Below are 144,179 nucleotides of genomic sequence, written 5' to 3' on the forward strand. Positions count from 1 at the left end.
ATTGAGTTACTTTCTGTCACCATACTTTCAGCTCCCAGAAAATAAATCTGCAGGTGAAATCCCAGCTAATCGGCCTCTGCTGCAAACATTCCTCCTTTGAGATACTCTAACAAATCTAACAGCTTTGGGCAGATGAGCTCATGGTGCACGGAGGGCCACAGCGGAATTGTGATTTCAGTTATAGCAACCATTGTAGAAAACTACGGATGGAGGACAATTATGCACAGTTGTGGAATTTAAAGGATGTTTAAAGACGAAGGAACCTTAACGCAAGGGTCCACTTACTCACTTGCTGTGGAGCTTTCGGCTGTATCGCACAGTCCTCTTCAGCAGATTGTGTTTGCTCAGTTATCTTTTGAACTGTAAACGTTCAAACTTTCTGTGATTCTGAGCAGCTTTAGAGGTTCGGCATGCTTCAAATGAAGCATGTACAAAGTGTAGTTACAAACATGTCTTAAGGCAAACGTTTCGGACAGCCACTCGCGAAAGGGATTGCACTCATTTGCGCGTATGAGAAGTGACGGAAGTAATTCTGTGAAGAAAGTCTGCAGTCAGATGATCATACAGGTTTTAAACATATATCGCCAGCTTAGTCAAATATAGTGTGAAGAGAAAACAAAAGGAAATGGTTAATGTTTACCATCGTCTGCAATCCAGGATCAACTTTGACCTGTCGGGCTTGCCGTAGCTGTGCTTTGATTTTGACAAACATTGAGATAACCCTGTTAGCCAAAACTAGAAAAATGAATGAATTAAGTAAATTCAATAAATTCAACTTAAACCTCAGCGTCTCATTAAGGCTTTCCTACTGGTAGGAGACCCGACAACACAATGAAGAGCTTATACATCTAATCTGTTGTGATGAATGACTGCATGGACGAATTAAAAATAAACCAGTCATCCTTAAAATAAAGTAATTTCTGTTGCCTCTAATTTGAATGAACGTCCACTGAAATAAATTCAAATTTACATTCACTATAAACTTTGCATGAATGACTAATTTAGACTTAAACGGTAACTCTAATAACACATATGAGGTTCCTCACATTTTAGCCACAGTACCTTGTGTACTTCCTTTTTATCTTACACTCCGCATCTTTATTAGTTAACTGCTTCTGTTTTCAGACCAGCAGTAGGATTTAATCTCATCCCTTCACTCTCTTGACATGAATCTGTTTGTATACCAGCCCTGCTGTCAGAGAGCATGGGAAAAACACTTTTCAGTGATGACATCAAGTGGTATTTAATCTTGTTTATGAAATAAAGACTTGGCACTAGTGATGTAGAGTTGAGAAAATGAACAGTTCTCATCTTACAAGTCCTGTTTATTTTAAGCACTTTAAACCATTAACATATCAGGGGTTTGTTCTTAATCTTGCCACTTTATTGTTTGATTGCAAAGCACTATGACAAAAAGATAGCATCTAAAGGAAACAAAATGGAGTCCAGATGACCGAGAAGGGACGATCCTTCACCGCTGCTCGGTGGATTTGCTTTCTCTTGATCTCACCTCAGTTTCCGAGAGTGACACGGCAGAAAGGACGAGGGATAAGCGAAGGAAGGAAGGAAGGAAGGAAGGAAGGAAGGAAGGAAGGAAGGAAGGAAGGGGGGCATCTTGGCTCAGAACCCATAGGAAGATCAGCAAATCTCTTAAAAAGAGAGCGGAGAGGGAAGAAATGTGAGTCATTCCAGAAATGCGAGGGAGCTGCTTGCTTTGTGGATACAACAGGAGATTGACTAAACCTAACACCGGGAACGCACTGCTGAGCTGCATCATTGTGTCTCTCTGACCTTACGCACAAACACACTCATACATTATCTTTTGCGAAACACAATTATCTGATGCAAAGACGAGGCCGAAAGTGAACGAAAAGTGACGCTAAAGGGCTGATGTTAGATAAAGCAGAGTAGAAATTACAGCTACCGATTTATTTGGCTCGTGAAGAGACAGAGACAATTTAAGAATAAGTCTTTCACTTTGATGGAAGCCTTTTAGCAGACCTGTCAGCGACGATTGTGGTCCCTTCAGGCTCAAACTGTTCTAACCTTCTCCTCCCCAGTGCCTCAGCGCTTCTAATCAATCTTCTGCCTCGTCCCCTCCTCTCTTCTATTTGTTAAACACTTCACAGTAAAAGCAGCTTTGGTAAACAGTAACGTTAAGCTACCATTGTTTTAGAAGCACCTGCTATGCCACGGAGAGCGGTTAGGCTTGGTATTTATTTGCAAAGCGCACACACACACACACACACACACACACACACACACACACACACACACACACAGAGCAACATGTAAACAAATACCCACAATCGTCCTACCACTAGTCCACAATCTGGCTTGTGTTTGCTTTCCGGCATTTTTTCACAGGGTGGAAATATTTAGCCCTGATGAAACATGCATTTATCTAGCTTTTTTTTCTCCCCAACCACAACCTCTAAAATCAAATAAACGAGGGAGCTCTATTCTTTTTCTTTTTTTTTCTCCATAAAACCCCATCAAGAGGAATGCTGGTAATCCATGTCTACTCCTCCATCATGCCTTGTTCCTCTCATTACCAGCCATGTTGTTCCTATTACGCCTCAACATCCTCTGCTCTTATCAAGATAAATGCGCTGAGATATCATTTCATGTTCCCTCCGTTTTGCTTATTGCCTGCCCAAACACAGAACACAGGTTCACTGCACTGAACCAATTTGCTGCATGGTTGTGGTGTGGGGGTTTCTTTTTTTTTTTTTTTTCTTCCATCCCTCTTTTCTTTCTCTCTGTGAAAGCTTTTCCACTGACTTGCCCGGCTGCTCTACTCTTTTTTTTTTCCTTTAGCATAAGGAGTTGTTTACTTGGCTCTTGTTAAAGATGGAACACAAGCCTCAGAGACTTGGTATAGCTAGAGTGATGCAGAGAAAGAATGACAACAACATGTACGTGACAGATATACATAACACAGAGGACGGTCAATGTTCATGAAAGGGGATCGCAACAAGATGTGACAGGTCCCACATCAGAGGAAGTATCTGGGGATTTTCACAAAGTCATGTTTTGAAAAATCCCCATTTGTTTACAGCTGTTGATCCCATTCGCCATGACCTTGCACAGATCATCTTATTTCTCAGCAACAGCTCAATGTCACTATAGGAATTATACCCATATTGGACGATTCCACACCTCATGATTGACATCTATTGCCAACTTTCAGTGCCAATGCAGGAAGTAGTGAATGTGAAGAAAGAACGTAACAGTCCAGCTTTCTACGGCTTTATCCAGCAGAGCAGGGCACGTTTTATACGTCACCATGTTTCTTCTGCGATATCCATCCATGCTCTCTGCTAACGTCACTTCCTCAATTTATTTTCTTTTTTTTTGCTTTAATCTCTGCTGTTTTCAGAACGCTGCTGTTGGACGATGCTGTAAAATCCCAGATTACATCCTATGACAAAGTTATTCAGCATCTAACACCTTTCTTAAAAGAATTCTACTCGCTACACTATCTGCAAATGCAACCGTACGTTATGGTTTTGGTCAAGGAAAGATTGTTGTTGTAGTAGATAAACTATGGTTAAGGTTAGCCAATTGAAAACTTGGGTATGGTAAGGGAAAGATTGTGGTTATGGAAATCACATCTGTGACTAAATGCACCCTGCTGTCTGGCCTCAGGAAGCTGATGCTTTGTGGAACACTAGATTGATTAAATCTAATACCAGGAACTGTGAACACATCCCTGATCATCACTAACACACACACACACACACACACACACACACACATAGCAAAGATGACGCTGAGTTGCAGTGACTGACTTCCGACTAAGCTGTTGATGTTTAACCTGCAACGGTCTTGGCCTTGTGGGAAATAGTGTGCGTTAAAGGCATTTTAAGTTTAAAAACAAAATGTTTTCTAATGATCACATAACATACATTAAAGCAAAATGATAGTTCTTGTTGAATTTGGTTTTCTTACTCCTGGGACAGAACCTGGAAGTTTCGGTTCCTCTTCAGTTCTCTACATTGTTATCTTCTATCATGTCTTTCCTCTCCTTCCTCTCCACACAGGCGTGTAGAGAGAGGATGAGAGGCAAAGAGAGGGAGAGAGAGAGAGAGAGAGAGAGAGAGAGCACAGACAAGAACGAGGACAATTAGCCAGTGTGTGAACAAGCTCTTGTTTATTGACTTTCAGGGAGAAACTTTATTAACCTGCCCAGCCTTGAATGGAAGACACCTGCTGTTGGCACTTAGGCTGTCAATACCGCAGTGGAGAGCCACAGGGAGGGCCCTCGCCATGCCCAGCGTCGCCTGCTGTTCCATTGTCCAGCGCCCCATCATCCAGCAATTGAGTGCTAGAACATTTACAATGAGATTGCCCTTTGTTGGGTATCGTCGCTAAGCTGACAGACCCTTTTCCCCTCACTTGTCAGCAATCAAATTATGGTGGACAAACCCACCGACTCCGGTTTTGTTCCTATTGTCTGTTGGTAAAAAATAGGCGCGCCCGTGATTGACTGTTCTGTTGAGGTTGCTGTTGGTGAAGTGGGCGAATGCGAAAGAATTAAGTTCACTACAATGCTGAAAAAAAACCCCAGTTTGGATGGATAAAGAGCCTAAATGGGAGACACTGAGTTATTGTTAGCTTTAAGTTGGTCAATGTGGACACCATACAGTAGACAGGACTGGGCATTCTGATTTCACACACTTCCCTGTCAAACTCGCTGCACTTCCTGATGTTTACAGTTTACAGAACCGGGTTGTACGAAACCAGAATTTTCCTTTAACATCAGTCGGACAGAACGGAAGAGCAGCAGCAACTCCAATAGTCTACAATTCAGTTTGACACCAAATACGGAATTCTGTAGCAATAGTAATAGATTTAATTGCAGTAGCTGTCTCTGTCTATGTTCGATCTTGCCCCAGAAAGGGGAACTAACTGTCACCAAGGAGATGAGAGGATAGATGGGGACTCCTACTGAGTGATACTTCCTCTAAAGTGCATAGTGTCAATGGCTGACTTTCAGCAGAGCAGATAAAACCCTGCTATCCTGGCTTTTATCGTCCTTCGCGGGCTCAGGGAGCGCTGATACCGCCCATTACAAGGACAGCGCTGAGGCGAGCCTGGATGCGTGGGCTTCGGTATGTCTGCAGCTAAAAGGAGTATCTGTGTGTGTCTGTGTGTGTCTGTGTGTGTGTGTGTGTGTGTGTGTGTGTGTGTGTGTGTCTGTGTGTGTGTGTGTGTGTGCTCATCCACTAACTGATGTATGTCCACTAAAAAAAGAGTTGGAATTATGGAGATAAAAACGGAGTGTTGCTTCGACGTCTAAAGTCTCTTTATGCAAGTGTGTATTTATTTACTTGTTCTCATTCAGGAAATTAGGTAACTGAAAACCAAGAGCAGTTTACAACCAAACATCCACAAATATACAAGCTGTGCACATCCAACTTTTAACCTTACTGGAGTCAACATGTACTCTTTGGACCCCTCAGGCAAACATTATGTTGATGATCATGGCTCAACAAAAATAATGTTTCAAATTCACTTATTGGCTTGTCCTTCCGTCCTCCCTGTGCCCGACAACAAACTGTCCATTTATTTATACACTGTTGGAAAAGATTTGATAGCAGACACTGAATTTCCTGCTTTTGCTTCTTTGTGTGCAACTTTTGCTCTCATTCCGGTCAAACTGGCCCACAGTTCTGAGCATGTTATGAGGGCCGAGGTGATTAGCTGTAGCAAATTCCCAAGGATTACCAGCCAACTAACAGTTACAGGTCAGCCCTGCCTGCCTTCAGAAATACCAAACTGTAAACAAGTCAAAGCATGACATAAGCACATGTTTTGGTCCAGCCTTGCTGCAAACCTGCATTCTACTGTACCCTCAAACAAGCTGCTATATGATTTGATTTAAAGAAAATGCATTTGGCCTAAAGGAGGTGTCAGTGTGTGTGTAGAGTGTGGGGAGTGTTAATTAGGTGTGGAATGATGACCTCTGCCTGGCCTAAAGGGACCTTTATGCATAGCAGCCATGGAGAGATTAATAGGTATTACTAGGCAACATCAATGAGTGGTCTGCAAATTCTGCCTCAAGTCGTCAAACACTTCATTTGGCCATGCCAACGCCAAATCTACACGCAGTGTTAAGTTGTGGACTGTAAAGTTATGATTTAACCAATGTCAATTTGTTAATACTCGGCTAAACAAAATAAGCGAGGCTCCAGTGAGTGATAACTTGTGTACTTGTTGCTCCTAAACAGCTTCTTGCTGACGAAAATGTGAAACAATGCAAAGATAACAGAAGTTATTTGTGCAAACGAGGTATGAACGGCATTATTAAAGCTTTTGTTCATTGTTCTCTCACTCAGCCTCAACACCAGCAATAACATATACCTCGGAAGCAAGTCTGTATAAATATAAATGTATTGTCGTCTACTAAAGGCATTCATTTCGTGACTCCCAAAGCCTCCATCCCACCCTTCGTCTGCTACTTGTTGGCCAGACTCTGCTAACCAGCCCGCTCAAGAGAAGAGGCAGAGGAGCTAGTGTGGTGGTGGATAGATCCGTTAAAATAGAAATTATAACATAAAGGCACCGCCACTTTCTCTCTCTCTCTCTCTCCCTCCTTCTCTTGGAGTATCGTCCTCTCTGTCTTGGGTGATTCTATCTGCTCCCGTATGTGTCTGAGCACTGCTGAAGCCACTTTTGTGGTGCTTTTCAAGAGGAACCCCTTTGAGAGGCAGCTCCTCAGGGAATGGGGACAGGCAGTCGGCCAGCTTCCAGAGTAAACATATAATCATCCTTGGACAGCTATAATTATATCTGGGACGTGAAGGAACAGAAGCAAGCGAGAGCCGGGCAGATGCACAGTAGGAGAGGTAAAAGCAGAAAGCTGTGCACTTAATATTTGTTTTCTGCCTTGAAATAAAGCTCAGGATGTGTTCGGGCAAACAGGGAGGAGAGGGGAAAGATGGCAAAGCAAGTTTACAGCCTTTTCATTTTGGAGAATCATTCTGGGCAGTATTGTTTTTGCATAGGCGTGCACAGACGTTTAATGTTAAGACACGTCTGCGTCCATGCAAACACACGCACACAGGCACACACACCTTATGTGCACATCTCCACCCACGTACAGTTGAACAACACAAGGAACAGTGGGTGGTTTCAGGGCCAGTACGGGGAGCTCCCCTAAGGCCTGTTCTTTAATCCAACATCTCTCAACAGAGCAACTTTAATGCGGTTCAGGCTTTGTGGTCAACTACTATTCCACCAAGCTACGCTGAAGAGAAATTGATTACAGCGCATGGCTGGAAAATGAAACGACTTCCAGGATGTTTATTCTGTAATTAAAAATAAATTTGTCGCTACTGAGCAGCAGAAATTAACCTGGCCAGTGAGTACCTGTTTTCCTTTGCATCACCTGACCTGAAACCAGCCAAGCCTTCGTCTTTTATGTGAAAGTTCCCCTCTAATTTTCCTTGTCTATGGTGCCCTGAGGCGGGCTGGTTGGAGGTGGGGAAGGGTGACATCACACCATTTAGGCAAATTCCATATGAAAAAAAAAAGGAACGGTTGAAGCTATTCTCCATAAAACAGTGGATACGCTATAAAGTTATAGGAAGCGATTAGCTAATAATCAAGTAACCTACGCACCCCCCCCACCGTTCTCACACATCATTACCGCCTCACCAAACATACAAAGCAGCACACATGTGCACACAGTGGAGGCTGAGGCTGTCTCCGGGGCCGTGGGTTCAGGCATCAGGAGCAGCAGGGACCGAGGAGGGAGGGACGAGCGAGCAAGCTGCAGCTGGGGTCAGGAGAAGGCACGTTAATCACCGCTATCCTGTCAACAACAAAGAGTGGGCCTCACCCAAATGCTCTACTCGGTAGCCATAATAACACCACGTAGGTATCACTGTGAGTCAGGCAGAGGTGTCACAAGAGAACCGAGGAGAGGGAAGTGAAGACACGGTGTGATGATGCAATTACAGGAGTAAAACAGGAGAGGGGAGGAACAGAGAGTAGGACAGAAAAAAAAGTATCGCTTAAGTATCACTTACAACCACAGGGGTTTTTTTGGAGAGGGATCCCACACACCCGCTCACCCCCCAATTAAAACACTATAAATTATCATCACTGGCTGGTGTCTGATGTGACTTATTGCCTGTATGCCCCACTCATCCCCATAAACACAGCTACTCTTTTGACTCGCACCAGTCATACTGGAACTGAAAGTCACTGAAAATGAATACTTTCACTTCTTTGTTTTTATTGTTGCTCCATAACCTCTGATTTAGTGATTTTTAGTTATAATCTAAATTTTAAATGGTAAAAGGACTGTACTTGAATAGCGCTTTTCTAGTCTTCCGACAACTCAAAGCGCTTTCACACGACATGTCATATTTTACCCATATACACACATTCATACAGTGATGGCAGGAGCTGCAAGGTGCCACCTGCACATCAGGACTATCTAACCATTCACACACCGCAGGAACAGCCTGCGGGAGCAATTTTGGGTTAAGTGTCTTGCCCAAGGACACATCGACATGGACTAGCGGAGCCGGGGATTGAACCGCCGATCCTCTGATTGAAGGACAACCCTGCTCTACCACAGTGGCTTAAAGATGCTCCTAAAGTCTTCCTGAGCTCTCTGCATACACACATGCACGTAAACTCTTTTTAGTTCCGTCAAGCAAATGTGTTGATTCAAGCCTCAGTAATTGAAACATAAGCCTTTCCTGCAGTGACCAGACTGCGACCCCACATCGGGTCACATTACTGAGCAATGGACATGTTTAGATTTTTCGCTCCAAAAGAAAACATCATTAGGATCTGAGAGTGGATTTCACTTTTCCCTCATGTCCACCCCCCCCCCAGCCCAGCAAGGGCCATGGCCTTAGACCTGACATTCAACCTACTGGCCTTCCACAGTTTACACACACACACACACACACACACACACACACACACACACACACTACATTTTCTTTGCATTTAAATTCTAAAACAGCATTGTCACTTACACAAGTGAACTGTCTCCAACTGGTCTTTTTCTCTCTGCCGCTCTCTCCCTCTTCCATCTGGACTGTCTCTGCTCCAGCAGTTGTCTGATCTGACACTCAGTCTGATAATAGGGTCGGGCCCAAGTGAAACCAGAAACAATTTGTTTTGGTCTGAGCTATCATTCCATTTCCCATAAGCCGTGCCTCTCCCTTCTCTCCTCTCAGCCCCTCTTTGTATCTCTTGCCAAGAATTAAAAGGAATGACTTTAGACACAGTTACAAAAAGCAGCTGCTGAGTAACTTTCCTCTTAGAAACATACTAAAGGCCATTACAGATTTACATATCTTATTCCAAATCACAAACTGCATGCCTTTTAGAGAGCCCCAAGGCCCTCTGCTCGCTCAGATGGAGCAGCATTTCAGAGCCCTCCTCTGGAATGAATAAGGGAGGAAGTGGAGAGGCCACACTCACCCTAAGGCAGGAAGTGACATACACTCAATGACGCTAGGCAGCAGTTGTTTTGAATCTTGTAAGACAGAAAGAAAGTTCTTAAGAGCAACGATAGACTGAAGGGGAGAGGATGAGGAAAGGAAAAAAGGTAATTTGATTAAAGTCGTTGCCTACAGCAGCATTTCCAATTCTAAACATGTCCTTCCTAAACCCGTTGATGTAAACACAGCATGCTCTCTGACCTTTGTGGTAAACATCTGGTCAGGGATAGGCTTTCACCCTCATTCGAGCACCGCCTGACATGACATTGATGAAAACGCTTTTAATCACCAAAAGCAACACATAAAATGAATCTTCATTATCTACTTAAGCAACTAAGTAAACACTGCTGTCTTGTGAGCACCAGAGCCTACAAGTAAAGCTGTACAAGCAAACTTTATTGACACAAACAAAACGGGAATTTCAAGCTTGCTGCGAAGTCTATAATCCATGAGGGTTTAAAGAAACTATGATTCTTAGGGATCAAATCACTTTGGGGTGAAAAGTGTGAAACTTTGTCCTACTTTATTTCAGGACTAATTCCCCGTCATCACTTCTCCTCACTCCCTCTATCTGTCCTTAATCTCGATGGCAAACAGGTTCACATGTTGGTACAGCTCTACTGTATCATCTGAAAATGGAGACAATTGGAGTCTCGGTGCCTAAGGAGGTACATCCCTCTGGAGAGAAGGACGACCCTTGAAAGGGTGAGCAGCAGCCGGTGGGTCCGGGGCCTGGGCCTCGTAAAAGAGCCGCAGCCGGCTAGGCCAAGGGGGAGGAAGGAGGCAATTAAAAGACCCACAAGTGGCCTGAGCACTGGGCACCAGCTGATTTTTTATCATGTCATGAAATACATGCGGGGGCAATGGCAAAGATGGAGAAAGAGAGAGAAATTGAGATGGAAGTAGATGAGTGGTTGACTTTATGCTGGATTGGTGCTATAGGCCTGGCCGGACCACCGCTGAGAAAAGGGGAAGGCTATCTAGACAGACGACTTCCTACCGAAGTCTGATTATCCCCTGGAGGCCTAGGGCGAGCGCTATAAAAGCCTCCTCATTAAGACCGGACCATTTATAGACAGCTTAATGAGTCTAGGCCACTAAAAGAAGAGAGGGAACGAGGGACTGATAAAGAGAGTGTCCACTTACTACTTTGGGGTTCCTGTCTCTGCACCTCCCTGCCCTCAGAGGTCTAGTTGGAAAAATCTCCATCGTAGGTAAAATTACGTAAAGCCAAGGCGACAAGTCCAAATTTTACAAACCCAAAAGTCAACTAATTTGTCCTGAAATCTTTGCCTACCTCCGTCAGCACTGTTGGCTCACAATGGGAAGATTCTGGATTTTATTAACGGTCCCTTCTGTGTGAAGTCTGCTCATCCTGAAATAGAAGTCCCTTATTTCAAAGAAGCAGACATGATGTGGGTTGCAGACTTAGGTCATACGTTTGTGAGTGTGTTCAGAGTGCTTCCGTTTTACCCCAATGTAAGTTGGAATGTACTGAAACCTCCCCATGACCTTTAATACGTTTAAGGAGCAGCATAAATATGCTACTCAGGCAACACTGGTCTCTGATCATAAATGTACATTCAGACCACTGATTGCTTACTTAAGTTGCGCAATGGGTCCTGTTATTTTTCTAAAACATCTTGCTTGAAGTCATCACATTATTTTTCCCACCTGCACATCAGCTCACTCTTTTTTGCCTCAGAGACAAAAACTGAAATCCAACCAAGTGATTGGATGGGCCCTCAGCATCTGATAAGTCCCACAGTACAAACAGAGCGATGAGCTCCGATAGGTCATTTGTCACACCCCTCCTCCTCAAGCTCCATGCATCTTAGTCACCGCCCTCCACGACTGATAAACCACACTGATGCTATCTGTTCCTCTGAGAACAACAAACGCTACGTCTTGACACCAGCTCCTTTAAAGTCACCCGAAACACATACATGCATGCGCATGTGCATACGTACCCACCTGTGGTAAGTGTGCGCAGGAATTTAGAAGCACAAACCTTGTCTGCTGTAATCGTAATTAGAACCATATGCTTCTTTGTGAGATATTTGAGAAGCATTCAACTACATTCAACAAGTAGAAAATATCATAAAGCCTCCCTCATTTACACTTTATCCAACACCATCCTCGAGACCACATTGTAAAATCCCAGTTAGACCAATCATGCAATACTTATAATAATGCAATGCCAATAACCAGTCCAATAAAAGTGCTGGCAGTAGTCCTGGAGTCCTCTCACAGTGCACTTCTAATGACTGCAGATGGATTGGTCTCTTCACTTGCTCGGCGGCACACTGGGTGTTATTCACCCGCTCGGAAATAAAGAGGCGTTTTGTCCTTTCAGAAAAAGGGCTTTGGGGTGGTATCAGTGCGCCACTTTGTGCCAAGGCAGAGAAAAAGAAAGTGAAGAGCGAGTGAGGCAGCTTGTGGAAGAGGACGAGGTTTAGAAGAGTGAATGATTAATAACAGCGCTGCGAGCGGAGAGCAGTCAGGAAGGGATAAGACACCACAATAAGACAGGATGATTAGAATCTTACACATTTAATTAGATAGTTTCCCTCCCGCAGATCCCTTCAGCATTTTAATCCGGGCAGCATAATGCTGCGTCTCCCCTGCAAAAGGACATCATGAAGAAAAATAGTGTCTGACAATCAAAGAATAGCTGAATTTCGAGGGAACTTTTTTTTTTTCTTTCAGCCAAACCGTGAAGCACCTTGGAGCATGAAATGTGGCTCCAATTGTTACTCTGTGTGTGTATCCACCCATAGCGCTAGAGAAGGGTTATTGGCAGGCAGGAGGAGGGGAGTTTCGGGAGGGGATGCTGAGCTGAGAATGCCAGGAATGTCCAGCCCTGTTTACAGCCCGGGCCGGTTCACACCTGCAGGTCAGGGTGCTATCACCAGCCCCGGCCCCTCCTCTCCCTTCTGCCATCCTCATTACAAGAGGGTCAAGCTCAGAGGTGACCTAATTAGAAGCTCATTACATCACAGACAATCTCCATTAGCATGCCAAGCTGGCCTGTTAATCCATTAGCACCACAGAGGCCCCCAGGGCAGCCTTTACATTCCTGCCCCTGTGGCCCTCACTGAGGGCCCCCGCCACACACAAACACACAGTCACACACCTATACCTATGTTGATAGGAGACACAGAAATAATGCGATTGTTCTGGCACAAATATGAACAATAGAACAGATGGTAATACAATGACACCCAAAGAATAATCAAAAGCATTTACCTCTAAGGGAACACCCACATATAATGGTTGCTACAGTATCAAGCCTGAGTCATTGTTTTAATACAGTTAATGACAATAAAGGGTCATTTTATCATTTTTCATAAATTGCGTACTTTGTGAGGATTGGATCAAGATGCTATGGTGTGTTAGCTCTTTTAACCCAGCATATCATTTTTTGACCAAAATGACCCAAATCACTTGTTGTGTTTGCTGAGACCTGGCCAACATGAAAGTTAGCCATTTCGATGAGGCGGTGGTGTCCTGACACTTAAAGGTCTTCTGACACAGTGGGACAGGCAGAGGAGGGGGAAGTGTCAGCTACTTCTGGGCTTTTATACGACTACGAGTGTTTTGGCTGGGAAACAGGCTTGAGAAAAACTCAAAACATGTTAGCTCTACTATGCTGAAGAGCATGTGCAGCTCCAAGATAAATCCTTTCCTCCCCCATTTGACCATTAGAGAGAAATGAAAAAAAGACACAAAACTGAAAGTCATATTTCAGCAAGCTGTTTTTTGGCACTGAAATTTCAAAAGTTACAACCCTCTAAATGCTTTTGTGTATTCGCCCTAGGTCTGCTTGTCATTATCGTGTACTTCCAAGTGAAGTTTTAAAAAGTGAAAAAGTGCAGATCCTCTCACAGTAAGGTGCTGAGCTGGAGTCAAGCATGTGTCAATTAATTTCCTTGCTCTTTTTCCACTGTTTACCACCATAAATTAACTTCCCGCTCTGTGTCTTTGTTGGATGAGGCCTCTAAAGTGCTGGGTGCAGCTGTGGGGTTGTGCCTCAATGCTGAGGACTGAAAGAGTCAGTATCTGTCTCCTCAGTAGGGACCTGGGAGACACTGAGCCCCACTACCTTCCCTTTGAAACCTCTCCCCTCTGGTGACTGGCAGACCATACAACGCTCAGAGCTTTGTAAGTGACTCCATTGTCGGGGGCAGATTGAGAGTAAAAAAGGGGGCTAGCCCTAGGGACAGAAAAGCAAGGTGAAACAAAAAGGTCTGGCTCTGTGGTCTGAAGAGGGCAGAAATGGATCAAAGGGCTGGGTGCTGACCTGCGGCCTTTGTCCGTCAGACAGCCCTGGCTTCATTTAACCTCTCTCTGGAGGCCGGCAAAGCCCACTGGGATATCGTGCTACACAGAAGCCATGCCCTATGGGGACATCTCAGTGCCTCCTCTGCAACCCCTCCACCTCTCCCTCTGTCTCTTCCTCCACCCCTCCACCTGGGACAATATCACAGGTGAAAGTGGAAGGGAGGGGTTGGTCCGCGCTTCGCCCCAACCTGTCAGGGATCCACCACAAAGGGAGCTGAGCCCTCTCTCCGGATGCCCGGCGGCCACGTCTTACCTTACTACACAGCATTCACATGGCCTTGCTGCCTCCCTGCCCCGGCTCCACTGGGAGAGCCACAGCATGGAGGGAATCCGAACAGAGAGGAGCTCTCAGTTGCTCACCTGGGGACGATAAACCTCAGCTATGTGGCAAACAAAGGTGAACTTATTGGATCTCTGCTGCATTGTTTCGTTGGGGAAACTTAAATCTTCCAGCCTTAATGAACTGTTGAATAGAGGGGATTTTCTATGGTTCAAGGGGCCATGTGTGACTTTTAAAAACCTGTCCATCATGCTTTCTATAGGGACAAGCCTAACAAACACACTGTGCACAGGATCTGTTCTGAGATAGTCAAATTTAATTTGCAGCAACTGCACCAAAAGTGCACTGTTACAACACTATTAGGCCCGTTATCACATGAATTGATATAACAAAACTGCAGGTTTTAAGTGGAGGCCCTGCTCATCTCTCTCATCATGAAATTCCAATTAATAGAGGTTACAAGTAAGAACCTTATAGAGAAGTTGTCGTTGCATTAGAGCAACAGGTGAACATTTCTAAAAGAGGCAATTGGCGTGATTACTGGGTCACTCTCCCCCAAAAGGCAACCAGAGGTCAAGGTGTGGAGTAGTTGAATAGGAAGAAGGAAGCTGGGACTGGAAGGCAAATGGAAGCAGAAGGAGTACCTGCGCTGAGATGGGGATGGGGGGTCTAACTATGTTGGGAACGAAAGCGGCCAAATCGTCCTGCTTTCATTAGTGCGCTGAGTGAAGCCTCTGCCGAGGCCTCGATTCCCAAGACTCTCAGATAACAAGTGGCTTCCCACACTGAGGCTTTCTGTTTTCTGTTTCCTCTCCAATAAAACCAGCCAGAGAGCGGGAGAGAGGGAGACGGGGGAACAAGAGTGATAGACGGGTGGGGAAAGGAGAGAGGGGACCCCCTTGGTCTGCTGTTATCTGTCTCAGTCATTTGGGGGAGGGGAGGGGCAGTTTGGTTTATTTTCCCTAAGCCCAATGAATGGCTGCTGACAAGGCATTTCTGATGGCCATGATAAGATATCCCACACCCGGTGTCCAGCCCCTCTAGCCCCGACCAGACCTCCAGCTCCGGCCTTTCAAGTAACCAGGTTAACCGTCCTTCGAAGAGCTGGTACTGAAAGACAAAGTGAGGTGGTCTCGCGCTGAAACGCACAAATGTAGCAGACTGAGTGAAAGCGGAAGGCAAAGGAGTGGAGGTCACTTAAATGACCCCCCACAAACAGTAATGCACAGACCGAGACAAAAGCATTCCATAGGCAATGTCAGCCATCCTGTTAGTGATAGGCTCTAGATAGGGCCTATATGACTCTACTCAATGCAGCTGGCTGGTGTATGCAGAGAATGTTGTGTTTGTCTGAGGCCAAGCCACGGTCCTATGGATACAAACATTTTGAATGTACAGAGGTCAGTGCTGTGGACTGTTTAACCAGCTGCCAGCTGCTATCATACGGTATGATCATCAACATGTATTCTGTATATACAGCAAAAATGGAAACAGTGAAGGCATAAAGAGTCATTCCTCCATGTGATTTGTGTTATATAAGTGAATGGAGGTTCCTCGTCCTCCGTTTGTTAAAGATAAAGGTCAAAGTTAAAGTTTTTGAAAGATCTGTATATTTGGTACAGGGGCCGTCATATGAGCTCAACACGGATGGATGTTTTTCTCCGCTCTGTAGACTTGGCCTGTTAAACGCCACATAAAACGGAAGTTAGGAGGAGGCCAAGACATGAAATCTAGCAGGGACAGCCTTATTACTTCCTGTCATATACCCTATCATCCCTCCTCCCCCATGATATGAAAGGAACACATTCGAAATATACACACAAATGTGAATTAAATTGAACTGAAAACTGCAAATACTAATTCACACAGTCAGAACCCACACACAAGCAAGAACTTCTAATGCTTTCTTGTCAGCACTGAGCATACAGAGAAAGGGCTTAGAACTCAGGCACAGTGAGATGAGAGGCAGCACGAGCACAGAAGCTAAACACATGTACACTAAAACACATAAACACACAGCAACAGCATACTGAGCCAAGCTGCTTCTCATTTAGAGGTTCCACTGCAAGAGCATGCACACCACCGAATGGTCCTAATCGAACACTCCCTGCTCTGCCCTGTCCGCTCACCTCACTGACAGCAGCTGGGGGACGCTGGTGGAGGGAGGGCCGGAGAGGGGAGCAAGCGGGTGTTTGTGTTGGAGAGGTAGGGTGGCAGCAGGGGTGATAAACTGTGACCTTCTCGTCATACTGCAACATGCCTAATGGCTGCCCTGAGTGCTCCTGCTCAAGGTGTCTGAGCCTCTAAATGGAGGGGTATTTTTATCCAACTCACTCACACACACACACACACACACACACACACACACTCGCATATTAACAAACGCTGCGAATGGTGTGTAGAGCCGTGTCTGACGTCCGGGTGCACCACAGGGTGAGGGAGGGCGGGCGAGTTGGCACGCAGCGCTGGCAGTACTCAAGTTCCTGATAGCTTTCAGGGGCCTTTGATGTTCTTTGCATCCCCCGGCCCCCTTACCGCTCCACCCCCCCCCCCCCCCGGCCTCCCCCTCGCAGGAAATTGCATTCTGTCCGCTGCCATAGCAGATAAATGAGGCAGGAGAGGGGCTGCACACTGTCACCAGCCGACCTGGCCTGTCTCACGCTGCAACCTGCTGTGTGTTAGCCGCGTGTACTCCTATCCGGGACCCACGGCTGGATGGCCTCAGGGAGAATGCATGTGCACATACATGTAAACACACATGTGTGTGTGTGTGTGTGTGTGTGTGTGTGTGTGTGTGTGTGTGTGTATAGACGGACACATAGACAGAACTGTAGACAAGCATGTCGTTGTGTAATCTCACATACAGTCAAACTCATACATAGGTGCTCATGCACAGAGAAAGCAGGCAAGTGTACAACAAATTCCCAATAGCTGTGCAAACACATACATCCTCACTTTCGCTACAGCATCAGACAAGGATAACAACACTTGTCACGCTTGCAGCAAGCGTGTCACATCTGATTACATCATGGTGAGATTCCTGCGATTCCTCCGTAGACATTGTCTGGGAATGTCGAGAAATAATACAGCTAAAAAGGACTGCTCACGCAATGGGGACCCCAGTGGTACTTACGGGCATGGAGGTGACTTGAAATTTACGGGACGTTGCCTATGAGCGTGTGTGTCCGTGCATGTGTGAGATCATGCTTTGTGATTGTGTGTAAATGTGCACATGTGTGACTCTAGCTACGTGTCTGAGATCATGGGCGTTTGTGCAAGCGACTAGCCTCAGCCAAGAAGTATGTTTGATTAATGTTGCACTACATGCAGCAGGATTCGCTGTAACGAAATGAGTTACAGCTACAAGGTGATGTCAGTCCTAATGAAACCCAATGGTACAACCCCACCCACACGCATGCAGCCCTTAGACCAGGGGGCCACTACACTGCTGTTAACAGATTTGTATGTATTTCACATCAAATATTCCAGTCAAATTCAGTGTCCATGTCCAAATAATGATCCGACCATGGCTCTTATCTTTCTGAGGCTTTATCAAGTTGTTTCAGAGATGTTTTGGGAATTTGATGGTGCACTGCCACATGCAGGTGTAAAGTTTTATGTTGCGTATGACTCATGGAGGCCATGAGCATGTTCATAATGGAACATTTATTTCCTTTTATATACTTTCGTTTATCTTCCAGCTCATAGCCTTCTTCCTCTTTCCCTCAGTCTAATGACTGAGATGTTGGGCTTAAACATACGGAAATCTGCTTCATGTTCTGAGTTGATTCTTTTTTTAAGGATTCCAGTTAGAAGTATAGGTTTGTCTTCCTGGAGTTCAACTGAGTTTTAGCGTGGCAGGTGGTTGTTCAAGTGTATATTAACCGTACTCATTTGAGGTGAGTGGCATGATGTTTGACGCACAGGCAGCTGTTCTTTTACCTTGTGGTTCAACTGTGTACACCAGGGATGCAAATTTGATGTTTCATTGAGGAATTTGCACTCGTTCAACTGAGTCACATTTTAGCAAGTAATGAAGAAATAAGGCATTTGAAAAACACATTGGCCCTTAGAATTTTAATCTGTGCACGTAATAAATAAAATATTTAATCTGGAAAATAATAGCCCTTTTCTCGATTTTGTTTTTTATTTTGACATTTTGCACATGAAAAACGTTCGATAAGCATGTTTAAAGAAATGTGCAGAAATAAATGTTTACCTGCTGTACTGTATATGCATGGTGATCCGTTGGCCCGAGTAAAATTTACAGTGGCACCAAGATGGCATAGTACTGAGTGAATTAAGACATAGAAAAATGATGGCAACAAATAATAATCAATATTATTGAATGTATTTAAATTTAGAATAGCAGTGGGAATATGTTGAATTAAGTAACAATGTGCTAAAATGTGAGTTAATATAATTTATTTTATTTCGTGAATCCAACTCATTTTAACCCAGATTAGTAATAAGTATGAATCAACTTCACCCAGAAATTCAGTAAATCTAAATCAATTTCACCTAGATATTCATTGAATATAAATCAATTTACCCAAATATTCAGTAAATGTAAATCATTTTCCACCAGTTATTTAGTAAATACAAATATATTTTGATGGTATTCTCAGTAAACATAAATACATTTTGCTTGTGAAATTGATTTGGATACAGTAAATATTTCAGGTCAATATAACTCATCATTTGGCGTGCTGTTACTAAATCCAACACATTTCAACTGTTGCTTTTATCATCATTTACATAATTCTTTTGTTTAGATTTAACAAATTTATTCAATACTTTTTACTCAAAGTTGTAGTACTTAAAATAGAATCAGTTATATTACGTGTTACTTTGTTGCCATATTTTCCACCTCAAAAGGCATATTTGTTTTTTAATGAAGGAATTTGTCTCTTCTGGTCCATGTCTACTTTCTGTTGTTTGTATAAGGAGTTATTGTAATAGAGGGGGGGGGGGGGGGCATATGCAACAAGCACCACCGTCTGGACTTGAACTGAGAACACTGCAGTTACTAGCACCCCCAATACCCTGCTTGCAAGTAAGTTTTTATTACACCTGTGGTGCAGATGCAATAACAATATGTATTCGATATATCTCTTTCCTTCAGCCATTACTGGGGCTTCGCTTTTGTGACATGGCAACCTTTGTGCAAAATGTCGGCTACATTTTTCTAGTTTCCTGACGTTTCCACTGGAGCTTTTATGTGCAAATGGCTGAAAACGTACACCACTTGTATTGGTTCATAGTGTTAGCCACATTGATGTAACCTGCAGTGCAATTGCAGAGACAGTAGCAGGTACAGTGTGGGATTCATAGCATTGCTGACTCAATGAAGAATTAAGCCAGTGGAAAAAAAAGTTTTCAAATTTATTTACTCTGGACTGTGTTTTCAAAAACATTTATTTTAAAAGCCAATTTGAAAAGAAAAATATGTTTTTTTTTATAGCAAACATGGCCTAACTCCCTCACCCTTTCCTCTGCGCAGAGACACTCCCCTCCACAAAACACTCTCCTGTTGATGGGAGGGATCCTGCATGTGGTGAGTGAGGAGAGCAAGGACACCATGTGGTTCTCTCGTGTGTAACACACACACCAAATGCACATACACACATCACACCGACCCCATTACCCACCACCACCACCTCCGCAACTGCCCCACATGACCCTTCATGCTCTCCTGAGCTGTACCAGAGCGCCCCTACAGATCAGCGGGCTTCTGATTGACAGGCTGTGAAGATACACCAACATGGTCTCCATTTAGCTCAAGTACCACACCGCCATCACCTCAGAAACCCCCACCCGCCCTCCTCTCCAAGTCCCAGGAGAAAACACACTTGAGCCAAAGTGTTTCAGAGCAGGATGTTTCCTGGGGAGAAAAGGTTTCGTCTCGGGTCAGCGTGCACTGCTGTGATGGAGGGTGCTTTTTCACGAGGGTGTGGGAGGGGGCGGTCAGCTTATGGTGAGAGGATGGAGGAAAAGCCGAGAGGAGGAGGGGTAGCGAGAAATGGAAACAAGGCGTGTGGATGTTTGAAGAAGCGAACCATGGCATAGGTAGGGTGGCAGGAGTGTGTGTGTGTGTGTGTGTGTGTGTGTGTGTGTGTGTGTGTGTGTGTGTGTGTGTGTGTGTGTGTGTGTGTGTGTGTGTGTGTGTGTGTCTGGAAGTGGAAGTTGGGTCAGTGGATGAAGGGGTAAAGGGGTGTCAGGAGTTTGGAGAGGTGAGGTGGTGGAGGGGGTGCTGAGGGTGTTTAGTCCTGAGAGGAAACATTAGCAAAGCGAGGAGGAAAAGCTGCCAAATTAACTTCTCACCCTTTCAATCACACCCCTGAGAGTTCCTGCCCCACTTTACTTCTGCAGATCTGGCTCCACTTTTTGGATGAAGGAGTTGTTTCTTTTTTCATTCTTTTCCTTTTTTTTTCTTCTTTTTTTTTGGACCCTGCACAGTATAGAACACATCGCACCCTCGTTTCACCCGTCGGCCAAAACCGACTACAAACACTAGTTACGCAGCCAATCAGCTTGCAGGACCTCCCTCTGCCTCCGCTACTGATTCTGCAGCAAAGGAAGGGCTTCAAACATGCCTGTCTAAAATAACAGCAATGTGTCAGAAATCAAACTCATGCCTTGTTAAATATATCCACTCTCAAACGCTGGCCAACAGACTGAATTCGAGCCCCAGAGAAAAGGAAAAAAAACACTCTCAATGTATCACATCATTGTAGGAAGAGAAAGAAACATGCATTAATGTGGGTTTAAAAGATCACCAGAGGAGTGGAGCAGATGGTCTTTCATGACTGGCGCTTTTGTAAAGCCATCCATGTGCATTCAGCTCAACCCGCTCCAGCCTGAGCAGCATGGTCTGGAGTGTGGTAATACAGTTCAGACCTCCTCTCCTCCTCCGTCGTTCTCTCCCGCCCTCCCTGACATTCCTACACAGAGCCGTTCTGGCCTAATTTGTTTGTATTTGTGCATTTTCTTTTCAGCTTTCTGCTTTGCCTGCTTTCTTTTCTCGCTCCCCCTCTATCATGTACCAGATTAGGTGGTTGGTTCCTCCTCTTTGGGTCCCTTCAATCTAAAATAGATGATTAGAGTCATTCTGCAAGACAAATGTAACTTTTCTGGACGCTCTAAATCTGTTTAGGCACATTTAATAGTGTCAATTATTGTGGGGCCAGACGGGGGACTTGGGCCTTTCTGTAGTCAGGGCCCTTAATAACATTGGCTACAATGAGAAGCAGATGCTGACCCGCTTGGTCCCTTTGAAAAAAGACATTTGAGTAGCTCTGCTTCTAATTTATGAGCCCCCCTCCACATCTGGAATTCTTTATAATTAAAACATAAACCCCAAAGTTCTACTTCCACCTGTCAAACGTTGAGAAGATGAACATAGTAATGGGCTTCTCCTGTATTGGTGGAGAGATGGAGAGACTGGTTTTGCTTGTTCTTTTTTTAAGGGAGGGGGGAAAGCGGCAATAAGGGGGTGCAAAGAGAGGCCTTCTTTTCTGATTGTTTTGCTTTATGGCAAGGTCTGCTGCACTGCACAATTTTCAGATCAAGCTTAACCAAAGTCTCCAGATCCACAAAAGCGAGAAGGTAAAAATCACACGTCGGTTGTGGAAGTGTACAAATTCATATTTGGAGACAAATCCTCTCTGGGTCAATAATAGGGAAGAAAAGCAAGAAGAAATGGTCCATTATTTCCTTTTGAAGTCTTTTTTTCTCTCTCAAGAATCAGGTTCAAAGCAATGAGAGACAAAAGCATTACAGCGAGACGGAAACAAAGATTTCCGATCTCACACTCAATGCGAACCGGAAGCAACACGTTCAAGCTTAATAGCTTTCCTTTCCATGTATTAGCAAGTAATGAAAGCAAAGAAATGGATTTGCCATGGCTGGTGAATAACATAATTGCCCATAATAGGGTTTGTTCCAACAGATCAATTGGACTTGCATGTGTGAGTGCCGAGTGTGTGTGTGTGTGTGCATGTGTACGTGCCTCTGGAGGTGTGCGAGCGCAAAGCCTCTCAGACTTAAAGCTACCTTCATTAAATCGAATTAAGATCCTGCACCCAGCAGATTAATTTTCTTTGTCTTTTTCTTCTCTTTTCTTCCTCTCCTCCCTCCTCCTCACACCCTCCTTCCGAGACAAAAGCAGCTGTGAGAGGGGCCGCCGAGCTTGTGGAGGTTGCAGAGTGCAGCTCGTGCAGTTAATCCTGCTGTGAGTATGGCCATGAGGACAGCATTCCTTCCATTTTCTCTGCTATTACCAGATCACCGTAATTAAGTCTTCAGTGTTGAAGGGGACACCAGGCCCGGGCAGAGAGCTGATTCCCACCAGCTTCATGTGGCTACTGCTAGATATTGAGGAGGGGGTCCCACATGCCGAGTGCGGGGAGGAAATGGGTGTCTGAGAATCTTCTCCCAAATGCACACCTGTAACACCTGCAATACAACTCATGGATATATGAGCCTGCATGGATTAACACATGCTGGACCACATGAAAACACAGCCATAGTTTTTATTCCCAAAGTGAAGGTCAACATCCTGTAGATATCTTGCTCCTAATGGGGTCTCTGCAAATCTTCCTCATCATTCTCCTGAAGACCTCTGTTGCTACTGTCAACTCGCACTGTCAGCGGTGATGAAGAGGCAACGTTGTCTGCAGGTGTGAGGTCGTTAAAACCAGGCCGAAGTAGTTCCCAACAACGACATAAAATGCACAGCCTCAAAGGAGATGGAGTCGGGTGTTTTCAAAAGGGAGGAGGTTACGCTGTTGTCCCGAGGGAGAGAAACGAGCACAGTGTGTGACAGGTTTGGGAAAAGAGCGGGGCAGCAGGGAGGAGAAAATGAGCTAAACAAGGTGGACGGAGAAAGAGAGGGCAGACTGTGAGTTGAGCACAAGAAAAAGGGGGGAAAGTGGCAGAAACGCGAGGGGAAGGGAAGCAGGGGAAGCTGCAGGGATGGAGAGGGAGAGGGAGCGAGAGAGGAGGGCCTCTTTGTGGATCATTGACAGATAATGGGCTCATTAGGCCAAACGTAGCTTAAAAAGGCTGTGGCTCTCTAAACAAACAGAACGGGCGCTGAGGAGACGGACTTAAGGACATGGATAGAGATATAATGAGGCCCTCCGCCCTCGTCCTGCAGAGCAAAGGGAAGCGTATACCAACTGGCTGCCCGCTCAAATTCCCCAATGATCAGTCAACCAGCTTCAACCCCAGTTGCCCTCAGCTCCCTCACAAATGAACCTTGATTCTCTGTTTCCCTTTTTTTTCTTATTTATGACTATTTGGGTACGTGTTTTCAAAATATTCGTACATTTGAAAACGCATCTTTTCCCCTCTGTTTTGCCCAACATTTTTACGAGTCGTTTTTAAGCATTTTATACTTTCCGCGTGTCATTTTACGACACTTTTCACATGTAATTTAACGTCACGTTGTTACAGTGAAACAAGCACACAGCAGCAAAGGACATACTGTTTACCTGGGTAACAGCTATTGACCGACAATCAAATTACTTTTTAATAATTTAATACTGTTTGACAAAAGAATTAGGACAAAGGAGAAGAGCATTTACCATTGTTTGTTTGGTTCGGAATTTTATTATTGACCGAGATTTTTCTGAAAACCTGGAAACACTTGTGTGGATGTGTGTTGTTTCGACACATAGCTGTTGTTTTCGATATAGCCTGCTTAGAGCAGACAAAGTCAAAATCTCACACACACACACAAATACAAACACTTCTCAACTCCCCTTGCTCCACTTAGTGGCCTGGCCCACACAACAGCCACCCAGGTCTTACTCATTGCAAACAAGTCTGTTTGTTGACGAATGGGAAATACTCATTTTGACTCATGCATTGGATCGGTTCTCCCTCACAAAACACCTGGAGTTATTTATTTTACGTCACCTTGTAAAAAGCAGTCAACATCATACTGTACACGCCATTGTGCTGTATTACGCACTCATTAGGCTTAGCAATCCAGCACTGTCACCATCCCCAGCTCTCCCCCGGGAGCAATATCGCAAATAAAAACCCTCAAGTGATGCAAATAAAATGTTACCGAGAAGGCAGAAGAAATGTGAGCTGCAGTGTTGAATGTTTGTGGTTGTGGGATGCTGTTCCAACAAAGACGTTTGTGGGAAACTTGAATTCCTATTAAGCAATTGGGATGTGAGTTTCATTGCCAGAGGGGGATAGGAACTTCAGTTGTGTTCACTCAGATGCCACTTAGAGTAAAGAACCATCTCTATGCAGCAATTGCTTTGGTGAATAACAAATTCCTTTTGAGGTCCAAATTGATATTGTATGACAGCGCAAGCGATTGAAGTCCTCCACTGTAGCATACTATTAGGTACCATGGCTGTAAGCAATAACAGAGCAGTTTGCCTTGAACTCCTGTAATCAACTCAGGGAAACGTTAACACAGAGTATGGCCATCAAACCATTGAAACTGCCACGAGATTTATAGCGAGAAGAAGTATAGAGGCTGCTGTCTGGTTCTCCAGGAAACCAAAATATCTTCCTCTCTTCTCCCATTACAGAATGTTTGCCTTTGTTTCCCTTTATTAATACCAATATATTACACAGGGAAAAGCCGGAGAGCATTACTTGGAAGGAATAAAAAATGGAGGTATTGAAAAGGAGGCCCGGGCAGTTTCTGTTCATCTCCAGCTGCTTCCCTGCTCATCATGCTGAGAACTAACACGAAACTCGCTCACGCTACGGCCTCCTTTCACACACAGCTGACATCCATTAAGGAAACTGATGGAGGACCAAGCCTCTGAGGGGAATTGCGGTCCCATCTCTCAGCTCCTCTCCTAGAAAAGAAAGGAAGGAAAGCGGGAGGACGAAAGAGTTTGTTAAAAAAGGGGGATATTTCTGACAAATATTGGCGCAAACTTGGGCTACGATGCACACTTTTTCTCCTCTAGATGGGCACCCAACCACATGTGCATAGTTTGGTTTCAACAAAGTTCATATAAAACAACATGTACAATTTGGCAGGACATACATTTTTTAGCACGACTCACGGTGAGAATTGAGGTATGTCTTTCTACTTTACAAACCGTCACGGCATGTAACCAAACATCACCTGGTGGCCATATTATACTTTAAGATACCAGTTAACATTTCCAAATACAAAAAATTAATAGACAATAAACAGACAATTACAATACACGCGCTGCTGGAAACAAACCAAACACACTAGACAAAAATAGGTCTATTTCTTGCTCTGGTTACCACAGTGGCAGTTTTGCAGCGTCTGGATCATACCCATCTTTGAAGGTTCCTTGGCCATTCTGTAAAAACATTCCAAAGGAGTCTGTGGGATATGTCTATTCCCTGGGAACTTTTCCCCACTCAGATAAGTCAACCCTGACAGTGTGAAACATCATGTGAAAACACTGAGGATCGGCCCAACACATGTAGGTCTCCATGCAGGGCCACACAGGTCCTAAGGGCAGAACACTCACCTTGTAAATGACAGGCAGATCTAAAAGAGAAAGTGTTCTCACGGACAATATATTCAACATCACCTTTTAGGGATTATTATCCTTCCTGGAAGAAGAAGAAAAAAACACTTGCAGGTGACAGTGACAATCAAACGTTTGTGCTGATATGTTTGTTGAATAACCTTAATTAAAACGTACACATGGAAACAGAGGGAAACAGCTAACCTGGCTCTGTTCTATAGTAATCACACCCACAGCATCTTTTAAGCTCACTAATCAATATGCTATATCACATTTGCTCAATCCATCCAGAAAATGAAATGGAGAAACACACTTCTTGCCTTATCACCGGACAGCTCTATGCTAGCTTCCACCCCCTGACACCAAACGTTATGCTAAGCTAAGTTTACAGGCTGTGAGCGACCTTCTCAACTTACTCTCAGCAAGAACGCAAATATGCATATTTTCCCAAAAATGTCACTTTTGGCAAGAGAACAAGTTCAGCTGGGAAAAAACAAGATTGATAGATATGAAGTGTGTAGATTGAAGATACAAGCTTTAGGAGAAAAGGAGTCGGGGGAAGGTGTTTGTCTAAACAAGGTAACACTAGCTCCGTGTTTGATGTGTACAAAGCTGAGTGAGAGGAACATCGCCCTGCTGTCTCCTCTACTTGTTTACTTCAGCACCGAATCCCCATCGGGGCCACCCCACATGGAACCCCACACACATGGACCCACAGCCTGCACAGACAAACAGAGGGACAGAGAGAAAGCTAGTGTGAAAGAGAGGAGAGACACACCTCATTAATCTTCCTGGCACTTTCCACTCCGCGGCTGTCTGTTTCGCCAGCGAGTTTACTTTTAGGCGGAGGTGAAAGTGACTGATACCCAAACGGCCTCCTGAAAATGCGAAATGTTCAACATCACCCACAAGTAATCATTTACACAGTTTGCAATTTACACGCCATCTCATTCTCCAAACTCTTTCGTTCTCTCTGCATTTTCTCATCGCTTACAGCGGAATTCCAAATATGTTTGGACAAATACTTTCTCCTCGTGGCTGGCGTTTTTTAAGGAGTGAAGTCTATTATGACGTGTTGAAGAGAGCACATCAAAACTTACATGTACAGTTAGCGAGTTTTCCTGATAACATTTTTGGTCTAAAGATGGCCCTCCTGAAGTGCTCTGACTCACTCACCCCAAGTTATTTTACTCAAGTGAAAGGATTCTGTCCGCAGACACAAACCAGGCAGGCAGACTTGTCCACCTTATAAAACGGTGTGGCATGTCCGTTCGTTCTATTAAAGCAGATAAAAATAAATGTTTCAAGGAGGCAGTTGTCTGGTGGTGCATTAAAAGAAGTGTTCGACCTTTTTCCGGAAATATACTTGCTCGCTGTCTTGCAGAGACGGGAAGATTGCAGCAGTCTTGTCCACACTGTGAGGTTACCGGGCAACCAGCAAACTCACTGCTCCTGGTGATGAAATACTCGGGCACAAAACTCCACATAAAACCGCAACTTGTCATTTTCACACTTTGCTTTTTAATTCATTTTGTCTTTTGAATGAGCTTTAAAGGTTTTGGCAGGTGGACTTTTTAACCTTTGGGTACAGCCAGGTGTGTTGTTTCCCCCAGTTTCTAGTCTTTATGCTAAGCTAAGCTAACCTTCTCCTGGTCCCAGCTTCAATTTTGATGCATAGTTTTGAAAGTGGTGTGAATTGCCTTACTTAAATCTCAGGAAGAAAGCCAATATTTATTTCTCAAAATGGGTGTTGTCTGCTTAAGCTTTGAGTTAAGTCTGTCTGTTGTTGTTTTCAAGTCTAATTTTTAAAAAAAGAGACAGCGTGACAGACACAAGAACAAACAGTTCTCCCCTGTAAGAACACATTGTAATTGAAATACCACCACATATAAAGGCTTATTATTCTTGACAAGCTCACATTCTCCCACACAAACAAAGACGGGGACAGCAGTCAGGCAGCCCGTCCCAGGCCGGGCTCCAGTGTGGAGGGATATCAGACTTGTGAATTGTAGCGGGGAGTCTGAATGACAATGGGTCTGGGATCCCTGTAGGAGATTGTTATGGGCAACAGGACCAGGCAGCGACTGCCGTGTGCAGGAGTCAACAGCCCCAATCCCCCACCTGGAACCTGGAGCCCAGACAGCCAGGGGGGTGGGGGGGGGGGGGGGGGGGGGGGGGGGGGGGGGGGGTGGAGCCGCCGCCCTGACCACGGCTACAGGCTGCAGGGACAGAGGAGCCCCGGCCCAGACGGATCAACCTGGACTGTGTTGTCTCTCCGCCCTGTTGGTGACCTGCATGCACCCCTCCCTTCCATTATAGTTGCCCAAACCAGCCTTGTTAAATTCCCCTCCATTTGCTCCCATCTACTACCAGCTCCTCCTCTTCAGGACCCTTTTGACCACACCCAGCTATCCCCACCTAAAACTGCTGTGCTCCGGTTTAATCACCTCTGGATGTGGGTGGAGGTGGGTGGGGGCTTTGAGGGAGTGGAGGCGAAAACCACACATTACATCATGTATTTACTTATCCAGGGTTGCTAGCGAGTGACATGGAGAGTGGAGCTGGGGGTGAAAGGTGAAGGATTCAGGAGTAAATGAGTCATGACCAAAACCAAAGGGTTGTATTCTGGGGACAAGGTTGCTTAAACACCGAAAGGTTCACAACACCTCTATAAAGACACTAACATATCGTTGGAGCGTAAAACTCCCAAAACTCTCACACAAACACCTGGGGTTCGTGTGATTGCTACAGACAAATTTCTAACTTAATCCTCAGAGGCTTCCCAGATGTACACGTCTTGAACATAACACCATAATGTTTCCCAGAATACAGAGTAAGCACTTTAAGATTATTTGCTATTGATGAAAACAATTAGGGGCTCAGGCTTTTGGTAGCCTGCCAACTACTGTTTCAACATTTTTCCTTCCTTGCAAGTGGAATTTGAACTCTCTAAATTGCTTCCCTTTAGTAACAATGCCGTAAACACCCTCCAATCCCCTCTCAAACATCTGCCCATGGTCAACATCACCTCAGTAACTGCTAGTGACATGTGCCGCGGATCGGCCTTGTAGTGCGTCCAGCCACCCAACCTTAGAAAGGTGGTGCAGCTCAGAGAGACCAAACAGACCCGGTGAAGTCAATCAGCAGACTGTTCCATTTACCGCGGGGGCGGGATTACTTTATTTTAATCGAGAGATCCTCAATCCTGAGAAAATAGAGAGGGTGAAATAGAGGTAAAAAAAAAAGAAAAGAAAGATAGAGGACGTGAGGGAGAAAGCAAAAGAAAACAGAGGAAGGGTGGATGGACTTCCACTCATTTATCTCTCATGTCCCAGCAACCCTGGCCTGTCTGTTGGAGCGGCAATGGCCCGCGCGGAGACATCAAGCACATTCCAAGAGCCGGCCCAATTACGGGCAGATGAGGGGCAGTTCTCTTTGTTTAAGAACAAAGCCAGAAGTGACACAACTGGTCTTTAAAGGGAGCTCTCACAGCCGTGGCTGAAGAGAAGGGGGGCCCAGTGGGTGGGGGAGGTGACCAGCTGGTTATAAATATCTATTTGGTCAGTTACTGGAAGGAAAATTTGCAGTTTGTTTGTCATCCACTCATCCAGGTGGTGGGCCTGGTGGTTGCAAAACATCAGAGCAGAGCAGAGAGAGAGAGAGAGAGAGAGAGAGAGGGGCCAACCTGTTTCAGTTTGACTGCCAGAGATGTGGAATTTGACTAATTCATATATGAAAGCCACATGTCGTCCTCAAGTGTGTACCTGCAGTGAGAGAAAGCTCTTGGCAAGAGCTCGGTGCATATTTAACCCAGTAATTATCCTGGCCGTACAGATTAAATGTTGCTGCAAAGTGAATTAGGTCTTGCACTTATGATTGGGAAATAGTGGAGCATTCTTTTAATGGTTATCATCTGGAAAATACTAACATTAGAACATTCATGTTGAGTTGACTGGGATTGCAGAACGTTCTAGGTTGAACAATTTATTACTAATTAAGGAACAAAAGTTATTCCAGGGCTTTTGGCCACAGACAATTCTGTAGTATTGTCAAAACTAACTAAGCTTTTGTGGGCTTTTGAATTGGGAATAACTGTTGGGGTGACTCCAACAGTTAACACTAAATCTTAATAGGCTAGAAATGTGCCTGTGAAAAGTATTTTTGTTGTTAGTGAGTGGACAGTGAGTTACAATGGTTTTCACGGTGGGCAAAAACATCCACAGAAGCATTTCAAACCACTTATGCAGGATAATCTCCTTCTCAGCTGTCCATATGTAGCTCTATTTTCAAAATAGAGCTACATATGCAGATTCAACATTGTACTATTGCCTAAAAAAATCCAAAGCTCCTCCATAAACTGTGTCTCGTGGTGAAAGACAACATTTTTTCAACACTTTCAAACCTACCAGGGGTGTGAATTTCTTGCTAAAAAGACTGATCTGGGGTGAAGAAACAGTGTTACAATGCACATTGTGCAAGTAGTTATTGATGGCCAGAAACATGGTGTATTGGACTGCAGAGGGGCGGGACAAGTTTAAAGTTTAATTCCCACTCTGTAGTAAATTAGAACACAGCAGGGTAATGTCTGTTTATCCCAAATACAGCTGCCTGGGCCTCTCTACTATCCCTCTCCTTCTCTCCCCACAGTCCACACCATGGCCCCAGGATCACCTGGACCAGCAGTACACACACAAAACACACATTATGCGAACACATGCACTTGCATAAACAAATAAACCAGGACATGCATACATGCATGCATATGCATACAGATACAAACACAGACTCACGCAAGCACATGCAGAGATGTAAACACACTGGTTGTGCACTAGAACAGATACATTACAAAATAGATTTTGGAGTTCAATGACACTAGTGGCTTGTGGGCTGAACCTAAACTGAGAGGCAATTACTTTGTGGCTGCTAGCCTCATTTTGATTTTCAGTAAGGGGATGATTGTATCTATCTAGATTGTATCTTCAAATAGTATATAAGAAGTAATTTGTAGTGTGAATGTGTGTTTATTTTACTCTATTTAAAATGCTGTGGCTGTAGCAGAGTTTGCAATAATTCTGTATTGGTCTGTTCTTGTTACTTTGGCCACTCTTCTGACTACAAAAGTTGCAGAATTTTGTAATAGGGTTTTTGACAGTACATTTACTCTAATCTCTCCAAAAATAGCAGGCCAGCAGGGATATTACTTCATTTTGAGTCGTTATTAGTTGGTATTTGCTGCCATCTAGTGGAGGCTCATTGCATGTTGCAAGCCATTCAATTAACACTGGTAACCATTAATGGGTGTTTGCCTCCATCTGGTGCACAACAAGAAGAACGCAGTTCATGAGAGGACGGGATGTCGTCATGTTCGCGCAGTTTGTACGTGCGCGTTCACGATTGAATCCTGTGCTCAATGCGTCAGCTGTCAAGCCATACACACGCACATCACTGTACTGTCTCTGTGCAACATTTGTTTGGACAACGAATGAATCTGAAATTCCACAGAGACTGGAGCACCCACAAAGTATGGTGACTGCGAATGTTACGCCTATCAAGCTGGACTAAAGCGACCCGGTGACAACTAAAGTGGTTTGACGATGGTTTGACATTGTATTGGTGAAGAGGAGGAGAAAAGGGAGAGAACAGATTTTCCGGTTGCAACGTTGCAGACTTGCTAATAAGCTAGCCGCGGAGTTCTACAACCGGCTTCATTAGCTTAGCTTAGCTAGCGAGCTAACAAACTGATGTAGCGACAGCTGTGGGGCGGAAATGCGGTGGCAGTTAGTCTGGAAGTCTTTCATTTCATCAGTATGACATGTTGTGATAGCCGTTGTGAAGTAATGGTGAGAGCTTTAACGTGAAGTGGCAGACGAGGAGGTAGTGTGTGGTTGGGTTGCTCAGGTAACGTCAGTTATGAGCAGTTTCAACGTTACAACCAAAACCTCCACGTTCAGCTCTTCATTGAGCACCGACAGGAAAGGCTCGCTGATCAACAACAACAAGGAGTGGGATTTGGGGAGCGATGTGTTTCCGTGCTGTCACGAGATGAGTCCCATGGACGACACGATGCAGGCGGGAATGTCCTCGGTTCAGTCGGGACTGGACGGACACCTGCCGCTCCTACACCACAGCGCCCAGGACGGGCTGCTGTTGGACCTGAGCTCCCCGACGGCCTTCCTCGACAGCGGCTCTCTGGAGTACAGCGACACCGACGGCAACAACGCTGGTCCGTTGTTCGAGAGGAGGAAGAGGTCGCGGTCCAACAGCTCCAGACACCGCTTCAACGAGGTGGTCACGGAGCTCGGCGCGGAGGAAGTGAGGTGGTTTTACAAGGAGGACAAGAAAACTTGGAAACCCTTCCTCGGGCACGACTCGCTTAATATCGAGCGTATGTTTCGGAAATACTGTGAGCTGAACCCTGGTGCTGCGGGCTCCCAGGACGTCTGCGGGGAGGGAGATAACGGGACTAACGGTGTGGAGAGCAGTGGACTTAACGGCGCAGTGCCGGTGGAGACGAGGACCAGCAGTGTGAACGGAGGCCACGGGTCCGTGGACACATCCACCGTGTCCTCGGAGGAGAGGGACCCTGACAGCGTTGAAATCAACGTTGAGCCCGTTTGTGTCCGGGGAGGGCTCTATGAAGTGGACGTCAAAGAGAGGGAATGTAATCCTGTTTACTGGAAGCGTGAGTATCATGGGAAATATAACGTAAACAAAGTCTACAAATTTGCGTCAGTCACAAGTTATGTGGTTTCTGGTCTGAAAAGCATCACTGAGTGCATTTCCATAGGCTCTAATTCCTGCTGTGTGCCTATACCTCATATATACTTAATATTCTGCAGTATAATGGCTGACAGCATGCAGATTAATGGCCCAGAGCCTCTCACAGGTCATACAGAGACTCATTGACAGCAACATGCATCCCTGCTCCCTTTTAAAGATACAAACCAGCATTTGATTACCCATTTAGTTTAGTTACTGACTGACTCCTGTGTTGTTTTGCAGTTCTTTCACTGGCTAAGTAATTACATCCTCTTGTCTTTTGGGAACATCCAAGCAACCCAGGAAGTCAGTCTATTAGACTCAGCTGACCTGTGCTAACTAATTCATGGATATTTCCAGGAAAAGGCCCGGGAACAAATGAAGGCGGTCACCAGTGTCGAGTCTCGGCAAACCCGACCTCGATGAAAGGGTTCATGGGTAGCCGGTTCTTTTGAAGGTTGATGCCAAGTGACATTTAGAGAAGCCGTTATTTTCCTCAATGTTCCTGCTGTGGACGTTAAGTCCTTTTGTAGTCAGCTCAGACATTCCTGTGCCTTTTCAGCCTGGCCTATACCACTGAAAACACAATGTACTGTTAACACCTAATGCCCTGTTGCACTACTGAGGTTGGAGGATGTTATTTAAATAGTCAAAAGCGTATCAGTTAGGACTAGAGAGAGAGAGAGGCTTGTTCATGCAATAGGAGACGTGGAGAGGCGGGGATGTTGATATGCTGTAATCCAAGAAGTATGACATCCACAAAACAAATACAATGGACTGAGGTGTTGGGCCGTGTAAGAGCTTTATGTTTTAACAAGGTAAAAAGGTCACTTAGAATGTGAAAGATTGTGTTCTGTGAAGCGAACAGACTTATCTTAACTGGCCAAACACGAACCATTTTGACAAACGAGTGGATAGTTGCTACTGTGAGCCTCTTATCAGTGTGCCTTTCTTGCGTGTCTATCTTAGCGTGGTTTCGCGGGCCTCTTTGGCCGTAGATAAGAGCGTGCTCATGTGCTTTCATACCTTTTCCAGATGAGCAGTCTCACTCGGTACAGAAATGAGTTCTTTTTGCACAGAACTGCCTGTACAATCTTATTCACCACCAGAGAGTCGGTTAATAACGCTGCTCACTGTAATCAAAACTGTCCTCGCTCCATGAGCAGCTGAGCCTTGGCCCCCCCCTGGATTTGCCAGACTTGTTGAGTTGACTGTCGTCCAGAACACAGTCTGAAAAGCAAAGCGATGTACTCGGTTACTAAAAAGTGACTAAAGCATTTCAATTCCAGCATTGTTTACGCCCGTGTTTACAAGCTCGCAGGCTTCCTCTCCCCTGCCTTTGTTGGCACATCGCTGCATGTCTTGGCGTGTTACCACCACCTTTAGACGAGAGGTATAGTGGGAGTCATTTGGCATCCACACTCGTAGAAAAAACAATGCCACGAAGAGCAAAACAAAATGTCACGTTTCTTATTCCACCACAGACTACACAGGCTCTTGTCTCCAGAAGGCTGGCTCCCAAAACATCCATCCCTACGGTTAAGTCGTTCTTTTGTATCTAAATCCATGCTCTTTTTCTTCTTCTTTACTGTCTTACAGAACAAGACCATATTCCAGTCATGAGGGGCCAGTGGTTTATCGACGGCACGTGGCTCCCGCTGGAGGAAGAGGAAAGTGACCTCATCGAGCACGAGCACCTGAACCATTTCCGCGGGCAGCAAATGCAGGACACCTTCGAGACGGACCTGCTGGTCAGGACCGTCGACAGCAAAGATGGTGAGAGAAACGGGGAAGGGGAAGAATAGAAGAACACGGCCAAGGCTGTGTGCTTTCAGGAAATGTGACAGACGCTCCTAAATCTAGAAAGATCTTTTAAACAACACAGCACTGAAGCATCCACTCTGGTTACTCAAGTCTGAATACATAACTGCAGCTGATGACTTCATTATAACTACATTTGAGAGTGAAGGTTGTGATGGAGTCAGTGTGCGGGTTTCGGGGTAGAAACAAAAGGCCAAAACACATTATTGCTCACTCACCAGTATTTTACTGCTATATAGTATATAGTGCTGTTTTAGGGCAATGAGTAGAGGAAATACTCTCATAGGCATTATTACTAATGAATCCCATTACGAGTAAAGTCAACATTTTCACAATAAACCAAAAGGAAAGCATTGTGCGTCATATATTTATATAGTGAATTTTGCGACAACCCTATTGATTCAAAGTGGATAGAAATGAATGGAGCAGGTGCTTCCATTCACGTGAGTCTAGGTTTTGTCATGTCATCCTCCCGATGCAAAGCAGGTGCAGCTTCGTGCACTAAGAGGGCGTTCTCTCTCTGGCTCAGGCCAAACGTAGCGGGCTTTAGCTGCGAGAGGCAATAAGAAAGAGGCTCTTTGATTCAGCCCTCTCCTTAAGGCAGCCAGAACTACAGGACCTTCACTCGGTGATGAATGTGTGGGTGTGTGAATGTGGCAGATAAACGGAGCGAAGCACGGAGAGAGAAAAAAGATGCAGCAACCGTTAAAAGGGGAGGGACAAAATGTTTAGTCTTGCTAATCATAAAAACTGAGCAAAGACGTGTGAGAGACAAAGATCATCTGGAACATTTATGCAAATGTGTTAAATCGTCAGCAAATTGTTATCAATCGTTTTAAAGCCTATAAGTTAATTTTTTCTAGCCCACTGTGACTGACATGCCAGGATCCTGTCACTCCCCTCCCCTCCTCAGAATAAATGAAGTCCTATAAATAAAGACGTCAACAGAGCAGAAGAAAGTCGCACTTCTCCCAGTCGGTCAGCCTGGCCTCGCATCGTCACCGTTTTGTGCGATGTACCCGTCGCTGCCGGCACTTTCCTGAGCTGAATCACAGAACTCTTGAGTCAACACTGGAAGATCAGCCCCGGTCCACGAGCACGCGTGTACATGTACACATGACACGAGTGGATCTCTGCGTGGAAGCAGGCTTATAAACCGAGGGCCCAGCCTCATAGTCGACTTGTACCTTTCTATAATTCTTCTCACCATATCATGAGGTGAGAAATAAGTACATACCCTGACAAAATACATTAAAAGCTAACGCCCGCTGTATTTTTGACACGTTGCCTCTACGCATTAACTTGAAACAGTGAGCATCTGTTTTGAAACCCTCCTGCTGCCTCTGTTGGCAGATTGCTTTCCACTCCTATATTTAGCCGAGTGTGAAAGCAAAGTGAGTGATAAATCCTTTTAATTCACCTTGTTTTGGTCTTTATTACAGGGAGCCTTTACAGTAGAGTATTTCATCTTGGAGCTAATAATCTGTAGCACTCAGAGCCATAAGCGAACTACCTTGAACTGCATTACAATTGATAAATGGACCATAGAGCCAGTGAGCAGTACTGCAGTACATACATTTCCCCCCCCTGTCATCTCCTCCCCTCCCTATTTCTACTCTCCTCTCCCGTCCTCCTCTCTGTGTCTGAGTAGCTCGCTGAGGCTAAAGGTTGGTAAAGCAGAAGGCAATATGGGAGGCCTACCAGCATGCTATGCAGGCATAACATCATAATGTGGGCAGGATCACAAGGTACAAAATGTTCACATTCATGATACAAATGTACTTTTGTTAATGAATCGTAAAGGAGGAAGGCAGGACAGTAAAGTAAAAATGGTGTCTGCGTGATATAGTATTCTTTACTAAATGAAAGCTCACTAGTCAGTTTAAGTGCTATCCTTGTAGATCTTTCAGATATCGGAAGAAAAAGGAAAATGACTTTTGTCAACTCGAAATGATGAATTGTCCTTCACAAATGTTTTTCTTAATCAAAAACAGCTTCAATATCAGATCAAAAGTTACAGTATAGACGTCTTACAATAATAGTCTTTCTCCTCCCAAATTCTATTCACCTCAAGCTCCTCCACGTGTGTGAGTGTGTGTGTGTGTGTGTGTGTGTGTGTGTATGTGTATTTGCGTAGAGAGCAGTAAGCCCATTATGGAAACTAAAGGGTGTGTCCCCGTCTGTCTGCCTATCAGACGGCAGAGGAGAAATAAAGCCAGCGGGCCGGGCACAGGGTCATCTGTCAGCGTAATGCTTCTGGTTTGTTTGAGGTAGGCAAGGCCCACACGTGTGTTTGTGTGCACTCCATATTGAGCTGCGTATTTATTTAACCGTTACATGAGGCTGGGAACACTGCATGATTGATAGCAGACATGTGCTTAAAAGAACAATTGATCATCTACAAACCAGCGCTCCAGCTGTTGAGGGTTTTGAAAATGTTTTGTCTAAACAGGCCTTCAGGTGACCCAAAAGTCATGTAGTGAGATCTTAACCCCCGAGACTGAGCGTGCACTACAAGCTACCACACTAATGACGTTTTCCTCATCACGTAGATATTCCAGTCATTAGGGAAGACCTATTCATATTGATGGATCCATCAGTGCCTGCCGTAATGCCCAAATGGACTTTACCGATCGCTTTTACAGCAAACAAACTTCCTGTGCACTCAGCAGGTCTCTCCTCCTCCTCCTCCTCCTCCTCCTCCTCCTCCTCAGCCTTTCACCTCTGCTGAGGGAGACTCTGCTGACATTTGCAAGTCAGATGTCTGTGTTATCACGGAATGAAGGATTTAGCCGAGTCTTGTAGACTTTGCTGATTTGATTAACAAATGCAGAGAAGGTCTTTTTAAATGTCAGACATCCATTTACAACGAATTCAGTGGTTCAATGATCATATGGCTGCTGTACGTTTGATTTGAACTGGTATGTACTGATTGTAGGGCAATCATTTGAACACAACATATATTTACCAATATCTACGACCTAATTAATAACTTATCTTTGATCTCCGTCCATTAGTGCTTATTTGTACGTGTTGCTATGTGTGTTATTAAGATCATAGCAGACACACTTGTTTGGCTACTTTTAAAATATGTTTTGATCAGTATAATAGAATTGGATTTGGTTACCATCAAACCATAAACTCTTGTCAGTGTAGCTTTTAATCTACTGACAGAGAACATTATTTTACATTTTTTACCATTTGAATCACTCTTATACGTACCGTAGCCTTTATTTCCGACTCCAGTTACTGGACCGCTAAAGCACAATTACATAACTCAATAACTTTCCAAAGAAAATAAGCATTCACACCTTTACTCATCCCGCTCTAAAAATGCTACAGCTCACCCAATGTTTCCTCGACTGAAAGGTTGTATTCAACCACACTGCATGTCATTTGTCTCACCTGTCAAGCTCCAAGTAAGAGTAATATTATACTCTCTCAGATCTATTTGTATGTTTGTTGTCATTATGTTCCTTCATATACAGTCTATTATTATTATTATCTAGTATCCTGTGTGTTAACCCAGTTGGAAACATAAGTGCTACGAGATGCTGTCAGTGACTTTTAAGGTTTTGTTTTTATTGTCATTTATTTGTGGTCGCTGAGCAACTTAATATAAAACATAGTTGTTTTTTTAATTGTTTTCTCCTTATTTTAGTCATGCACTAATGTGGAAAAGAAACTTCCACCCACTGTATACAAGTTTTTTACTAACAAACTAAATGTTTTCCAATGATACTGCCTTTTTCTTTTCCAGAAGAGTTTCCGTGTCTTACACATTTGTCAAACGTCGTGACGTGTCGATCTTCACAGTGAAGACAGTAGCTTTCTGTAATGAGTGTAAAGCAGACGCTCCGCTCGTCATCATGTCAAGCAGCGCTGCACTTTTTGACATTGTCTTAAGGTCGGCCCAGGCTCCGTCAGTGGTAACCTGATAGCAGCGCTACTTGATAGGAGTGATCAGGAGTGATGACAGCGGTAGCCTGTGTGACTGACGCCAGGTTCATAGCCATTACTCACTCTCTCTTGGTTGTTAGTTCTCTCCCACCTGCCCCCTTTCTACCTCCCTTTTCTGTTCAAATGGAGTGGATATCAGACGAGTGCTAAAACTACATGTCACAAGCGCAAACGCTGCCAAGGTACTGTAAAATGCCAAGTTATTTTTTTGTTTTTATTTGTACCTCTGCTGTATTGGATCTGCTAGCTTGTGTGCTCTCTCCTAGTCGATCCTAGATCCTTACGGAACTAGATTTTCCTTTCTGTTGTGGTTCAGACCTGTTCAATCTAATATTTCGAACTAGTCCTAGGCTCAGTTAGAAACGGTTGTGTATAAATGGATTTCGGCTGCTCTGTCGGTTCTCCATTGCAGCCCTAACTGGGCCTAGTCGCTAGAGCTTCTCCCTTTTGTGCTGTGACCCAGAGTTTGGTACGACTGCTGCTGCTGCTGCTTTTTGGGGAAACCTTCCTACCCGTCTCTCCTCTCCTTTTGTATTGGGAGTAGACAACATGGTTCACTCGACTGCTAGGGCAAGACCCTTTAAACCAGTAGATGTGAAACAAGAAAGGCTGGTCCTCAAAAAGCCACCCTTCTTTACCCCATTTTATCTCTCCGGCCCCGTCTCCCACTTCCTCAATTGCTTTCCTTTCCTCGTCTCCCTTCTGGCGGTTTGACCGTCATTAATGAACCATCGCCAGCCCTCGCTCTAAGAGCAGCGAACAAAGATCTCTGTTGAGAGCCGTACACAAGTGATGAGCTGGACAGTGGAGCCATTGTGGTCCTCTACTATAGCCCCCTAACATGTCGAGTAGAGTCACCCTTTTAGACGTCCGTTGCTGTCCTAGTTCTGGGTGTATTGACCCTCGTCAAGAATTCTAAACGGAGAGGTCTCGGGGTCCGTGTCCTCATCTCACGGTTAATCCAGGCGACCATTGACCTCAGCAGAGACCCTGGGTTGAGAGTATTACAGTACTGCTAGTACTACACTGACATTACATTAAGATTACACTAATACTCAGCTACATTCCCCTCATATGGTTTTCACACCTCTTGAAGCGAAGGAAAAGACAATGTGTTTTTATTCTACAGCCAGGAAATAGTTGTAACTGGTATCTTGCCACTCATCGTTGGACAAATGTTCCAAAGCACAATGTAGATGTGGTTAGTTAGAGGAAGCCCCTTCCTTTAAATTTCTTTCACCCTTCCCCTCCCAGCTCTGTACTTCCTATATATTTTCCGAACTCGCCCTCACACAATTTCCTTGTTTCTCTTTTTTCTGTAACACCCAGTTCCTCCACGCTCTTTGTCACATTCTCTGCCCTTCATCGCTAACTTGTTAGCCCTTTTCCTCATCCTGTGTGTCCCTCTCTGTAATTCACCAGCAGTGTAAAAGAAAGCTCTCGGTGAACTCTTCCAAACTTTGTTGTTTGAGCTCCGGCTCCTCTGTACATTCTGATCCCCTGCCTTTTCCCTACTTTCGCAAATGCATCGCCTTTCATTGTAAAACAGGAAGTGTCCCAAAACAGCCCCTAAGCAGCACACTCCGTCTTGCTGGCTACATTGACGCCTATAAATCCCATCAGACTCCTATTTTGTATTGATAAAGCCAGCTAACAGGAAAACTTCACCTTCCAGTAGTTTCTATTGTAGCTGGACTAATACCTCCTGTTTTACAGTGGACTCAGCTATGAATATAGCTCAACAGTCTATAGTGGCTTACCCCCCCCCCCCCCCCCCATGTATAATAACAATGTGTTGGTCAACTGCAACCGTCCCCTTTTCCCTTTGCCCTCTCTTGTGATACCATGAGGTAGACGAGGGAAGGAGGCCACTCTAAACTGTTTGAGACAAACCAGATGGTGAAAGGTTCTCTTGATTGTTCCCCTTCACTGCTTCTGCCGTAGATTCGCTAAGTGATATTCTGTGTAGAGGTTAAGCACACATTTTCTCCGCTGTGTGAGTGGTTTCATTTGAGGAGCTGCAAAAGATAAATGGAAACGTGCGACTTAGGAAGCTGCAGCTCTCACCTCAGGTTCCTCAGGACATGAGCTTTGTTGTTTTATGTGGTTAGGAAAAACAATGTCCTTCCTTTTTGTTATTCCAAATTAAACTAGTGCCCTTTTACTCCCACGCTTCTGTTCCTTATAGCACATTCTTCTTCCACACCCTGCTTCTTCTTCTCCTTCCGAGGCAGTTATTCCTGTTCACACTGGTGGTCTAAGGTGCAATAACTGCTTGGCCTCACATTACCCACCAGTCATGCTTGTCCAATGAAGAAATTAGGCTGCCAGGCTACAGAGGCCCAGTTCACCATGTGAGGCACAGACACATGGCTCTGTTTATATATCTTGGTTTATTCATTTTCATGGGAAGTGGGAATAGAGACAACTTATCGTGTCTTATTTACTCCTTACTTCCTTGTATACTAAGGAATGTCTTGTAAAAGTCAAAATATTCAAGGCTGAACGAGAAGATATAAAAACCTATGAAAGGTCTGTTTCTCCTCCTCTATGAAACCTATAAAAAGATATTCAGTAAGCCCTGTATAGGTTCTCAGTGTACTTCTCAGAGCCCAACTGCAATACAATGCTAATGTTATTTTTACGTTGTTTGTGGGACTATATTGTTACACGTGTGTTAGAAAAGTAATCTGGGGCATTTTTTTTTATTTTTTATTCCTCCAAGTACTTAACCCGTCCTTAAGGGTTTCAATCCCCCGAAAGAGCCATGACTGTGCACTGGGCCGACGCCAAAGTCCTCCACCAATTTCATCCAGATGAACTTGACTGCACAGGACATTTTTAAAGGACATGCTGCAGAGACATAAATAACTCCCTCAAGTCAACCAGTTTCATTTATCGCTCCCCTGTAGCAAACGGCGTCTCCTCCCTATCCACACCTCTGCTCTTACTTGCCCGAGCCACTGCATTTCAGTTTGAAGCAACAACATGGAGACAAATTGAACTGAGGGTGAAATTAATTTAGATACCTGTGGAGAAAACATCTTCGGTCTGATGACACACAAAGCAGGACAGACAAGCAAGAGCTGAACTATGCAATCATGGTGTGCGATAGTTTGGTGTGTTTTTTTTTTTTTTCTTTTCCGACTGCAGATCAATGCTCCACACTGCGTTTGATTGAGCCGTGAATAGAGTGTTCCTGGACTTTTGCTTCATCGTACTGCGTTTTAAGATGCTCACACCTTAGTGTAATTCTCACAATGTCTTCACCCTCCTCTCCCTCGGTTCTCTTGGAATTCGTGTCGGTGATCCTTTTCCCTGATTGTCCCCTTCTCTTTGCCCAATTTCTCCCACACCATCTACCAATGCTCTCCACTTTTTCCTCTGTTCATTCATTCATTCACTCATCTCTCACTGCTCCCCCCCCCTCCCTTCCCTACAGCCGTCCACAGTAGTAAGCTGAGTCGGACCCATGTGGACTGGCACAGCGTGGATGAGGTTTATCTCTACAGCGATGCCACTACATCCAAAATCGCACGCACCGTCACCCAGAAACTGGGCTTCTCCAAAGGTCTGTAACCTAGACGTTGTTTTTTATGATGATGATGAAACATGATCGTTCTGTATATATGTGTTTGTACTAATAATTACAATATTCACCACCTTTAGTTTCTTTTGTGCGCGTACTAACAGTTGCTAATTAGTTCCTACTTTTCTGCCCAGCGAATACATGGTATACTTATAGCCGCATTGGCAGTGTGTCGCCATTTTCTATTATTCAACAGTTGTTTAAACATGGCTGTGTACACTTCAGTCTCTTAACCGGATTAGCCCAGAAAAACCACCCAGTGTCCATCTGCTATTCTCAGGGGCAGGCGGCAGCTGCGGTTTGACCCCATGTTCGATGTTTTGACCTGTATGGATGACTGTAATCTGATCCACAGCTCTACTGTGCATTTTCATCTCCCGCTCGCAGATAATAAGAGGAGGAGCTGTCGCTGGCTATGTCGACCGCCTCTGCCACACACAAAAGCTCAGCGAGGGAAATCTCCTTAGTGCTATCTAGACAGCAGCACATGACTGGACGAGACTATAGATTCTAAATGGGGACACACGGTCAACCCTCTAGGCACGTTACAAGTGCTGGCACAGTGTTGGGCCACAGTCACAGTAGTTATCTCACCTACTGGCCTCTTTGGACTCAGAGCAGCACGTTACTTAAACACACATAGATATTTATAGCCTTCTGGTGATTGAATATAGTCGGGATGGGGTTTTTTTTCGCGACACAGCACAGAAAATACTTTAGAAAATGTCGATTTGTTTTGCTTTTCTTACTGTACAAAACTCCCAGGCCAATCGCTAAATCCAGCAAGTAACAGTGCGACCCTGTAATCTGTCCTCTCCCAGCGTCCAGCAGTGGAACGCGGCTTCATCGGGGTTTTGTTGAGGAGGCCTCACCTGAGGACAGACCTCCTCAGACTACACACATCGTCTTTGTGGTTCACGGGATTGGACAGAAGATGGACCAAGGACGCATCATTAAAAACACTGGAATGTGAGTTTTTAAAAACATAATGGGAGTGAGGATTTGCTTGTATGCATGTTGTTTTATGTCAGTAAAGCTACAGAGTTTTTCACTTTTGTTCCATTAGACTGTGAAGCGGCTGAGGCAGTTTTAAATTAACTCGCACACTAACCAAATCTAAGTTTAAGAAAGAAATCTTCCTCGGATGGTGAGATGTTTGAAATGCCATGAAGTTTGTTTCTTTGCCTCTCTCACACTTCTCCTTCTGTTTTTCCTTTTCTAAAGAAAGCTCACTTCTTCTTTCTTTTTACTTTGTATATCTATTTCTTTACAACAAAAGCGCAATAATATCTTGTTCTTTTAGAAGCATTTTCCGTGTGTTCTCCGTCCTCCCGATGAAGCTCATGTTACATGTTGTGTTTTCATTCACTGACTAACCGGTCTGGCAGATTGTTGTGTCTACAAATAACCTTTTTAATCCAGCGCCATCGCCAAGTATGCAACTTGGGTATTTGTGGAATGCACAGTTACAGTTTTCACAGAACAACTTAGGCACTGCTTATTATATATTCACAGCTGAATTGGAGTGTAAGTGGCATATTACTGCATTTAGTAAATACGGTGTACATGTAACAAACACAAGTATACGTACATGCTATTCATCACTGCCCATCAATAGTTACAGTTTGCGGAGTGAAAAACGAAAACATTTGCCACCGTTGGAGGCTTAATATTGCAGTGGCACTGCCCGTCTCCTTAGAACCGCCATTGAATGTCTCGCACCTCGTCTTTGTTCGTCCAAGGCCACTCGGGGTGGAAATTCTTTTAAGCATTTCTCTCGATAACACCGCACCTGCACTTTTTGTATTTAGTTCTCCCCCTCTTTCCATCTCTTTCACCCTCTTTGTCTTCTCCTGCTGATCTCTTTCTACGTGCACATTTGCCTGATACTTTGCATTTAGTGAGGCGAGTAACAATATGCATGCAACACAACATAGTGAAATATTATGTGGAGAACATAAATACCCTTTTACATCCTAATAACGGGCAGAAATCTAAATGAATTATATATCAAACCACTGGGACTTATGCTATCTCAGTGTTAAACATTTGTAAATAACCAGTCACACCAACACCATTAATCCATGTTTCAAGCTTTGCCTCCATGTAAATAGACTTGCATTCACACACACACACACACACACACACACACACAAATACACTGATGGCATAGGCTGCCATGCAAGGTGCCACCTGCCCATCCACGCACACTCACACCGATGGCACCGCCTCAAATGCATCGAGCAGGAAATTTAATTATTGGAACGCTGGCACAACCTTCAGAGACGGATGTCTCATAAACTTGGCACAAGATGATCAGCATGGCCTAACACTGCCAGCTGATCATTTAACCAGCCTGCCGAGTTCTTTTTATTTTTCAAAGGCTTAACATTTGAGTGGGGAACTCTGTCAATGGTAGATATCTGTGTAAAGGCCACAGTGGGGGAAGTTACAACAACAGGCCACAACAATGACTTCTGCTTTTAGAGACTTGATCGAGCAAACAATGTCTATTGTTCACCTTTTTAATAAGAGGGAAACACCAGCAAAGTCTCACTGCAATCATCATCAGTGGTCCAGACTGTTGATCAGTTTTCAACTGTGACTTAAGCGAAGCACAGTCCTTAGTGTGACGTACTGTGTAAAGACATGACCCCCGACCCTGAATGGCACCGCTGCACTGGCCCCGGGCCGCGAGCAATTACAGGCCGTAGTACAGAACGTGCACACCAGAGCCATGTGTGTCTCTGTGTCACTAAGTTAGCGCCGGGCCACTGGCTGCGGCTTAGGCCAGCTAAGCAGGTAAAGTAGACCAAGTGAAGCTGCAGAGCACTTTAAGCCTCACTCCCAGCTCCCTGTGGATTACAGCATACAGGCTTTCACCAGCCAAGAGGAAAGATCAACTTGACGTGTCTAGCCAGTCGCTTGTTTTGCTTTTATTTCATTTTAAAAACTAAACCAATGTCAGCTCCGTGCCTTTCTGAGAGTCATCAGCAGCAGTGATGGGAAATTGTAGGATTTATGGTATTATTATCCTCTTAAACAAAAACAGAGTGTCCTTTTTAGCTAAACTTAGTATGTAAAAAGCCCAATTAATACCAACGTAAGAGCTAGTGGAATCAATGTGGGAGCAACACAGAAAGCACTGTAATGCAGCGCTCCACCCTCTTGAGACTTGACTCACAAGCACACACGCCTGCAGATAGTCCTGTCAAAACTTGCATTAGGTGCTCCATTTACAGACCAGTCGCCTAAAAGCCTCCATTTACCCATGTAAACACCCGACCTCACCCCTCTCTCTCTCTCTCTCTCTCTCTCTCTCTCTCTTTGTGTATTTAGAGTGTGCTGTGAGCTAATGCTGCCCCATATAAGACTAGTAGCATTGCAGCTAGTGTGTGTGTGTGTGTGTGTGTGTGTGTGTGTGTGTGTGTGTGTGTGTGTGTGTGTGTGTGTGTGTGTGTGTGTGTGTGTGTGTGTGTGTGTGTGTGTGTGTGTGTGTGTGTGTGTGTGTGTGTGTGTGTGTGTGTGTGCTGCATCAGAGAGTAGCAAACTGGGCATGAGTCTCTTCTTACCAACGGTCATTAAATTGTGTGAGAGAACGAGTACAAACACGGACTCCCTAGTCAGTCAGTAGCAGGGCTAATACACTGCTGCCCGGGCAATGTGACGACGACGTTCATTATTTGTATTGATGTTTTGTATCAAAATTGTATTGGCATCAAGCAACATATACCAAAATCCACTTCTTATGTAATAAGGACGTCCATGTGCAACGTTACCCTCACACACTGTATGGTCTTCTTTTGTAATGCGTCTTCTCAGGCTGAGGGAGGGTGTGAGGAAGATGGAGGAGAAGCACTTTTCGGAGCACAACGACGAGCACGTTGAGTTCTTTCCTGTCGAGTGGCGCTCCAAGCTCTCACTGGATGGAGGTCAGTCAGTGTGTGTCTATGAGACTCACATGTGTGCATGTGTTTGTTTACTCTGTTTGGTTTGTACTTTAATCGTGAGCAGTGTGTTGACTCTGTATATGGTGGATTCTTCGCTCTTATCCTAATGAAGAAGTTAATGAAGCGTAGCCGGATTCGTCCTTTTACAGAACTTATTATTTTTATGTGCATTTAAGTATTTCTTTTCTACTCTATGTAGTGCACTGACTAAGGAGAAGTACCTCCTACCACCCAACTTCAAATGATCAAAACAATCCCTTTAAATTCCTCTCTGGCCGTGTCGATCAGAAACGGAACATTATTACTTTTTTTTACTTTGTAAAGGTGGATTTTATTGTTGCGCTGTTTTATTGTTTTTGCCTTAGATGTTGTAGGCATGGCTAACAAAGCGGCCACTGATCGTATGAAGTCAGGCACCATCGTGTGGCTTTGTTTTCGTAGATACGGTCGACTCAATAACTCCGGACAAAGTGAGAGGCCTGAGAGATATGCTCAACAGCAGTGCCATGGACATCATGTACTACAACAGCCCCCTTTACCGGGACGAGGTGAGAGTCACACACTTCCCAAAAAAGCCTGAAATGATACTTCCCTGTGACCCCACTATTTCTACTGAAACTCCTTCACTCCCCGTCCCTCCAGATTACCAAGGGCCTAACACAGGAGCTAAACAGACTGTACACACTGTTCTGCTCCCGGAACCCCGAGTTTGAAGAGAGGGGAGGCAAGGTGTCCATCGTGTCGCACTCGCTCGGCTGCGTCATCACCTACGACATCATGACGGGGTGGGATCCCGTGCGCTTCTGTCAGCAGGCGCATCACGCTGTGGAGGAGGAGCTGGACCTGGGCTGGATATCCTACGAGGAGAAGCACGTTTTGGAGCAGCTACAGCTCACGAGGAATAGGTAGAGCTCGCTAACGTGGGTCTTCAGGGGACTCCTAGCTCGGCCTTAGGGGGTTGAATGTATAGCTGTTTTGGGGTGAATGTGGTCAAGATCTCAGGGAGGCTTGAGGTATAACTTTTGATTTACAATACATGTTTTTAGGTGTAGTGAACAAGAGTTCTTCTCAAAACAATATCAAACCGAGCATTTGTCTTCTGTATTTGATGAGCAGCACACATAGCACTGTGCTGTTCATCACATGCTCCATTTTCAGGTGGCAAATTGTGTTTCCTGCTTGTTTTTGTGAGGCGGCCGGGTATTGTGATACCTCATGATCAAACGGAAGGGAAGAGGCTTTTAATATATTTCCCCTGCACCACCCCATCGCCCCGTGTTTGTACTTTAGTGAAATGAGAAGCCGCTGTGAAAGTAAGTTAGTTGATCTACGCGGTACTGAGATGTTTTTTTGTAGCTGATGGGAGAAATCAGTATGTCTAGGTAGCTTGACGTTATAATAATGCACACATGGATATTTAGAAAGAGGGAACTTCCCTTAAAATGTTATCATATATTCTAGTTTATGAGCAATGTGTCCCTTTCTGCTTCGAACAGGTTACAAGAGTTGGAAAATCAACTCCTCACACTGGAAGCCTCTAAACCTCCAGCACGCCCAGCGCTCAAATTTAAAGTAAGATGCTATATTAGTATTGTAATAATTTGTGTTACAGTTGAATGTATATTATTTTCATGTGTCCATTATTACGACAACATTGTGTTCAAAACAAACACTATCGATGTCAATAGCAAGGACTCGCTTTAGGATATTTCTATCATCTTTTGTCTCGCAGGTGGAAAACTTCTTCTGCATGGGTTCTCCTCTGGCCGTGTTCTTAGCTCTGAGAGGGATCCGGCCCGGTACCAGCTGCCACCAGGACCACATCCTCCCCACCTCCATCTGTAGCCGGCTCTTCAACGTCTTCCATCCCACAGACCCTGTGGTCAGTGTCCCCTGAGTACCCCAGCCCATAACAGAGGCTCTTTCTCACTGAGGCCTGTGACACCATGTCAAGATTCCCTTTTTCTTAATTATTTTCCACTTCAGCCCAGTACACACACATTGAGGGTGTGATTTTGCTCTTTTTACTGGACTTGCCATTTTCCACTGCACTCGGCTAATGGAAACCAGACCTGTGCAAATCACTCAGTAGGATGATGAAATTGAAAATGTGCACTGTTTGCATTTGACAGCTTGAAAAAGTGAAGACATGTATCTGTCCTGTAAGCTAACTCAAGGCGTATTGATCTGTTCAGGCCTACAGACTGGAGCCCCTCATCCTCAAACATTACAGCAACGTTGCACCTGTTCAGATACACTGGTAAGAACTTACGTCTTTCTGCACCTGAAGGTATTCCTTGTATGCACACATAATGTTTTCAGAGCATGTATGTTTTAATCGTTTGGGGTTTATTTCTTCTGTCAGGTGTAGCGCCATTAACCCCACACCTTACGATGAGTTCCGGCCTATTTATCTGAACCCAGTCAAAGAACCGACGTCTGACACGGAGAGCATCCCCAGCCCGAGTACTTCTCCTGTACTCGCCCGCAGGCACTACGGAGAGTCCTTCACCAACCTGGGCAAGGCCAGCATTCTGGGTAAGACTTTCGGGTCCAAATTTGGCAATGGTTGTACAATTGTTGAATAAGCCAATGAAAAAGAACATATTTAACTATTTCAAAATGTGTAAGGATAGACTGCTGTGATGAAAAGTGTCTGGGGTGGAGAAGAAAGGATTAGATAATCTCTTTTTAATACATACGACGGCATAGGGAAATAACATGAGTTCTGACAGCAATGGGAAGCCCAGAGAAAGAGCTGAGCAAATTCAGTTTCACCCTGGAGATGCTCCTTACTCCACAGGTAGGATCCATTCTCTCCTGTGAGGTTCAATATTTGTGTCAACGTGAGACGCTCTCTTACTACATCAACAGTGCCATCATGTGGCGGGATAGAGAATGCGTTTATACGCTTTGAAATGTATTGAATTTAGAAATAAAATAAAAGGAAGAAGAAGAAAGGCCTCACTTCCATTCTTTTTGTTCCCTGAAACTTCAACCCACTCAGCATATCTCTTTCTCTGTCTCTCCTTCTACCACAACCAATGTAGGAGCGGCGAGCATAGGGAAGGGCATCGGAGGCATCCTCTTCTCTCGTTTCTCCCGCTCCAACAGCCAGCCATCCGTCTCTTTGGGACTGGAGGGAGGAGCGAGCGCTGAGGAAGAGGAGCAGAAGCGGACAGAAAGCCAGTCAGCATACGGCCTCTCCACCCTGATTCGGCCCACCTCACCCATTATTGACACGTCATGTGAGTTCACTTAACCTGTCCCGGGCACTAAACAGTCATGGCGAACATCTCATTTGTTGGTGGGTTACAAATCAGTTACGATGTCTCTATTTCTGTCTTTCAGTGGAGCTGGAGCGGCGAGTCGACTTTGAGCTCCGGGAGGGTCTGGTGGAGAGTCGCTATTGGTCAGCGGTGACCTCGCACACAGGTTACTGGTGCTCACATGACATAGCGCTCGTCCTGTTGACCTTCATATACAAGCAGAAGACCGCACCCTCTGACCCAGCAGAAGAGACTCCGGAGCCGGACTGAGGCGGCACATTCGTCACACTTGAATGGTGTCTTATAACCCTGAAGGGGGATTATGTCAACAACAACAACAAGACACAAAAATAAACCTTTTCTTTTTTTTTGATCCTGCGCTTTTAACTCGTGGGAATCATTACTGACAAACTGACTTAATTCCAAGATGTGCATTTTTGTCTTCTTTTTTTTTGTGTAGTTTGTACACAGTTGCGCACCCTAAGGGTGAGAATGTTGGACTAGGAACCCCTAAGGAGGTGCACCCTTGGCCAGTAAGGACCCCCCAAGCAACACACAGACTGTAAGGGTCTAATAAGTTTAATCCAGAAGTAGAGAATCCTAAGTTCAACCCCAAATCTTCAACCTTAAACAGCTGCAGCCTGTTGATAAAGTGTCCATACATTTCCTGTTAATCAGTGCTTAAATTCAGCCCCCCCCCCCCCCCCCCGCAGACTCATTCTGGGGCCTTGTGACACACATGCCTGACCCTCGGTCACTCAGGCTTCGAGTTCTGTGTCTGTTCCTTTGACTTTTTTTATTTTTTAAGTAGGAGAGATACAAATAATTGTCAAAATAATGTAATTCTTTCTTTAAAATAAACCTTTTAGCTACTACAGCTCAACAACTTAATGCTAACAAGCAAATGCAATGCCTTTTCAAAATTATCCAAATAGTTTTTTTCCGAACAAAAAGTTAGGGCATTATCCCTTTATCAATGTTCTTGAAGTATGAAGAAAGACATAAACATTAAATTATTAGCTGTTGTTCTTTCTCCGATTTCTTTCATGTTTGCCTGTTTTTAACATTGTTTGACTCTTTAAATAGATTTGCACCAAATAAAACATGAACAAAGCGCCACTTTTATATACTGCACAGTCAAACGGTACCAGGCACACAAATGTCTTTTACTAACAACAACTGTTACAGCTTAACAGCCAACAGGACATCTTCAGTTCTCATGGGATATTTGCTTTACATACAGAGGTTTACAATAAGAGTCGCACATGTATAAATATAATTTTTTTTCTTTTTAAACATTGATGTCATTCACCAGACTAGAGGTCTCACACAAAAGAATCACAGTCATTTAAACTACTGCTTCTATGTTAAGCATAAGTTATAGAGAGGATGTTCTGTGCTATATCTTTATATTGATACCCAGATGAAATTAGGGGTGCTAGATGTATTTTTTCTTAAAAAAAGAAATATTTTTCCTAGTGATTTTCAGGCTCTTGTGGATATAAACCGGGATCTCGTCTCTGGGGAAATGGGATTCAAAACTTGTGGCCAAATAACATTTACGTGTCTAGCTTATTAGCTGCTTGGCATTAGTAGTTTTAAGGCACATTTCATGAAGAAGTAATTGACCTAGGGTGCAAAAAAAATAGCTTCTTTATTGTTTTGCCTTTTCTTGTGACCAGTTTTCACTTTCCTCATTTTAACAATAGACCTGTCAGCTCGTCTCTTTATTTCTGTTTTTAGTCTTTTAAAAAAAAAAACTAGACACCAGACTGTGTCTTTGTCTAAATGACGCTATTTGCAAATTTACTCCAAAAGAAAATGTAGACACCAAATCAGGATTTCTGTTTTCTAAAAATGACATTTGCTGCTTATCGTGACTCTTGCCTTGGGTTTCTCAGAGCCCTTATAAAAAAATATTTAAAAAAAAGATACTCTTGTAATGATGGATTGTACATCTGTCGAATGTGGTCCTTTTTAAAAACAGGCCCGGTGAAGATTATGCAGAAGTTAGACCACATACTCACTTTGCATGGCGTTATATTAATAGTACATGGATGCTGGAACAAGACCACATTGCAGAGAGTGCCAACACACATCTAAGAAACCACTCCTGATTGTTTACGGACTTCTGATGAAATCATTTATAAGACATTTGCAATGGATGAAGAAATGGAATTAGTCACATGTGACAGACTTGATTAATGTCAGTGTCAACATTTTCTTTGTGTCCTACTCGTTATAATTTGGTAGTTATCAAAGAGCTTATTTTTTTTTTTTGATTTGCTTTGGTGCGAGCTGCTGCTTTACTTTCCCACACAATCAAGGGCTGTTGTTGACCGGTCTACCACTGAATGGAATCCATTTCTTGGTATTTAATGTCTGTTTAATTTTGTATGCAAAGGAAGCCAGGCTGCCTCTCAGACGACCGGATAGGTGACAATAAGGGAGAGCGAAAAATATGAAAGTGTTTCTATGTTTGATCTGGTGGATCTCGCCCGTTCATCAGCTATGAATTGCACAGAAGCGATGTAGAAAACATGCCCATTGTTGATGTTTATGTTTTGCTGAGCATGTGTTACACTGCAGCAGTAGATGCGCAACACAATTTCCACACGGGAACCCGGACGGTAGGCTTGCAGTTTGCCTTGGAGACCTCAGACATGTAATGCGACATACAAGGACAATTCCATTGTGGCCTCTGGATCTTTAAGTCTCACTGTGTCGGGTTCAGCCGCAGCAAATGCGTGACGTGAGAGTGTGGACAGACCATCCTAACAATGACAACAATGTTCCTGTTTTGTGTTTCCAAAAATGTATCTCGACTTTGCACATTTTTCATTCTCGCATTTATTGATTCAAGCACAGGTTTTCAAACTGTGTTATCTCTGCTCGCAAAGACAAAGTAACTCAACTGGAGAGCATTTAACTGTTTGACGAGACACGTCATACTTTTGACCACATGAGCATTTAATGCACAGCATTCTGAATGATAACAGTCTATATATACATTTTTTCTTTTTTTCTTGTTAAAGGCACCGCAAGCATCAGGGAAATGTCTGCTGTGACATGTTTTGTCAATCCATCACTGCTGTTGACGTCAGTTTGAAGCCATTATTGAGAAAGAGAATTAAGTCACAGATGTGTTGTCAGTCTTTTTAATGTCCAGTGGTAAATAAAGAACGGCCTGCAGCCATATGTAATCAGTCACTGGGTGAGAAAGAGAAAAAGAAAAAAAAAATCCTTGAATTTTATTGTGGGTTTATTGAATGAAATGTGTTAATTTTGTGTCAGGTACCACTGTTGCTCTAACTTTGAATGGATGTCAGGAAAGTGTTTTTGTCTGTCCTTAGAGCTGTGCAATAACCCATGCCTGTTATGGATTCTAACTGCCATCCAAAGCACTGTATTTATTTCCTTTTATTAAAGCATTTCTTTTCTTTTTTTGGATACAATACTTCTTCTTAATCTGTCATATCCCACGGACAACAGTGGGGGAAAGAAATAATTGAATTTGGACTCTGTAGGAGGCTGAAATCACCAGAGGAAGATGTTCTCGTTGCTCATTTCCAGCCTGGTTCAGGCGGAACAATAGAGCTAGTTGTTCGACTGAAGCTCAGATCAGATTCTTTCCAAGGCACCCCCTGGTGTGAATAACAAAGCTGACTTTTGGATCATGAATAGGCCGCATTGTAATCCACGAGCAGTCATGGCTTCCGCATGAGTTAATCGTGCTTTTAATGCAGTTTAGCAACATCTGCAAAGGCCAGGCTGCACAGATGGGACCGTTTAGGACAGAGGTGATTCGCATACATAATGCATTTGGCCCTGCTGTTCTGTGTTTGTCCAGAAGAGGTCAGTCATCTATAGGTAATGCTGGAACAAAGACCCCCATTGACCATCTGTTGTCCAGGGCCCTTTCTCCATTCCTATTGCCCATAACTTATTGAGCTATTTTGACAACTGTTAATGCTCTCATGTATGACTTGATCGAGTCTGTTTACATGCAGAAACTCACTCGTTTAATATCACCAACTACAATCCCAAAGCTTAAAAACGGACTCCTGCAGACGGTGTAGGCCTCCACCTCACATCCGCCTCAGTCTTTCTCCTCATCATCATCATCGTCAGCAGCCAAGCCATGCTCTCCCTCTCCATCTGACTCTCCTGCGCTGCATCTGACTGACTCAAATGTTTACTCTGCAATTAAAACACGGCCTATAAAAGGCAATGGGTTCGGGTGCCAGACTCTGACGAGGGGGTCGGAGCTGCGGGGAGAGGAGTTATAAATCGCTTTGATGCCGGGCCGTATAGTCTGAGGAACTCAAGATTCCTGAGCCGGAGGATTGGAGCTGAGCGAGTTCACCGGGATACGGAGCCAGAAACACTGATGATTCATGGGCCTTTACTGCAGACCACTTGGAGAGCGTGTGATGGAGTGTGTATTGTGGAAAGAGAGGAGAGAGCAGCCTTTCTCTCCCTCCCAGCTGATCGTTTGTTTGAATGCACTCGTAAAGCCCCGTTATTGATCTGCAGCAGTGAAGACGTAAGCAGCAACCTGCAGACAACATCATTTTCAGTGCATTTAATGGAGGAACAAAGCCATGAGCTTCACACACTGATGATACATTAAACACAAGATGTTGACATGCGCTGAGGATTGTTTTCTCATACAGGGCTAGATATGAGAGACTGCTGCAGACACTTTTAGATGTCTAATGAATATTAGCAAAATAAAATGTTATTGAGTTTCTGCTACAAGGTCTGACCTTGTGTGAGAGCTGAATATATTTGCACATGCAGGAGAAGGAGTTTAATATGTGAAATTATAAGTGAAGTACTATTCAACTTGGAAACACTGGCACATTACTTTCCATCTCTCCATCTTGTGAGAAGTTACATTTGTCTGCAACTGTATGTACATGTTACTCTCCAGAATGTCATTTTATATTGGAAAGAAATAATTAAATATTTAATTTCTTAACTTTAAAACCCAAAAGAATTTGTGAAGTATGTTTGACAAACCTCCACCTGGACCAGCTATTCAGCACGCTGCTGTAACATAGGTGTGTGGTGTCAGTGTTGAAAGTAGATCTCTGTTTAACGTGGCTCATTTCTAAATGAATTAGTCTACACTGAAAGTACAAGAAAAGTGGAGAAACACATAAAAGGGAGGTTATTAAAACTGTTAAAAGTAACAAAACCAGAGTTCCTTGTTATGTCTGTGCCGTTACTCCCGGGGCTAAAGACCCAAAGGTCCCCGGATGCTGTAAGGCTCAGCAGCATTATTGCCATAAAAGGCAGCTTGAGATCTTCACTGCATGTCCATCATTCACATTGAATGTTGTACTGTAGAGGGCTGCAGTTTGAAGAAATCTGTCAAATCTACAAGTTTGTACACTGTTTGCCTTTTTCTGTTCACATTTAAATACTGTGTTGTTGAGAGTTATTTTATTCATCTTTTTCTCAAAGCAAACAGTGATATTGACACTCACAGGAACACATTTTGGCAGATAGTTTTTAAACGTATTTTAAGAAGGTAACTATTGTTTGCATTACAGCACCTGTAATCACTACTTAAGGTCCAGAACAAGATTTAATATTCAAGTAAATGATGCAATGTTATGGATTTCTGTAGTTTAAACACCCCAAAATGTGGGAGCATTAATAAGAAACAAAAAAATCACATGAACACGTCTTTAGTGGATTACAGAAGTGGAACATATTTTAGATTGTTTTTGACTGTTTGAAAATGTGTTAAAGCTGAATATCAGACCAACTTATTAGTAAAACAATGATTCATTTATTTAAAAAGCATGACTTGTATACAAAGAGGCTCTCTGGTGAACAATAAAAAAGGTCAAAAGGGAGAAGTAACCCACAGTTCCCACTCCTGTGAAATCCCTAAATGTGTGTGTGTTAATTGTGTGTGTGTTAACTGTGTGCGCGCCGCGGTGTGAGGTGACAGTGGGGCCAGTAGGGGACCAGCAAAGCTCCCAGTATGAAAGGAAAAGTGGGATTGGAGCGGTGACGTTATATGCTGCTGGAAAGAGGGAGGGAGAAAGAGAGACGGCTGGACTCCATTAAGCCGAAGCCTGCAGGAAAACTGTTTGGGATACTTCACTTCTTCAGCGACTTCTTCGGGCATTTCTTTCCGTTTTTATTGTCTCAAAAAGACGGTATACATGATTTAAAGAGGGAGGACTTGTTCCGTACCGTGTAGTCGACTGTTTTAGTGTTTTCTTTTCGTCTTTGTGAAGGTGAGTACACTGATTTAAATGTTCCGTCCTCAAAGCTGCTAGTTCGCCGCTATGAAATATGAACATGTTTTTTTTTTTTTTGTTACCGCTTCTGGTACATTTAACCCGCGCTTCAACTAACAACTCTTTTGCTCATTTGTTGCCAGTTTGTTTGATTTTTAAACACACTTTCTGCTTGAACTTCTGCTTTAACGACCGACTGAGTGAGTGTGCATGTAGCCGAGGAGCTGCTGTACGGACTCGGCTTACATTAGTAACCCCTCTGCCTTATTTGTAAGAGTGCCTTTACCGTTATTTTTTTTTTGTAACAGGTGAACTGGCACTTTATCAGAGATACTAGCGGCCAAAGGTCCTCGCTGAACTTGTAGCAGCGGTCCTACAGCCTTTTGTTTGCCGTGTTTATCGATTAGACTGCTGCTTTTTGATCGCCTGGCCACTCTTCTGCCGGGGACAACATCACATCAAAGAATGACAGATCGGCTATAATGTAACTTCTTTTTTGGCAGTGACTTCACACAACAGGGCGCGTCTTATTCCCAGCAAAGAGCACGAGGAGAGCCGCAGCGAGGTTCACCTTCGTCCCTTTTTTTTTTTTTTTTTTTTTTTTCTAAATCGTCCGTGAGGGTCAAATGTGCTTTAGTGAGCTAACATATCTCATCTGCCGCCACTCTAGTGTATTCATAACCGTATGCAAATGTTGGAGGAAGTACGTCATACTGGAATAGAGTGAAAGAAGCAATAGCAGCATGGAAAATACTCCCTAAGCAACAAGTTCTGCTTTCAAAATGGTACTATTCAGCAGATATATATATATATATATATATATATATATATATATATATATATATATATATATATATATATATATATATATATATATATATTGTATGTCCCCCTTTGTTCAAATTCCACACCTCTGCTTTGTAAGCTTGGCTTTTAAGTATAAATCTGTATTCCCAGCTCAAGGTGACACACAGTAACTCTGATGGCATCATCACTATGACGTCATCCGAGTTACTTTTTAACACTTTGCAAAACTCTTCCCGGGGTTACACGACTGTTACAGATTGAGTCGTACCAACCATGAATAGTCTTCTGACTTTAATGTGCAGTGTGGCCTCCTGCGTGCACATGCACAGAAATATCAGCCCAGGGCTCGGCTTGATATCTCACAGGGTCCAGTTCTTTCCCAAGACCTTGCTTGCGTGGGGGATTTGCGCCACATGTATTACTTTCCAGAGGGTCAAAAAGGTTTATTTTCACTCCGGTGTGACAGTAATTTCAGCTGGGCCTTCTGATTCTCTCTTGACGGTGTGGGTCTGTTTGGCAGGATGGCGCTGGACGGGATCCGGATGCCCGATGGCTGCTACGCCGACGGGACGTGGGAACTGAAGATGCATGTCACCGACCTCCACAGGGACGTGTCGCTGAGGGTCACCGGGGAGATCCACATCGGCGGAGTCATGCTGAAACTCGTGGAGAAACTAGGTATGTACGTGTGCACGCTGCTGCCGTGAAAGCAGCTGATCAACAGGCTTGATCTTAGTCTTAATTGACCAATTTTGACACGATAAAAATGACAGCAATCCACGGCGAGTCTTCAGATGTAAGATGCAATAGAGTGGATATGGTTGGCAGTAATAAAAATCCCTTTCCTTTTGACCTGATGACCCTCTACCTTGTGTCGATGGCGGACTTGTGTTATCTGTTCATACTGGTTGTAAGCGTACAAACTGTTTCTCAATACTGGGCAAAGTTTAGAAAACGAGACGTTCTCCAACTTTGTCATGTCTTGGAACCTAAAAGCGCGCTTTCTGCCGGGAACACTGAGAGAACGCGCATGAAATCAGAGGTTGGGAACAAGCTGCATTGCTCTCATTGTAGATACAAGCAAACCTGTTTTGTTTGATGCATTTTCTAAAATGTGCAGACTACATAATGAGTAATGATCTGTCTTTGACCTTTTTGTTTGCAGCTCCAAACGCCTCTTACGAGTTTGTGGACTTTTCCTTTCAGGGGTTAATATTCCTCTTTGTTACCCTGCAGTGTATATGGGTCAGTAACCCAAGGTATAAAGAAACCATACACCCCCCTCCCCACTGTATTATGCACTGTTCTGTAGCTGCAGTCACGCACTTCACAAGTTTGGTTGAAAGTAAGCATAAGGGTCCTCTGTTCCAGCCACTTGAACACTGCCCTGTTTCATGGAGGCTGGAGAAAGTTCACTGCTGGTGGTGGTGGTGGTGGTGGCGGTGCGATTTGGGAGTGACAGTGTTGTGTGTTGACGGTGCTCGAACGCTCGGCATTCCTGGAGCGCTCCCAAGGTTTTATTCCCTGCCCGTGGTCCCGTTTTTAGCTCCCCTGTCAGAGCGCCTGCATAATTGAGCTCTTTGTTCTCTGCCGTCGTCTGTGCCGAGCAGCGTCCACGCCGGGCGAGTGCAGCGTCGCCGGCGTGGGACGACATGAATCCATTGGTCCTCCAACCGCCAACGTCACTCACGGCCCGGCCTTATCCATTGTTTGACTTGTGTTTGCACTTTTTGTTCCGCTCTGGTTGAAGGGTGACCTTTCTGGATGGGACACCTTCTTCTGAGGTGTAGTGTGGTGAAGGAAGTTGACTGTCTTTCTATTGTTTTCTTCATTCCTAATTTCTGTTTCCTTTTCTTAAGGATGTAGCTATTTGCTGATGACTCCCTTTTTTTATCTTTTATGGATTCCGGCTGTTTTGAGATCATGACGTCCACAGTTGACAACAGTTTTGATTTGTTTACCGTGGTTGGCCGTTGGTTGTTGTTGCACCAAAGTAAAATAACAGGACGTGGGTGTGCGTGGCGTTTCCACAGTCTTATCAAAAGAAATACTGTAATTCCAGCCTCGGTTACTGTTATTCAACTTCCCTTTGCATTATCGTACTACTACCACCTTTACTGCAGTTAGATTGGCTTACTGTAGTATCCCTGAAGGTAATTGACCCTCTTACTGAGAAGCAGAGCTGACATTAAACTGCTCTATAAGAGTGTTTTTTGGTGGACGTTTCATTTGACTGCCGTCTCCCTCCTACCCTCAGTCAACACGTTGTTCTCTGCGGTAATCATTAACCCGTCGACAACGTGGGTTTTCCACATGGCCACACACTGCCGGGGAGCTGTACACTATCCATGTGACGCACGATATTTCGCATTTGGAACAGGCGACGATGTGCTTTCGGTAGCAGAGAAAATAAACATTTTCTTTATGATCATTTGGGAAAGATTGGACAAAGCTCTTGATTCAAATCTGTCCAAAGAAATAAAATCTTAAACATGATTTTTTTTTGTTGTGACCTCCACCAAGCTATGTATTAATGTCTTTGTTTGCAATCTGAGCTGCGAGGAAACAATCTGTGCTAATGAATGAGTTACATTATGAGATTAAAGAAACTGGTAAGACAACAGGTCTTTCTATTGCCTGTCTCTAAACCTCCCAGCATGCACTGGTGACAGTGCTCACTGCACACCTCTGTCACATACTCACTGTTGGAGCTGCTGATTGCTCGGACGTGCTGGTTGTACATAGACACTGTACGTGTGCACATGCACGTACACATGGTGCTGTGAGAAGGGACACAGATGCCACAGAGTTTTGGCCGGCGATGCGTCAGTCTCTCATTCAAAAGAACATCCTGGTGCTATGTGACAAATCTCTCTCTCTCTGTCTATCCTTCCTCGCTCTCTCTCGGACACTCCACAATGAAGGACAACTTGTGAATCAGTAATGGCTTTCCACGACGGTGCGTTTGTCTTCTATCAAACACGTGTGGCTGAATGCAGAAGCAGTATGTGTTTGTGCGAGTCAGCTGTCCTCTGTACGATGACCGGTGTTCTCATTGGTAGTATTTGTGTGCACGTTGGGGTCGGTGGGCGTGTCTCGCCGACATGTCTCCCGCATCCATTTTTCAACTCCTTCCTGTGAGTCTTCTCGTCCACATTGCCGGCTCAAATGGCCTTCGATAATGGATTAAACAGACAAATGCCAGGAAGGCACTTAGCTATTGATCACGGTAGCGAACGCCGCTTCCATTTCCCTGCAGCAACCCTCCAAAGAGAGCAGTATTTAAAGCCAGCTGATTCACCGCCTCCTGCCCCCCCCCCCCCCCCCCCCCCCACACACACACACACACGCACACGCACACGCACACAGACACTCCTGTGATCCTTTCATCGCTTCTTGCTCATCATCACTTCTGCTTTCTCTGACCGTTTTTTTCCTCTCTAAAAGCTAATGTTGCCATTGAGATGGGGAAAACAAATATTGCACAAACAACAACATTAGCTGGCGAGAGATCTATTGGATTTCAAGCGATTGTTCCCAAAGTTACATTGCTTTTAAATCTGGTAAACCGTGGTTTACGGTAAGTGCTTCAGCTATCAATGTTTCACACAAATACGTACGTTGTTATTTTGCACACACTTGAGGTTGAGGTTGTACTCCATGCCCTTTCGAGTCAAGGCCTCCGACTTTCAAGCCTGTCCAGCCTACAGATAAGAATACCACATTTTAGCTAATTATGCAAACCAATGAAAAAGCAAGTCATGGAATGAGCAGCTAGCAAACGTAAATGAGTATGTTGTTCCAGTGCCTTTGCTGGAGATATGCTGGTTGCATTGGCTCTGCTTTGCCTCACAAAAGACAGCTGAGGGTAGAGGGACTGGATGGAGGAGAAAATGGGAGGGAAAGAGGGAGAGAGAGGGAGGGGGGGTGGTGGAGATTGTGAGGAGTGAGAAGGGCCGGAGCCTTCTCGCTGTGTCTCTCCTTCCCGTTGTGACGTTAGCCACGCTGCAAAAAAAAATTCCATAAAAGTCTTCGATGAAGCAGGAAATGACTTCCAGTGTTTGGCATGTTCTCTAGTCGCTGCAGTCATTGCTGGATTCATCCACCTCGCCCTCTCTCTCTGTCCACTTCCCTCCCCCCCTTCTCATTCCCACTTCATCTCATTATGTTTTGTGGAAAATATATATTGTTTGGCAGCCATTTCTTAACGTTTGGCACGATCGGCTCCTCCGGCCACGTAGCGAGGCTTGATAATCGATGGGGAAACCTTGAAGTACACATTGTTCCCGTTCTCGTGTCTTCTGAACCAGGTTCGTGTGTGCTGACTGTTCAATGTTCCATAAATAGAACTTGAGCAAACTAATTGGTCCAGTGTGACTCTTGGATAGTTCATGTGGTTGTTTCCAGCGAGGGGCCTCTGCAGTTCTTTTGGATGCCGTACCGCCAGCCGGCCACGGAAAAGAACTTTTCCCCCTGCATGACAGAGAAAATGTGTAATTTGTGTCTGCGATGACCTACATATTCACATCGCAAGTGAATCGGCGAAGGTTCTTTCTACCCCAGAGGCACCTCTAACAAAACAGCAAGTTAAAGTTATAATGTTCAATAAGAAGAGACTTTAATGTTTCTTCTGGGCAACTTTGATTGTCAGCTATTTGAGCTCTGTGTCCTTTTTATTTGCGACGTCAAGATACTGTCTGCTGGCGGTTGTGGTGACCAGAGGGAGATGGCTTCGCTTTTGACAATGGAGCGCAGCTTTCATTAGGAAACAGACGCGATTTAACACAGGATGCTGAACTTCCTCTGGGCTTTTTTTAATGCGCCTTCTCCCTTGAGCCTTCCTTGCATTCCCACCTTCCTGCCCTCTTGTGTTTTTTTTTTTTTTTTTTTTAAAGGATATGTGTTGGGCTGAGGGGAAAGATGGTCCTTCAGTCCCTATAGAGAGCAAGATGAAGCGCTGCGATACTGTAGTCTGTCTCGATGACGTGAGAGCCGTGAACATCTCAAACATTCATCGTCGCACACCAGGAGAGCGGGAGATTTCCTTTGATGGATGTCTGTAACCACTTTCCCCTCTCCTCGCCTCAGCTCGCCATTACACACGGTACAGATATGTCACTGTGTGCAATGAGACTCATCGATTTCTGGACTGCGGAGCCATCCTAAATGTCTGGCGTTGCGAAGTGAGAAACGGCCTGGCAGCCTGTGTGATCATCCTGCTCTCTAATCTCTCAAGACAGGAAGTAGTTAGCCTAAGTAGCGGTCCTGCCCAGGCCAGAGCTTTCCTGTTTCACTAGCAAGATGATACAGTGATTGTGCTGTTCTGTACTCGAGACTTGCAGCACATGTTCACACATAGACGGCACCTAGCCTATACATTTACACACATCAGTGTTTCCCAAATAGAGAGTTCATTTTAGCAGCTACAAGCTAAACATATATTTTGTTTAATTATGTTTTATTTATTTCTTCCGGTCAATATTCTGCCCGGCAGTGCAGACAGTGGATTGAATGAGTGAGTTAAGGACTATCTTATTAGTCATGTTTGACATCTTAAACGTGCAGTGGGACAAACTTTCATGGCACCTCTGTTGCTTTTTGTCCCTCTCGCCTTCCTGTAGTGGCAGGCGGTGCAGTAGGTCCATTGGAGGGAAATGTTAGAGCAGCACATTGTTGTAACAACACGCACCTGTGTGCGAATGGAGTAAACTGATAGGATGTTTTTGTCGAGGTTCTCGGCCTCCTTTTCATTCATTTAAACTTTTCCCCGCCTCGCTGTCAGTCTCTGTGCAAAGCAGCGAGTGAGCGGGTTGGTTTTCATAACCGAGGGATGAGGCTTTGTTATTGTGACAGAGCTCAGCTTGTTAAAAGGATTTCATTACAACTCTGTCACTCCTTGAAGTTTAAATATGATTAAAGTTCCAGGTTATTTAAAGCCCAAATTATTTCCCTCATTTAATTTTTTCCATAGCAGGTGTGTTTTTCCAAAAAAATTTCTCAAAATAAGAGATTCGGCGATTACAATTTTCTTGGCCGATTTCAAAAATAAAATAAATGTTATCCTTTTACTTTGTTATTGTCGTCTATAGTGGTTATTTGCATAAGACACATGTTTCAAATGATAAGGAAATAACTAATAGTATTAAAAAAACCATCTTTTAATAATAATTGAATAACAATATGCCAAGTGTCTGATTTAGGTTTTTCCTCAATAGCTTATTCTGGACTTGCATTCGTGACAAATTGCAAGCTTTATGTTCTCTTCGCTCACGCTCAAGAAGTAGCACAGCGATATCACGTGTGTGAATACGTGACCAGTAACAAAACTGAAATATGATCCGGTCGATGAGTTGAAAACCTTCTGGTTACGATCGGAAGCCTGTCAATCAGTGCATCTCTACTCAAAATGATGAAAAACGTTCAAGTCTTCAAATTGCTCATTTTTTCTAATCAGCGGTCAAACAAAACACTACATTTACAATTTATATTAAAAAGAAACAAGCAGAATTTTTTTTTATATTAATTAGCTATAACTAGGACAGCTTTTGTCAGCTAATTGTGTCAGTGCTGCTGTAGATTGAATATTTAACCTGGTAGAAAGTTGTCCAAAGGGTTTCTAGAGAAGTTCAGCTGGAAGAAGAGTCAGCGGGGGCGGCTCCTCCCGGTCCTGAGGGGACGTCTGGCAGGATGCATTCATGGATAGAAGGACAGATGAATACTGTCTATCTGCTCCATTGATCTCAGTCCCAGAGTTTCTTTGTAATGTCATTATTCCACCGGGTCCCTGAACACTTAATTGTATAAAGCTGTGTCAGGGCGGAGGAGGAGGAGGAGGGGGAGGGGGTGGGGGTGGGGGGGTACCCCCACTGTTTTGCTGTGTTTGTATTATGACACAAATGGATACAAACGGTCTCTAAGGAGGTTTGTGTAATAGCCCCGCCTGGCCTCTCCTCATGCATCAAAAGCCTGTTGCACTCTCTTCTTACTCTAACAGGCTGGATGTTCCCAGATTTCCCGTTAAGATGTCCGACTCATTCCATTTTAAAGGAAACATCCGTTATTGTCTTTTACTGAGTATAAGGCACGATTCTGCCTCCACCACCTCAGCTGCAGCAAAGCAGGCTAATCTCATCCCTTTTGGAGACCTGAACCGTGATGCAACAAAGGACGGGTATCGTCCAATTTCAGATGGAAAGCCTGCGGATTTGTGTGTGTGTGTGTGTATTTGATGTCAAATCAGCCAGCATCCTATTCCAAGCCATCTAGATTTGGACTGGGTTCGTCTGTCTGTCTGTGGTGAAGTAGTAGTGGCGGCATAACACTTTTGAATGGAATCAATATCCGTCTGCCCCGGTGTCCCCTGACTCCTTTTAGGCCAGCCGTGACCTTTAAAGGATTCCTCGCTATATATTATCGACACAGGGCTCAACCTCGATGAACCTGTGTGTTTCTTTGTCCCGCAGCCTAAAAAGCCTTAATGGCACCACTAAGTGTCTCTTTGTCAGGTAAAGTTAGACAGCTTGAAAGGGTTCAGGTCTGTTTTTGCATATTTAATGACCGTGATAAATGGCCTGTTTGATTTACTATTGGCAGAATGCTGAAATAAGCCCGGCGGCAGAGAGTGGGCATACGCCGTTGTGTATCAGATGGAACAGTTGCATCGCACGTCATGTCTTCTGGGTTTAGTTTATCTGTTAAACGTTCGTCACGAGTCCAGAAACGAGTTTGTCTGCTGCAGATCTTCCCCTGTGATCCTGTGTGACTGTATCTCATGTCTGCCACGCAGATATTGTCATCACTTGTCTCTGTCTACCGTGTTCTATGCATGTTGGGTGTATCTGATGTTGATTGCCATCTTGTTTCCGACCTAAAGACCGTTTACAGCAGATCTAATTGAAGGACGGTGCGTACCGGTTGCTTCCTGTCTCTTTTGCTTTTCAACATCGACCTTCGCCTTCGCCTCGGACGTGGGGTGTGTTCAGAAAGAGAGAGGCTGTCGTGTTGTAGAGGGGAATACGCTGCGAGAGAGAGAATGAATAAGACTGACGAACCTGCAGCTCTGTCTTTGTTGTGTATGAAAACAAGTGTCAGCCAGGAGTCACCAAGGAAACGGCATGACCCGCCTCACCTAGCTGTAATGTTTTCATCAGCTGATGGCTGAAAATGACAAAGCCTTGCACTGCGTGGCCTTGGTTATCACTGATTGGCTAACAGCTTGAAACCCGGTGGAAAAAGTCCTGACCTGTACGTGTGTTCGCTCTTTAATCACCTTCATCAGTGATGCTGGAGATGAGCCTGGATTTATCTTTAGGTGTCAGCTGACTGTGATGAGTCATTGCGTGCACATGCAACAGCCATGATGTGTTGCTTTCCAGTGCAAAGCCCAGTGCCCGGTCTCAGTAATGACGAAATGTGTTCTTCTCATTCAGAATGTATCATTAGCGCTTCAACTGATCAGCAAATCAACTCAAGAGTTGATGTGTGTTTTACCTAAATTGGTTTAATTCCAATTAAACAATGCTGTGTCTCAACTTAAGTTCTTCCATACTTACACTTGCTATTTTGAGTGCATAGGTGCTTTCACAGTATGTCAAAATGCAGTGCATTATTATATACTACTAATTTGGTGTACTCGTAACGGTCCAATAGTTTAGTGTGGAACCATCACACCCTCAACGCTCGCTATCTTGGCTCCGTAGCAAAAGGGGAAATACCAACAATCTCGGGAAAATGGCGGAGATTCCGGCGTATTGTCCTTCTCGCGTGAAACGGGGAACACGCAAGCAATTAAAAGAAAAAAAGCTTTTTAATTTAGTTTTATGGTTATAAAGCGAGCAAACAAGTAGGGTGACAAGCATTGTCGAATGTTGGTGGTAAACCTCCGCGATGTTGCAATTTGCTATTAATTCAAAGAAAGAGCAGTCAGCTTTTGCGATCGTTATTTACAGTAAGTGCACAACAGCTGTGTTCGATTTGAGACTGCACGACCCTGACGAAATTCATGCACTAAGTGCACAATGTACGACGTGGAAGTCTACGCAGCACATCTCTCTGTTCTGATTTTACTGAAATATCCCACAGAATTGCCAAATTTGCAGAGTGGAAACCAGTTAAACGCAGAAATATAACTGTCTGATTGAAAAATAACCAAATAATGTTTACAGAACCATAAAACTATAAGGCAGACAGCTGAGAGTCGTCTGCTACTGCATCTGTGTGTATAAAGTGTGTCAGTAGATGCATTCTGACTGTCTTAGGCGTAAAGACAGTGTTTCAATGTCGTGAGATAAAACTGGAGCTGCATGTAAACTCTCCTCCTCACGCCCGCTATGTCTCCTGTTATTTTGTCCTCTGCTCATCCTCCTCATCTCTCCTGTTCCTCCGTCCTCATCGTCTCTTCGGTCGTCCCGTCCCCTCCCCCTCACGGTCGGGCCTCCATAAACATAGCTGCCTCCTAATGTAAACACCACAGATGCTCTAGGAGGGGAGGCATTGAGAGAGCAACGGGGAGTGATGGGGAGGAGAGGCAAGGAGGAACAATTCAGTTTCCCTAATTATTCCAAATACAGCCCTGCAAATGCGGTACTTTTGGCCTTCTATACAATATTTTAAGCGCCATGTGCTCCTTGTGTTTTCTTTTTAATTGCTTTGTTGGATATTCAGAATGAGCCCATGTCATTTCAAAGCAGTGTTTCTCACTGAGGTATCTGCTGCTCAAAGCAGAGGAAGTGGTCTCGTTAGAGAGCTGCGGTGGTGGTGAATGAAAAGAACTCAGTTTGACACAATTTATGGATTAATTGAGCTTGTTAAAGCGCACCCACGCACAAACACACGGAACTAATGTAGTTAATGGAAGGATAACAACACCCTCCCTTCCACAAATCCCCAAACCAGTACACACACACAATCTCTGTATCATCTTTCACATCCTGCAGAGGTCATAAAACATGGTTTTCCTATTCTATCCCCCCTTCCCCTTGTCTTTCAAGCCCTCCTTGCACACTCACTCACACACACACATCACTCTACTGAGGAGCTGTGGGTCCACATTTCATGTACCCAATTACTTAGGCCCCCGCTCCTCTGGCTGCTGCATTACGTCAGGCTTGGCAGGCTGTATTTTTAGCTTGGCGATGCCATTGGCCCGCTCCCCCTCCCTCCCCAGTAGATTGAGTTACCACCTTGTTGCTGAAAGAACCCAACGGACGCCACGTGAACTGCCCTCGTCCAATCGCAACACATCGAACCACTGCGTGATGACGCAAGCGAGCAGAAAGGAAAAGGCTATGTCCAATAAGGTTTTGCCGGTGGGCGGAGACAAAGAAACGCTGGAGCAGGGGCCATCGAGACTGTGTTGAGGGTAACTGGGACCGGCCGAGGCCTTGCCACAGACTGTATGGTGGTTGTGCATGCTGAGTATGAGGACGTTTCTATAGAACGCGGTCTGTGGTGAAGACCGGAGTGCCAAATGTTAATGCTAGCTGTTCCGCATCGCTCCCAGACACCAGAAATTACACGGTCGTAAGAGGAAAAACTGTGAGCAGAGTTATGAAAATACTTTTCGGCCTATTTTCCTCTCTCCTTACTCCCTCTTATTATTTCAGCCTTTAATAGCTGCAGGGCACTTAAGGGAGCCGTTTGGTTGATGGCGAGCAATGAAGTTGTGTTGCGCACAGCTGAGGCATCAGAATGGAGCGATGACAGCTAGACCCCCATGCTGCTGGAGTAACTCACACAGGGTCCCGGAAAGAAAGCTTGGAATGTTTTCTCTCAAGTACCAAGTGTTTGTCTGCGCAGTAAACTGTATAACACCCAGCAGCTTGACAAACAAGTCCTCCCCAAAATCAATTCACACGGCCCAGGGCCTTCACAATGGCATCTGCATTGAGATGCTGGTGGCCACTCTTCTTTTTAAAATGTTCCCTCCCCTCTTTTTAATCGCCAGTGTAATCTCTTGCTCATCCCAGTTTGCTTTGCTCGCATCACAGCGGTCTTGTTTCCTGGTCCGAAGCAGCCAATCCGCTAATCCCATTCATTCGGCTTTTAGACGGGATCAGCCGGAGAGTGTCAACAATGCGTATGTAAAGTTAAGGTCGGGGGGGGGGAACAATGGCGGCGCATTGGAAACCGAGGGCCACTCGATGTTTAGGTTACCATGACACCAAGCTGTTTTGGCAGATGGAGGAGGTCAACGTAGGCCAACATCCGAGTTCCCTCCTAACTTTTAACATTGTTGCCATGTTCCTTTTCACAACATGTTAGAAGCTATATGCATCAGTCAGTGTTGGACTGCGATGGATATGCTGTGTATCGGAGAGTGATTTTTAGTCCATTAGTAGCTGCGTCCTTCCTCCTGTAATACACAGGTGTATTGTGTTGATGCCGCATTTAGATAATGTGCGGCCAGCCGAGAATATGAAGTAGATCTCAGCAATGTTCAGCATTCATTTGCACTGTATACCATGATCTGTGGATTTGTGATTATTTACTGGATCAGGGTATATGCATTCAAACTATTGCTGACACTGCAGTGTGTATATATATGTTGAAGCGGTTCAGATCGACTGATTTGATTTAAAGGATGACTAAGCAAACGCACGTCTGTGCCGGGACACAGTGACTCTGAAAGGAGACAGAGGATAGGCTGGAGACTACGTGGGCGGAGGAAATGAGACACCGCTTTAGGAAGTGCCTTCCTGGACTAATGAAGTAATGACATCACGACATGTCCTCTGGTGGGGACATCTGAAAGTAAAACTTAAGGTGTATTCACTCCGTCTCAACGATCATAGACTACTAAGGCCTTTACACAATGTAACGTGCATAGTATGGAGTTAATATTTGAACACTTAAAAAGTGAAGAAAAGCTTCTTCTTCCTTTTTTAGCTAGTCGGCCTGCTATTCCCTTTTGTCCCACTTTTTGCTAACGTAGCGCATTAAAGTGATAACATAGATAAGAAATGGATGCAAAGGAGCTCTCACTGTCTTGAGTGTGGGAGATGCTGCCTTTTCCACTTCTACCTCTCTCTCTGAAGTGATTGGCAGCTGAAACACAACTTCAGCAGTGCTCGTATAGAAACCAGAGCGAGGTGATCTTTAGCAACAGCTGCTTTGAGTTCCCCTAAATCCCTGCAGTTTTACCTTCCCCTTGAAGTCGGACACACACACCATGAGACCACAGGTTGGTACCCATTGTTCCTGAGCCCCTGCGGAGCGAAAGCCCGGGAGCTATGTGGGGTTTTGGGTGGCTTGTGTCTGCTTTAGAGGGATCACGGTGTGACTTTTGAACAAAGAGGGAGGTATGAACCCGATATCCCCCGCAGTGTCGCACAAACAGCCGCGTCTTTCACGCATTCAGTCGTCTCCTCCCTCTCACTTTGACTTCACCGCCCCCAGTGCAAACCTTTTCAGTGCCCCTACCGCCCCTTCACCCCGAACGTGACCCTCGGCCCTGGAGGGACATATTTTGAGCTCGGGTCAGTACAGTGTGATGGTTACAGGCTGAGCGCTCGAGTTACACTTTCCATTTGCCAACAACATCGTCACCTTGCTGTCAATGGATAAAAATGGCAACTAAAATAGCTTCCGTAACTTGTTTTTTATCTTGCATCTCTGCAGTTATTGTTACCAAAAGCTCATCCACTTTTCTTTCCCTCCTCCATAGATGTGAAGAAGGATTGGTCCGACCACGCTTTGTGGTGGGAGAAGAAGAAGACGTGGCTGTTGAAAACCCACTGGACGTTGGACAAGTACGGCATCCAGGCCGACGCCAGGCTGCTGTTCACGCCGCAGCACAAGCTGCTGCGCCTCCAGCTGCCCAACATGAAGCACATGAAGGTCAAAGTCAACTTCTCGGACCGCGTCTTCAAGGCCGTGTCCGACATCTGCAAGACTTTCAGTAAGTGGAGCGACTTGACTCATTTGCAGGACAGCTGGGCCGGGAAATGTTCACAATGTTAGTCAAGATGTGGGAAACGTGTGAGATGAGGTGTGACTGAGTTACGGGAAACGAGTGTAGAGTCTACACGGCCCTGCTGAAGGTGCCCACCCTGCTCAACCGAAAACATCTCCCAGTAAGACTATTTTTGAAAAGGCTTTGGAAATGCTCCACATCAAACATAGCTAATCGTGTCCTTCCTCGCGTTGTTTTTATCCCTGGAAATTTGTTATGTTTATTAAACACACTCTGAGCTCTGCATGCTGGAGTCACGTCTCCTGACTGGTCGTCCACTGTTGGCTCTGCAGTCATGTCCTTTGGAACCTGGGCTCCGTCGGCCTCACAGTAATGTTTAGTAAACAGAGATTATCAATCTGTCTCAGGTTTATAACACAGACGCACACCAAAGCATACATTGCTCAGTGTTTTGCTTACCCACTGTCTCTTCCACTAATATCATGTCCAAATTGAACTATCCCCCACGGTGTACGTAGCACCCAAGTGTCACACACGCACTCTCTTATCGGTATCTGCCATCGCTGGCGCCACCATGTTCTATCAGAGGTCACTTACTGACCTTTTCCTCAGCTCAGACCTCGCTGTCTGCCTTTTAAGGCCTTTACACACCAGCAAGTATTACACGTTTTAGGGCTTTTATTGTGAAAGGTAAGAATGGAAGGAGTGGATCTGGTACACACCGTCTTCGTCAAGGCTCAAAGGAGTAATAAAGTTTGGTTCAGACTATTGGAGCCGCTGTGTTGTTGTTTTATAAATATAGGCACAGCTCAACTTGTTCCGTACAACGCGATTGGTCGATGCCTTTACTCGCGGTGCAAAAGCTCAGAAGTGAACCTTGTTCCGAAAAAAAAAAATTGCAAAATATTCCCGTTCTGTGTGAAAATATTCATGACAATAAAAACAACTTTTCTTATACTGACGTGCGAAATAATCTCATAAAAAAAGAAATGCTTCTGCTGTGTTGAGGCCTTTTTAGTTACGGTCTCCAGCAGGATTCACAGGTCCGGAGAACCCTCGCCAATATAACCAGGAAGGGTCCGAACACACCTGTTGTGTCTCCGTCACTGGCAGGATCAGGGGCCCCAGTGGCAGCGCTCCTGCTTCTATTGGCCTCTACAGGTAGCACTAGACCTTGTTTTTCATTCAGCAGGAATGGAGCTTTACATTTCAACGGGGTCAGACACAGTTCTATTAAAACGAAAAGGCCAAATTTCATTTAGTGTAAATATACAATGGGACTGTTTTTGAAAGCAGAGGCGGGGGAGAAACAGGCCTGTAGCCTTTCAGGCCTAGTTAGGAATGCGTCTGCTGCTTCTGTAATAAATCTATTTCAGCTTCGTAGAAATTCAGGACAAATTGCTTTTGGCTGACATGGCGCGTGGCAGGATGTCGCGAGGCGTCAGTGGCTGTTGTTTAACTGCATTACTGTGTACAAAACGCAGAAACTTGTGCTAAAGTGGCAGTCGGACCGTTCTTGACTAACCGTGGGTATGACAGCTGACTTACAGCTGCTCTGGACTGGAAGCATTCAATTTTTTTTTGTTATCTGGGCAACTTTGAGTTTCACAATTTCCTGTGCGTGTTTTCTGCTGACTCTGAACTGCACAGTATAGAGATTGGGATGGGACAGGAAGGGACGAGGCCTGTCCAGCTGGCCTTCGCTCCAGACGGCAGAGAGGGAGGGCCAGAGAAACGGGGGGAGTTTTTTTTTGTGTTTGTTTTCAGCTATGTGCGACTTTGGCCCCAGTTCCTTTTCCCATACTAATTTATTGGACTTTTTTTTTTTTTTTTTGCTGTAGTATGTCCAGTCAAATGGTCACACAGGAGCTATTTCCTGTTCCAAAACAGGTTCATTCCTCAGTATAGTGTTTGGCTGTTCTGATCCCCACCCACAGACTTTCAGTCTCTTTAGCACAACTCAAACTCTGGCACAGAGTGTGCCATAGAGTGGAAAAGCATAGAAAATCAACATAAGACTCCAAGTTAAAAGTATAAAACCAATTATCAGTGCTGTACTTCTCCCATGTCCATGGCAGCTGTGTCCTGACACAGACGCAGCACATCTGGGCTGGCTGGGAACCGAGAGGACTCAGCAAAAGTTGAAATCACTCAGTTTCACTCCTGTTTTGAGCCCTGATTGTATTTGGCTGCTCTTACATCCTGTGCAGCACTGCTCATTTGATAGTGAAGCTAAGGAATTAGGGGTTTTCCACTTTTAAGTTGCAAAACATTGTTGAACTCTGTCAACAATTCTGCGAAATTCTCTGAACCCAAAGTTGAAAGTCAAGTTGAAATCTGAAGAATCTCTCAGCGATGGTGTTTATTGTGTTATAGTGTCAGCTGAAACTCTGTAAATATGCTGTCGGGCTGCAAGAAGTGATTATTCATTGATTAAGCTATTGAGCTTCTTTTTATTCATTTTTTAAATAGTGATAAATTCCCAAGCTGACATCTTTTAAATGGCTTGTTTTGAAAACCCAAGAATATTCTGTTTATAATGATGTAAAACAGAGAAAATCTTCACATTTGAGAAGCTAGAACCAACAAATATTTAGCATTTTCGCTATAGAAATCATTTAAATGATGAATAGATTATCAAAAATTGACAACCGTTAACTAATAAATGAATCGTCAAAGTATTTAAGCTCTAAAATGTTGTATGAAATGCAAAAAGTCAGGTCTGTAGTGGAGGGAAAAAATGAATGGCACTGAACTCACTCCTCTGGCTTTTGTAAAGGCATGTTTCTTTCCCAGTGAAGACATGAGCTTGTCCCGTCTAGACAACCTGGGTCTCTTCCAACACATTAAGTACACTAATGCACCTCGTCCCTCTGACAGGACTCTGTTCTACTGCTCACAGATGACTAACACATGACCCTGGACCTGAGGTGGGAGATAAAAATCAGGCTGTTTGACTCAGCAAAGCACAACTTCAGGGTAACAAGAGTCAGGCTGAGCCACTTAAGCTCTGTGTTTTTTTTTTTTTTTTTTTTTTAGTAAGCACTTGTTTGCTACCATGTCTGGCAAAACTCAGACACAATAGCATTCTCTGGAATATGCACGGGGCAGCAGCAATACTGTAACTTTTCCTTATTCGTCAGCACTGAAACTTTACAATGAGTCAAATAAATGTCTAGAGAAATTGATGACCGGGCAGGAAAGGAAAGTGATTGAGAGGTTGTGTGTGTGTGTGTGTGTGTGAATATAGTGGGACCTAAAGAACACAGGGGGGATGAGTTTGAAGAAGGACGTTGACCACTGAGAGGGCGTATTGCAGAGAAGTGTTTATTCTTTGTCCTCCAGAAAGCTTTTTAGATTTGCGTGGGACTGTTGCTTCATCGTTTCGGTCCAGCAGATTTATGGCACATCACCCTGCGGTCTGCTGGACTGGCCCGAATGAGCCGGCCTCTGTTGTCATAACACGGGAGGAGTGCAGCTTCTCCTTAGCTCCAACCCCTAAATTAAAGTGCATTATTATCCTGTTTTGAGTGGCCTTTTTTTCTTATAGAGCAAAAGCGATCCATTGGGATGCCATAGAAATTCTCTCTAAATGCCAAAAACCTTACTTCACTGTACTTCTTCAGTTAAAGTCTTAAACTCTGAAATATCTACACCGTGTACATTCTGATAATTCTCCTTTTCCCACTGGACTGAGGCGAGCCCTCCTTTTAATTAGTCTTTCATGGAACAAACACTTTTTATTGCTCTTGAGTATCAATCAGTCAGCCTCGCATCCCAATGAGTACCCCCTCACAACATGATTTGTATCCATGTAGGGTCTCAAACTGTTTGTACGGTAAACTTTGGTGCTGTAAAATGAGCCCGTGTGACGGCGTTTGCGATTCTTCTGCGGTTGGCCTTACTCACTGCAGTGAATCATGTGTTCCAAGGAGTAGATCTCGCAAGCCCAGCTGGCTCTCAGTCAACCCCGCCTGCTCTGGCTCCCGTCCTGGTTACCACCACATGTCTGCAGGTCTCATTGTCGAACTCCAAGGTGTCATTTCTGCTATTGGAAATCAACCAAGCTTCTGTAAGCAATCTAACCATCCCTCCTCCTCCTCCTCCTCCTCCTCCTCCTCCTCCTCCTCCTCCTCCTCCTCCTCCTCCTCCTCCTCCTCCTCCTGACACCGGCCACAAGTATGCGGTGAGCGAAGTAGCCGTCTTTCCCTCCAGATCCTGATTCTTAAATTATCACTATAAACATACAATTCAACACTCAACGGACTCTGTCAGCAGAAATTGACTGGAATGCTGTAAAACTGTAATTTTCTCTGATTTTGTCTTCTTTATTTCTGTCAAATCTATTTCCTCTCTTCATACTTTAGCAGACATGAAATCTCTATTGTACCGGCTACACCTCTGCTCCCGTCATGGGAATGATGAAAAACGCATATCCGTACTTTTCTCCCCCCACCGCCCACTCATGGTCCACTGCTCCTGTTTCCAGGCGATACAGTAGAGACATCTAATAAATTACTTTTACAGGAACGTATTTACCACATTGAGTAAAGTCTTTGCCTTTTGAGCCACACTTTTGATCTATAGAGGGTTATAATAATAGATGAATGTTGATTATATCTGACGTTTTATTGTGTCACGTTGGTAGATCTACTTCGTAGTAAAAATGCCACATGCCTCTGCGATGCCTCACCAAGAGACGCCGTCCTACCCACGTACACACGGTTTGATACGGTGTGTGTGTGTGTGTGTGTTGGCCTCCTCGCGCTACCCAGCGGGGCTGAAGCTCGGCAGCACGCCTGCAACTCACATGGCTGTATAAGGGCACAGGGACTGCGCTTCATCGCTGCAGCAGAGCGAGAACGAAAGAGGAGAGAGGCAGAGAGAGAGAGGTTGAGCTCCCATCTGGTTGTTCTTAAAACTCCTGGAATGCTTTTGCTTTAGTTACACAAACCAAACAAGCTTTCTCACCAAGCAAAGCCGTTCTCTCTCTCTCTCTCTCTTTCTCTCTCTCTCCTCCTGCTGCTCGTGCTTTCCTCAACACCATCAGCAACCTCTTTAATCGGTCACCTTTCCAATCTTTCGTCTTTAAAAAAAAAATAAAATTTGAGAGATTTATGTCAGCGGATAAAACAAAGTGCAAATAATAAAATATGGCTCTCAAATATCAGCTTGCTTACTTGATTTATATGGAATCTTGTGAAAACCATATCCAGCTGAGGATCCAGACGCGCTTGCTTCCAGACTAGCACCATCTATTCTAGTCCTGACACACTCCTGCGGTCCCACTACTACATCAGAACCGTCCCAAGCCCGTTTTTAAAGCGTCAATGCTGCTGATGAGCGATGGCTCCCTGGCCTCCACGCCCGAGGGAGGGAGGGAGAGAGGGATGGAGGGAAAAGAGGGCAGAGAAGCGGCTCTGTTTTAGTCATTATATTCCGTTTGGTGTGTTACTGTTAGATTGGGATCTTACACACAGGTCACACACCGTTTGGACAGCACAGCTTTCCCAAAATATCATCCTTGAAGATACCGAGATACCAGAAACTTCCTATTACTCACCAGCAGCAACGGAAAAGTGTTTTTATGTGTGTGAGGGGAAAAATTGGAGGACGGAGGGTAAGACGGAGATGGAGGTTGTGTCGGCTCTGTCTCAGTTGGGGATTACAGTTAAAGCAAGATTTGTTGGGGCCCTGAGAAAAGGGATTTGCAATTTTCCACCACTCGTGTGCACAGCTGTCTACAATTCATGCACATCTCCTCGGTCCCTTTGCTTTCTCTTACTTCTCCCCCTTTTTTTTTTTTTACCCTAAAAATGTCTCTGTATTCACCTACATCACAGGTTCTACACACCGTCTGTGTGCTCTGCAAGAGGTCATGTGGTTTATTTGACGCCTGTGGTTGAAACAACACAAATTACTGTATGTTTTTAAGTGGCATATCGTCGTATTTATTGGCTCGGCTTTGTTGTTGGGCGAGATTATGTTCATTTGACGTGAAATTTAACTTCCTTGCTCTCCTTCCCTTCCAGATATCCGCCACCCAGAGGAGCTCTCTCTACTGCGTAAGCCCCGAGATCCCAAGAAGAAGAAGAAAAAGCTGGAGGAGGCAGAGGAGGACGACCTGGAGCTGGAGGGTCCGCTGTTAACCCCTGGATCAGGTGAGCTGATGGATGGTACCTCCTACGTGGAGTGTTGGTTCTAAAATATTACAGCTGAAAGGGTTTCGTAGGAAGGAATGATGATAAATAAAGAGGCGAGTGTAAGTTTTGCACTTCGCATGTATCATGTGGCTCGTGCAAACTGAAGCCTGTATGATGTTTTTTAGGTTCACGGTAGGTTCTTCGAAGTAATTATGGAGCGTTGCGTTTTTTATTTTTGTATTTCATTGTGAAAAGTAATAATCTCGTTTCCCTCAAGCAGCAGGTTGAATAACAGGTTCCCCTGGCCGCTATGGAGTGTCTTGCACTTTTTTTTTAGTTTGAGATCGCACTTGTGGTTCCAAACCCACTAAGATAACTCCAGAGTGCTGCACCCTGCTTCCAGTGACCAAATATGAACGTGTGAGTTTTAGGCCTGCATGACATCTACAGCCCTGCGCTCTCAACTCCTTGGCAGGGAGGACGAAGAATGGTTGAGATTCCACGCATAGTTGGTCACGCTGCCATTTTAAACCCAAACCAGGCTACACCGCTACACTGGCCCTCCTCCCTTCCTTTTGCGCCAGTGAGAGTTACAACCATGTGAGCGGAGAGGAGCAGAACAAAACAGGCTGTGCTGCTGTCACAGATTTAGCATTAATCAAAACAGCTAACGCTATGAAACGGGGCTGAATGGGACTCTTTGTGTGGGTTGAGTCTCTTCTGTCCAGGCCTCTGGTCTGTCCGTTGGCTCCTTAGACTCGGCTCAGAAACGCATAGATGCACTCTCATGTGAGTCCAAAGCGGGCTGACAATCAGTGTGAACTTGGTGAACCATCACAAAAGCTCACAGCCAAGAACAACTAATTCTGCTGACATGCTGATTTGCTTCACTGTGACGCTAGCCGCAGATTATGTATCTATTTTCCCTTTTAACGAAATAAAATAAGGGATTTTTTTTTTATGAACGGCAGATGCTGATTACGCCTAAAGTTGCGTCATTACGTTTCAAGTTCGAGATACATTTTGTTTTCAGTGGGAGACTGTGGTCACGCTATGAAGCGCTGCAGAGAAACTGAGTTTTCAACAGGAATGTGCAGAATCTGTTTACCGTCAGTCACACTTCCTGCGCCCTCCCTATCAGATCACATGCTACAGTCAGAGAGTATAGTTCATGGCCAAGTTGTAGGGCGTTATTCTGTCCCTTGTGGGGAGGGGCTGGCCTCTCAGCTCAGGTCTCCTGATAGGAATCACAAGGCTCTGCAGAGAGGCAGCGATGCAATCACAACCACAGCCTCCCTCTGTGCAGCTAACTGCGTCTGCACGCTCCACACCCCCGAGGAGATGAAGAGACGAGGGCTCCCTGGAGCTAAACCGTGGTCTAACTTTACTGAGTCAAATTCCTGTTTTTCAGAATGACTCAAGCAAGAAATAACCAAAATCCATGGAATCCCCACTTTTCAATTGGTAATAAAAAAAATACTCGTTAGTTGCAGAACTAAACCTTTAAAATCTTTTTTTTTTACTAACTTGTAAAACACATTTATGATAAGAAGTAGATTCCTCCCAGTGGCTCAGAGTACATGTACTGTACTGTGAGGTCAAAGACTAAATTACATGGATGGATGGTGACCAGTACGCTCATATAAGGAGAATATGACCAATTATTTCTACTTTTAAGACTGACAACCCTTTTTCCAAAACCTCAACCTCTCTCCTTAAATGTACTGTTGAGGAAACCCCATGTGCCCCTGTCACAGTGTTGGTCATTTTGGTTAAAATAAAAACATGTTACTAATCCTCAACTGTTGTTGTGACTCAGAACGGAGCCATGGTGTTGCCCATGATGCCGGTACACCGAGTCCTTCTCCGCCCCGCCACAACTTGACGTGCCTGCTATATCAAATGTATCTTTCCCTGTCAGCATGCACAGCATAGCTCAGGCAACCAGTACTTTTTTTATGTTTGTGCTGCAGTTTATACATGCATGGCTGGGTCACGTTGACCAACGCCTTGCCTGGGTTTTCAATCAGTCATTCCGTGTTGGATGGCTATGAATGGGGTGGACGGGAACGACGGAACCTCACTAGTCATTCCAGGGTGATCTCCCTCTGCAAAGAGGGTAAAACTGAGTCATCCACTCTGAGGCGAACAGTTGGCAGGGCCCATGGAAATGCACACAGATCTCCCCGTTCTTGTATTTCTCTACGTTTTGTCCTTTCTCATCCGTTTCCTCCTGTTCTCGTAGAGTTTTCAGTGTCTTAAAATCTGTCCACTTGATGCCGTTTGTTCCCCTTTCCGCTTCTTCCCTCCAACTATCTCCTGTCTTTTCTTCTCTTCCTCTGTCTCTTTTCATCCTAGCCTCTGAGGTAATATACATCGGACCTGTCAAAGGTAAGCTTTCCTCTTCCTCTGTCCTTTTTACTCTTCAGCACTGCTTCCTCGCGTTCCCCTTCCTCCCCCACCCTCTACTCACCACAGCTGGAGTGTTGAGGTCACGTGAGACCTGTAACCAGTCGGGACAGCCGAGAGGAAGTTAGCTGATTTGGGTTGTCACATGATTAAGGCTTTGCCTCTCATTAGAAATGAGCTCAAAGCGCACTTTTTTTCTTCCGGCTTCCCCAGGCCTGCTCACTGTGCCTGCTGACTGTTGATCACTTTTTTTCGCCCTTGAAATTGGGGGTTACTGAGATGGTCTTGAGTAAATTCTTATTAGTTTTGAGGTCACAGTGATGATGTTTATTGGTCCATAATCTTATATACAGGCCACAGCCAATAACAGAAATGTTTATAAAAATCCGATCCACTGGAGACACTTTCATTTATTGACAACCCTCTCATGGTTTACTTCTGGTCTCAACAGCCCATGGTGGTCCAGCTCCATCCATCTAAGCCCTCTATGAATCCCCAGTGTGGGAGCATTAGGGAGTCAAGTCATGTTCACATTCTTTGTGCCTTTTCGCCTGCATTGGAGTCAGTAAACAGGATGGAGGAGGCCTAGTTGTGTTTTTAATGGGCTGCCAGCTTTCACCTTATACACGCTCTCGCTGGATATTTGGTTATTCCTCAAGAGACCCTTTGGGAGATGGAAGTACTCTCCGTGACCTGATGCACTCGGCATTTGGGAAAAGACCTTGAAAACAAAACGAGAAACAACAAACGACAAGCTCCCCCCAAAAGGGATGCGTGGCCATAGCCAGCACCCTGTTCTCATGACCTCAGCTCGCAAACACACGCGCACACTCGCAAACACAAGCCGAGCCCACTTCCTGGTTTCTGAAGGGATTTAGCGGTTTAGCCAGTGTTGCTTCTTGACCTAGACCCCACAGAGGGAGAGAGGGAATGTGGGGCTACGGTTCCAAAAATACTACCGTAAGGCCATCCAACAGGAAATGCACACAGCTTCTCTTTGGTGGTTTGCTGACGTATGAAGACTAATTTAAACGGAAAAGGAGAATATACATCTTAAACATCCACCCCTCTCTTTGCGTTCCCCCTCTCCTCTCTGTGGCGACTCGTGTGGTAGTTTGCTGTGTGCAGTGCATTCCTGCAGGTTTCTTGACTGCGAGTAAGTGGGTGATCATGCTCTGCGTCATCTGCATGCTGATCCACATCAATCCCGCCATCAGCAGGAGGACATGGTTGAAGCCGCTCATCTGCAAAGTGTTGGCTGGTAGTCACATGGTGTTGTTGACCGCTAGCTGGCCCGGCTAGGGTGCGTGTGCGTGTGCGTGTGTGTGTGTGCTTTTTGAAAAGTGTTCACTACCTTTTCCCCTGGTGCTGTTTTTGTTGATGAACAGTAATTGTGAATATGCACTCCATTGCTTTAAAATGGTAATATTCATTAGATTTTTTTTTGTAGAATTAAAAAAAGTATGTATGTTGAATTGTTCCTTTAATGAATATGATTTCTTTTGGACATCAGTGATCTGTTAGGGACTGACTGATGACTGTGTGTTTTCAGGGAGCATCTACTCCAGTCCAGGCTTGTACAGTAAGACTATGACCCCCACCTATGACTCCAGAGACGGCAGCCCACTGTCGCCCACCACCGCCTGGTTTGGGGACAGCCCCCTCTCTGAGGGCAACCCCAGCATCCTCGCTGTCAGCCAGCCAATCTCCTCTCCAGACATCTTGGTCAAACTCTACAAGCCCCAGTCTCTGCTGGACAAAGCCAAAATCAACCAGGGGTGAGATGACTTTGCTTGGTGGTTAGAGATGGTTTGGGGAAACTGCTCAGAGTCAGAAATGCTGCGGTGGATTGCAATACATATTTAGGGCTGTGCAGCTGTTCAGGCTGCAGAGAGTTTGTTTCAGACGACATTGTATTCACTGTCTGTGCAGGTGGTTGGACTCATCCAGGTCTCTGATGGAGCAGGATGTAAAGGAGAACGAGGTGCTGCTGCTGAGGTTTAAATACCACAGTTTCTTTGACCTCAACCCTAAGGTATGTCCCATAGACGATGCAGTACAATGTGAGTGAGCACAACCAGCATAGATACTTAAACTGGCAAGTTAGTTAGAGTGTTTATTAAAAATCATTGTAGGGATTTTAGCCTTAAAAGTATATGATTTATAACAACATACTGACGACCTAAAGGGGAACTCGACTGATTTTACACATCAAAGTCTGTGTACAGGTCTTGGGGAGTACTGCTGCACATGTGAAAAAGTTGTACAAAGCTTTTTATGGCTCCAGAGGGAGCTGCACGGAATCTGAGAAAAGAATCTGGCGACGTGGAGTTGGAAAGAAGCTCACCAGACCTCCGTAGCCCACTCCTCATCTCTGCTTGCGGCTATCGGCTGAGGCTATATTAGCCGCTAATGGCATAACGATTTTAAAAATGTTTTAGTTGGTCTGCCAATGTTATGCTAAATCGGTGCAGTGCTCGTCTAAGTAGACTATTTAAAAGTCGGTGGACATACAACTCCTAAACCAGTTCCTCACACAAATCTAGTGTGTGTCCTGTGTGTATGAGAGAGTGAGACAGTCTGTTTTTACTCACTGTTTGTTTGCATGCACGTTAACCTCTGTGTCAAACCTCTCCACAGTATGATGCCATCCGAGTGAACCAGCTCTATGAACAGTCCAAGTGGGCCATCCTGCTGGAGGAAATTGAGTGCACGGAGGAGGAAATGATGATGTTTGCTGCCCTGCAGGTAAAGAGACTGTGTGTGTGTGTGTGTGTGTGTGTGTGTGTGTGTGTGTGTGTGTGTGTGTGTGTGTGTGTGTGTGTGTGTGTGTGTGTGTGTGTGTGTGTGTGTGCGTGTGCGTTTGTGTGCGCGTGTGTGTGACTGTGCCTGCTCTACATTTTCCTGTTTCAGCATTCAATTGTCACGGTCTGAAGACCTGCCGTTCTCTTTTCATGGGGAGATGGGCACATTGCCTTCTCAACCGAAAGCCAATGAATTCGGCGGGCTACCAGCCCAAAGCAGAGACATATGGCTGCCAGCTCTGCTGCACGCATGCTTAAACTTGGCTGTTTCACATTAATACAGAATGAGTTAATGGGAGCATTATTATTATGGGAGCTTCTCAATATGTTTTTTTTTTACTCATAGTTAATAGAAAAAAGGGTCATTAGCCTTTTGAACCCAAAAAAATGTATATATGAATAATTGATTACAATTAACTTGAAAGACATTAATGCATTTGCTTCACTTAGTTAATTAGAGTGTCAGGCCGAGTGAGTCATCATGACAAAGAACTAAAAACATGCCGTTTAATTGAAATTCTCTAATTTTCATAAATGTTCCTGACTTTATACAATAACCTGTAGAAATCAGCATCATATTCTTCCAACATTAAATTCTCTCCCTAATACCAAAGGATTTCAAGCATGTTTGCATACTGGGCCAAGGCTGTTGGCTTTATGTGACCGAGTAACTTCTACAAACCTGCAGCCACTCGTACAGAGCTGATCTGGCCTGGATTTTGGAGTCTCTGGCACAAGTTTCTCTTTTGAAACACGTTTAATGGAGGATCAAGAGGAGGAGAAATGGGGCGCAATGGAAGTGATATACAGATGTGAGCCCCCTTTAGCCCCCTGTAGTCTCTGGGTGGTGCCCCTGCTATTTCTGAGCCTCGTAAACTGTGGGTGCCAAGACCTGAGGACGCCACTCTGTCCTCACCCCCGGGGTAATTATAGAGCATCTAGGGCCACAGGACCCAGTGCCTCGGCCCCCAGCGCTACACTATCGTATAGATCCACTCACATTCCTCTCACACACTCTGAGGTGTTAGGTGTGTTTCATCAGACCAGCTCTTACACTTAACTGGTTTCTTGTTACTCTTCCTGAGAGAGAAATGCTAATCCGAGTCGGGTGTTTAGACTGTCTGCTACTCTGTTGCTACCGGTCTGTTAGCACGTTTGCCAGCTACTGCTATGTTTCAGCTGGCTAGCATGAGCTCAGGGATTTGTTGCTAATGTTTCACCGGTGAGAGTGGATACACGGAGTCTAAATACAGAGCAGTGATTAACCACGTCCAGTATGTTGCTGGCTTGTATTAGCATGCTATCACCTGGACGTTTTACTTTGGCGGGACATTGAAATGAGGTAATCGGGAGTCGAGAACAGTAACTGACCTCATAGTCACAGACTTGGGTGACATGTTGTGCTTTAAACCTCAGCAGATAAACGCGTACATTCAGCCACTTATGCAGACAAACCGGAAACGAGCCCCCCAGTGTCGCCGTTTTTTAATCTAATTTTTTTAAAGACTCTTAAAGTGTAAGAGGCAGATGAATGGAGTGTCATGGCGAGCCCTTTGTCCCACATTCTGAAACCTTAGCGGGCTACAGCCTCGCATATCTCACTCAAACTCTCCCTTTGTGTCTCTCACTCTCTCGACAGCTGTTCATTCATATATTGGTGGGGGCTTGACATTATAACTACCATTTGTCAACAAGTTGTATTTAGTGTCTGTGACTCACACAAAGAGGTAAACACGGCTTGGTTTTCAGTTCATCCGGATGAATTGGTGGTTCCAGTGGTGTGTTTTCCTCACATATGTTCCCAGTAAAATACATTTCCTAGCCTGTTACGATTCAGAGACACGTTGAGAACACATTGCTCAAAACCTTACCCCTTATTTCTCTCAGGGAATTATCACCACCGACCTCTTAATCTTCCTCATCCTGAAACTAGTCTCCTCCTCTTCATCTCCTCCAAAGATGAGGGTCCTTGATTCATCGCTGATAAACTCAATGGTGCATACTGGCAGCACTCACTGACATAGATGCCAACACATCTTAAAGTATTTACGTGGCTATTATCACAGACCAAGTAACTTTTATAAGAAGAAGTTGGAGGGTTTGTGCACCGGTAGCACACACAGCAGGGAACTTTATAGAAATCAGCAAAAGTGTTGACGAAGGTGTTGGAGGTGGAGATCGACTTTTCGAGCAATTGCCAGCTGTTCCCTCTTCCGTTACTTTAAGTCAATCTCTTGAAACCTTGTCCACAGCACCACAGACCTAGCTAGCCACCGTACTGAACGTGTTTATCACAAAGGAGGATGTTAAGAACATTATTCTTACATTTCTCTGAATGAAACTAGTTCATATGCATGGCTAGGAAGTCTAAAAACACAAGGGCAATATATTTGAGGTCTTCTAGATCGTGAAAAGGTTTGAAGTTTGACCAAAAACTAGAAAGTCTGACCAAAAACAAGAACATTTCCATTAAAGGTCTGAAATAAAAACAAAACCTGGTTAAACACAGTAAATAAAGTGCTAAAATATGATATAAAAATGAGCCTAACTGAGGTTATCTCCTTCTTTTCCTCAGTACCACATCAACAAGCTGTCAATCATGTCTTCAGACAACCACATGAATAACAGTGAGAAGGAGGTGGATGAGGTGGATGCAGCCCTGTCAGACCTGGAAATCACTTTGGAGGGAGGGAAGACGTCCAACACACTGGTATGACAACACCGCCTCATCTCCTCTTTCACTGTAGGAAATACCTTCTGGTTGTGCATCACATGTACTGGGTTCCAAAGTCGTCGTGTGAATTTATTATTTCCCCAATTGCAGCAGCTTGACAGTGTGCTTGGACCTTAATGTCTCCACTGTATTCTGAACAGTGAAGTGTCCTTTCATCAGCTGTATTAAACAGGAAGTTTAATGATTTTCAATGGAAATGCTACATTTCACACAGTTCTTTATGAGGCCTTCGTCTGACAAGAACCTGGGTGTGTGACATGTTTGACACTTAAACAAACCCAACAAAGGCTACATGTTGCATGGATATGTTGTAAATATATACGTGTCCTTTTATTAAAGCCGCCTCTCCGCAAGAACTTGTTACGTTTATAAAGCTTATCGGAGGAAACTGCGCTTTGAGATATTACATAGGACGTGTTGTCTTTCGCAAAACTACGGAGCATTAAAACTGTACAGATATGAGCCTGAGGTCAATGTTTTTGGTTAACCATGTCCTTGTAGTGCTTTATATTGTTTTATACTAACAATGTGTTTTTCCCCTTCCCTCTAGGGTGACATCACATCTATTCCCGAGCTAGCGGACTATGTCAAAGTCTTTAAGTAAGTCCACATCCAGAGCTACCAGCCAACAGTGATCGAATGCGTACATTTGTCCAAAACATGTTGAGGTCTCTCAGAGAATCTGGAATTGACATTTTCTGGCTAAATGAGAGAGCTGTTGCCTGCTTTGCATGATGTAATAAGATGCATTGTTTGCCAACAGGACATTTTCAAAATGATTACAGTTGGACTGAGCATATTTTTACTCATATTATTTGTTTGGCTTTAAGCCTTTGCTGACTAGCAGGTGGCCCCTGGGGTGATTGTCTCATTAAATGTATAAACCATAGGGGGGTGCGGGCGGGGGGGGGGGGGGGTGATATCAAGAGGCGTTTCCTCTTTTAATGGTTTTCCATTAATGTTCACATCCAATGCTGACTTTGCACTTGGGAAGCTCTTTTTCTCCTCTCTCTCTTTTGTACTCACTTAAGATCTTCTCTATATGTTCCAGACCCAAGAAGCTGACACTGAAGGGCTATAAGCAGTACTGGTGCACATTCAAGGATATCACAATTTCCTGTTACAAGAGTAAAGAGGAGGCACATGGGACACCTGCTCACCAAATGAATCTAAGAGGTGCAAACTCGCACAAAAAAAGAAATGTCATTTCATGCCCATGCAAGAATGCAATGCTTATTTTCTCTGTCTAAAGAATGCGTGTGAACTTTGACCTCTTCTTCCGCCCCTCATTTCGGCTTCCACGTGTAGGTTGTGAGGTAACTCCAGATGTTAACATCTCGGGTCAGAAATTCAACATCAAGTTGCTAATCCCAGTGGCTGATGGCATGAATGAGATCTGGCTTCGGTGTGACATGGTAAGACTGAAGTTAGTAAGCCATTCATGGTTATTTCTGGTCCTTTTTTTAGCAGGTTGTTTTTTTGATCACCAGCGTTTAACTTTCCTCTCCAGGAGAAACAGTACGCCCACTGGATGGCTGCATGTCGCCTGGCCTCCAAAGGGAAGACCATGGCCGACAGCTCTTACAACCTGGAGGTCCAGAACATTCTGTCCTTCCTCAAGATGCAACACATGAACCCCGACCCTCAGTTCATTGAGCCAATCACCACCGATATCAACCCAGAATGCCTGGTGTCCCCGCGCTACCTGAAGAAGTACAAAAACAAGCAGGTAAGCCACGCAGGCCGTGTTTCAGATGCACAAACCCTCTGAATGCGCTTTAGGGCTGTACACGGGGAAGGTAAAGGGTGTAGTCTCAAAAGAGACAGACATAGGGACGGCGACTATTTGCTATGCTGTGTCTTTTGTGTGAGGCTGTTTACTGGTTTGATGAATCGGTTGTGGGGTTAGATGTAGCAGCTTCTGATGCTTCCCAGATGGGCACCTCCTGGTATCGGGCTTGTCTTGCATTGGAATGTAGCCTCCCTCTCCTCCCCCTCCTTTACTCTCCTCCTTCCTCCTCCTCCTCCTCTTCCCTCCGTTCCTCTCCCCACCCGTCTGTCCAGAGGGGAAACCAGGACAGCAGACGTCCAAACCACTCAAAAATGCTTACAGTAGAGTTGCTCATGTCGGACCGTAACGGATACTCTCTCTGCTCTCGGCCTTTGTGCTTGTAGCAAGCAAGCAACAAACATCGTTATAACCAGGTGTGGAATTTAAGCACTAAGAATCAATTAACTTTCTTGTAAACGTTAAGGAAAATTCTACAATGTGCTCAGCAGATTTGCATGTAAGCAACAGGCTGGTGTGTGTGTGTGTGTGTGTACATTGGAACAGCTGAGTACACGGCTGCCATAGCTGTGTGAGTTGGGGATGGGTGAGGGATGCAGGGAGGGGCGGGGTGGTTGCCTCTCCATAGCTCACTCACTCGGTCTGGTTTTGTTTAAGTTGTCGTCGAAAAAGTGGAATGTTGCCGGGGGTCGGAGGGATGACGGGAGGGTGTTGGTACCGTAAGCGATGACTCAGAAATGGTCTGGATGTCTAGAGAGAGAGAGAGAGAGAGAGAGAGAGGTAGACAGAAAGATGGGCGACAGCATGTCTTGTTGAGTATAATAACAATACAAACCAGACTTGTTCATCGTACCCTTTGATACTGAACTCGTCCTTGACCCATTCATATGGGACCGCTGTCACAGGGTAATCAACTTTAGTTCCACTTACAGTGCTGCTAAAAATAGGAGTTAAACCCAAAATAACAGAAGTGCCAAATGAAGTTTCAGTTCTCTCTTTCTCTGAATGTCTCATTTTCTCACTGTTTTAGTAGTTGGGAAATCCCATGAATGTAGTTGGGGTCAATGTCATGACACCAAACCCGAGGAGTGACCCAATCATCAGATGATGCACGTTGAACCATTCAGACTAACCAACCTGTGGATTTAACCGAAAGTTAAAACACAATGCTGAGATTTCCCAACATATTCTACACTTAAAAAAAACTCCTGTGTCGTTTCCAGGCACAATACATTGCCTGGAATAGAGGCTAGCTTGAACAGGGGGGAGTATTAGCTCAGCAGGGTGTGTGTCCATCTGGGGCCGTGGTTCTTTGTGGTCCGGCTCCAGTCTCTCTCATAATCCCAGCCCGGTAGGGGGGGTATCCCCAGGCATACAACATGAAAGAGTAGTGGCCTATGTACAGTATGTGTATGTACCCGTGTCACACACACACACACGCGCTCCTGTAGTGGGCGTGGGGCATCAGGAAATGAGCCGTGCCTGGGAATGCTGCGCGGGAAAACTGTCTGGGGGGGGGGGGGGGGAAGCCTGTTAGCTCTCAGTCAGCTGTGACCCCTCCCCATCGCCCTAAAATTGGACTTCCTGTTGCGAGACCGGTCCGAGGAGACTTCTGTGCTGCAGCTCCCAGCGGATACACACGCAGGAATTTATTGTTTTTTTTTAGATTTCCTAGACCGGTGTGGTCTCTGGCCAAAATCGATACATTTACACAAGAGAAAACAAGCGTTGAGGACACTCCAATAAACTCTGGACTACGGAGACATAGCACTCCTACGGCTTGGCGCTTGCAAAAGTGTGCCGCTTGATGCATGCCGCCATCCTGTGGATGAAAGGGGAAGTAAGGAGAAGATTGTTTTAATGGCCCGTTATAAAGTATGTGCAGCTCCAGTGCCTTCTTACCTAATGTTGTGTAATCTTCCTCTTTTTCTCCTAAAATAAATGACTGCCGCTGTGCTCTCCTCCCTGTTGTTGCTGAATACTGCATGATCTCCAGACTCCACAGGCCCTCTCCCATCTTTTTTTGTGAATCTTTTATTACAATTGTGGCCTCCTACTTTATTGTTTTTGATCTTTCCTCCCTCGACATTGATCTTACTTGCTTGTTCTCTTTGTCCAACCTTTCTTTCTTTTCTCTCTTCTTGTATGCATCTCCTTCCTCCCTCCTCCCCCCCCCCACCTCCCATCTTCAGCCAGGCTCTGTCAGGGACTTGGTAAGTTGAGTTGTGTGTCCACTGGGTGCCTCGTAAGCCTTAGAGACATGGATGTGCATGTGTGTATAAACTCTGAACACTTTTTTTTGTGTCCGGTTTGCCTCACCTAACCAAACGTAGTGCAGCTGTGTAACGTGTCACGGTAGAGTAGATGGAATCCTTCTTGTCGGTTTACTTTGTTTGTTTGTTGCGTGTCACTAGCTCTAATGTTTTCAGTGTGCCACAAGACGAGCAGATGACACAAAATGCTATTGATACAACATTGAGACATCTGTATTTTGTAAAGAGAGATGGTAGAAAAAGCCCCACGTTCAGTAAAATAAATGGACCATGCTGGTGTTTTACATGTTTTAGCCCATTTAACAGCAGTTCCATTTACCATTAATGTGGAACATTTATCATTGAAATTCACAAGTTTTTAGATTAAGGGAAGATTCAATGTGTTTTGAGTTATGGGCTTTATTATCCCGCCTGTAGAACAGAAACTTGCTGAAGTGAAGTGATCCATCACAAAATAAAGATGTTATTCTAATGCAGTTGAATCAAAGAATGTTCATTCTGAACACCAACGAAATGATCAACCTCATTAATTAATTTTCCTCAATCTGTGATTATTCTAAAGAGGCTCAAGTGTCCAATGCCTGACAGTAGCTGACTGTAACATGTGTGAGGTTGGCAAAAAGTTCACACAGTGATGGATTACTTCTTGCTGACTCTGCATGTCTCTGGTACCCTGCTCATCCAGTGGAATTCATTGATCAAATGTTCAGCTGCAGCCCGACAGAAGGAGGATGTAGGGACAGTCTGAGAATACACACACGCATGCACACTCTCACATTAACCTTAGTCTGGCTCCTCAGTGGGCTCATAGGTTAATATTTGTTTGTCTGTAGCAGTGTGAAGTAGAGTTTTCCTGTGACAGCCCCCTGCTTATTGGCTGACACTGTGTGTGCTGATGGCTTTATGGAATTAGCCACAGCTTGTTTACTGTGTGTGTGTGTGTGTGTGTGTGTGTGTGTGTGTGTGTGTGGATTTGGGTGCATCAGAATGTTGAAGTTTGGTGATGGGATGCACTTGTTTACGCTGGGTAGTGCGTTTGTGTTTGTCTAGGCTCAAATAGCGGGAGCACACTGACATGTCACGTGTGTAATGTTTGCGATTGTGTTTTTGTCAGATTTCAACCCGGATCCTGGAAGCCCACCAGAATGTGGCCCAGATGAGTCTCATCGAGGCCAAGATGCGCTTCATCCAGGCGTGGCAGTCCCTGCCCGAGTTTGGAATGACTCATTTCCTCGCCAAGTAAGCTGATGCGTCTTTACACTTATACACCCCCCCCCCCCTTCAGTTGTATGTGCTGACTCACATGTTCATTTGATCTGCACAGTTTCATTTCACAGTGGACTCTCTGCTGCTTCTTCTTCTTCTTCTGCAGGTTTCAGGGTGGAAAGCGGGAAGAACTAATGGGCATCACTTATAACCGCCTGATCCGGATGGATGCGAGCACTGGAGATGCTATCAAGACCTGGCGCTTCAGCAACATGAAGCAGTGGAACGTCAACTGGGAGATCAAGATGGTAGGGAACCCATTGAATATGAATATTTAAATTTCATTGGTTTTGTTGAAACAATAAGTGGATTTAAGGGGAAGTCTATTGATTTTGCAGACCAACGTTTCCCTACAGGTCTCTGGGATTAATACTGTTACATGTGGAAGAAATCTGCTGAAATTGCCCTTATGTGATGTCATTCGAGTCAGTGTTGAAGATTTTGAAAGAAGTTTGAAAAGGAAAACTATCTGAAATGATCCGACTACTGTAGCCTGCTGCTAATCTCTGCTTGAGGCTCTAGCATACAAGAATCTCCAACTGTACTGTTGGCCAAGCTGCATTGTGGGTAATGTGGGGGCTAGTTTTGACAAGGAAGGAAGAATCTTTTGGTTTTGTATTGTTGGGGAAACAAACGTGTTAACGTAACACAAATCCGTCTCGCCCGCTTTCATTGACGCCCGACGTGCTCTGCTCCGTGTGCTCAGGTGACGGTGGAATTTGCGGACGAGCCCAGTCTGTCTTTCATCTGCGCCGAGGTGGACTGCAAGGTGGTCCACGAGTTCATCGGCGGCTACATCTTCCTGTCCACGCGCGCCAAGGACCAGAACGAGTCTCTAGACGAGGAGATGTTCTATAAGCTGACCAGCGGCTGGGTCTGAGCGGCCCCCGACCACCAGGGGCCAACGATTGTAGGTCAGGCGCCAGGAGGGGAGAGGCTGGGGGGGGCGGGGGGGTCAAACCACCATGAATGGGGTTTATTTTATCCTACTATCTTTTTCCAGTCCGTTTAATTGTTTGGAGCTGTGCCGAAGAGTCCAGAGCAGCGCTACAATTACAATAGCTGACACCATTTTCATTGTTATAGTCTTTTTTTTGCATTAACGCTGACAAGGTCTTTTGTTACAAAACTAATATTCTGGTGAATGCAGTAAAGATGACCTTATGAACCTAAACCCCTGTGGTCGAGCAGAAGCCGAACACAAACCTCTGTCCTCCTACGTCCTCCTCTCCTCTTGGACTGATCACCATCAACTAACGTCCATGACAACCCGTTACAACCAATCAAACGCCAGATTTAATCCCAAAGAATCTTCTTTTTTTTTCTCTCTCTCTCTCTGGACTAAAGGAGCTGACGTCAAACTGTCATTAAAGCATCATAAGCGCCACTGATACTTACAGTTATATTGAATTATTTATCCTAAAAGACGGACTTCATCAAAGAGTCCGATCCAAACGCTTATCTGTGATCAGCAGAGGCGCCTGGTCGCAGCACTACATGTCCATCCTCTAGCCACTCTATGAAGGGTTCGGTCTCTTTGAAGTCACATGTAAGCACTTCTACAGTATACAGTCCTGTTAATGAATAAGCTGATGTTGAATTTCCTTTTGCTTTTGATGTCCGCTGTCTTTGTTTTTCGGAGCTCGTCCGGAGCGATTGTCTCCTCCGTGTCGAGTCTCTCCAGTGGATTCTCATTGTATTAGCTGACAGGTGTGACAATGAGAGTTTTGTTTTTGTATTTAATAGGCTGCGTATAGTGAGCATGTCTGAAAACAACACACTACAGTTTAGGGCACCGGGATGAGTGTCCTGTGGGTTTGAATTTTAAAAAATCAATAAAAAAAGTCATCTTAATAAGTCATTAGCTCTAGTGTTCAGTGTTTCTAAAGTTTCTTGAAAACCTTTCTGGATGGTGTGTTGAACTAAGGTAGAGGACTTAATGTTCATGTGTATTTAAAATATCTCTCATCCTTTGTTTTTAGAACTATTTGAAGACTTTATGACTTTTCAAGATGTCCGTTGTTTCCCGACTTTGAGGAAAGGAGTCTTTTCATCTTCTGACCCGGCATTCAAAAAGAATGTGCCAAAACGCATTAACATTTAGCAACACACGTTTGTTTATGGCTGCTGTTCTGACCACAGCTATAAGTTAATGAACATTCTGTCTCTCGCACCATATAGTATTATTATTATAATAATTTGCATCATTACACACCAGCAAAAAGTCACAGAGTTTGAAGAATGAATATGCAACGTTTTTTTGTCCTTCTGTCCTCAGAATGAAGGATCAGTAAATGAAGTATTATTTTTTGTAACTAATGTAAAAACACAAACGTTTTATAGAATTGTACAGTTTTTTTTCAGCTTTTTTTTGTGTGGGGGGGGGGGTTTGGAAGTTTGGAAGAGGGGAGAAGCGTTCTGTCAACATGTGTATTATTCAGAATTGTGCCTGCTTCTGTTGTGTCCTTACTGAGTTTTCAGATGAAGATAAATATTATTATATATGAAGATAACACTAGTCTCAAACTCCAGGTTTGATTAAGATATTTGTCGAGTACATATTATAATTGTTTTTTAAAGATACAAATACTTTTTGCCTTTTCGATGTGCTCTTTGTTCTTGCATTTCCACTTTATTTTATTGATTTTCTGCTTTCTCTTCTGTCCATTTGTGGCCCTGAGTTGTGTTTTTAGCTCATTCTTTAGACTGACCGAAATACTTTAATTTTGTTTTGTTGCTGCAAATTTGATTTGCTCAGCGCCTTTTTTTTTTTTAAATACTTCACTTATTTGTCTGGTGTTGTCACAACTGAAGTGTGCCATTTAATAATGTCCATATGAAGGAGACCCACATTGTTTAGACCCTGGAGTTTGAGACAAATCAGCATAAGTGAACAGAAAACTAAGCCCAGTCTGTTTTTATTTTCTCTGATGTTGTTTTTGTTTGCCTCCAGTGTCAAGAGCAGCAGTGCATGTCCTGCTGCTCTGTTTTCTGACTGTAAAAAAATGCATTTATTTTAAAAAATAAAGTAATTTTTATTTAAAAACTGCGCCGTCGCTCATTTGCCCAAATGCAGTATTTCTTAAGGGAATACGGGTGGTGTGACTCTATATTTTAGTTATTGTGAACAATGAAAATACCAAAAGTCGACGATGCGTTAGTGCTAGTGTTGTGACATTCCAGCCATCTCTGTGGCATTTATTCCAAAGCCTTTTCATTCCCACTAGAGACATCAATCTTCAGAAGTGGGTCACAAAAATACATTAAAGTTTAATTTGATCTTTTTTTTGAAAGGCTCAATTTCACAACTGTGCTCTGGGATTCTCAGCAAATGTTACTCAAGCAGAAGAAAAACGTGCATTTGTAGTGAAGGAACGTGTCATCCAGAACAAGGCTGTGGCTCGTCTTACACACTTTGTGGACATCAATGGCGGTAAATAGAACAAATGAATAAGCTAGATCAGGCTTTGGTTACACAGGTTCTAGTTGTTTGTAGGATGATTATTCTTATTGTTGAATATGATCTTTTCATGACGGTTATTGCCGGCCCTATCCTTTTAAGGATCTGTCATCCAGCTCATGTTGTATTTATGAGAAGTAAGTTCAATGTGACTCACTGTTCTAGTTCTGAAGGCCTCTTTCTTTAGTACGGTGAGCATGATTGACTCATGGAAAAAATGACTTCTGCTCATGTCTCCGTAGGGTCTCCATATTTTAGGAATTATCGGAGCTCCTGGGATGCGTCATAAGATCCACCCACAGAAAACAATGCTGTAAATCACTGCACTGAATTAAAAAGTACACCGTTGTCCTACAGATGAAGGTTTTATTATAAAACAGTGCATAGAGCAAAGTAAGTAATCAAGAGGATTAGAGATAAATTACAACATACAGAAATGGAGCCCGAGTTTTGCTTAGACAAACTATACCTAAAGGAAATGAATGAATGAATGTCGTTGTCTGGTTTCTCAACTACACTTCCTGCACACATATGAGCACTGGTTATGCTTCTCCACTAGAGGGCAGTGCCCGACCGCCTGTATTCCCCGTCTTCTTCTTCTTCTTCTCGGTGAGTTCCAGATGGCTCCAAATGTTTCTTTGCCCAAATCATGACATGTTTACCTGGCATCCCAGCAGAAATCCAAGTGCCAGATGCACGAGGAGATTAGATCAGAGAACGCCCCGCAGACGGTCTCACCATTTGCATGCTTTGGACACAGCACACGACCGTCTGTCACCTGCCGAGCAGCTGGGACACACGGAGGTGTGTGTGGGTGGCCATATTAGCTGGGGAGCTGCTGACACCACCTGATGGCCACAGTAGCACCACGAAAAGCTGATGGTGATGACATGGAGCACAGTCAATGACTCTAAATTACATATCAAACACTTTGTTTCCTTATTTCATTGCAATCAAAAACTACTTTTAGGTTGATAAATTCAACTTCTCCTCTCTGGCTGGGGATTTTTTTTTTTAAACCTGCACACTCCAGCCTTGATGCCACATTCTTTGAATCTAAAAAAAAATGTACATCTGTCCTGCAATTGTGCATATTTCATCTAATAATTGAATTGTACAGTACTCTCTTGCAACCAACCCTGAACCCCTAATAGCTGACACTGCATTTCAACATCCCTGTGAGCTTGTGTCCATCACCCTCCAGTCAGTTATGAGATCAGATGAGGTGTGTGCGGCATCGCGGTGGGAACAATGAATCAAATTCCACACGAACAATCCTGTTCCTAGTGACGTGGAATTCCGTTAGACCCCTTGGGAGGACGGGGTGGATGACAACGAGACGTGAGCGTGACATTTATAGCTTGCGCTGCTCACGAACAATTCAAATGCAGGAAGGGAAAACATAAAAGAAGTAACACAATACGGGGAGCAACGTTGCACCTGTTGCCCGTAGCAGCTTCCTGGTTGAAGACAAGTGCTAAATTCAGTTTCAAGGGAGGAATGGCTCTGCTTTCCTCATTCCTGAAGTTCACAGCTGGTTAAAGGCATTGTTAATGTCATGGGGATCTCTCTCTACGAAAGTGTTTCTGACATTCACCCCATTGTGAATGCAGCGCTGTAGATAATATCAGCCATGACAGCAGATGTACTGATTTGCTGGTTTCAGATTAAGTTTGAGTTTGTCCTTTATTAAGGAAAATCCTCTTTTCTCATCAGACCAGTGTGTTGAGTTTGACCAGATCCATTTTTTTTTTCTTCTAACTAATCATCAGAGGATGTTTTATGGTGGCTGGAGGTTCAAATATGTGCTGCCACGGTGATGGAAAGTGAGGAGATCTTGCTGTTTTTGTAAACATGCGTGGCCATTCATGGTCCTGAGAGGATAAACCATACTGACTTTTCATTAAGCACCACCACCAGGTTGACACTTTTAGTTTCTATTGCAGTGTCTTAACAACAATTCAATGGATTACCTCAGATTGTGGACAGACATTCATCGCCCCCAGAGGATGAATCCTACTGACTTTGGAGATTCACCGACCGTTCATCTCGTGCCATCAGCAGGCCGCTGTTGTCACTCATCCAGTGAAATATCTCATCACGTACTCGATGGATTGGCTCCAAATTTTGTACAAATTCATGGTCCCCAGATGATAACTTCTAATGATTTTGGTGAACACCACCATTAGATTTTGTGTGAACTGTCTCTACAGCATTGGATGGATCTGCTAAGCATCACTATGTCAGCATTGTCATTGTGAACATGTTCAAATGCTCATGTTAGCATGTAGCCACGAGTACAGCCTCACAGAGCTGCTAGGATTGCTGTAGACTTGTTAAATAAACAATATACTTTATCATCATATATATACATTTTTAAACAATGCCATAACTCAACTTGGCAAATTGAATGGTTTTTTTTCAGCATAATTGAGAGCCTTGGAAATGTTGTTTTGTAAATCAACACAAAATGGCATAAAGTTTCATCAGCAAGTAGTCTGATGTGTTTCCAGTATGTGTGTGCCGCGATAATTCCCCTACGTGACTTTTGCAAGCCGAACCATTTTGAAAGCCCACACAGCACAGCAGCACTATTTTCCCTCTTTGCTGGAAAATTAATTAGGATAATGAAGAAATCCATCTCCTTAAACACAAAAAAAAATGTCTAAACAATATATGATACTTTTCTTTCCCCTGTCATTTTTTTTTAGAACTCTCAAAATACCATGCAACATCACCACACACGCTTTATGGACTTTATTGAGCTCTTGGATTCACATATTAAAGCATTAAATAATCCCCCCTAAAAAGAACTCACACATGTTTTTCCCATTGTCTTGGACAGTCAGCTATGTTTCCATGGAGAAGGCCCAGTCTGGGCTGAACACTGAAAAGTGAAAAACACTGAAAGACTTTTATCTTGATGTCATCAATTACAACTCTGGAGCTGCTAAACTGATCCTCTAGAAAACATATTATCTAGTCAATGGGGTTCTATTTAGTTTACATATTGGTCATTGTCTTGTTTTCTAATTTATTGCTGCTAAAAAGAGGTTATCCATCTTCTGTTCTTATATAGTCACATGAAAACACACAAACAACAACATTTGACACCACTACATCTCGTCTGTTGGATGATTGCTAGAAACCTTAGGTCATCCGTCTTGTTAGTTTTGCCTTGAAGTCCAGGACATCACGCAATGCAGTAGCAGAAATGATAAGCATGTCATTAAGGTCTCAGAGTTGATCCGCAGGGTGTCCTCTCAGCTGATGAGGTCATGTCACATGGTGTTTAAAGAGACGAGACGAGCCTGGTGTGAGCCAAGGCGCTTGCACCATCCATTTCTTGCAGCACGCAATAATTTTACGGTCATGCATATACATACAGTACACAAGTATACACAAATTGTGCGCAACACATGACAGCTAAAGCTACAGATGTTGTGTTTTCGAGCTCACGTAACATTTCAAGTTGAATCTTCTCTCGGGCTATTTGCTGTGGGAGTCTTTCCTAAAGTAATCCACTTTTCCCCCAGGGACCTGTTGGCCTTAAGCACTGTTGCACAAAATTGGGTTCATTTGTATTGCCTCGCTCACTAAACCCTGTTTTGTAAATCTTGTGTTTCAGCTGAGTTGTTGCAATTTATGGGGCTGCTTTTGTTCGGGGATACGTTTGGGACAAACACGTGTCGATTTTCCTTTTTTCCCGCTTTCTTTACCTGGGCCATGATCAGTCATGCTGACTTGTCTGACAAGGAAGAAACAGAGGAATGCTGGGAGATATTTTGTCAACTCTGCAAGAATCAATAGGAATCTTGCTTTTGAAAAAAGATTAAGAAAATGAGGGAGTAGAGTAGAGGTCAAATGGGACACTCGGGACACATTTATCGTCAATAAAGGCATGCATTTAGTATGAACTAGGCCTCAGTGTAACATATTGAGATAATTCAGGTGTTTTTAAATCAGTCCCCTTGGATCAATAGAATTAAGAGGGCCTCTAACACCATCGCCTTCTTGGACCTCATTGGTGCCTTCTCCCTCAATTTCATCCACCTTTTTACCACCTGTGTGCCCTAAATTGTTCTCGGCTATCAAGACATAATAAGAAATAAGGTAGCCAGTCCCCCCCCCCCCCCCCGCGTCCACGTGTCTCCACATTATCTCACCGTGACATTACGGCCATGACAGCGTCTCCGGGTGACACCACTTGTCCTGCCGACAATAAAGACCAAATTGAACTCGTGAAATGAAATTGGATCCCCGGCTCTTTGTGTTTCCCAGAAGGCTCTGCTCATTGATCGGCCAAATTAGCTGCTTTTACCAGAGTGGGTTAGTGGCAGGCAGGGACAGAGGACGGACAGAGGCTTTTGGTTGAGACAGACTGAAAGACACATCGAACTGAATATCGTAAAAAAACATTTAAAATGTGTTAACTGATCAACAGGTATGCTATGGATCCCAACATTTGCAGCGCTGTACTTACAGGTGAAGATATGTGGTGTATAAGAAACTCATACTGAAGGACTTCTTCAATATAATTTGGATTGAGAGACTCCAACAAGGCTATCAGATGGCTACATTGATTTTAATGAGAGATGTGACTTGGTGTATTGAAGAACACCACACACACTTCACACACTCCACACACCTATCACTCAGCTCTCTTACTGCCGTGATGAAGATGGATGTAGTTTGTGGTATTTAATGGTGCTTGGCTCCATCACAGATTTGCTTCAAAATCTGACTTCAGCGTACAAGCCTTGATCCACGATGAGCTTCTCCTTCTGAGAATCCTGTTTTTCACTTCGATGTTAAGCTGCTGCCTGTGGGCAAAGGGAGATTAAATGTTTCTCCAGTGTTTGGCACGATGCGTGACAGCAGGTGACGAAAAAGAGAAGAGAAGACTGACAGAAACACGTCTCACAGCTACAATTAGTCACGGTGTCTTGCACCCCATAATGTATTTTCTTTTGTACTACCCTGATGTAGAAAATGAGCAATTTACAATCAACAGTTTTGATGTGATGTTAACAGCATCCACACTGCTTAAAAAGTCTTGTCCAACCAGTTCTGATGAATGCAAATGATTGCAAGATTAGCAAGACCTCCCTTTTCCCCTCGTAAACCTACAGTCTGAATCTAATTAGATATTGATTTTTTGATATTAAAATGAAATGTGAGGTTGATTGAACAACCGCCCTTGTGTTATTGATGCAGAATTAAGAACAGGGATTGAAAGCAGATTTCTCTTTCTATGTTTTGTAAAGCGACAAAGCAGCTATGATTGATCTGAGCATGAAAGTCATTACTTGTGGCTGGCTGGGCATTCCGATGATGAAGTCTAATTAAAGTGGCTGTCTTTGGCAAAGGAATATTCCAATGACTGCTCCCAGAAATGCACGCGTAAAAAGCACAAGCGTCACAAATGACATCAGCGTGAGCAGTTATTTGTAGGCATCATTTTTCAGCAGTCGCAGGTCTTTCTGTTTCAGCAGCGCCTGAAAGGTCATACGGATAATTTGTACAATCTGAAAGATCTTCTGGACCAATCGGATGAAGTGTTTTGACAGCAATTGTGCTGGAATGACTGATTGTAAAAGGAACACAGATACGCCTTAGAAATCGTGAGATATAGCCTTGAAAAGTGGCTCGTTGACGTCTTAAAAGCAACGCAGAGGTCGGCTTCATGACAAAGATTTAGCTCTTGTGTATCTAGTGTGATTGGTAAGGGGCCACAGGTGACAGATATCCCATCAGGCACATCTCTTTTTAACACTTAAAGATTAGCAAAGTGGATTGTTACACTTGACCTGGTTCGATAACGTGAAACGAGCATTGAGGAGAGCAGCAAAGAGCACACACACACTTATTTCCTCACTTGGCAAGTGAAACGTAAACACAAGGTTTCAGACGCCTCCTCCTCCTCAAATAAACACACAGTCCCCCTTCCACCGAACACGGCGGGTTCCACGAAATGACCGAGAACCACCGAGCAACTCTGCCACTGATGGGCCAAACATGTACTCCTTGGTGTTCTCTGCATGTAATGAAAGCACGCCTCATACACTGCGCACACTTTTCGAAGTAATGCTTGCATGTCAGCTCGACCGCAATGACACATGTCTTCCTCTCTAGTGAGCTCTCCTGCAGCTTTGTAACCAGTGTCTGATGTGTGTGTGTTTCATGCCTCACACTGTGAAGGGCAACCAACAAACCGTATGAATTCAGTGTTTGGAAAAAGAACAAAAAAAACGGTCTAATAAGAGAGTGCAGTGGGGGTGTGTGTGTGTGTGTGTGTGTGTGTGTGTGTGTGTGTGTGTGTGTGTGTGTATAGCAGCCATGTGGCCGTGTGGGGAGATGAGAGGCAGCCGGTGGTCGGAGCGCCGTTCCATTCCTCTAACGTCAGATCTCCATGTTTACCCTGCTCACCACGGTGCCTGAGGCACCTCGTTCTCCCTAATCCGGCCAGCCTGCACCGCTCCTTGTCTAACGTCACAGGCTGGAGGGATGTTTGGGAGGATGGAGGGTATGCAGTGAGTTGTGTGGGGGGGGAAGAGGTGAAGCCAAGGGAGACGTACTGCCAGGTAGAGCTCTGACCGTATGGCTTCAGCCTCCACGTGGGAGCGCTTCTGAGAGGAAAAAGTACTGATTGTACTCGAGGAGTGGGAACGCCATTAACATCTCCACCCCGTGGATTCTTTGGCATGTCCATTTACCAGAGCCCACACAAACTCTTTTTAAATTCAAAACAAGATTCCAAAGCATTGAATGACGCCACATACTTCATACATAATTACAAGGAAAGATGTATAAAGTGATGCAGAAGACATTTTCCATTTCATGTGAAGGGGGCAGCCGTTAAAAAGAGTCATCTTGGACATGAATATTTCACTGAGTAAGCCATCCTGACTTTAAAATGTGTATAAAATGATGCAGAAGTCATTTAAACTCTTTATGCTCTAGTGCAGCGGAGCCTAAACAAATGTCACTCAGATTGACTATTACTCTTTAGGAGGGATGAAGCACTGCAACAAGCAGGTACAGAACATTAAGCAGCATGAAACCAATTCTTTAATGCTACTTGATGTGAAATGTGAGGGGAATATTAGGAACATTCTTTTTAAGTGGATAAACTGCACTCAGGTCAGGGAAGCACAGCTGCTCCAGAAAACGACTCAGGCAAAACCAAACAAATAACTCCCCATAAATTCCCAAAGTGCACGAAGCATACGGCAGGAGTACCGTATAAGATGTTCAAGCAAATTCACCAGAATTAGTTGCGGCTGGTTACTTTCCCGCCACCGGATTCCAGACCGATAACTCACCGCGGGAATCTCGGCCGCATGAGCAAAACCTGACGGATGTTTCGGCCTCTGTGGTGTGTCACACATCCAAAAGCCTAACCTCAGCTCTGAATTGAGCAATGAACATCAACGTCAAGCTTGTTGGGCATTCATTTTTCAGGCTGTTTTGGAGACTGGTAGTGCCGTAAACCTTGTCTTGTTTCCGTGTGTTGCCTCTTTCATCAGAGCAATCACCGGCCATGTCTTTCCCCAGACAGACGCAGCTGCCTGAATTCCCAAACTCACTGGCAGGAAACAGCTAATGCCCTTTTAACCCTCTCTGCTCGTGTGTGTGTGTGTGTGTGTCTGTGTGGTTTCATGTGTGCGTGTGCATTATTTTTTCCCCCCCTTGAGCCACTTCCTCTTTTCCCCTCAATCTGGAAAAAGTGACTCATTTCAGTGAAAGTGTTTGCTCGTTGTGGGGGAGCGCAGAGGTACAGTTCAGTATTTCTACAGTGTCAGTGTCAGTCTAGTATCCAATACCTTCTTGTTGCTGTCCCAATGGCCCTGCAGCCATAACAGCAAAAACACTCCAAATCCAACTTTACACTCCACAGAAAGGCCTGTGAGTAAATCAAAGTGGATTGCCTGAAGGTAAGCGCAAAAGAAACGGTCTCAGTAGACTCAGCAAAACATTTTTCAATTCCAAATTCTTGAAATTGAACTATTTCCACATGCTGTACCAGATGGTTGAGCAGCTTTCTGTCGTGTGGAATCACAAAGCCAGACAAACTGTAATATGATCCAGAGGAAACTTCAGGGGCTGGAGGAATAAAGAACTTTCATATTTGATTATTGGGATGATTTAGTTTTTTTAGCTGCATGGATTAGGGAATAGATTGTGTGGGAGCTTTATAGCCGGTAAATAGATTTTATTCATAAGTGAAAAACAGAATGACATCTGCAGTGAATTAATACAGCTGGTCATATGTTCTTAAAATGACACCTTACAAGGACTTCGGTGTTGCAACAGATTAGAGATGCAAAGCCAAACAACCGCCTGCAAAGTGTATCAAAGGAAATCAAAAACATTCATATTTGATTTTAAACTGCTGTTTGTAAGCCAGAAGTGGATTTGTTTATCCTTCATCATGCATTTAATATCGCAGCTTTCTCAAGAGACTCACAGACATCTGCTACGGCACCAGTCCTCTGCTCACCGTAACAGCAAATGGTGGCTTAAATGCTCATCTTTTCCCTCAGCAACATGTTAATGATGAGCTGCAGAGACCCAGAGGCAAAGAAACAGAAGCACATCATCAAACTTGAACTATCTCAGATGAGGCAGCATCGGCGAAATGAGGACGGAGCTTATGAAAGCAGTCAACTCTTGAGAGGAATTAGAGAAGGGAGACTTGGATGACTTGAACCCAGCCAAGCAAAACATTAGACAAACACATGCAGTTCCACTGCCTCTGTGTGTGTTCGTGTGCGTGTGTGCGTGTGTGTGTGTGTGTGAATTCCCAGGGAACAAATTTCTGTTGGCATGGCTGTAGAAACAAAAAATGGTCGTAAACTGCTGCTGGGAGTTTAGGGCAGTTTTGAACAGCGCCACGTCCCACACATCCAGCAGTGAGCTATTGGAAAATGTTCAGCTAGTGTAGGCTTGTCTAAACAAGCAACTCAAAGAAGTTAAGCTGCTTTTTTAGTGGCGGCGTTGGGGAATGCCCTATAGGACTCTTCTCATTCCCGCTCATGACGTGGGGAGCCTACTATAATCAGACATGTTTAAGGGTTAACTCTCAGTGGCAGGGTGATAAAAACTAAAGGATATTATATTCCTATCACAGTATATCCCTATAAGGACTTTAAGTGACTGGTGTGGGGCCACTAACCTCATCAGGTATAGTGTACTGTCCAAACAAGTAATTTAACAAAGTTACAAGCTATTCTTTTGTTTTTTATATAGTGAACATGGGAATGTCCTATTGTTCATTCAGCCATACTGTGGGAAGCTATTTCAGGTTCGGCTCACACAGGCTCATTCTATAATATCCCCAGAAGGACTCAAAGTGTCTTTGTTATGAGTCCTCAGTCTCAACAAGTAATTCAAAAAACAACTTTTATTTAATGCTGACCTTTGGGAATGCCCTATCTACTGGACATGTTTATTGAGTTATTGTGTGAGTCACAGAGACTCTGTAATAAAAAACCATAAACAATATAACTTATCAGTATCTTTCAAGTCATATTCTTATGACGTACTATTATTGAGACTTGCAGTTGGAATGTAGCTCATGTGATTGTATGGTGTTGTTGTTAACGTCTTCCGCTGTCTTTCATGAGGAAATTAGATTTGAAATCCTCTGGGAAGGAGTCTCTTAAAGGTTGAGTCATGAGTCTAAAACCACTAACCAGCCTGTTGAAACGTCACAGAGGGAAAATTGTTCTAAAAATGTTTTAGGACTAGCTCACAAACATCCACAGAAGTATTTTCTTCTTTGAAAAGACTCCAAAAACATGCAGATGTGAGCTGCAGGCTACGTGGTGGTGTGACACTGTACGTGATTGGCGGGGAGGGAGTGTGTGTGTGTGTGTGCGTGTGTGTCTGGGAACCTGCTACTGGTTTGGTTTCCCATCCACACACACACAGACAGATAGACACACACACACACACACACAGCCGCAGTCAGACGGTCTCTCCGCAGAAACGGCAGCAGGGGAAACAAACTCTCTTCCCTCCGCTTACAAACCAACAACAACTGTCGCAGAAGTGAAGTCGACGCGATGTTGAGCACGAAAGGCTACCGTTTAGTCTGACAAGACACCCTACGACGCGGAAGAGGCTGCTGAAAGTGGCTGAAGTGTGACAGCAGCTGGAGAAATTAACCGAAGGAAATTGAGGAGAGCAGCACGTGGATAAACCGCCGCTGAACACATCGGTGAGTAACGCTAAGTCCAACCTCGGCCTCCGTTTGTTTAGACAATTCAATTTACACATTGATAGTTTTCCGCGTGGAAAAGTTTAATTGTTTGCAGGAAGTGTGGTTTTTTCGTTAATGATTAGCATATACACTGGTCAACAATATCAAGCACTTACAGGTTGGATTCGGAACAAGTGTGCGCGCGCCTTAGCTGGTTAACAGTCTGTCCACGTGTGCTCGTGTTGTACTAAGACATTACAGTATATAGCCTGCTGTTTTCTTTTTCACATGTGTATAAACTAAGCGTTGTTTTATAACATTCGTCTTTGGGAAGCAATCTTGGTGATGACGTGTTGTTGCTTTTGCTTTTGACAAAATTAGGAGAATTCCAGTTTATGGACTTTATTTGTCTGTTTTATGGTGTTCACGGAGGTGACCCGCGCGCCTCCGTGTTTGGTCATTATAAACAGGTCGTTGTCACATCGTCCAGTGTTTGAACAGAACAAGGTTTGGGTGTAGTCCACCTTGAATATGAGTATTATGATTATAGGCTGTGCATCTGTGTTTGCTCATGAAGCAATATACGACCACAATTATCACTTCTATGATCATAAAATCCCCACATAATGACATTATGGTCACAAGCTATACAACAAGGACATCTAATGATGGTAGTCTGTGCTGGTGCAAGTGAACCGCATGGACTGGAAGTGTTGTAGACATAACATAATCATCCCTCATCCTGGAGAAAACAGGTAATCTATCTATTTGATCATCATTAAAAGTTGAATATTAAATACCTGGATCATTGCAGGTTGCTTAGTGTAATCTTTGAAGTAAATGTTTGGGTTACTTGTGTCTGCTAAAGCAGAACTTGCCCAAGGCGTTATGCAGATTAAGCAGCTGCAAATTAGAATTGGAATGTATGTTTACAGGTTGGAACCCCTATACTCTGTAGAATCACTTAACATGTTTTCTTTCTTTTTCTTCTTGTACATAGTTATTCTTAGGCTCCCAAATGCTTGGGCTTGCTCTTTGCTAATTCGAAAGACTTCAAGAGAACTTCCGAAGACCAATTAGCACATGTCTCCACCGCTGTATCTCTGTGACAGGTTGAGACCTGGGGGACGGGGACGTTTGGTTCACATTATCTATGAGGCTCCTAATCCTACCCCTGTGTTTCCCCAATGGCGTTAAGTAACCCACTTATATTAACATATAGCTTCTGTCCTATGCAGGAGTTCAGGGCTTAATTTGCTCTGGCATGCTATAAAAGATAAGATGATACCCTCCCCCGTACTTCACTGTCCAATTACAGTCAGCATAACGTAAACTGTCGAGCTGGCTCCCTTCCTGTGTGTCCACCGCCTCAGCTTGTTCTGTTGTTGGACAGATACCGTTGCAGACATACGGACTCAAAGCGCCCGGTTTCTTTAGTGGATCTTACAACGAAAAGTGGGCCAAAAACCAGCCCGTCAGTGTTTCTGATAAAATGACACTATGGGATCTGTATCCTCCCGATGACTGTGGTTTCTCTCTTTGCTATGATCATAAGCATCACCTCTGTCTCCATCCAAATCTATTATTCTGGCTATACGTACACTGACGCAGTGCTGTTGCTTTTAGCTTATCCTTATGCAAACTAATTATACATTCACCTTTTGTATTGTGAATGCCTCAAGCCGTTGTCCCGGTACATACATGAGTCATTGCGGTAAAGTAGAACTGCAGCTGCGTTTGAGGCATCTATTGGTAAGTGCTCTATATTTGCTTTTTTTGCTATTTACCTACGACTGTGCTGTCCCTCCGAAATGTTTATTGCCAAAAGGTGCTCTGCTCTGGGGGCCTGGCATGTCATTCATTGATTCATGGTGAGCCCTTATACCTCCATGGCACTATATAACCCTCACTAGCAGCTGAGGAAAATGGATGGTTCCTCCCATATCTTTCTTTTTGAGGGAAAAGAGTACAGACGTATTCAACCTGCTGCTTTGAGTTAGAGCCATTCTTTTTTTTGTGATGAATGGTTTCCATTATTTCTTAGATCATGAAATAGACATCAGCAGGATGTGCCGTATCTATTCTGTACGTTTACCTTTTGTCCCACAGTACACAATGTACATTGTTTGCCTCCGATATTATGAAGAGGAAAAAGTGCAGCTCACAGTGAAGACACTAATTACTAAGGCAGGATGAAAAAAAAGTGATTGAAATCGTGAGAAGGATCTTAATCCGAAAATGTTTGATCGTCTCGTCCCTCACGCTCCTCCTCGAAAGTGTTCGCCTCTGTGAGAGCATTTCAAATGAAATATAGTTCCCTCGAGAATAAAGCAGCCTACAAATTACAGTCGTAGCATCTCTCAGAATAGCCAGTTATGGGTGCTAACATGGGTTTCCCCGTTTTATTATCTAAAAATCAGATTGATCCCTTTGCTGAGCACACACTTTTCAGCTGTGCAAGACCTAGAATCTCTTTTAGAGATTTTTAATTAGACAAACTTCTTTCCTGTAATTACTTGTCTTGTCCAACGTTGTCAGGCACACGGTACACTGTGGGATTTGAGACAGAAAAAGATTCTATCTAAGGATTTGGTTGAGAGGTTTTTTCACCTGAGTGTGCTAGAATGCAGCGCGAGGAGAGCGCAGCGCAGAACCTCAGTGTCGACAAAGGCAACGCTGCGCTAGTGGCTGAATTTGGAGAACGTGGTTGAGTCGCAGCTCTGCTTGAAATAACTTATATTGTTTAGTTTTCCACTCCTTCAGCTCTGTGTACTTTACTTGTTTTCCAACCCAGTCTTTACGTACTAAAACCGCACCGCAGATTTGACGGAATTAAGCATATTTGAAGATTACTGGACGTCTGAGATGGAAGAAGAAGTGTGTTAATGAGCTTTGCTGACTGGCATGCGCATTGAGTTGGTTCTGATTGAGGGATTTTGGTTGTGGATCTCAAAACTTGGGAGGGTCACATAAGGCCCGAAGTCTTATCCAGCTCGATCAAGCTATCCTACCCTTGTGCGTGTTTTTTTTCTGTCGATAAAATCTCTGACTTAATAATGTTTCACAATCCAGCCTCAAAGTAAATCTACCACAGAGATTTTAGATTCCCCAAGTGCAGGTTTGGAGTAATACATGGTAGAACTACTGCAAACATGATGGACTCTCTTTCACTGACTTTCATTCCTCATGAAATACCACAGAGAGTTTTTCCTCAGCATGAACTGGAATGTGTAGGACATAATTCTTGCTGTTACTGGCTCTCATCATCCAACATGATACTTGTTAGTGACCTGTGACGCATGTCAAGACTTGGAGATTTGTCTGTTTTTTTGCGTAGCATTTGATTTCAATACACCACTGACTGGCGTTGACACCAGAAAACCAGCAGGGTAGACGGTTTAATCTCTCAATTATTTTATGGGACGTAGCATTCACCATCTGTTCATGTGGCGATGTTGGATACCACTCATTCACAGTGACACCGTCGTGTGACATCACTCCCTAAACAGATGAAACAACATGGAGGACGTGCATGAGAAGCTGCAGACGAAGCAACGTGTTTCATTTCTTTCAGACCTTCTTTGTGCAATGTGTGGAATGAGAGAATCGACTTTTGCCTGTGAGAGTTTCCAAAAGTCAGTCAAATGTGAGAAAGAAGAGTGTTCAGAGGATTAGATGCTGCTAGAGGAGGATTATTTTATCTGTTTGAGTTGGTTAACTCGCCAAATATCATTATGTTCCAAACCCTTCTTTTGCACATCCTACTTATTCAGCCACGGTCTACACTCCAAATGCAAGTCATCGCTAACATTGCTTCCCCCCCTCGAGGGAAAAACGCTTGTTGACACACCAGTGCAGTTCACTTGTCTGTGTTTGCTGAACTTTTGTGTACCATTTGCTCCTGACTCTCAAATACTGCACATGGTGCTCCACAAATACACTGAACACGTTGTAGTCAGAGTACTAGCACTAGGGCTATCATTTTAGATTTAGATTCTAAATCAAAAATCGATCAGAATGAGCTTTCGACGCTGCGTAGCCAACCGCTCTGCACCTGCACTGAAACCTGCTGAAAAGGCTCCAGTTTGTAGGTTGCAGAAGATTTAAGAGACTGCAGCAACAGATGTGTGTGTGTGAGCTAGTTGAAGCTGTCAGAATATCATGCAACAAGTTGATGCGTTGTAATTCCCAGTCAGTGGTGGGCGTTCTGTGAGAAGTAAAGATAAGGCACAGAAATGTGTTTTCCCACGCTTATCACTCTTTCTGATGCATGCGCACACATGCGTGTTTGACTGCCCTTACCTTAACCTTAACCTAATTCTGTTCTCAGTCTCATGGTCGTAGTTACTCTAATTCATCCTCGCAGAGATACTAAAAGCTCGCAGACAGACAGAACATACACGTCACTGTAGGTTTCAGTCGTCCTTCAGAATGCCTCGGCTCACTGGTCCACATCCTCCCTGTTCATATCTATGGGATCAATGTCTAAATAATTCTGCTGCTAGCAATTACATTTTGCGAGCAGAAGAGTAAATATACTTTGCAGTTCCTCACCAGGTGGATTTCTTTGCGTGTGCCAACTGAAACGATAGACACGCCTTGGATTGAGTGTGATGAGACCTGTTTCTATCCACCTGTCCCTTTCCTCTGCTTGTGCACCTTCTGCTACAGCGGCAGGTCCCCACGGGCTGGAGAGCAGGACTGTGTTGATGCTCAAAGAAGTGGCTGTGTGGCTAACTCAAAGGACCCCCCGCTCCAGCGAGGTCCCGGGAGAGCCCCGAGCACCGACTCAACAGATTTCACATTAACACACAGTGGGCAAGCGGGGCGCAAGGAAACAGGGCTGCTCCTTTCGACTGCTTGGCAATACACCACAGCCACAGTTAATGAAGCGTTTTGAAAGGGGCTCAGCAGCTCCTCGGCTCCCTCCAGTACATCTACTCGGCCCTGCGTTGTGAGCATTGCGTAAGACTGCTCAAAGTCAAACCAGAAGCTATGCATTGTAGCTGGCTACATGTCACTGCCTGGAGGCTCCTGTCTCCCTCCTCCTCCTCCTCCTCTTCCTCTTCCTTGATTTCTTCCTCGCGTCCCCCATCCCCTTATCCCTCCTTGCTGTCATGCTTCAGCGGGCCACCTAAGGGGGGGGGGGGGGGGGGTATGCTCTCCCTTTTGCCTGGTGACAGCTTGCGGGGAGACGTGGGCAGGCTTCCTTCTCAGCTGGAGGAGGGAAGAGAAGAAGGAGAGATGTCATGGATTAGGGCTTCCATGGAGAGGAACTCCGCTGGGCTGATTTGTTCCAGAGAGCAACAAGACGAGTGGCTTTTAATCTTAGTTTTTCTGGTTTTGTTTCCTTTATTGTACCATTCAGTAACTGAGAAGGGAAAGCATATATTAACAGGGAGGGTGAGTGTTGCTGTGCAAATGTAAATGAGTATAAATACAGATGTGTACAGTATAACTATACATCTGATGCACACAAGAGTTTAAACTACTGTCCGTGGTAAAGTTGTAAATTCCGTTTTCATTCTCCGCTAACCTCAGAAATGTGTTAACCTTTATTTAGACGGGTAATCTCATTGAGAGACACGGGGGCTCATTCTCAAGGGAGACCTGGTCACGACACAACAGGACTGTGTATGTGTGAGCCTGATTATTCAGAGGACGTGATGTCCCAAGTCTTTTGAGTGCTGTACTGTTGCTGTCCTTTTGAGGTTGGACCGTCACAGTACAGGTTTTGTACGTGATGCTGGGCTCGCTTAAAAGGCCCCGATTGAAAGAGAGGATTGTGTGCGAAACAACTTTGTGCTCGAGCACGGGTGTCGTATTTTTATTGGAAGGTTTAGGTCTTTTTTTCCGAGCCAAAATGTTGGGATGTTGGGCATCCTTTGAATTCCAAAGGCATATTTATTAGCCTCTCTAATTACTTCCCGCAAAATCTTGGCCTGGATTTTTGTTTACTGGGAAGTCTTGCGTTGCTGAAAGAGCGCAGAGGAAGGGAGATGGCTAGAAAGAGTAGATATTCAGTCATGTACACCTGTACAACATAATACAGTGCAATACACCGGCCTTGCAACTACTTTTCACCTCTGTGAAAACTGCAATCTAACTCCTTTTCTTGACCTCAGTACACATTCGACACGTTATCCTTGCCTGTAATGCAATTCAGTATGAAACCACCACTAATGTTGTCTCACAAAATACCATAAAGCTGACACACGCAACAAAAATAACAGCGTCATGACGGTACTACTTATCATGGGGCTATTGATTAGATTGCAGCCACGGTATTATGAAAAGCTTTTGTGTTCCACTGCTTTCTGGCCTGACGTAATCCTACTTCAACAATGACCACCAGTCAACAATGGCAGCCTTTCAGCCGCTAAGTTTGGGGGGCGGAGAAGTTGGCTTGTGCACTTTCTTTACTGTCCATGTAAACCTTGAACCCCTGCAGGTTCTGCTTTTATGAGCACCAGTGAACCAAACTTTTCCTCCACTCGCCTCTCCTCAGCTGCTGAACACTCATTTATAAGCTCGCTGCGCCGTTACAAAACAACTTTGTGTCTGCGTTATTTATTAGCGAGCCAGTTTGATGGGGGCATTTGTTGGGAGTGTGGCTGGCTTTGCCTCACAGTAGAGCAAGTAATTGACTGGTTGAGACTGACGGATAGATCGGTTCGAAAGGGTGGCCTGTGCGGTATGCAGGTTGTGAGTACTTGTGTGTCTCAATTGAATGCGAGTGGCTGAGAAAATGATTAAGCTTCATGGTCCTCATGAGAGCATTTGGACCTAATTAACTCGCTTCTTTATGACTGTATCCCGCATTCAAGCACCAGTTTTTCCTGACACCGTCAGACACACTGCTGTGTCTCCCGTGGTATACTCAAAGTCCCCAGGAAATGAATTCCCTAGCAGACACTGGCTGGTAATAATAGAAACATGATTGCTGCTCTGTATCAGGGAGACTTTCCAGTACTTTCAACAGCTTCAGCTGAAGTCATTTCATCGCTGCGCGTGGCAGTGCTTCCAAGAGGAACGTCGACAACACATTTAAAGAGATGGAGCATTGAGAGGACATAACCATTCTCCATTTTGGAGCTTTTTAACTCCCTCCGTCGTTACTTTGAACATGCTGTACACCGTGAGCAGTGGAGAGGGTGTGGATTTAGATTGGCTGTGTGTACTTTTGGAGGCCGAGGGGAGTGATTGAACACACAGATTTTTCCTGCTCACTTCATGCTCGTTGTGTTATCTTTTACACAAGGGTTGATTCAAAAACAAGGAAAAAAAAACTGTATTCTGCTTTACTGTATACTTTATATTGTCCACCAAGGGGAGATTTCTTTCCACAGCACTGTACACATCCGACAGCAGTACATACAACAGCACGCAGTAAAAACATACAACGGTGGACAACAATTCAAACTCGGGGCTATTCAGCAAGGCCTGTTGCTCTTTAGGGTTGGGTACTGTTCACATTTGAACTGGTACATCCCTTTGTAATAAAAAAGTTATTTCAGTTGTAAAGAAGTTGCCTCTTCTCAATTCCAAGATTGTTAATTATTTAGAACATTTTACACACCACACAAAATGAAACTCCTCCCTAGGAAGCACATGTAAGACGGTACCCTTAAATGTACCAACTTTGGTTCCCGACTCTAGCGTATATTGCTGGGGGGGGGTCAGGCTACATAATCTCTTCTGCACCTTTTTTGTGTTTTGTACTTATTTATACTTACTTACTTATACTGTATTTTATTTTTTATACTTGAACTGCTCACTACACAGACAACCTGTGAAGAGGGGTCGCAAGCACTCGTGGCTTTGGGCCAAAGCGGTAGGCCTTGATGTGGGTGTCTCCAAGTGACCTGATGTTTTGCTTTATGTGCAGCAGCACAAAGTGCAAAAGGCCTTGCTGAAGTGCAATTACAGGCTATGGTGATCAATAGAGGTGGTGTTAGATAGATATCCTCTCTGGCAGTCACATCACTGGTCTTATTGCTCAGAAACAGTTGTGCCAATGATGGAGACGCATTATTTAAAAAAGGTTGGAGAAGCAGTTTATAAGATTGCATTAATGCCATTTAAATGATTACATTATATCTTCAAATGTGACATCAGTACTATAATGTGTTATAAAGTTGGCAAAAAGGCTTTGACACCTACTTTGAGACTTCTGTCTCCAAAAAAATCCATGCTCCATCCCTCTCCAGAATAAGTGTCCTTGTTATTATAGATAATCACAGAAGTTGTATATTTAAATGAACAAATGCAACCAAAACTGGTAGAGGCAAGTGAGAAGGTGTTTTTTTGGAAGTGAGCTGGTCAGACTTTTGGGTACAATCCTGTAAGTAGTTAGCGTTGTCTATCATTTCTGCTAATTTAGTTTGCTGTTATCCCCCCCCCCCCCCCCTTCAGGAAGAGTGGATCTCGTCCTCTCCACTCATACTGTTCGCCAGCTGTTAACTCCCGCTTACTTCGGAGATGAGTGCCAAGTCAGCCATCAACAAGGTGGTATTCACACCCCACGATGAGAAGATGCTTGCTGCTGTGCAGGTGAAGCGGAGGACCAAGAAGAAGATCCCCTTCCTGGCCACTGGTGGGCAGGGAGACTACATGACCTTCATCTGTGTCTCAGGTACGGGACGAATGAATCTGTGTTTGAACGGCTTTTATGTGTTTGTGTGTTGCTTGTGCTGTTGCGAGTCAAAGTCACATGTCAGCGCGTCGCCCTTAATTCTCCTCTAATGTTTACACTGACGAGTGTTAACGTTTCCTATGCCAAAAGAATGACACGCTAAATCAAATTACTGCTGGGCTTTAGGTCAATCCTTTTTAGATTCGATTCACGCTGAAAGTGAATCATTGTTTCACCAGAAATTGAGGTTTTAATTATTTTGTTTTTTTTCTCCCCTTATTTGAATGTTAGCTGAGATATTGCTTGTTAATTGAATTAGCCATGCATATTATTCATGAGGAGGAGAATGACTAGAGCATATTAATGTCGGTGCCAGCAGAACTGCTTATGAAGATCAATGGCTTTTCTTAATCCTCCCATTTTAATGTGTGGTAAACTGTGCTTTGGCAGCAGCAGATTCTATCACTTAAAGGTTCAAAGTTGTTTCATTGTGACTTGGAGGAGTATAGCCGTACAGCACGAAGGCCTGTACAAACTCTGTGCAGATTCAAATTCAAGGTTTTCCTCTGGTAGCCACTCAACACGGACCTTCTGTGTTTACACACTCAAACACATAAAAGACATTTGTATCAAGCGCAAGTCACAGTTAACCACAGGTTTCTGAAAGCACACCCTCTTTTTTCCCCCTCGAGGGGTTTAGAATGAGTAATTTCTCCCTTGATGTGGAAATGAGTGTTGCTTGATTTTCACTTGTCGTTATGCCAATCTCATCACGTCCCCAGCAGCTCTCACCTTTGTGCCCAATTTCAGCTTTGCTGCTCTAAAATCTATTAAAGTCCCCGGGTATCATATACTGCTTGGTCTGCATGACATAATTGAAATGCATAAATTATCTGATCTTCTAGCCTCCTTGATTTTTTTATTTATGATTATAACAGAATACATGACATTATATGGATAGATTTCGAGATAGATCTTGAGGGGAAAGCTGTTGACTTGACTAATTGTTTAGTCTATTTGTAATTTTATTTCTCCCCATCTCTCTCCTTTCCTGGCATTAGTCTACTCTTCACTTTTTAATAACGGCAATATATTCCTCCAAAATTAATCAATTCATCTGATATAACTCAGGACATACAAATATAACACACATTATGCAAAATATGTATTTTTCTATGATTGCCCATTCTTCATTTGGTAATTACACCCATAACCTCAGATTGTGTCAGTGGGTCTGCTGCTCGTCCTTTAACACTGCAGAGCTGTGGTGATGCTGGGCAGTTTAAGTGTGTGTGTGTCAATGTAACCTGGAGAGAGAGAGAGAAGGGACTGAGCCAGGGTCAGTCTTAAATCCTCTGTGAAGCATTGAAGGGTGGCCAATTTAAACTGCCTTTAAAGTTGCGTTCAGTGAAGGATTTATACCTCAGGTCTCTGCGTCTTCTGGTTGGAGCGCGGTAAGTTTGCTACAGTCAGTGACTCCAACATTGCTGTAAGGATGCAGGGGCCTAATGTTGGACTGTGTGACTAAAGGGACTGTGGGCTGTTGCATTCTTACCCACTGGTACTTTTTATGTAACCCAGCTGAATCGGTACATTTTATGTTATGGTCTGGGGGATGAAAGTGGGAGTCGAGGCACATTTTTTCATTGCCATCTTTGCTTACAACGAGCAGAGACATCAGAATATTCATCCTTCTGCTGAAGAGCCTTTGTTGATTGTTCATCATTTTGTCTCCCATTCTCCTTTTTTGAATTACGTGCTGTAAGTGTGAATGGATGTTGCGTAACGTTTCTAAAACAAACCGAGAAATTTCCACTAAAAGCATCATCGCAATCACCCAAGTTACTGTCCTGCGTTAGTTAGCCTATTAAAAGTTGTTTGCTGTCAGCTCTATGGCAACAGTCTCCTGACTAAGCTGCTGTTGTGGATCACATGTGGGAGCACAGTAGTGAAGGCAAGCACTGTTGTGTAGTTCACTTAGTCATGTGGCCTTTCCTTAAGCCAGCCAACCATTATTCTGAGTTTGTGTGTGTGTGTGTGTGTGTGTGTGTGAGAAACCAGGCTTTCCCTCCCAGCGTACTGGAGATACAAAGCTGGTGTGCGTGACTTTTGAGTGCTCGGCATGTGCGTAAACTATGTGGAAGCACTGTGTGTGTATAAAAAGGTGGGGGAAGGGGGTCGCTGACAGTCTCATGGCTACAGTAGCAGATGGCTGAGGGATGGAGGGCCATACAGTGGCATAGTTTGTGTAATCTGTGGTATGTCACTAAAGGAAGCCTTCAGCATGAGGAGCTGTACTGTAGAGGCCGCCACGGGTATTTACCTCTCAAGCAGGGGGCCAGGATGAAACACCAGGCCATCGCTGCAGCCGTAACTCCAGGATCATATCTATAGTACTGTCATAAGGTCTGACTGAATACAAGAAACTCGTATGACTTATACTGGAAATACAGAAAATTGCTTTCATGCGTTCCTTATCTGTTAGGAATAAATCACTGCTTTCAAAGGCATGTATTATTTATGTTATGCAATTGACCTTGTAACCCCAGCAATCAGTTTGGGCTGTCTCTTCGGCGCAGTTGAGTCTCTTGAGTCTTTGAATTAGCGGACCACGGAGGTGGAGAGCGACGTCCATCAGTTGGACAACAAGGCTTGGACAGCTGCCACTTGAAGAGCTCGTTTCACAATGACATGTGGCTCCAGGAAAACAAGACTGGTTTGGCTCACGTAGCTAACTGTTACTATCAGTCGTTTGTCAGCAATGTGGAACAACAGTATTCCTTCTAGCAATAAACAGATTTACATTAGAGTAGGCGTTTTGTCCACAAGGCCTGAATCGGTTGTATCCGAGTTGACAAAAGGCTACCACCTGTTTTCTGCACATGATTAAATTCACATTCATGTTCTAACCTGTTTGATGGGGTTTGAACAAACTGGTTAATTTTGTCCACTTTGCAGTTTGCTATTGCAGTGTGGTGGGTTCCAGTACTGGCAGCTACGGGCGTGGCTAGGTGTGTGCGAGACGACACAGAGAGGCGACTGTGCGTCCAAAGCAACAGTGAAGACTAGGCTAGTGTAGAGGCTGCAACAGCATCCGTTGTATCAGCACTGAAGAGTATTTCTTTGTTGTAAGAAGAGCAAAGAACGGCACTGAAGGCTTTTCTCGATGGGAAAGATGTCTTCGCTTTTCTCCCGACTGGCTTCGGTAAACGTTTGATTGACAGACGGTACATCCAAAGTACTTTTTTTTTAAAGTGCCCGCCCTTTTCCAAACAATGACGGCCTCTCAGATGGTTCGGTGTAACAAACCATGCACATTGTACACTCTGGTCAGATGGGCTTCACTTGCTATGCGCAGGATGCAGCATTGTTATATTGTAATGTATAAGAGCATATTAGGCAGATTACCCATGTACCTCTTGTCTTGGGTCCAATAATTGACTGGGCTTTGAGGTGCCACCTGTGCGGACTGAGTCTGGGAAAAGGAATCTTATTTTATTGTGGTTCCTGTTGTTGGAGCGGTCTGCAGGCTATATCTGCAGCACAGTCCTTCAAGAACAGTTACTGGAGGTGCATCGTGACTTGTTTGTCATAAGCCCAAAGCAGATGAGAGCTAAAATGCAACAACTGGTGATTGGTTACACAGCCTAAAGCATTTAACTGGTTTGCGTATCATTTATTGTAATTTCCCGCTGTTTCAAATGAACTTTGTCCAATCTGACTTGTTGTACCAAGTGTACAAAACAAAAATTTCGGCAGCCTTGCTCTGGTTTCACTTCCCCTCTGTGGTCATCACATGCTCCTAGCATGTGCTGTGATGAGAATGCTATGACTTTGATCTTATACACACATGCGTTCACACAGAGTTGCTAACCTACACACAGAAACGTATGTTAGCGCTTTCACAACAACAACAGGGGTCTGGATGACAAATGGGTGTGCTGGAGCGAAGCCAGAAGCTCAACATGGACCAAGTTGGTTAGTGAGCTTTCTCTTTGATCACTGGGATTCATGCGGTGCCTTTATGGCTGGACCCCAGGCTGAAACACTGGACCGCCCCCAGAATGTTTGGCAGGAGAGATGTGAGGCCAGTTGAGGTAGATAAGACACTGTGAAAGTTCACTGGAGTAGCCTATTCAGTCACGCGGTTTTGTATTTTTGAAAACATATTTTCTTCCTTTCCCATCCCAGTTCTCCTTCAAGCAATCCTCATGATTTTCAACACCTCTTTTAACCCTTGTTTACGTCTGTGTGTGTTTGTATGTGTAACTGCTACAGGTTGCCGGTCCAGTGAGGGAAAGGAGGAGGATCTGTTGGTTTCTAAATGATTTTAGGCGATGCCGTCCTTTTGATTTCCACGGCCTAACTTTGCTACATCGATGACCGACTACGTCCTTGTCAGAGTTATCTGTCGTTCACACATGCCTAGTGTGTTTGGCTACATTGTGTGTGTGTGTGTGCGTGTGTAGATGGGCACGAGTATCACAGTTTTATGCCATGTCCTAGTTTTAATCTCATCAGGATACATGAGGTTTATATGAAACAGGTTTCTGATCATTTGTGTCCAGTTGTGTCTCCATCCAGGTTTCTAAATCCATGATGTTAATGTGTAACACATAACTGGGACACTCCATCATAACCAGGATACTTGTGAGCATTTGAACTAGGGCTCATGTGACTCATCGATATCATCAACTTTATTGATGAAAGAAATACGTCAATCTTGCATAAAATGCGTCGCAAGAAGTGTCTGCGGGGGAAAAGTTGATCGGGAGCCCTGTCTTCATATGTGAATTTATTTTCTAAGGGAAGCATGTGGGCAGCAATGTTTTATCCATGTGTTCACGCACAGTGCGTTTATGCAGGCATGTTATTTTGTGGGTTGGTTGACATGTTTCGTTTTCTGCGTAGGCTGTGCCTTATGTATGTCACATGCTTGGAATCTCATGTTGTTGTTTGGTTAGTTTGCATCTCTTTTTGTGTTCGTTTGATGTAGTTTTTTTAAAATCTTTGTTTGTTTTAAATTCATTTTACTTAACATAAAATAGAAAGGATGTACGTAATCATATGATTATAGGGATTATTTGGTTTGAAAAGCTTTAGTAAGTGAATCATGACAACTGTATATATCACAATCAGCAATCCCTCCCGTCTGTCATACGTCTTTGTTGGTGGGACAAAGATCTCTTACATTCAGTAACAGAGGCCAGTGTCAGTGTTTTCTCTAAAGCCATGTAGAATATAGACTCCACAGTTACCACACCAGTTTGTGAAATGCACTTTCCACTTCACTTCATTCCTCATCTGCTGCCTGGTGGCTATTGATTATATGGTAAGATGGATGGACGGTGTAGCTCTCTGGTATATCTAAGCTGCTTATTAAGTCAGATCAGTTATGACCTTGGTTACTCAGTCCAGGAAGACACCAGTCTGACTTTTTGTATTCGTGTATGTATATATATTAGGTTGTGGTGTGTTTGCCAAGGTTAGGTCATTATAAGTCCAGATGGAAATGGACCATGGATACACATGTATAAGGATCTGGGAGGAGTTAACTCTGCTAAAGTCTCAAGATTTACTTTCAATACAGAACTCCAGAATGTCATCCAACATATTTTACTTTGACTGACAAAAGCAACAGCGACCCCACCGCCCGTCAGTTTGTCAGTTGACCATAATTTGAAAAAAATTGTCTTTGGTTTCCCTTCTCACAATTGACACATTTGAAGTCCGACATTGTGACAGACACACATTACTTTGAGAAAGTACTAGTTAATGCTACGTTAAGGTGTTTTGGGAAAAGAACAGGGAAACGGCTATCCTGGCACATAACCCCCCCGAAAAACTACAACTTGCACTTTTTTAAAATCCTCCTACCAGAAGTGCAGGTAGTGTCGGGCCATGTTTCTTTTCAGCATCTTCGAGTTTAGTTTTACTTCCACATTGCGTATACCCGATAGAACTTTTTCAAGCATCGCAGGGAGTCTGGACAAATGTTAGTTAACGAAGTTTAGTCAGGCGTGGGTGTGTGGGTGGTCTGTGCTCTGTTGTGAAGAATGTTGCCTTCTCACAGGGCCAGTGTCGTAGCAGTGACTGATGCTGGCCTCCCAGTATTTACTGAGAGCGGAGACATACAGCCCACTCACACGGGGCCAGATGCATCAGCATGACATTAATACCTCATTCCCTGTTAAGGTATGTGTGTGTGTGTACCAAAACCTCCTTTTATCAGTGTGCTATGGCAGTCTTTATCTAGACTAATTAGGCTCTTTCAGCAGCAGCAGCTCATTTCTGTGCCAGACTCTTTAAAACATGAACTGTCTTCAGCCCTCTCTCTTGCCCCCTCTTATCACGTCAGCCTCAACCCCCTCGCCTCCAAACCCCTCAATGCTTGAGCGACCTGAGCTCGGGGCGAGGAGAGGAAAGCTGAGACGGAAGGTAAAAGGTAAGACAAGTGAAAGGCAGATGGCAAAATTAAAAGATTTAAGAGCTGGAATGGCAATCTGTTGGAAGCTTTTGGAAAAGACATCAAAATAAGCTCGGACATTGGTTCAAACGTGGGGAAAGAATGAGAGCAAACCGTGCTGACTGGATAATCAGGACACTGATGCATCTGAGAAGCACAGTGTGTGGTTAATACTCATTCATTAAAGGCGTTTGTCCTGCTAGATAGTGTCCACAGAAATCGTTTGGATTGCTACAACATACCTGGCCTTGATGCTTGAATGCCAGCAGATGTTGGGTCGTTATCTATTCCTATCACTCTCCAATGACACTTCAGCCTCCAATTATGTATCCAATGCGCCCATCCATTTTATTTGTTTGGGAACTATGTGTCCTCTCCTGTGGCCTTAACACCAGGCCTGACGTCAGACAAACATTCTTTGGTTTCTGTTTTAATTCTGCAGTCGTAAGAATATTTTACTGTCATAGTTGTTAGGCTAGCCTAGAGTAAGGTTCAGCGATATGTAGAAAATCAAATATCACTATTCTTTTTATGCAACGATATTACAGGGTCGACTGACACAAAAAGATGTTTTACTAAATAATCAGTGATGTGGATATAAAGTGCGTTAAGGCAAATATTAGAACAGCTAGCGCATACTGGTTTTATTACATCACTTTACTGTAATGCCAGTAAAACCAGAAAAAGACGACACTTATACCATATTATGATATTACAATATATCAAATCGTTTCATCCAGGGTACAAACACAGGCATAGGTTTTTTTCCCTTTTATTCAACCTTTTAAGATGGAAAGCAGGGAAATATTTGTGAGAAAGCCCCATCGACTTAAGACATGCAGTCAGGCCACTGCATAATCCAGTATGCAGGGTCTCTGGTATCTCTTTCACTTGCTCACTCATAGTTCTCACACACACACTCACACTCACACACTCACTCTCTTTGCAGGTGGGGCTCAGGTTCTTTTGGTGGACTAAGTTGTGTGTTCTGTTGTGCATACACAAACCTCCATGAAACATCCAGCATGTTTCATCCAGTCGAAAGACAGTGTGTGTGTGTGTGTGTGTGTGTGTGTGTGTGTGTGTGTGTGTGTGTGTGTGTGTGTGTGTGTGTGTGTGTGTGTGTGTGTGTGTGTTCATGTTGAAAAATAAGTACATGCCCCAGTGGCAGTGCATCAACTCGTCCTCTGTTCTTCACAGTCCAACTCGGTCTGGTTGTCCTCTTTCCAAACAGCACTTTGGTTCATGGAACACACCTACAGTACAGCAGAAACCATCGGGTGCTTTCTTTCTAGCAGGATTCTGATGATTGGTGTGGTGGAGGTAGTGTGTGTGTGTGTGTGTGTGTGTGTGTGTGTGTGTGTGTTAGTTTGAAAGGCTCCCCTCAGCTCCCCCATAACGTCTCATTCAGTCTTTGGTTGCTTTTGGTGCAGCTCCAAACCTTCTTCATGGTTCTGTTTAAAAACAGGAGGATTCCTGCTTCCGCTGGAGACACGGGAGATGGGAGATGGAGATAATAAAAAGCAAAGGACTGGGGTATTCTGTCATTGCACCTCATGTTGGAAGACATTTATTTAGTTTACAGTTAATTCTAGATGTTGTGGTGTTGCAATGGATTTCCTGTTCCTAAATGTAGTTAGTCTTGAGGTATTGTTGTGTTGGTAATGTATTTAGTTTCTGGCCACCTTCCTCTGGTGTACCGTTGTTGCTCTGAATGTTGTGAAAGCGTTGATGGCACACGACAGCAGGGAATGGCTCTGAGAGATGAGGCGATGTGGCCACTTTGGGACCATAGAGGAGGCAATTATTCGAGAAGAGGACCACACCACACATGTTTTTGATCCTGCGTACTCTGACCATATGTATTGGCTCATTGATGGAGCAAAGACTGTGTCAACACAAATTCCCTGCATACCTGGATGTAGTCATATCCGTGGTGTTCTCATCTTTTGTTTTGTGCAAACTTTTATACTCCAAACCCTTCCTCTCATCGGCGCAGTGTGAAATGAAGGGAAACAAGGGAGCGGAGGAGGGAAGAGAGAGCTGTAATAAAAGAGCAAAGAGCCCCGTTTTTGTAAAAGTCAGCCATCCATATAATTAGCTGATGCTCTGCTCTTGTAAAACTGAGACTTCACAACGAAACATTTAATAACCAACTTCAGTTACTCAATCCTACTGACTTTCCAACACATTTAATGTGGCTGTCTTTGAAGTACAAATGGCCCATACGAAGAAAATATTATCTCTCTGTGGAAAAGTAAGGCTTATTCCAGCAGACTTCATTCTTATTTCTCAATGTATTGGCATTCCTTGATTATTACAAAATGTCATGGCAGTGCATTCTAATTCTAGACAATTTGCAAAGCAATTTGTTTCAGTCTGTCACGGCAATTTGTAGGTAATAACTCCTCCTTTAGGTCAAGGAGTTGCCTGATAATTCGTCCTTTGGTTTGAATTCGTCCTTTGGATGTATTACACCAAGATTAATGCGAGCGTAATTCATTATGGATCTTTTTTATATATGCAGTGATCTTCGGACAAAGGAAGGAAACTGAGGAAACTAGTTGCCATTTGTTCGTTGGCCTGGAAAACAGCAGTCACAGATTGCATCCTTACACTCTTGAGACCTTGTCTTTAGCCAATAATTCAAGTCCTCAATCTTGTCTGGATCCTCTTTGCTACACTTGGCCCTCTTTCAACAACTGGATTTGACGTAGACTTGGAGAGGAAAACTTTCCGCAACGATGAAGTCACAGTCAATGTTCTGGACTGCTTGCTCGTTAACGGCTCTCTTCTGTCAACTTCTAAGAAGGATTCCCCTTGCAGAATATTTACTTCCATCCAGCTGACATACATTTCCTCCACTGTTCCTTTTCTGCCCAAAGGCCTGTTCTTCAAGCAGTAATTGAACAAACAGGACTTTTAGTTTGTCTCATGACTTCTGTGGGCTCAGGGAATCGGAGTATAAATGAAATAAGAGTGTGAATTAAACAAATGTGTTCTAAATTAGCATTTTCACAACTCAATCACTGGACTTTTCCGGTTTTGTAGTATGTGGTTTTGCTGAAATATGTAAGCCAACTGCTCAAATAGGGCAAAACATTGACTGGCTGTTGTTCACTTACGAACAACTCAATGTCCGTAAGCGAACTACAGACAGTAAATCTCAGAAGCTATAGCACTCTGTGATGAAAACTCTGGAGCTTGGTAATGTGTTTTCCAGCGACCAGTGCCATCCGTCTTTCAAGCCTTTACAAAGGCCCAAACCAAAAGCTTTGTGTATTCAAGTAATTGATGTACCTGTCTCCGTTTGACTGCAGTGACTTAAGTGTACTTGATTGAGTCATTTGTTTGTTTGCAAGCAGAGGAAAGTAGATGATCAGTGCAATGAACTTCATCATTAGGGAGAGAATAGGTCAGGGATGGAAGGAAGGGATACGGAGGGGGGGGGGGGTAGTGGGAGGTGGTTATGTTAACAGTTGCCGCTTTAATCCAACAGTAGCTACGGATTTGAAAATGTTTTGTGGTTTGTTTTGTACAAAATTCACATTGTGTTGACCTTTTGATCAACAGTTTAATCTGCTCTCTGTTGGATGAAAGTCAGTGAACAGGGACTTACCGAAGTGAGTTTTGGCTTGAGGATGCACACTACACAATCATCCTGGCTTCATGCCTTCAGTACAGTTTGACAGCAGTTTGGCAGACAACACTTTGGTCCATCTGCTTAAAGTATCCAGCTGTGTGAAAAGCATACGGCGAAAACGCTGCCAGATGGCCCATTCACAGATGCACAGTTTAAAAGGTAAAATGTAGAAAAATAATCAGTGTTGGTCTTGATGTGTACTCCACTGTGATGTTTACTTACCTTTTCAAAAATAATTATTTTGTTTTGATTGAAAAAGTTACGCTATTCGCAACACTTGCAATGGAAGACTTATTTGGAAGAGGCCATGAGCTTGAAAGCCATATTCCTATGAATAACTGATTCATTTAAATGGCTGCAGTTCGTGGGGCTCTTTTTAGGTCTCTCCTACGCACCTGTCGACCTACAGGTGTGCATGAGTTCTGCTCCTTTAATGGATAGAAGTTTAAGTTTGGCTGCATCTCCCTTGTGTTAATCTACAGGTGCAGCCTCTGATTCTGTTCAGTCAAATACTGATTATTAGAGACTATCTGAGATACATGAAACTATCAGCCAGAAGGAAAGAATGACTATTCAGCACAATTGACAGTACTATCTACCCACTTAGACTGGGATAAGAGGAGACAGGGAGGAGCTGTTGGTAGTGGAGGAGACAGATATGTTGGTGGAGAAAGGGAGGGGAAAGATCTCAAGGGTCCTAACCTCTGATGGTCTTTACTGGAAAGAAGGAGAGTTGGAAATGGAAAGTAGAATTTGGAAAGCTATTACCGTTATTACTCTGCCATGCCTCAGTTTTTCAAATGTAACACATGATTCCTAATGATTAGGATATTGCTGTGCTGATGCTTTGTCTATGTCTAATTGTTCTTCTTTATTTATGTGCACCACAATGAAAGTGTATTATTTATAGTGTATTTCTCCTCATAGGACAACAGACTTACCTTCTTCACTTACCTAGTGTTGGTGCGTGTCTTGCCACGATTTACAATTTCTTTGATGGCCAAGTGCTGCATAGATCACATATCTGCCTGGACCAAAGGAGCTGATCGATTAATGATTAATTAATGTCCTTTTTATAAACTGTCAGCTTCTCCTTTGTCCAGATACACATCCATGTTTCTCTGTGCTCATTATCTCCCTCATTTTCCTTCCTCAAAGTTTTGTAATGGTAAAAATATGTATTAGCATCATGTAAAGTTTTTAACCAACATAGTGTGACATCTCAGTATAATAGAGAAGTAAAAACAGGACCTGCAAGACACATATGTCAGCACATGAAGACCGTTTTTTACTATGAAGACATTTTCAGTACTCTGTTTCTCGGAAGGACAGTTTAAAACAGGAACACGACCGACTCACATGAGCGTGCCTGCATGAACCAGACTGGATACTTCCTGAGTAGGAGTCATATTTGGGGCGTAATCTCTGTAAACCTCTGTAGGTATAAAAGGATGTTGAATGTTGTATTTCATTGAAGCTTACAGCACAAGAATATTGACTGAGTATCTGTGATGCATTCTTCCCTTGCAAGCAAATAAACAGAACAAGACAACTTTGAATCTTATGAAGACCATATTGATTTGTGAATGACACTCTCTTCTCCCGATTAACATAGAAATCTTCCATTACAGTTTCTCAAGAGCAACATTGTGAAGAAGAAACATAGAAGAGTTGTGATGTATAATATTTTAGTGGACATGTTCTCTCAATCCTTGTCTTTTCATACGGTAATATTCATCCTCACTTTACTCACCCAGCTCGGAGCTGTCTCTGTGTCTCTTGTCAGCTCTATGTAAGTCAGTATTATGGGGTTAATGCAGCTCAAAGCATACTGTATCTGCGCCAGCACGCAGACAAACGCTTGCATACAAAAAGCTGTAACACTGGAAACACTCCATGTATTAGACTCATCTGCCTGGCTGGAAAGCTTTAAAGAGAAACATGCTTTTCTTTTCCACTTCAGCAGGTGTCCAACTATCTCCAATTCAGAATTTGGGAACATAAATGAACATGGCTTATCCATGGCACATTAGAATCCCAGTATTTTGCAAGTGATGATTGATTGATGTTTAAATCACTAAACTCATTTTATATTGTATTCATGTTAAACAATACACAGCAAATGCCATCTAAAGTTGTTTGGTATGTATGTTCATTGTTTGGGCGGTTTGCTAATTGGCTAACCGCCTCTGCTAAATAATTTCCAGTGGGAAACCCTGTGAGTGGATCTTCCAGCGAACAACAAAGAGTTAACAATGCCCCCCATGTCACCCCCCTATCATTCTCCATGAATGTGTAAAAGAGAGAAATAAAATGGCTGTATCATCTTTTTTTTTTGAGACTCCAAGTATCTGCTATAAAATGGGGATTCCATTGCTCGGGGAGATGAACTGGCTCGTTAACTGGCTGTAAGTGATTGAGGCAAGAATTATCGATTAGGCTCTTTTGCAGAAAATCTCTTGATGCTGTCCCAGTAAACGTTTGTTTGGCTCTCTCCCTCCAGCGCCGACGTTACAGAACAATGCAGACTGCATATGCTGAATTATATACTTTGGAGTAGCAAACATTGAACAATTGAGTAGCCCCCCACCCCCCCCCCCCCCCCCCATCTCTTCTCATAAATATAGAGACCAAGTAGAACTGCTGATCCATCTATTCCATCTATGCGATTCATGATCGCCTGCCAGGGCCGAGGTATAGCTATACATCTATTTTATCTAGCTTTTCTTTTTTTTTTCCTCTTAATTCACGAGTCATGTCCCAAACTGATACCTCGGCAGTTTCAAAAGATCCTATCGCTGGTATGTCTCACTTCTCATGAATTTCAACATGCATCTAGGCGGTTTATATTATCATTTCATTATTGGACATTTAATCTATTTGCAAACTGGGAATTCATGACAGGAAGGATGAATTCCCCGGAACATGCGTCCTTACCTGATGCCTCAGCTGCATCTTATCCCTCCTCTCACTGCACGATGAATCAAAGATGCATCCTCTTGTCCTGCAGGCTTTGAGCAAAGCGTATGTCTACTGGGATAGTTCAACCGAATTCCTGTAGAAGGCTTGTGGCATTCATTTGTGATAGGTTGTGAATGGAGAATAACATATTAATCCACATACATGCAGACAGCGACACAATATGGCCAAATGATTTTCATAATCGTGGCATGCTTGTACATGATGTGTAAAAACTTGTATCATCTTTTGAAAATTCACCTTAATAGAATTGATTTTACAAAGCTGGCTGCAGGTAATGGTTTTCTGAGGCTTCATTCATTATTCACTGACGTACCGCAGTCGTTACTTCTTAGACCTGGCAGAAATGTTCTCTGCCTCTTGTTAGGTATGCTGTCAGACTGCAGCGGTCGAGAGAGAACGAGGAAGATTTAAAAGGAGTATAGTAAGAAAAGCTTCTCTGTGACGGGTTCTAATAAGGCGTAGCAGGATTGATACCATCAGATGTAATGAATTCAGTGCCGTATCCGATTCCACGGTTACATACTGGCTGAGTCTGATGATTCTTATATCATTTTAAAGCAGCTAGTATTGATTTTGAAGTGTGGCACATGGAGTTGCTAAGCCAGTGTATCAGGAATTAACTCGACCAGTCACTTTAAAGGGAGAGTGGATTTATCTACGGCCCAATACGGCGAAGAATTCTGCCTTCCAAGCAGATTCCAGCTGCAGTCTAAAAAATGAAGGTGCACAGTTTGATTTGATACCGCACACCACCCTATGTTATATTCATCTTTTATTACATGATGTTTTTCTTTATGAAAGAGGAGTTTCAGTGTTGGAAACGAGTAAGGAATGACAACTTTATTGTTGCACCTGCTTTAGTAGGGGGAGTTTCCACGGAATGATTTGTGCTCCTTGAGCAACATGCACTCAAGGCTAGATCTACATGAGCCAACTTAATTGCTCAACAGTGCGTGGTACTTTAGCAATTTTGGAAAGGTCCCAGACGGTCTCCTAGACCCCTGGAAAAAAAGACCACTTTTCTAATCCTTTACCTCCTTTAGTGGACACAAGCAAGCGAGTGACTGAGTGAGAACGGAAAGTAAGACCGGGGAGATTGAGTGACATTGGAGAGGAAACCCAGTGCAGCGTTCAGGCAGCGCCAAAAGACAGCTGTACAGCTGTGCAGGTCACTTGTCCAGTCTGCTGCTGGTTTCATGTGTGGCTGGTAGGCCGGAGTCCAGGCGTGCAGGCTACGTATGTGGACCGCCCCATGTTGGTCCGTTACTGAATGCGGTTTTTGTTTGGATGGTGGGAGTGTGTTTTTGTTTTTAGAGGCAGCCTCGTGTGATTGGTTAGATCAGGCCGTTAGATGATGTGGCTCAGCTTTGATGCAAACAGACAGCACTGAATCTACTGAGCCTGAGTAATTGGACCTTGTGGGGAACATCAGACCCACTTTTTGAAAATGCACACACTCATGACAGCACTCACCCACACTGCTTCCCTTGATATCTCTTTTTGTCACAGTTATCAGATAAAAGCCAGCCTGTTGCGAGATTAGAATAAATTGCTTTTTTTAGACAGATTTTCCTCTTTGCCAGTAACAAATCTTAAGCATCGTCGGGGTCAAGTCAGACTGCAATCAGGAGTCGGAAAGAGAGATTTCTTAGATAAGCCACAGTCCGACTGAGCAGTGCTTTATTATGACAAAAGGGGAGGCAAACTCTGGCCAACATTTCACAGAAACATGTTAGATGGTCTAAAACCTCTGGACTGACTTTATCTTCAAAACAGAAGATAAAGATGATCTGCAACTCTTGGAGAGCAGCCAGATATACTTGATTTAATTTATTTAATGCAACTGTTCTTCATAAACTCAAGTAGTTGTTGCAGTTATCATGGAAATCAACCTGAACTAGGAAGATTTGTGTAGACTGCAGTTGTTTTTGTCAATGTATTTTAGACAGTATATGCATGTTTAGGTGCGTCTTCATGATGCCAAACCTACCTGTACCATGAATCTGTCATACAGTTGCTTCACAGGGACTGTGGTTGGTAGTGACTGTAACTGGACATTTCTATTGATTCTGAATTCCAGTCATGGCCCCTTATTGTCTCTTTTAACCAAATGGTTTACGTTGCTCTGGGGTGGGTCAGTGTCTGTGTATTTCAGTCCAATTTTGAGAGTGTGGAAATAGATGTTTCTGTAATCACATTTGTAGTTTGTGTCATCACCTTACACAGATTTTCCTAAAAAGGAAAAGACATTTTTATCCGCTTTCCTCCACATAATTGGCAGGCATCGCCATGTCAGTCAAACACGAGCACGCTGTGCGGTTTTCAAACATGTTTTTTTATCAAGGAGTTTCATGATGGCAGGTCTTGCCAAAAGAAAGAACACGAAATTGAATTTGGCCTTTTCTGATAAACTTATCTTTGATTACAATGCCAGAAAAAAAACTGTATTCATCTACTCTCCAAATAATAGTGCTGCACAAAGGCCTTTTGATTAACAAGTTTCATGACATCTTGCTGATTTTGTGTTATGTACGCAGTTAACGTATGAATTTTTCAAGAGTAGATCATGAGATGGAGTCCACCCAGCTGTTGTGAGGCTTTATTCTCTGTGACCTTTGAATACATTAATGAAAGTTTAGATGTCGTTGACTTTCCATTTCTCTCTCTCGTCCCATGCAACCCTTAACTCTGAAGGAACAACTTGGGGCTAAAGAGATATGAGTATTCCTGCCTATAGCTTTGATCTGTTATAGGCCGGATCTGTTTATCTTTGCCTATCTTTTTCTGTCATGGCTCTTTTATCTCTTCCTATCTCTTCCTCTCCCCTCTTTCATCATTCCTATCCCCTCTCACTTTCTTGACTTTCATATCTCTCACCCTCTCCTCGTTATATTCAACATCTGTTCGTTTTCATCTCTCACCCCACCTTCTTACAGTACTTCCTCAATTCGGTTCTTATCTGTCATAGTGGTGAGCTGGAGCGCTTTGGATTTGAAGCTAAGAAAGACAAATGGCCTCCCAGCTTGTGATGTCTGTGAGAAGTGTTTCATGTCTAAAACGATTGTTAATACCTACCCATATTTCATAAGTAGGCTTCTTTCTTCTTAGTTTTATGAGTATACTATTTTGATCATCATTCAAGAACTAAAGGGTTTATGCTTGATGCTTTATGAATGGTTTGACCTGAGGTGCTAGTGTCACCTGCAGCTTTATAGAAACCCACGGTGGTGTTATGACATTTAGACTTTTAGGTTCTCTTGTTGACAGGAAGCCAAGTTTCACGTCAGAGAATAACACCACTGCAGTTTTACTTTGGCTCAGCTGCCAGTCGCATGTCAATAAAAGTCTATGGGTTTGGCATCAGTGGCTAGTAGAATATTATCTGCCAGTATGTTTAAAGGGTGTGTCATCTGACCTTGGGTCACTATTTGAATAATACGCTCCATCAAAAAATCTATCTGAATTTGCACAAGTGTAGTCTGCAATCCACATGCCTAAATGATTTTATAGTTCCCAATGAATACAATGTGATTCTGTCCGTATTGTCTTTTTATAGTCATGGTTTATGACAGAAACGGGGGGTTTGTAACTATGATCTAACCCAACTTTCTGGCTTAAAGTCTGGGCTTCATCAGACTGTTGAATGGAGATTAAATATTTGTGATGATGGTGTTGTTTCCTGATGTCAGTGAAGTTAATGTGTAATGGCTTAGTAGCTCCGTAAAATGGCTCGCCTCTTTTCTTTGAGGGATAGTGTACATTCATTCATTAATTTATTAAACCTGTCATGTTGTGCATGTTTTGAAGAAAATGTTTGTTTATACTCATCCCATATCACCATCACAATATCAAAAGGAATTATTCAAAGATCTACAATAGAAATTAATAAATAATGCATTTCACTGTCTCTAATTGTAGGTGCTTCAAATGTAGAATCACTTGTGTTTTTATAGTAAAATCAATAATGTTCAACTTGTTATGTTTCAGTAGACCCAAATGCAGGACACCAGGCAGGCAGATTGAAGTAACAAAAGGCGAGCTTTGATAACAAAAGGCTCGTTCCAAAAGACAAAAACAGGCTCGCAACAAAACTGATGGAGCAGCGTGAGGCAAATCCAAGTTAAATAAACTAAACTGAGAACAACCGGTATGGCACGAGGAACCAAAGCAGACGACCTGTAAACTGAAAGAACACAGACTAAATACACCACGGACATGATTAACTAATTAAATGCAGATGATACTAACAAGCCGACCTCATTGAGTTGTGTTGAATTCCCCGATGTGGCTGTGGGGAGGTAAGAGAGAAGCAGAATGTGCTGTGTGTGTATTTATGTATTCATGAAGGTTTAATAAGAACTGTGTGCTCCATAAAACGTGCAGTTATTTTCATCGACGTTCATTGTTACGTTGAGAAAACATGCTAAAAATACACAATCGCCCATAAAACCTGGTATGGTTACTTTTGTCATTCCAAGCTAACAAACTAAACTGCTTCATTGCAAAATCTTTAAAGCTGCACCTCTGCAGTTCATGTCTGGCTTTTTCTAGAAATGAAAAAGGGTTTTTCTTGTCACTTAATAAAAGTTGGTCTGCATCTATATTATTGCATCTTTCCGTGTTTCTTTTGTTGGCAGTTAAGTTCGGTGTTTAGGGCTGGACTTTATTACAGCTCTGGTACAGCAGGCAGAGGGGGACCTGGAGCTGCCAGCTTTATGAGTCTCTGCTTTGGTGTGGTTGCCCTTTGCAATATGTTTATTGTGGGGATTCATATTGCAAGAACATTAAAAAGTCAAAACAGTAGTGCAATTTAGCCTTTTTACAGTTTCACGGGTCTTGTGCAACAATGCGACATTGGTCGGGGACGTGCCCCATGACTTACTCACCCTGAAAGTGGGCACATGGAAAAAGTATCTGCCTATGTTGTAGTCTTACAGATTAATGCAAGTGGAGCCTGATGTTTACAACAGTTTCCGTTTGCATAGTAACTCATTAGTGGACTGACCTCTGATCACACAAGGGATGGCAATATAGACTGTGTATTGATTTAGGCTCAACCATGGTCTCATCTGTCTTAGATATAGTATTAGTTAAGTTTGCAATGATAAATAGTTGTATATCATTTCTCCATGTGCCGCTTTAGATAAATTCTCAACCTAGTCTATATATAAAGTAATACAATTTGATTTACCCATAACTTAAACACTTTTTTTTCCCCCTCATTGAGCAGCTGTGTCATGCCCCTCTGCCCATGCTTATAGTGCAGAATTCACACCAGACTTGCATGCCTGTGAGTGGCGTGCATGTTAATTGTGCTAATGAAGGTCACCCAGAGGGGCAGCTGGAGTCCTTCTCTGTATCTACAACACTCCCTGTAGGAAAGTTCCTGCCTGGCGTGAACCTCACCAGGACACTGAAAAACACCATATGCTCCCCACCCACCACCTCACACCTTTCCCAGGATTTCAGACTGCCACTGAGAAATTCAATCACAGAGCCCGGAGCCATGAAAGACATCTGAGATGCTATGTGGTCCGCTGTCCAAGCTAGGATCAAGTGAGGAAGAAATATCGAGACATTGCACTCTATTTAAGTGTTTTTGACCAATAATCTCAGAAAACACAACCTTGAGATAGACGATTGAAATGTTTGTCGAGCAGGTGTGGCTACAGTTATTTCAGCGGTCATTTTGCTTTCCAACTTAAACTTCTTGTTGGGGTTGTGTTTCTGACCTTGGGACCTTGAGATTCTCAGCGCAAAGTGAACATTAAATATTAAATTTTGAAGTGTAGAGCACCTTGTCTGGTGCTTCCTCATTTCAATGCAAATCCTATTCCCTTTTTTACTGTCCTCTGAGACCACAAAGCTGGGGATGCTACTGTGTGTGTGTGTGTGTGTGTGTCGCACATCCATTACAGGTCGCTCTATTGCCTCTGGTTGCTGTGATGGAAACCATTTATCTTCAAAATGACAACTTTTCACAAAGTAAGAAAAACAATCTTGTTTTGAGCAAGGCAACAATACATTTTCTTTTTTTTAGATAATCCAAAGGATTTTGAAGCAGTTTTATGAGCCTTAGAATTTATAGAATTTTTCCTGGATTTACTGGGCAGCAGCGCCCTATACAGATGTGTGTGAATCTTACCAATGGATAACAGCTGGCAAAATGTTTGCAACTGATCAGTTGCTGGTTGAGCACACATACAGTAAGTTTGTTTTGAGGTCAAATTAAGTGGTCACCTTGTACAAAGAAGTACGTTTAATGGTATATGTAATAAAATGCTACTAATATATTTATAAAGACCAATTGTGGCAAACGGGTGGATTCCGGATGCGATAAGACGATGGGTGAAATTCTCCACAAAGTGCTTAATGTCGTAGTTGTAATGATACGTACAGTACATTAATTAATTAATCTTCATAAACCATTGCTTGGGCACTGTAGGGAATGCTTTATAAAATGACTATTCATCATATAAATAAAGATCATGTCTCTACACAGAACTTTTTCACAGCGGGTGTTTCGGCCATCACCAGGCAGTCAGGCAACTTTTAGTGTTCATCAGGATTTAAAGGTTAGATGAGATGGGGACTGGCACGTTGGCATCTCACTCTCTCCAGGCAGCTGTGTGGCTGAACAGCCCGGTGACAGCAGACTGCAGGGACTCTGGTTGTCTACTGTGGAGACTTCCTCTGTCGGGCGCTGGGTGGGCTCTGCTCTGGTATTTCACATTAAGGGCAAGGCTCAGCACCCCTGCAGACTCCCTGACAGTGCTGTATCGGCACATGCTGTGTTATTGTGGGATGCCAAGCACGAGCATATAGGAAAATGTGTCTCTGTTGGACATTGTATTTCATTTATGCATTTTTTTTTTGGTAGATGATGTCAGAATTACTGAGGATATTGTTTGAACATTTTCCTTTTTAGTGTAGCTATTGAAAGTTGCTCATTTCACTTGTAAGTGAGTTTTACAAGTTGAACGGAAGACCAAAAGAGTTGAGGTTGTCATTCTTTTCCTCTTGCGCTTCATATTATGCTGAAGACGGAAAGAAAGGAAGATTGATATCATAGCTTAATGTCATTCTCACAACCCCCAGCTGTTTTCCTGCTACATGGATCATCCACCCATGGAAGGACCAGATGGAAACCCGATGACTGAGGGAACAAATGAAACTTCCTGCATGTTCATGATCCATCCTGGCAGAGTAGCAATCTGTGCCCTTCAATGACACTGTGTGTGTGTGTGTGTGTGTGTGTGTGTGTGTGTGTGTGTGTGTTTCCATAACCATATGAGCTGACAGCAAGTGGCTCTCATTTCTGTTGTTCAAAGTGATCTTTTAAGCTGTTTTTGCTTTGTCTTGATCAAAATAAGGTAATAGGCTGTTAGCAGGTAACAACTTTGAAGGGTTTTAATAACTAGAAGCTGAAAAACTTTGAAGGGTAATAGGAGTAATAAAAAAAAATACTAATGGGCATTTTTACTGGACTATAAATTAGCAGCCGTAAGATTATTTCATCTAATACTGCACACAAAAAAAAAAGAATCCATCAAAATAGATATTGCTGTTTATCACTGACTGACTGTCAAGTCAGACTCTGTTAATCAATCAAATGGAAATAATATAAGTTATTTATTCTTTCTGTGCGGCCCGGTACTAAATGACCCACAGACCAGTACCAGTCCGCGGCCCGGTGGTTGGGGACCGCTGAACTAGAGGACGTGTTCGTCCTCAATGGTACCAAGAGGGTTGTTTTCTAAATCTGAGCAGAAAATAACAATGCACCAAAGATGTCATGTCAGTATAACATCATACATTATTTTATCTCAGGCTTTCAATCTAGAGCCCTGGCTTCTAAATTGTAGTTTTTACTATTTTCCACCATATTGAGCTATTTTCTTTTTCATGTTTGACCTTTGAGGCAAATATATGTTATTCTCCTGGTTTCCACTCAAGGCTTTGCTGCTATATTATGGGGCTCTGCAGGCCAGTTTAACACGTGTACAACTACAGTGATGTGTGTATAGGGATACATCTGTGTGTGTGTGTGTGTGTGTGTGTGTGTGTGTGTACACTGTAACTCCTTCTGATCCATCAGAGATGAGTTTAACCTTGAGATGGCACAGTACAGGAAATCTCAGACTTTTGGGTAATTGTGCTTTTTTACAGTTTCGACTTTCAGACGTGAGGAGCAAGATCAGTTTCATGTTTGTGCTTGGTGTACAAAGATTGGTCAGGAAGTGAGAGATATTGGCATATATATATATATATATATATATGTTTGTCCAGGTGTAGTTTATGTTCAGTACCAGAGTCCCCCATCTGTTTGTGTTTGCCAATGACTTTGTCTTTAAGATGTGAGTTGAGCGAGAATACATTGTTTCTTTTTTTTCTGGTACTTTCTCTTGAAGACAAATTGAAGTTTGGTAAATCAGCCACACAGGTGTCCCTAATGAGGGAAGTGACTGGAAACCAATATAAATATCCAGGGAGTGAGCCAGCAGCCCTAATTGGATACTTGAAGAAAGTATTGCTCTCGATTTCTGGTTTGTTATTGTTGCATTGATGAGCTTTGCCAATATTTCACCACTTTAGGGTCACTCCACTATCTCCTTCGTGCACTTGCAGCAAGCATGCAAAATGCCTTCTTCTAGTTTTCATACTCTTCAGTAGCTCAAAATCATACCTCACTACAGATCAAATCATACATTAATCAATGTACAGTTAAAGCAGAGATGTACCGATATCGGTCCGATACTGACTCAAATAGCTGGTTTGGGTTCAATTCATAACAATTCAGTACATTTATATCTATGTATTACATTTTGTTTTTCAAAGCGATATTTAAGTCAAACCTGATGTTGCCTCACACATAAAAGAATGATCCCCGTCACTTACACACAGCGAGGTATCCAGCTAATGTATTAAACACTAGTATCGGATCACTATTCGGTATTGGCCGATACCCAAAGCCCAGGTTTAAGTGTCTGTATCGGGACTGGAAAAGTCTGATCGGTGCATCAGATACAGGTTGTGTTACACAGCCATATGTCACACTGAACCCCTCTTTGATATATCGCTACACAAATGTGTTCCTGATGTACAATTGTCGATTTAATATAGCCATGACCCCTTTGTCACGAGTTCTGAATTATTCCTCCTCCTCTCCACCTTGACCAAATGTTCCAGAGAACAGGACTAATGGGTTTAAAACAGGAGTAAAGGCAACAGGAGATGGACATCCTGGTGCAGTAGAGTGTTAATAACCTCGTAAATGAAGTGTCCCTCACGTTTGGGTTAACCTTCCACTATTCCTTAGATTTTCTTCTACTGAACAAGTCAATTTGGGAATGACGCCTCAGTTAATTATCAATTTCCAGTTTAATACAATACACATGTGTCCTACGCACCTTTTTAACTGCACACATCTGTCACCATTGCGTCATTCTGGAGATCAGGTTATGTCATCTGTATCATCTTTTAGATCACTATGGTGATTGTAGGCAGGATATTCTGTATGGGGCCGGTATGAGGGGAAAAAGCTATCCAGCAGATACATCCCCTGGGCTCCTATTATAGTGATCATTTTAGCTGTTTAGCTACAGTTGGTAAAGGAAACAATCCAAAATGCTTGAATTAAAAATGCTTTTATAGTGCCTCCATACACAATGGGGCCTTCTGTTCTGTGTAAAGGGATGCTTTTAACAATGTGTGGCTCAGTTGACTGTCTTCGTGACCGTGATCCTACTGTAGTTTGGATTTCCGGTGAGGAAGACTGATGGATGCTCATTACCATCCAGCCCTCCTTGCTGACATGCCTCATTTATCATGTACCCCAAAACTTTGCCAAAGTCAAAAGCTTAAACAGGTATCGCTGCTGTGTTTTTTTGCTTGAAGAAAGATTTGGCAGGTGTAGCAGTAAAGTTCATCCACTTACAGAGCCTTCAGCTTTTCAGCCTGTGTGGTCTTTTATCACAAAGGATGAATTGGAGCTCGGTTTCTAAGCATTAGCATAGTTGTCTATGCTGCTCACAGAGCCGGGGTCCAAAGATTTCATATAGATTTAGATTTTATAATTTGTGAACTTGTATTTACTCCACATGAAATATTGACCTCGCCATATAATCCGGAGAAGGCATTTCAGGTGGGGTTCTAATCCTGTCTGGATACAGTACATGGTAGGAATTGTGATTGCTGCTATCATCCAAACACACTACTGTGTAGAGGCTACTACACCTGTTTTGTTCAATACATAAGATATGTTATCCCCTTCGCCAAAGCACATCCTGAGACACAGACACAACAGATGCAGATGCTTTATCTTATGAAAAGTAGACCGTGTCTCAACGCTGAAAGAGCAAAGTGCCCTGCAGCATAGCACTACATGATGCAGTCATTTTCTTTGCAATTCACAAAATGCTTTCTGCTGTTCTACTCTTTCTGAGTTTACCAATCGGAACCATGACAGGGAAACTTGTCTGCGTTCTTTAAAACCCAGTATGTACTGTATTCTCAAATATTTGCGGTAGATTGTGCAATATTAGTCTCCATGTCTCTCCCTCCATATCAACTTCACACGGTTCTTCACTAAACCTTGTCTAAATGAGAACAGATGGACCAGGAAATGAGATCTGGAAACTAGCCTGAACCGCAATGCTTTGATTCATCATTAGATTTCACTTTTTTGGGCTTAAGGTAGAATCCACTGGGGATGGCTCACCAGTATTCAATCCAACTCCAACAGACGTTTCAGTAATAGCTCTGAACATTTTCAGATATTGGGATAATAGATATATTAGAATAGTCAAATCGTAGGTTTACATTTTCTAGATTGCTAACATCACAGAACCAAAAGCCGGACCACCCAGACGAGAGATAAATACTGCTGTATCTCCAGAGTGACCATTAGTAATGGAGGTTTGTTAGGGAGATACAATGACAGCAAGTTGGGATTTAGTCAGTGGTGAAAGTAAATTATACAACCTTCATCGCTTCATATTGTTCTTCTTCCACCCCCAGCTTCAAGTATCCCAGAACACACACATTCAGTTTTTAATACCTTTATGGTGCAGTAAGAAATTAGAAAGCACTTGACAACATTATTGATTTAAATGGTGTATCATTTGGGAATGTTAACAAAACTTTCAAAATTATAATTGTTTTTTTAATTAGAAGAGAATTACAACAAAATTCATCGACAGCAGTTTAACAGTTTACAAGTGTATGTTTAGGAAGTAAAGGTGCGCACGCACACTGTTATCGCAGCAGAGTACAGAGTTGGTTTGACCTGCTGTCTCAGTCATCATGAAACATCACAACTTATTTTGTCGACAAACCTAGCTGAAAACGCAGCCTCTCCTAAACATTAGCAGATGTGTGTTCTTGTTGAAAGAGTGATCGTGACGGGTTGTTGTATGCGTTTGGCAGGCAGCTGCTGTCCCCTCTTCCCGGTACTGTGTACCAGCACTTCATCTTTTAGCGGTACAGAGTACCGGATCATGTTGACCTACTTTCACCCCTGGGTTAAGTTTAATAAGAAAAATGACATAATGAACACTTATGAACATTTTCCATAAAGATATGTTTGAAGAGTAAGGTAAGACAAGCAGTGTATATGCTTTAACTCATTTGACTTGAAAAGCACCAAACGTCGTGTTCCCACTAAAAAGGCTATCGCTAACCATTTCTTTCTAAAACTATGTGACCCAGGATTGACACAGGTTGCTTTTGGTTTAAAGATTTCTGTTCCAGGCCACATCAGTTTAGGTCATCTTGAAGAAGTAAGTGTTGAGGAATGTGCTTTGTTTTGACTTTGTTTGAAATACCGGCGCATACTATGATTATATCCAGATTAGGTTGCAATGAGGTCTTCGTGTATTAACGCTCACCAGAGTTTTGGCACACGAAGCAGGTTTTCTATGTATTTTATCTCTTTTCACACTGAGCTCATAAATTGTACTTCAAAATAATGAGCTTACGCCGCCTCTTTTGTCTCTCGCTTGAATCGACAGACATATTTACCTTATTTTATGTGTATTTTGTTACTTATTCCTCCAATGAATAAATGGAACAACCAGATATTTATGAGAATATTTCAATTTCAGCTTTGAGCCGGGTGGAGTCCTGCTGCAACACAATCAGTTCAGATTTTACATGACCAGTAGGGAGACATGAAAGGCTGATGGGAAGTCCGCCCTGTGGCATCAGAGTCGGGGAGAAGCCTCAGGTCGGTGCCCCCGTGTAATTAAATATTTCCTTGTATCCGTGCTCTCGGGCTCTAGAGGAATGTCCACTATGTGGGCTGCGGCTTAGCCTCAATAGCTGGGTTATTAAGTGGCCCATGGAGCGCTGGGTGATGGACGAGCTCAGGGGGTCACAATGTGGAATACAGGCCTCACAAGAGACCTTGTGTTTCTCCCCTGGATGTGCACAGAAGCAGAAAGCTAGATGAGAAAGAGAAGCCCAATGAGCTGCCTCAGTGGAAAGTGTGATTGCGTTCTGTACCTCTGTATTTTCCCTTGGTTTCTCTTTAAGAGGATTCTAAGATGTATTGCGTGTCCGCCTTTGTGATTAAATGTAATCTACGCCTTAAGTAGTGTAGGTGTGAAATAATGGATCACTTGCTAGAAGACAAGCAGATATATATCCTGCATTTGATTTAGTCCTTTGTTTTTGCGAAGTGACATGGTTCAGCAAATCAGCATTCTTTGCCCTGGCTTCCATTCCTCCTAATTGATCTCACCTGACCCTCATTTTCAGCATTTCTTTTTAATCTTCTTTCTCTTTCTTCATCTGCAGCTCTGATCTTACTCTGTGATAACTTCATGCTACTTCATTTATCAACTCCTCAAGCTGCCGTCCGCACGTCAGACATGTCGGAGTGATCAGTCGCATGTTTGCAACGGGGCATCACATCACCCCAACACCAAAGTGTTGCTGTCTCAGACAGTGCAGTTGATATGATTCAAGTTTAGTGTAACAGTGATCTAAACGGAAAAAAGAAACACTGAGATCACATTTAAATATTGTTGTTTAGCTTTACAATATATGGCACTGCCACAACGGTAATGTAGTGAAACTTTTTCAACATGAAATGAGTGATTCTGTTAGTGTTTTGTTCAATCATATAACAGATATTATGACATTTGAAGTAACACTTGTTGTGTTGCAGACAGATAACAGGCTAAATATTGAATTACACATACTGTACATATACACTCCATACCTGTTTAGCAATAAAATATCGATATTAAAAAATAAATTTGTTGATCATTCCAGTTCAGCCACAATCTTTAATAAATAGATTCTCAAATATATAATTAATTTCTGAGTTGCTTTGATTTGAACTTAACTCAAAAAAAGCTTTGGTGTCTCAAATGAGAGTTTTCATTTTGGATGTCTGACGCATATGATTTGTCAAGCCTCCAGAATCCTTTTAACGTGTTGTCCTTGGGTGAGTGTTATAATTGGATGGATAACAGATGTGACTGGAGGCGAAAGGCAGCTATGTTTAAAAAAGCTCATTTGGGTTTTTAATTCTTACTGTTTAACAGAACTCTGATGAAAGGGAGGACTTTCAAAGGTTCCTTTCTGAACATTTAGTTTGAAAAATGATATAAACATGAGGTCATAAATGCCATGCAAGTCATTATTCGGTTAATCAAAATGCAAACTTTTCTATTTAATGTAAAAATTACATTTCTTTTTCAACAATTCCCAGTCGCCTCCTGGTGTTTTTCATCATTTTAACAGCCATTAGCAGAAACCTACTAAATATTCCCACTATGAAGGTTTACAACTAACATCAGTGGTGCATGAAAAAGTAGGAACGTTTCCTTCTAACATCTCGCTCAGTTGTGACAGACCGCTTGAAATGCCAAATATATATATAAAAAAATTGTTAACAAGATTTTTTGAAACGTCCTTTAAAGGATCACTGCAAATTCGGTCGGGATTAGAATTGGATGGTTACTGTCTGCTGACTAAAAAAATCATTTTTATGGAATAAAGATGTTTAGCCATTTAGGATTAATTTGAACTTGAATCAAACTAAAAGTTGATATAAACTATACAACACTAAGTCTTATAATAAGTCAGATTTTTTTTTAAACTGTGCACTGCTCCATTGTTAGTGTTGTGTTAAGCACGTAGCGTCTGTATCTGTAGGAGCACAAAGCTGATCTCTATTCTGCAGCTATTATTCACCATGCTATATGCACTCCTCTTTACCATTGGTGCCTTGCCACTGCATGGGCACCATCCTATCTGAGGCCAACTTGTACACAGCAGCCACTGTGTTTTCAAACGCATGAATAGACTGTAGAGGCCTTTGTGCCGGGGTGTTGTTGCAAGTCTAGCCAGTGCCGTGGTTCATTCCAGTGACAGCTTCTTTCTCAAGATAACGGCGTGTTCCAGCTAAAGCAGAGCGGGGGCAGCTTTAAAATAGACCTGTAATCATAGACCCAGGCGGGGAAAAGTGTGAGACAGGCTCTCGACAACAGCTCTAAGGCAGCAACACGCAACACAATTCAACCTGTGATGCAAACTGTTTGAATATTTACCTTGCACCATGGTGTCCTTGCTACCAAGATGCTTAACCATTCTCTAATCCATATAGCAGGAGAGCATTTCAGGTTGTTTTTTTATTTCTCAGAGATGATCTCATGAAGTATGTTATGAAGAGGTCAAAACTCCGGCAACACTTGTAGTTCAAACCCCCCCACTCTGCTTCTACATCAATGTAGTTTGACTCATTTAATACGGCCCGCTTTAGTTCAATGATGAACATATTCTGCTAATGATTCATGTGGACTCAGCTGTTTAGTGTGTCCATACACATATGATCTATCCCTTTTAAGTCCTATCTGGCCCTCGTCCAAGCCCAGCAAACAGCAGTACTTTGGCCATTAGCATTTCCTTCTGTCTTACTGAGATCCAAACGACTTTGAGTCAAAATCACCTGTGGACCGTCCTTACTCGCTGTCCCTGTATGAACTTGGCCAGGTGCCAGCCTCATCTTCTCAGGTGTCTTTCGTGCCATGCAAATGAGATTTGCCATGGCAACCACACTGCTGGAGCACTGCAGAGCCAATTGAGTGCGAACGGAGGATGGGTCTGATTTGTCAAGAGATCCTTAGCCCACCTGCTTGAGATCGATGTTGTGAAAAGCTTCTTTAAAGTAGGACAGATGGGAGAGTCAAATGATTAAAAACATCCCATCATCTTTTAAGCGTGATTAACCGGGTATCTTCAAAAAAAAATTGTAATACAAAACACACAACTCTGTTTAGCAACACAATCACAGATACAGATGAGGATCTGTCACATACATGCGGATACAAAGTTCAGTAAAGTTGTGACACTCATGTCATGATGCTGCAGTACTGACGATATGGATGTACTGTATGTAATTCTATGATTTCCCAAATGTCAGCTTGATGTAAAAGCTGTGCAATGTACAAAAATGTGTGTCCAAGTGTAGTGTGTGCACTCCACACTTTCATCTTGTGCATGAGTTACTTCACTATTTCGTGCTGGCTGAGTCTTGGAATAACATATCCTTCCAGTGCCTCCCTGACTGAACAGTTACACGTTCCATATCTGATGTGATCTTTTGTTTTTCCGTGGTTTGGGTCTGTTCTCGGATGACCCGAAATCCCGATGTTAATCATGTTTTTGGCTTGTGGATGGAGATTTTTGATAAGCGTCAGTGTTGACACGAGAATTAAGTTGTATTATATCAGTGAAAGAAAGTTCTGAATGTTCTGCACATGAGGGTGGTCCTTCATATTCTGTTTGCTCTCATGGTGTCATTGGCAAGCTCCAATGTTTCTGCATTAATCCCATAGCTTTTCCGTGCTCACCATAGCATTGGTTGTACTGGATTATATTTGTTTCCATAGTACTGTACTATATTTAACATTTCCATAAACGCTGTGTGCATTCATAATAGACAACCAGCACACCTCTCACATGATCCTATATGTCATTACTGCTTTAGCTAGAATACCTCTTGGTTCTCACGTTTCTCTATTAACCACAAACTATGATAATATTTGACTTTTAGGAAAAGCTGATCCTGAGCGAGTTTCGTCTCTGATGTCTGCAGTCTGTGACTAGTACAGTACGAGTTTTCTTTCAGGCCTCATAGCCAGGCATAACAAGGGACTGATCGACAGGAGGAAGTGAGAGCATGTCACCATCAGAGCAGGACAGGAACCCCTTCCTTGGCCTTTCTCTGACAGCCCACATGGAAACAATGGCTTTGGCAGCCTCTCAATGGCTTTGGGCTTCCCTTGTTTTTAGATACATAATGTTTTTTGTTTTATTATTCTCATAAAGTTTATTATACTTTCACATTGTGTTCAGGGTGTGTTTGTGATTATGACGTTTGCTTTGTAAAAGTGAAACAAGTCTGGGGAGCGTGTTGCATTTCAGTTTCATATTTGATCCACTTGAGTTCAAGTACAGGAATGGGATCTTCATCTGCATATTCACTCGGTGCAGAAGTTCCAGCTCGGGGGAACTTTGGCCTCCGAATCTCAGTCTCGACTCATCAGCATTCATATTCAAATTGCACATGGAGGAGTGGTGGTCAGGGTGTTGTCTGATTTAATAGTCTCGCTGAACGTTACAAAATACAATATCAAAAAGGAGCTTACTCTTTTTTTTTTCTCCACACTCATGATAAATTCAACCAGCAAGTGACATTATGAGAGAAACTTGAGGTTTCATTTTAGTAGGAGGGCTTGAGCGTACATTTTCTCACAGTCTTCGGCTTGATTGTTGTTCCAAAAAAAGCCGTCTCCTTTAACTTTCAGTTTAATATGCAGGAGAGCAACTCAGACAAGGTGGGAGTCAACAACTGAATATGAAATGGATTTGAGAGGCACAAAGGTGTCTGGCAGTTTGATTAAGACTTCTGCGTCGATGTGTTGACGATTTAGCTCAATGGCCTTGAGACCGCAGGTCTCTTTCACATTTTCACTGATGCATTTCAGCAGTCAGGCTCCGTGTGATGTCAGGATTTTATTGAACAAAAAACCCCGCCAAATGGCACTACCAGATTGCGACTGAACATGTCGTACATTTTCCTCCCCATGTTAGTTACGGATAATTAAGTATGCGTTTCTTGTGTTATTAGCTGTTATTCTGATCCCGGAGTCACTGTGATTGTTTTACAAAGCCGGCTCTCCACAAAGCTTGTGATATGAAAGTGAATATACAAATGCAGGAATGTGTCAGTCAAAGCCTCTCAGGCTCGGGGGGTCACACTCATTCATGATAATCATGGTTATTTTCTTTTATCTATTATGTTTTACGGTATGCTGTAGGCAAACCGTTGAGCCTTGACATGAATGGCTGCTGCAGTAAAACTACCGTTACTGTATTTTCAGAATGTGGGTCGTGCGATGTCATTCCCCTACGGTGACTGATTGTTCTGCTTTGAGTCACAGTACATTTTGCTGTTAGCAAATATCATCTGCCACCAATGTAGCTCAGAGACAAATTATTCTCTCTGAGAATTGGTTGACCTTAGTTTCAAGACTCCTACTCTTCAACAGGCCGGTTCATTACATGCAGCTGTCACCCTGTACCCTTCATGACATTTTCTGGTTGTTAGAGCTTCTATTAGCTCTCTGTGTGACCCAAGACAGATCTGCTCACTCACTTCAACTGTTTGTCATGGTTCTGCCGGTCTGTTTGAGTAAAAATATATTCTCAAGAAAACACTAGAAAGAGATGACTGACAGCCTGTATTGTATCGGTCTGCCTGTGTCTGTCTGTTCCACCCGGCAGCCTCAGGCCAGCTCCTCTAGTATTAGCAGCAGCTGTCTAAATGAAAACACAAAACACATCAAAACACCCCTCCTCTCAGGGGAATTGTCTTACTGAATGTATCACCTGATGTAACATTCAGCCCTACCTATATTTTCAAAATCCTTTCTCGAGAAATGAGGTGTGGTGCATCTTTCAAAAATAATAAACCTGAACAAAAGGCAAACTGTAACATGGCAACCAGCAGGGATGCTTGTGGTTGTTTCTGGAGAGATGAGAAGCAGAGTGAAGAGCGACAGCAGTGAAAATGACCCGAACACTTCACTGTCTCCGAGATGACAGAATGGGAAATGTGGGAAAGCGGAAGCGGAGGTTCGCTGCCGGGGTTAAAAAAGCAACACGGGGGCATGAAAAAAAAAAAAGGGGGTTCAGTATCCGGCCACACACACACACATCCAGCAGTTCTGACACACGAGAGAACTATGAGCTTCGATGATCTGTAAACGTGGTTATCTCTGTATGTTAAGAGTCAAACACAGATATATCAATGGGAATAAAACTGAAAGTACTGCAATGCTGAGATGACTGGGGCTCAGGAGGCAATAATGTTATTGGACAGGAGGTGAAACAGTGCAATTTGTTAACCGCTTAGTCAGCAGAGCAGTAGAAGAATTCACCTTTCTTAGAGAGATATGAGTTGTGTCCAGCACAGTGTAAAAATACTCAATGTAACCAAGTGTTTATGTTCTTTAAACCATTATGTGTGGGGGGAAAAAAAAGAAGTTATTTATGTAACTGGAATAGAAGATAAACTCATTGTGTAATGTGTATTTCATATACGATTATTGCACACCATTTGGCAGGATAAATGTATGAGCCGGATCCATGTTTACAGGGTTTGTCTGTTCACGGTTGGGCTGTGTCTTCTCATAGGAAATGTTGTCATGGTCTCTGTTGCTTTTGGCTCCAAAAGTGAAATGTCCATTGTTAAAGGCTGCCTTTGTTTCTGCCGCCCACAGAAGGACCTTGTACTTTTGCTTGACTCGAATATTCCTAATCTTGTGACCTGAACTTTCCGTTCACCCGAATCCAAATGTTTCTAACTACACAATAAAACATGGAGGCTACAAGTTACACGGAAAGCTCGTATTCTGGACTTTTATGCTTCTGTTAAATCTTATCTGGTGTGTTTTTATTGTTTTTGTTCTCACAGTGACAAACAAGAAACCCTCCCACGTATCCATCACCAAGGTGAAGCAGTTCCAAGGATCTTCTGCCTTCGTAAAAAGGTCACAGTGGACAATCGACCAGCTACGACAGGTCAACGGCATTGACCCGAACAAAGTATGTAATTCCCCAACCATTGCTTTTTATCCAACTATTGTATTAATTTTTCGGCATTAACATGAGTACTGCTAATACAAAATAACTAGTTTTGTACGCCTTTCACCATTTCCTTCCTTAATAGTTTCGATGTTTCTTTTCCCTGACCTCACACACTCACTTCCCACTCATGTCTCTCTCTCTCACTGTTATTCCTTCCAAGGACTGTCCGGAGTTTGACCTAATGTTCGAGAATGCTTTTGACCAGTGGGTTGCTGGTTCAGCAGGAGAGAAGTGCACCTTCATCCAGATTCTTCACCACACCTGCCAGCGCTACAGCGCAGCGAGGAAGCCGGAGTTTGTCAACTGCCAGTCCAAACTGCTGGGGGGTAAGACGGTTAAAATAACACCGCTAACTGTCCTGGTTAATATTACTGTTCAGAACACAGTGGCTCTGCTATGCCAGACTTACTGCTGTCACACTGTGCTGCAAGCCAGTTTGAATCTGATTATGTACAATGACAACCAGCACCTGGTGTGTATGAAAATGCATGCTTAATTTCTCGTACACAGCATCTGTTGGGTGTTCTGCTGAAGTGAGGTCAATGAGGATGGCCAACACAATGCATCAGCTGTGACTCAAAGCCTCTGATACAGATCAACTGGTTTAAAGCACATAGACATACTCAATACAACACTAAGTAATAATTTCCCCTAATTAATGTGATTTTGACACATTTCATTGTGTGCTTTAAGTGTGAACTCTTCAAAATAACAATAAATATCACGGTAAGAGCTGTAACAGTTAATTAAAAGCTAACTTCCCTCTTTGAAAGGAATATTCAATTCACGCGCGAATAATATGTGAAGACAGGCTGATCAAATAAGTCAAAGCACAACCAATTCCCAAATGTTTAAGACATGTCAAATGTGAATCTTAATTAGCATATTTGGTCATTTCCTGCCTGCAAATTGTGTGTTTGTTACACAGGAGGTGAGGGGCTGTGGTGTTGGCTGATGGTTTCCTCTACAGCGAAACCCAATAGGGAATGCAGCATCTTGAGCGGTTTATTCAGATATTGATCTGTTTACTCCCAACCCTCATCTTTAAACACCATTCGACCCGTTGTATTATTCATGGCGTTATTTATGGATACGCATTACAAACCTGCCTCCTGCTGGGTGTCCATCTGCCCCACATACACAAGAATCAATTACCGGATACATGTTTTTGAAGAGAAAATGGTTTACTTGTAATTAGAAAGGTGCTTTTTGACAGCTTTCATTCATGATGCAAAACGAGTACACATCAGCACATTGCAGAGGGGTGAAACTGTATATATA

At 43.6% G+C, this 144,179-nt stretch overlaps 3 protein-coding genes across 6 annotated transcripts in view; all 3 read left to right on the forward strand.

Annotated features, from left to right (window-relative positions):
* The first annotated feature begins 31,070 nt into the window (after positions 1 to 31,070).
* ddhd1a (DDHD domain containing 1a) lies at positions 31,071 to 52,341 on the forward strand. Its single transcript, XM_079174632.1, has 13 exons — positions 31,071 to 32,274; positions 33,951 to 34,127; positions 41,575 to 41,703; positions 42,543 to 42,690; positions 45,544 to 45,653; positions 46,113 to 46,219; positions 46,314 to 46,576; positions 47,168 to 47,243; positions 47,404 to 47,553; positions 47,867 to 47,931; positions 48,037 to 48,209; positions 48,722 to 48,919; positions 49,023 to 52,341. The coding sequence occupies exons 1-13, from the start codon at positions 31,503 to 31,505 to the stop codon at positions 49,208 to 49,210; spliced, it is 2,556 nt and encodes an 851-aa protein (XP_079030758.1). The 5' UTR covers positions 31,071 to 31,502; the 3' UTR covers positions 49,211 to 52,341.
* A 2,708-nt stretch (positions 52,342 to 55,049) lies between these two features.
* On the forward strand, positions 55,050 to 89,256 carry fermt2 (FERM domain containing kindlin 2). Of its 4 annotated transcripts, XM_079174232.1 has the most exons (17): positions 55,050 to 55,200; positions 56,531 to 56,688; positions 68,675 to 68,908; positions 74,956 to 75,084; positions 77,425 to 77,457; positions 79,028 to 79,253; positions 79,408 to 79,510; positions 80,116 to 80,223; positions 82,855 to 82,989; positions 83,564 to 83,613; positions 84,065 to 84,189; positions 84,322 to 84,428; positions 84,524 to 84,742; positions 86,995 to 87,015; positions 88,190 to 88,314; positions 88,448 to 88,589; positions 89,048 to 89,256. In XM_079174232.1, exons 2-17 carry the CDS (start codon positions 56,532 to 56,534, stop codon positions 89,219 to 89,221), a joined length of 2,088 nt encoding a protein of 695 aa, XP_079030358.1. In that variant the 5' UTR covers positions 55,050 to 55,200; position 56,531; the 3' UTR covers positions 89,222 to 89,256. The 4 variants fall into 4 exon arrangements, with proteins under 4 accessions (XP_079030358.1, XP_079030359.1, XP_079030360.1 ...); XM_079174233.1 differs by lacking the exon at positions 86,995 to 87,015; XM_079174234.1 differs by lacking the exon at positions 77,425 to 77,457.
* A 12,409-nt stretch (positions 89,257 to 101,665) lies between these two features.
* stxbp6 (syntaxin binding protein 6 (amisyn)) overlaps positions 101,666 to 144,179 on the forward strand; it is a 52,951-nt gene continuing 10,437 nt past the window's right edge. The window contains exons 1-4 of the mRNA XM_079174864.1: positions 101,666 to 102,026; positions 110,424 to 110,643; positions 142,726 to 142,856; positions 143,059 to 143,224. Of these exons, the coding sequence (XP_079030990.1) occupies positions 110,490 to 110,643; positions 142,726 to 142,856; positions 143,059 to 143,224 (451 nt within the window). The 5' untranslated portion in view covers positions 101,666 to 102,026; positions 110,424 to 110,489. The remainder of the gene's footprint in view (positions 102,027 to 110,423; positions 110,644 to 142,725; positions 142,857 to 143,058; positions 143,225 to 144,179) is intronic.

The sequence above is a fragment of the Pholis gunnellus genome, assembly GCF_910591455.1.
Source record: "Pholis gunnellus genome assembly, chromosome: 15".
Lineage (NCBI taxonomy): Eukaryota > Metazoa > Chordata > Actinopteri > Perciformes > Pholidae > Pholis > Pholis gunnellus.

Excerpts from the sequence above, each read along its gene's own strand:
- ddhd1a (XM_079174632.1), top strand. The coding sequence starts at position 31,503 with ATGAGCAGTTTCAACGTTACAACCAAAACCTCCACGTTCAGCTCTTCA. Across the intron at positions 41,704-42,542 it reads GAAACTGGGCTTCTCCAAAG|CGTCCAGCAGTGGAACGCGG; the intron begins GTCTGTAACCTA and ends GTCCTCTCCCAG. Across the intron at positions 46,577-47,167 it reads CTACAGCTCACGAGGAATAG|GTTACAAGAGTTGGAAAATC; the intron begins GTAGAGCTCGCT and ends TGCTTCGAACAG.
- fermt2 (XM_079174232.1), top strand. The coding sequence starts at position 56,532 with ATGGCGCTGGACGGGATCCGGATGCCCGATGGCTGCTACGCCGACGGG. Across the intron at positions 84,743-86,994 it reads AGAAGTACAAAAACAAGCAG|CCAGGCTCTGTCAGGGACTT; the intron begins GTAAGCCACGCA and ends TCCCATCTTCAG. Across the intron at positions 88,590-89,047 it reads TCAACTGGGAGATCAAGATG|GTGACGGTGGAATTTGCGGA; the intron begins GTAGGGAACCCA and ends CCGTGTGCTCAG.